The sequence below is a fragment of the Lathyrus oleraceus genome, chromosome 2 (assembly GCF_024323335.1).
Source record: "Lathyrus oleraceus cultivar Zhongwan6 chromosome 2, CAAS_Psat_ZW6_1.0, whole genome shotgun sequence".
Lineage (NCBI taxonomy): Eukaryota > Viridiplantae > Streptophyta > Magnoliopsida > Fabales > Fabaceae > Lathyrus > Lathyrus oleraceus.
This window is the reverse complement of record NC_066580.1, coordinates 3,139,555-3,283,733: the sequence shown is the minus strand read 5'-3', so window position 1 is coordinate 3,283,733 and position 144,179 is coordinate 3,139,555. Positions and strand designations below refer to the sequence as shown.

Genomic DNA, 144,179 nt, shown 5'->3' with positions numbered 1-144,179 from the left:
CCTAACAAAATATTTATAAGTGTGCAGGACTCTAATCAATCAGTCAGATAGATAATCATCAGATACAGAATCAAGCGCCAAGATACCACTCAGAAGATACGCAACCAGAAGCTCGGACTCTGATCAAACGCAAGCGCAAGCTAAACTAAAGAAGTCAGACACTCTGAAGTGAAATAATGACTCTAGAATCTGAAGACGTACGCTCTGACATAGTCAAAGTAAAAAGAAACTCTGATGACAGTCAGCAACAAGCATCCTCTAGAGTTGCAAATCAAGACTCTGACGTTAGGATCCTCTGATCCAGAAAGCTTAAACTTGAAGAAACTCGCTTATGGAAGGAAACTATTTTTAGAAGGATGTTATGACGCTCCAAATATTGCTTTGGAAAGAACACGGAGATTAATGACTTTAATCATCCTTCAATGCTCAAGATTCTGACATTAACATCACTCAACGGTCTGCTCACTACTCCTATATAAAGGACGGAATGCCACCCAAAGAAAGACCTGAAACACACGAGAATACAATACTTCCGCCATTCATTATTCTTTCTCACGAGCTGCTGCTCTAACGTGGGAATATTTCTTGCTCTTATCTTGTGTAATATCTGCTTATTGTTAGAAGCATTATTCATTAATGTAATCATACTATTGCTAAGATAATTCCTCAAGTGACTTGTGAAGTCTGAAAACTTGAGAGGGCTAAGGGATCATTATTCTCTTAGACGGTTGTTTGTGTAATCTTTCAAGATTAGTGGATTAAGTCCTTTTTGAAGGTGAAATCACCTTGCTCGGGTGGACTGGAGTAGCTTTGAATTTCAAGCGAACCAGTATAAAAATTTGTGTTGAATTCTTTTGTTTCTGCGTGTGTCTTATTTCAAAAAAGTTTTTATTCTTCTAAAACAATTCAAACCCCCCTTTCTTGTTTTTCTCTACCTTCAACTTTAATACTATAACGTACATGTTGACCTGTACCATCTATATCTCAATGAAGTTTAAAAAAGTCATCTATAGGTAAACCTATAGTCGTATGTGTCGACCTATAATGAGGATTTTTCACTTAAAACCAAGTTTTTCATGCTCAACACAATATTTTAATGCACAAATATCTTCCAAACCATTTCAAACAATGTTGACATGCTTCCTAATGCAAGAACGCTAAAATGCACAACTATACTCGGATGATACCGTCCAATGTACATAAATGTTATTTTCAAGTTTTAACATCATTCAAAATATATCTAAACAAAAGAATGCACTCGCATACTCCCCCTTTTTTATGATGGCAAAACTTGAGACGATTTGTTCTTGTTCATGAAAAGCTCCCCCTGAATGTGTGCATCATATACTTCTCCCCCTTTGAAAACATCAAAAAGAGACAAAGCATACTATTAGTAGTATCACATATTCAATATACAATACAATGGCAATTGCAAAGATAAGAAATATGCTCACATATATTCAACATATATGAAATCTCACAATATTAATAAAAAAACAAAGTTAAATAGTAACCACAATCATTTAACACAACAACCATATAACAAACATTGTCTAAACTTCAAACAGTTAAGTAGTAATTGTCAATACATAAACCAAAACTAAAACAAACCATAATCCAAAATGCAAATGCATATTGACTCCACAAATGATTTGAAAAAATGCATAGTGACACAAGAGACAAGAAAAAGAAACTAATACACTATCACAACACATCAGTCTAACACCACTTTATCTTCTCCCACGTCCTCTTGGCATACCCATATGCCATCCTTGTCCTTCATTGCGATACTGAGAATCCAAGAAATCACACATTTCACAATAGAACCTCTAATAATGCACAAAATCTTCTTCTTGGGATGAAATCAAATGATTGGTCCAGGCCAAAATATCAACATTATTAGCATTCATATCAGTCCGTAAGGACACCAAAGACTCAATCACATATTAAGAAAAATCCTTAAAGTTGGAATCTTAAGTAGACATGTGTTGTAGCATCAGACGGAACTGCTCCATTTGTGAAGCTTCAAAGGTTTCTCGCCATTTGCACCCCTAAATATATATCTTATCTTATCTCATATGAATGTCCTGGTGCATAGTCATAATAGAGGAAATATCAGCATAATTAGAACCAAAACATGCACCATGATCATCACCACGAGAAGCATCATGCATTACAACATCTCCTTTTGTAACATCATGATGGACCCGCATAGGTTGTTCATCATCCATGTGAGCTTCAACTGCGTCATCACCATGCTCAATAGGATCATCAAAATTGTACACCTTTCTGCCATGCTTACTTAAGTGTAGATAGTACACTCCACGATTTGCGTCCCAGAAATAGTTCATGTTAACTAGTGTACGGTGAGAAAATTCTTGAGAAGAACCAGAAGGTTTGTAGGTAAGATTTGGTAAGCCAATGTCAAAGTAGTTTAGAATCTCAACAATCATAGAGGTATAACATAAAGATGTGCCATTTTTGCATTTTTTGATAGAGAACATACGAGATACAAAGTAGTGAGGCCAATTAATTTTTACCTTGTGCAGCAAAATGTATACCAAATGAATCTCAGCATTGTCAATTCTCGAAGACCCGTCATTCTTTGGTCGCAAGATATGAGATACCACCCATAGCGTAATTGTTGGAAGCATCTTTAAATGACCAGTGATAATAGGATCATAACAGTCATCAGCATGAGGAGCTTTGAGTATTTCATTCACATGAACACTCCAATCAAAATTTACATGAGTGTAAAGATTAGTTACCAATGGATCAACCTCGTCATCCACATCAGCGTCATCCACAGTAATACCAAACAAGGTTTTCCATAAATCATTGGTAAATTGGTAAACTTTGTTACCTATAGAAAACTGAAGCAAGAACCTTGTTTTTCATGTTGTCCTGAGTAAAATACACGAATAAGATCCTCAATGTAATCCTGAGCAAGTTGTATGGAATAGTCAATTTGTTGAGGCTTAACAAGCTTAACAACATTAGGTATATCCAGGAAACCAACAGTAACTTGCTTCCACATAATTTGTTTCACTACAAGACGAGTTTAATTCTTTAACTCAAAATCCTTGGCATACTTCTCGGAAACCAAAGTAAATGGATTTTCAGCAGCAGTAGTAGAGGTAGTAGCCTTGATTTTACCCTTAGCACCACTTTTGGACTTAGACATCCTTGAAGCCATGGAAAATGTTAAAGAAAAAGTGTGCACACCAGGTGTTTGACGAAATGTTTGAATGAAAAATCGATGAGTATGAAATATTTTTGAATATCCACACACTCAACAATACACATAATCACGGAAGCACACAAGGATGAGAAGATAATCCAAAAACAAGTAAGAATTTGGAGCTTTTGTGACTTAGGGTGAAAAGAGGGTTTTTGAAAGAATAAGAGGGAAAAATAAGATGAATGGAAGATATTTGATGAAAATGTTAATAAAGATGAAATGGGTTAAGAGAGACAAACAAGATTTAATGAGATTAAATGACTTTATGGACATATATGAAACTAGGAAAGTTGAGAACTTGGATGCATGTATGAGAAATGAAAAGTGTTTGACCAAAGAGAAGATAATGAGTCGACCTCTGAAGTCATGTGCCGACCTATCAAGGTTATGTGTCGACACATACTGAAGCGATTAGAAAAAGAATTCAAAAATTCATTTTATAGGTCAACCTATCCACGTATGTGTCGACATATTTTGAAGCATTTTTTACAAATACAAAGCTTCAATTTATGTGTCGACCTATACGACCATGTGTAGACGCATTATGGATAAAACTTGACAAAAATCACAATTATGACTTATAAAAATATTTTTGATGACTCACATTGACTTATGCATGACTAATAAGTAATATACTTATGCATATACAATGATTTGATGGTTTGAAAGCAATTGACATGCAAACACAAAAAGAACAATACCTTTTTTGACACTTCTCGGATAGAAAACATTAGTAATAGTCAATGCACTTTTACCAATTTAAAAGGACACAAACCATTATGTCTTGAAATAGAGAAGTGTTACAAATATTATGTCTTGAGCTTCCACAAACGAGATCTCATACTCTCTTCATAGTGCCAAGACATTTATTTTGCAAGATCAACGACTAGTTATAGGTACCCAATATTCATTAGGTTCTTGATGATTAGTGAAACCTTGGTTGCATTTAGGTAACCATTGATGAGTGCCTTTGGGGACCAGGAGTCTCCTAAAGTTCCATTTTGCAATGGTATGACCCATCATGCAACAATAATGACAATAAAAATTGTGAGAAGATGCTCTTTTGCTAATTGATCGGTCACCATTTTCACTAAATTTTCGTTGCTTATCCGACAAGAAACCTTGCTCTCCAATTTTCATAACCCTTATCAAAGTGCAAAAATTCCCCTAAAAAAGAGATAAGAATGGATCAAACGCGTCAAAAAGATCCCAGAAAAATGGACCATCGCGCGCGTGATGACTTGCGTCGCACGTGCAGCTTTTATGGCCCTATCACGCGTGCGATGGTGTATGTGATTATTTCTGAAGTTGCGCTCTTTTTTGCTCCTTTTTCTTTCATGTTTTCACCAAGTCCACAAATCTTCACACTTAGCTATTTTTTCCTCATTCTTTGGTTTTTCTTCTTCATTTTGGCTCATCTTTTGCTTGTTTTGACTCGATTCTTCGAATAAATTCACACAATAAAGGACTATCATTAATCCATAACAAAAGCCCAAAGCATAACACATTAACAAACAAATCCAAGAACCAAAATAAAGAAGCTCAAAACACATGAATCCAGAAAACCTAACCTGATGTCCAAAAAACCCAAACTACACACGGACCAGATGACTGTCGCCACTGGCTTTTACGCCATCATCCTGCCATGTCGGTTCCACTACCACCCTCACTTGGCATATGTGTTAACTCCATCTCCAACCTCACTCTCTGCCTATACGCCAACTGTGCTGGCAACCTCACTAAGAAACACCATGTCAGCTATGCTGCCAGCCTCCCTCGCGACAATGCTATCTTTATCGCCTTTTGGGTTTCTGCAATTTCAAAATATGTTTTCTTTCTCTTCATCAAAAAGGTTTTAATACATATTTCAAAATTAAATTTTTGTAGACTTGTTTATTATATTTTTTTATTGACTTGCATTCTAAGTATTACTTTGATACTTTTACCCGTTTGGATTACTCGACACCAGGCATTCCTTTGTCTACAACTATTTTGAATATTTCAAGCCATGATTATATTTGAACTAATGAAAATAGTTTCTTATGTTTGTTAGAATCCGTACTTTATAGTTATTTCAAAATTTTCAAACTAAGTTATAACTGATATATGTGATGTTAAAGTTATCTTTGAAAAAGGTTTTGAAATTTAGTGTGTCACAATTTCTCTTTCAGAAGCTCTTAGACTCACATGTGGATCATAGTCATTAACCAACCAAACCAACTATGATTTCTACCATCATTCTAAGATCTAATTTCTTGTTTTTTGTTATTGGATGCTTCCATAATTTTTGTTCAACCACAATGTTCATTTTTTTAATGATTTTATTTCCTCTCATGATTCATTAATAAACACCAAAAGTACTGGATTTTTTAATAAAAAAATAAGAGAGTATTTGATTTTAAAAGTGATGATGGAGAACCTCATTTAGAGGTGTCATACCCCAAAATTTACCCTCATTTTTCCTACCTTTGTATTTGTTCCATTTGCATACATAGAATCATGTCATGCATCATCCTAACATTACCATGACCATTGTATTTGGTCATTGGTTCATAAGCATGACCACATTCTTTGGTTTGATCTTAACATTAGGTTTTTTTGACTTTGTTTTTTTTACTTTTCAACTAACCAAAGCATCATAAGAGATGGTATATGTTTGTTCCCTTGTTCACATAGGTGATCATGCCTCAATTAAAGAAAAAACAAAGGTAACTTTGGTCAAGAAAGATGCAAGTATTGGTTCATTGATTAAAGGGTGGTTCATGTGTTTATTTCCATGTCATATCACTCAATCTTCAATTCACCCTCAAGATCATTCAAGCATTAATCAACTTATCTTCAAAGGATGTTTAATCCATAATCATTTTGGCTTGGGATGTAAGAGAATATCAAGTTTTCACAAGTTGGCATAAGTTTGGTTGATCTAATTTGCAAGTGTGGCTCACTTTTGGCTCAAACCCCGGAAATTTCAATTTTCAACCAATTTACTAGCTTCTTTGAGCCAAATATTGCTATTTAGTTCCCCTATAACTTTTCTTCAATGCTTAAGCATCAATTCAACCCCTAGGGACCTAAATTTTTGAAGGGGCTAAGTTGCCAAAATGGGGCAAAACCTTGTCATGACCCCCACTTCCCAGCCATGTCATTTTCAACTTAAGCACCCTTTTAGTATCATTACTTTTGCATTTTGTCAAGTTTATAACAAAGTTAATTTGGCCCAAGTTTGGCTCAAAATGTAAGAGGAAATCAAAAGTTATGTTGTCATGAACTTGGGGCTTTAAGATGCTCAAAATATGCCAAGACTGCTTGACCAAATGGCTGACCTAGAAGGCATGTCACGATCTCATCTTTTAACACTTACAATTTTCACCTCATGCCTCCTTTTGAGTTGGTTATTTTTGCATTGAATTCATGGAGTTGAAGTGAACAAAAGGCACAAAGAAAATCACAAAAGGAATGAGTGGATTCCATTTGGCCTAGCTTCAAACATGGCATATTGAACTCTGTTTTTCACAATGCCCAAAATTTGCAATTACAAGTCATTTCTCATATTGAGACCACTTGCACATGTGTGACTTGTTTCTGATGCTAAAACGCGTGAAACCTAACAAAAACGGCCAGGTTCCATCATCAGTCCATTCATTTCATGCCTCACTTCACACAAGCACCATTTGCCAAATGTCAGCCCTAATTCATATGAATTCAGATCTGTTTGGCATGTGTGAGCTTCCCATTTCATTCTATAAATATAGGATCATTTTACCTTGATTTGTAAGCTTGGATATTCAGAAAAATCATGCCTCACTTAAACTCGATATCTCTCTAAAACCATATTGTGGTTTCTTAATTCAAGCTCTTTCAACCTCAAATCTTTACCCATAAAGCTTCCTCGGCATCCTCTGAAGCTAATTGCATCATCACTTTGCCCTGAAACCTCTTGCATTATGCTCCCTATTTTTGCCATTATTGACCTTCGAAGCTTCAACTGGAAAGGTAGTTACGAGTTAAGTCCTTGAGCAAACAGGTTACCACTCTCTTCACATTGTTCCACTGATCAAAATCCCTCTTCTACCATTAATTAATATTTTGTATTAGTCATTTAATTTTACTTTGAACACTTAGGGTTCCTCGTGTTCTTGAGCAAAATTCTCCCTGCTCAGAGCCAATCAATGACTCTGATGCAGGGAGGCATGAACGATGATGTGTTACGAAGGTAATTCCATGCTTGGGTGTTGCTAAAAATACGAGTTCATGATCTGCAGAAATTGAGCAAAGGTTGAAGATAAAGTCTGGTTCACGCGCCTTGGTGCCAAATGTTCGAATCCAGCCAATAAGATCCTTCCACGCGCCTTAGGTGTTGCTAATTTATTTTTTCTTTTCTTTTATTTATTCCTTTTATTTCTAAATTAATTTATCTATCCTTTTTAAATATTTTTTATCTCAATTTTTTACATAAGGTCTCTAAAATTATTTTGCATCACATACATTTTTTAAAAATCATTTTTGCATTTTTTGGTTATTTCTATTTCGTTTTTATTTTAATTTCCTTTTGCAATTTTTATTTTTTAAACATTTTTGCATCCAACTTTTGAGATCTATTCGTGTCTAATATTTCAGACTTTGTATAATTTTCTTGGCCATTTATCCATTGTTTTGATGATGGTTTGGAATTTTATCTTTAATTTCCCTTTTTAAATCATTTTAAGTCCTTTTTATTCTATTTTTTAATCCGGTTTTGTCATGCCTTTGACTTTCTTGAGCTTTTGACATTGTTGATCAATTCTTCTACATTTCAAGTCATCAATAGATGATCTCTTAGGTTGATTCAATCTTCTATAATTCAATATGTTGATAGATGATCGTTTGATCATATTTTTGACACTTTGAGTTAGTGATAGGTCATTCCTAAGTTATGCCATATGTTTGGGTCTCTTGACTTGCTTGATAGTGGATCCTAAATCAAACACTTGAGCTTGATTTAATTTTGCCTTGTGTCCTCTTCTTTTTTCTTTGAGTTTTGAACATTGTGCTTCATGCCTTAAGGGTTTGATTTTGTATCAATACTCTAACATGTTTTCCACATAGATTGCTTGCCTTATGATCACTAACTTGATACACCTAACCTCCTAACATTTACTTTATGCAATTTACTCTTGTGCCTTTAATTTATGCAATTTACTTTTATGTCTCATTATTCATCATCTCACTTTATACATTGTTTATCTTGTCTTGTTCATCTTATGCCTCTTATCTTGTGTTTGGTTTGCTTGACAATCTCAATGAATCAAAACATGATAAAGTGAATAGATTTAATCCTTAAGACATATGCTTGATTTGCTTGCCATTGAACTCATTGACCTCTTTATCACTTGTGCCTTGTTCACGTGTTGAATTTTTAAACTTGTCATTTTATTTATTGTTAATTGCCTTTGGTTATCACATTCATTTGTTTAGGTTATCACACATTAGCACACACATGACTTTCTCTTGGGCTACCTAATAATGAGACCTAGGTTTAGTATACTTTTTCACCCACATGGCTTTCTCTTGGGCTACCTAACAATGAGACCCTAGGTTAGTCTTAGTATGATCATGCATTATGTGGGTGCAAAAGACTAGCCTAGGGGTGAGAGGGAGCATTCCTATCCTCATTCTGAATATTTTGGGTACGGGACGAATGACCCAGTTAGTCAGAGTATTCACCTCTATTCATAGACTTTAGTGAAATTCAAGTCAATTCACTGCTAAGTCTGCATCTAGCCATGTGGATCCCCTTTCAATTTCCTCTTTGGTTTAAACATCATAATTTGGGTTACTCACATTCATGGTTAATACACCTTTTCCTTGGTTAATCACATTTTCTCAGTTAAAAGACCATTTGTTTTTGGGTTGACACCTTCATAGTTATACACCCCTTTATTGGTTTTGACATCATACCTTATTTTCACTTACCATGTTAGTCTCATTGCTTTAGTAAGATCCTTGTCATGTTAGTCTCATGCTTTAAAAAGTTCATGTTCTTTTGCCCCCCTACCATGTTAGTCTCATGCTTTGGTAAGATCCTTCTCATGTTAGTCTCATGCTTTGACAAGTTCATGTTATATTTTCCATTACCATGTTAGCCTCATGCTCTGGTAAGATCCTTGTCATGTTAGTCTCATGCTTTGACAAGTTCCTATTCTTTTTTCCTTTACAATGTTAGTCCCATGCTTTGGTAAGATCCTTGTCATGTTAGTCTCATACATTAACAAGTTCCTGTTCTTTTTTCCCTTATCATGTTAGTCCCATGCTTTGGTAAGATCTTTGTCATGTTAGTCTAATGCTTTGACAAGTTCCTATTTTTTTTCCTTACCATGTTAGTCTCATGTTTTGGTAAGATCCTTGTCATGTTAGTTTCATGCTTTGACAAGTTCCTGCTTTCTTTCCCTTGCCTTGTTATTCCAGTTACTTAGGCAACCCCTCCTTTCTTAGTTTAAACACCACATTTCCTTTTTTATTTGGTTTAAACACCACAATTTGGGTTGCCACCTTCATGGTTATACACCTCTTTTTCTTGGTTTTGACATCATTACCCTGCTTCTTCTTTTCCTTTGGTTTAAACACCACTTCAGTCAGTTTCTAGCCTTTTCCGGTTTTAACGCTACCTTCAATCTATATTTCTTTCAGTCTTAGTCCTCCAAACTACGGAGCTCTGACTTTCTTATTGCACTATAAGGATACGTAGGCACGAGGATGTGAATCTCTAGTGAGCATTTTTCTTTCTTTTCCCCCTTTTCTCTCTCCGGTTCCATGACCTACGAGGCTCTGACTTTCTCATTGCACTATGAGAATACGTAGGCATGAGAGCCCCAATCCTCCTCGAGTACTCTCTCTCTAGCCCATTTTCTGTTTTGCAGGTACATGAAATAGCTATACCTATCCAAGCAAGAACAATCAAAACAGTTCCCATGAATTACCATGGATGTTAGGGGTGCTAATGTCTTCCCCTTGCATAATCGACTTCCTTACCCGTTTCTATTTCCCCTTGGGTTCAAATCCACAGGGACTGCTTCTAACAAGACAAATTGTGTGCAATGTATAAAAACTAGTAAAGGGGGGGGGGGGGGGGGGGGCGAGTTTCAGTGCGAAAAGTAAATAAGAGATTAAACAGAATTATGAAAGTGGTCAGGTTGTATTTTAGAATCCCCTATTTCGCTATTGTTGATGCTTGATGCCTTGTATGAATGATCTTATCACTATAACCCAATGGCAAATTAACAAAACTGTTATAGTCGATCCCTCACCAAATAACTCACTAACCACTACTCAGAGTTTTCTACCCCTAGTCCACCATCGTAAGCATGGTTAGACAATGTACATGACGTTAATTCCATATGTCACTACTCGGAGTCTCCTATTCCTATTCGACCAGCATAAGTACAAAATTTCCCTAGGTCCAACACATAGGTTAATGGTCAGTATTTCATATGGGCCTAAAATCAATTTAAAAGAGTATATCACATAAAAAGAATTAAGAATAATAAGCAATTGGATGGCATTATAGATCAAAAGGTTCATAGAAAGTCAAATCAACATAGAATCCAACAATATTTGAATAGGTTCGTCATAACACAACCTAACATAGAGGAACTTAGCTACTCATAATTCAAATAACAATACCATAATTGATAGATGAAAATAACATATGAATTCCCTTGAAGTAATGGCCTTCAATGGCTTCAAATGCCCTAAAAATCACCATTGATGCTCTCAAAATTGTGTTTTGCTCTCCAATTTTCGTAACCCTTATCAAAGTGAAAAAAATCCCCTTAAAAAGAGATAAGAATGGATCAAACGCATTAGAAAAAGCCCAGAAAAATGGACCATCGCGCACGTGATGACTTGCGTCGCACGTGCATCTTTTATGGCCCTATCACACGTGCGATGGTGTATATGATTATTTCTGAAGTTGCACTCTTGTTTGCTCCTTTTTCACTCAAGTTTTCACCAACTCCACAAATATTCATACTTAGCTATTTTTTCCTCATTCTTTGGTCTTTCTTCTTCATTTTGGCTCATCTTTTGCTTGTTTTGACTCGATTCTTCGACTAAATTCACACAATAATGCACTATCACCAATCCATAACAAAATCCCAAAACATAACCCATTAATAAACAAATCCAAGAACCAAAATAAAGAAGCCCAAAACATACGAATCCAGAAAACCATACATGATGTTCAAAAAACCCAAACTACACACGGATCGGATGATTATCGCCACTGACTTTTGCGCCACTATCCTGCCATGTTGGTTCCACTGCCACCCTCACTTGGCATATGTGTTAGCTCCATCTCCAGCCTCACTCTCTGCCTATGCGCCAACTGCGCTGACAACCTCACCAAGAAACACCATGTCAGCTATATTGCCAGCCTCCCTCGCGACAATGTTATCTTTATCGCCTTTTTGGTTTCTGGAATTTCAAAATATGTTTTCTTTTTCTTCATCGAAAAGGTTTTAATACATATTCCAACATTAAATTTTTGTAGACTTGTATATTATATTGTTTTATTGACTTGCATTCTAAGTATTACTTTGATACTTTTACCTGTTTGGATTACCTGACACCAGACATTCCTTTGTCTACAACTATTTTGAATATTCCAAGCCATAATTATATTTGAACTAATGAAAATCGTTTCTTATGTTTTTTAGAATCCGTACTTTATAGTTATTTCAAAATTTTCAAACTAAGTTATAACTGATGTATGTGATGTTAAAGTTATCTTAGGTTTTGGAATTTAGTGTGTCACAATTTCTCTTTCAGAAGCTCTCAGACTCACATGTGGATCATAGTCATTAACCAACCAAACCAACTATGATTTTCTACTATCATTCTAAGATCTAATTTCTCGTTGTTTGTTATTGGATGCTTTCATAATTTTTGTTCAACCATAATGTTCATTTTTTTAATGATTTTATTTCCTCTCATGACTCATTAATAAACACCAAAAGTACTGGATTTTTTTGTAAAAAAATAAGAGAGTATTTGATTTTAAATGTGATGATGGAGAACCTCATTTAGAGGTGTCATACCCCAAAATTTACCCTCTTTTTCCCTACCTTTGTATTTGTTCCATTTGCATACATGGAATCATATCATGCATCATCGTAACATTACCATGACCATTGCATTTGGTCATTGGTTCACAAACATGACCATATTCTTTGGTTTGATCTTAACATTAGGTTTTATTCACTTTTTTTTTTACTTTTCAACTAACCAAAGCATCATAAGAGATGGTATTTGTTTGTTCCCTTGTTCACGTAGGTGATCATGCCTCAATTAAAGATAAAACAAAGGTCACTTTGGTCAAGAAAGATGCAAGTATTGGTTCATTGATTCAAGAGTGGTTCATGTGTTTATTTCCATGTCATATCACTCAATCTTCAAGTCATCCCCAAGATCATTCAAGCCTTAATCAACTTATCTTTAAAGGATATTTAATCCATAATCATTTTGGCTTGGGATGTAAGAGAATATCAAGTTTTCACAAGTTGGCATAAGTTTTCTTGACCTAATTTGCGAGTGTGGCTCACTTTTGGCTCAAACCCCGGAAATTCTTCAATTTTCAACCAATTGAGAAGCGTCTTTGAGCCCAATATTTCTATTGAGTTCCCCTACAAATTTTCTTCAATGCTCAAGCATCAATTCAACCCCTAGGGGCCTAAATTTTGGAAGGGGCTATGTTACCAAAATGGGCCAAAACCTTGTCATGACCTCCACTTGGCAGCCATGTCATTTTCAGCTTAAGTACCCTTTTGGTATCATTACTTTTGAATTTTTCAAGCTCATAACAAAGTTTAAAATGGCCCAAGTTTCTCTCAAAATGTATGTGGGAATCGAAAATTATATTGTCATGAAATTGAGGCCATAAGATGCTCATTATGTGCCAAGACTGCTTAACCAAATGGTTGACCTAGAAGGCATGTCACAATCTCATCTTTCAACACTTACAATTTTCACCTCATTCCCCCTTTTGAGTTGGTTATTTTTGCATTGAATTCATGGAGTTGAAGTGAACAAAAGGCACAAAGAAAATCACAAAAGGCATGAGTGGATTCCATTTGGCCTAGCTTCAAACATGGCATATTGAACTCTATTTTGCACATTGCCCAAAATTTGCAATTACAAGTCATTTCTCATATTGGGACCACTTGCACATGTGCAACTTTTTTCTTATGCTAAAACGCGTGAAACCCAACAAAAAACAACCAGGTTTCATCATCAGTCCATTCATTTCATGCCTCACTTCATACAAGCACCATTTGCCAAAAGTCAGCCATAATTCACATGAATTCAGATCTGTTTGGCATGTGTGAGCTTCCCATTTCGTTATATAAATAGAGGATCATTTTACCTTGATTTGTAAGCTTGGATATCCAGAAAAACCATGCCTCAATTGAACTCGATATCACTCTAAAACCAGATTGTGGTTTCTTAATTCAAGCTCTTTCAACCTTAAATCTTTGCCCATAAAGCTTCCTCGGCGTCCTCTGAAACTAATTGCATCATCACTCTGCCTTGAAACGTCTTGCATCGTACTCCCTATTTCTGTCATTATTGACCTTCGAAGCTTCAACTGGAAAGGTAGCTACGAGTTAAATCCTTGAGCAAACATGTTACCACTCTCTTCACATTGTTCCATTGGTCAGAAGCCCTCTTCTACCGTTAATTAATCTTTTGTATTAGTCATTTAATTTTACTTTGAACACTTAGGGTTCCTCGTGTTCTTAAGCAAAATTCTCTCTGCTCAGAGCCAAGCAATGACTATGATGCAGGGAGGCATGAAGGATGATGTGTTACGAAGTTAACTCCATGCTTGGGTGTTGCTAAAAATACGAGTTCATGATTTGTAGAAATTGAGCAAAGGTTGAAGATAAAGTATGGTTCACGCGCCTTGGTGCCAAATGTTTGAATCCAGCCAATAAGATCCTTTCACGTGCCTTGGGTGTTGCTAATTTATTTTTTCTTTTCTTTTCTATATTCCTTTTATTTCCAAATTAATTTTTCTATCCTTTTTAAACATTTTTTATCTCAATTTTTTACATAAGGTCTCTAAAATTATTTTGCATCACATACATTTTTTAAAAATTAATTTTGCATTTTTTGGTTATTTTTATTTCGTTTTTATTTTAATTTCCTTTTGTAATTTATTTTTTAATCATTTTTAAACATTTTTGCATCCAACTTTTGAGATATATTCATGTTTAATATTTCAGACTTTGTATAATTTTCTTGGCCATTTATCCATTGTTTTGATGAAGGTTTGGAATTTTATCTTTAATTTCCCATTTAAAATCATTTTAAGTCCTTTTTATTCTACTTTTTAATTCGATTTTGTCATGCCTTTGACTTTTCTTGAGATTTTGACATGGTTGATCAATGCTTCTACATTTCAAGTCATCAATAAATGGTCTCTTAGGTTGATTCAATCTTCTATAATTCAATATGTTGATAGATGATCGTTTGATCATATTTTTGACACTTTGAGTTAGTGATAGGTCATCCCTAATTTATGTCATAAGTTTGGGTCTCTTGACTTGCTTGATAGTGGATCCTAAATCAAACACTTGAGCTTGATTTAATTTTGCCTTGTGTCCTCTTCTTTTTTCTTTGAGTTTTTAACATTGTGTTTCATGCCTTGAGGGTTTGATTTTGTATCAATACTCTAACATGTTTTGCACATAGATTGCTTGTCTTATGATCACTAACTTGATACACCTAACCTCCTAACATTTACTTTATGCAATTTACTCTTGTGCCTTTAATTTATGCAATTTACTTTTATGTCTCATTATTCATCATCTCACTTTATACATTGTTTATCTTGTCTTGTTCATCTTATGCCTCTTATCTTGTGTTTGGTTTGCTTGACAATCTCAATGAATCAAAACATGATAAAGTGAATAGATTTAATCCTTAAGACCTATGCTTGATTTGCTTGCCAATGAACTCATTAACCTATTTATCGCTTGCGCCTTGTTCACGTGTTGGATTTTTGGACTTGTCATTTTATTTATTGTTAATTATCTCTGGTTATCACATTCATTTGTTTAGGTTATCACACATTATAACACACATGACTTTCTCTTGGGCTACCTAATAATGAAACCTAGGCTTAGTATACTTTTTCACCCACATGGCTTTCTCTTGGGCTACCTAACAATGAGGCCATAGGCTAGTCTTTGTATGATCATGCATTATGTGGGTGCAAAAGACTAGCCTAGGGGTGAGAGGGAGCATTCCTATCCTCATTCTAAATATTTTGGGTACGGGACGAATGACCCAATTAATTAGAGTATTCACCTCTATTCATAGACTTTAGTGAAATTCAAGTCAATTCACTATTAAGTCTGCATCTAGCCATGTGGATCCCCTTTCAATTTCCTCTTTGGTTTAAACATCATAATTTGGGTTACTCACATTCATGGTTAATACACCTTTTCCTTGGTTAATCACATTTTCTCAGTTAAAAGACCATTTGCTTTTGGGTTGACACCTTCATAGTTATACACCCCTTTATTGGTTTTGACACCATGCCTTATTTTCACTTACCAAGTTAGTCTCATTATTTTAGTAAGATCCTTGTCATGTTAGTTTCATGCTTTAAAAAGTTCATGTTCTTTCCCCCTACCATGTTAGTCCCATGCTTTGGTAAGATCCTTGCCATGTTAGTCTCATGCTTTGACAAGTTCATGTTCTTTTTTCCATTACCATGTTAGTCTCATGCTCTGGTAAGATCCTTGTCATGTTAGTCTCATGCTTTGACAAGTTCCTGTTCTTTTTTCCCTTACAATGTTGGTCCCATGCTTTGGTAAGATCCTTATCATGTTAGTCTCATACTTTGACAAGTTCTTGCTCTTTTTTCCCTTACCATGTTAGTCCTATGCTTTGGTAAGATCTTTGTCATGTTAGTCCCATGCTTTGACAAGTTCCTGTTTTTTTCCTTACCATGTTAATCTCGTGCTTTGGTAAGATCCTTGTCATGTTAGTTTCATGCTTTGACAAGTTCCCGATTTCTTTCCCTTGCCTTGTCAGTCCCAGTTGCTTAGGCAAACCCTCCTTTTTTAGTTTAAACACCACATTTCCTTTTCTATTTGGTTTAAACACCACAATTTGGGTTGACATCTTCATGGTTATACACCTCTTTTACTTGGTGTTGACACCATTACCCTACTTCTTCTTTTACTTTGGTTTAAACACCACTTCAGTCCATTTCTAGCCTTTTCCGGTTTTAACACCACCCCCAATCTATATTTCTTTCAGTCTTAATCCTTCGAACTATGGAGCTCTGACTTTCTTATTGCACTATAAGGATACGTAGCCGCAAGGATGTGAATCTTTGGCGAGCACTTTTCTTTCTTTTCCCCCTTTTCTCTCTCTGGTTCCATGACCTACGAGGATCTGACTTTCTCATTGAACTATGAGAATACGTAGGCATGAGGGCCCCAATCCTCCTCGAGTACTCTCTCTCTAGCCCATTTTCTGTTTTGCAGGTACATGAAATAGCAACACCCATCCAAGCAAGAACAATCAAAATAGTTCCTATGAAGTACCATGGATGTTAGGGGTGATAATGCCTTCCCCTTGCATAACTGACTTCCTTACCTGTTTCTTTTCTCCTTTGGGTTTTATCGATATTTTCCCTTCTCTCTTTTGAGATAAATAAAGTTTGGTGGCGACTCTGTTGTATATTCGACCGTGTGACGCGTTCGGGTATATTTCCAGATATCTTAGAGAGGTAGTGCTTCCTCCACACTATTTTCAAATTAATTTCTTTCCTAAAAATAAACAACAGAGTTATTTAAAAAACAATGTGGGAACATGTTGGAGTTAACATAGTTCAAGTTCGAGCGATGATTGTCCAAATACCACAATCTGTGAGTAACATAGATTCATAAAATGCAAGTTATTATGCCCATTTTCATCATTGGTTTCACCATCTTATGGGTTTGACAGTTAAGATAATAGTGATTTCAAAGAAAAAATATCTAAAATATTTTCATATATACTCAAACCCACACAAAAGAATCAAGCAGAGAAAAATATGACAAAAAATTGAGACCCGCTGACATATAACAACACACTATTCTGTTGTTTGTATCCGTTGTCTCTTAGATAAACACAATTGCCTTTCCTTGCAAGATATCTCTATGAATTGAGCCAACCTCCTCCGTTGATGCATATGTTGGTGACTTCACCCTCACTTGCCCTTTAACATTTTCATATCCAAACAACATTGATAGTTTAGATTTCTTTAAGGAGAGAGACATGAATATATTGGGGAATAGTGATTTTAATTAAAATTGTAATATATAAATAATAACAAATGAAAATATGATGCATCATAAAGATAGGAATGTATCTCGCATCATAGACCGTATGTATTGGATAGTCTGACTTATTCCTTTTTTCTAGTACACTCACATCATATAATAATAATAATATTTGAATAGAGTTATACTCATACCTACTACTATGATTGGGTTTGACCAGTAACGGGTTGATTTTATGAAACCAACTCAACTTGTTTGAACTGGTAGTTAATCGAGGAAAATTAATATGGTTATTTGCAAATCAGTTTTCGCCCACCCATTTTTTTGTTTTTTTGTTTTTTACTTTCTGTTTATGTGACTTCAGGTATTTGACCAACCCTAGGAACATGTATGTGAAAGGAATGAGGGAGACGATGGCAAAGAGATAAAAGTTACAAAGTGGTTTTGTTGGGAAAAGATGGATGTAAATAGTTTACTATTAGACATGATTAGATTATTTAATTCAATAGTAAAAAATGGTTGAGTATAATGCAAATTTTAAGTCAATTGTGCATGTTATCTCTTATAGGAAAACCTTGTTGGCCTCATTATTTATTACATGTTATTTCTTGGTAAGAAATAAATATCAATCATTTATTTCACTCAAAAAAATTTAATCCTTTTTATATTTGTGAACACTTTGGTACATCCTCGTTTGAGAATGAATTGGAACATTATGACATAACCCTTATGTGCCTATCATCTCCATTGAATATTATGACACATCTCTGCATTAAATCTTCTCCACCACTTCATCAATTATGCTTCCATAGAACAAATCAAAGAATATTTCACTTTATTGATGTTGTCTACCATCATCGACAACCACTTCATTCATCGCATAACCATCATAAAAACACAATAAAAGATATTTACTTATATCCCCCTCAATTACATCACCACCTACCTCCACCTCTACTATAATATAGAAAACCTTAATTAAGATAACCATATAGTCTCATTCATCATTTTGGATCATATATTATGTGCCCCCAACAAATTGAATCACCATAAAACACATATCAGAGAAGAGAGAAATAATATTTTAGGGGAGTGGGAGATCTAAGTTACTCAAAATCCAAGATGAAATCGAGCATTTGAGAGAGAGAGAAAGAGAGAGAGAGAGAGAGATTAAATAAATGAGATAGAGAGAGAGAAGGATCAATAATGGGAAAATAATCGGTACAATTGGAAAAATGAGGTGAGACTGCCACCTAAGCTGCAAGTTCTAAACAATTGTGGTGGTTAAGCTGTATTTTTGATAGAGTTCTAGGTCATGGTGTTCATAGTTTCTGGCCAGATCTTCATAATCTAATATAGTATCCAATGAAGATCGAGATAGATGAGAGGTGTGTCATAATATATTGGTACATTTTCAAACAATGATGTACCAAAAAAATATGAATTAATTTTATGTATACATTTAATCTAACAATGTGTTTCATATTATTTAATGAGTAAGCCTCAATAATTAGGATATTTCCAATATATTCCCCTAACATTAACACTAGGGTTACAAAGTTCTATTTATATGATGACAATATCTAACCTTCAATCATATATCTTAACATATGTCTAACTTATATCATTGACTAAAGTGACTCCTTAGTTGGAGGACCTTAATCAAAAGAGAATTAGGTTTATGCATAATAAATTACATATTTTATCAAAATTTCACACATCACATGATTACACTACATTGACATATTTCAGAAATCAATGACGCATAATCACATTTTACTTGAGATCCAACGATGTTCATACAATTCATATGAACATAGCATAACACAAGTATTCCATAACTCACGGATTTTTACAATCTAACCAAAGGAAACATATTATATCCTTTTAAAAGTAATACAACAACTCAGACTATAATTATCAGTTAATTGTTATATGGTATATGAAACTCAGATTTATAAATTTAACTATAAATCACCCAAAACCTTAATAATATTTTGAGTCATTCACTAAAATTTAAGTAACTGGAATCCCCAGACAAATATGAGAAATGAGAAATTATCATTTGTACTCTACAGACCACACCCATGGCTTGACCAAAATATATTATCTTTACCTTAGTTAAGTTGTAAAATCTCTTCATTAAAAGCTTACTTTCCCATTATGATCATTTTCTAAACTAAATTCCTAGTAACAAATAGTAGTAGCATATTAGACACAAAATATTAATAAGATTAACTCTAAGAATGGAAAGGAATAACCCTTATCTAAGGAATAGAATTTGATGAACATGACAATTTTTTGAAAATGTTTGATTTCTCGAGTAAATATTTTGTACAACAATGTTTGGAATTTTTAAGACACAATACATAATATTAAACACAATGGTGAACACGAATGATGAAACTTGATCTCAATAGGCAACTTTATACCAATAATTATCAAGAGTCAACTAAAGGATTTGATAAGATTCAAGGTGGAAAAGATGTTAGGAAGAAGGATAAGGTTTAGACATATTTTTGTGAAGAATAGAGTGTAGAAAAAAATGATGAAACTCTTAAATACCAGCTCAAAATTGTGTTTCTTCGCATATACAAAACCACTATTTTTGCATATGTGAAGGCAAAAAATGTAGCGTTCTCTTCAAACACTTTACTTACATGTGCAAGATAGAGGAATCCCATATACAAGATAAGAAAATATCAACAATTTCCTAGACTTCATTGCATGTGCGAAACATCTTTCTCACATGTGAAAAGTTACATATATTTTAAACAGTTCTACATTTTCTTTGATGTGCATGCGAGGTAGTATTCTCGTATACGTGAGGGACACAAAACACGTGTTTATATAAAATTATAACCTTTACAATGAATCCAAATTCCTCTACCATTAATTCTTAAGAACTATAATGTCTAAGGCAGTTTAATTCCCAACGTATAAGGTCATAACATGTATCACAACGTCTCAAATTGTTTAGATGAAAACTATGATATTTCATTATTTAGTACTATTGCTATAACATTAAAATTTAGGTAACTATCATGTGCGAGCATGCCCTTTAATGGAAATGGTAGCCACAAACATTTTCTCATATTCTGGTGTGCACCATCTTTTGAAGTATTTTTCTATGCAAAACAACCACTGATATGCATTTATTTCACGGTCAAATACGAGAATCACCATCTTTGAATTTGATTAAGAAGGTGTGAGATCAAAGATGAAAACACTAATGTAATGGATTCAATAATCTATTGCAGACAACTAAGCAACACATGATATAATATTTCATTTTCTATTAAATTGATTATTTCAAAGAATTCAAAAAAAGAAAATTCCATAAGAACAAGATATCATAGAAGAGAAATTGAAGGTTACAAAAAATGATAAAAGGAAATGAGAAAAATAATCATCAGAGAGAGGGAATCAAACTTTCAAAATATTCAATACCTTCTTTCTACGCCTTTATTTCCTCATGTATGCCTTCTTCGTTCTTTGATGTACACCTTTTTTCCAATCGTTTCCCATGCGTCTTCATTGCTAACATGATTTTCTCTGTTGGGATCATTACATGCTTATTTTATTTGGTGTTCATGTGTGAACAATCATACGATCATCATTAGGGTGTTAAGGATTGACTTTGATGTCTTCATTCATGAAGACATAATAGATGTTTATGTCTTGAACTAATATTATTGATTTTCTTGGTTAGTTTATTGAATTTTATTAAGCTACCATGAGATTATATAAATTTGTCATAATAACAATCATGTCATACTATTATTTATATCACTTTAAAATTATTATAGTTTTTGAAGATTATGAATTAAGGTGTTTTGTTTGAAACATTTTTTAAACTATCATACAATGTTTTAGTTTTATAAAGTTCATTATATAATTTTGGTTGCAATATGATGTTTTTTAATGCACAAGATTATACTTTAAAATAAATACTATCTATTTTCTATATTGTTTACTTAACAAATATTTTTGGAACTAAGAGCATCACATTGGAATTATTCCTCATGTAGTTAGTTGCATCTTATATGCGGGCCATCTTTTTAAGCATCTCATTCTTCTCTTAAACCCTTGCAATTTCTTTTAGCAAGAACACTCTCAATTTTAGCCATTTCGCTCAAGATTCATCCATTCTTAAAGTTAGTTGAAGAAGTCTTTTATCACCAAATTCATAGGATAATAAGATTCATGACATATAAACCAATTGCTTTACCAAGACCACAATTTATGTATAACCTTTGTTTTATATTCTTTAAGCAATTTTTTAAAATTTATTTATATCTAAAAATTCACATTAAATTCTCTAATTCCGTTATCCTAATAAATATAACAAAAATATAAAATGTTAGTGTTACTTAGATCGACACGTGTTACATTCAAATAAACATCTGAAATACCGATCCAACTCATTTTCTATATATAAATATATAATATAATAAAAACATTACTTTCTTAAAATAACAACTTTTTATTTATATAAAATATAAAATATAATATTAAATATTATACAAATGAATACATTGAACATAATATAGGAAAACTAATATTAAAAATAATTTGTGAAAAAATAAACAAAACATTTTCTCGTCTTAATAATATTTTTGATAAAAGAATAATACCAATTATTACACCATTTGTAAATATTTTTTCTTGTCTTAAAAATTAAATATTTTTTTCTTTCCAACTTTGTATTTTTCTACAACAAAATTTTAAGAAAAGAAAATCATATCATCTTCACTATAAAATCATTCACCTCTCCTAAAATCATTGTCTCTAGAAAAATTCTTGATCTACAATTTAGAATCCATGTTGCTCACTTGTAAATAAAATCTCTTCGCCCCACGGTGAGTGCCACTTGTTATGAAAAACTGTTAAAATAACTTAAAGCAATTAAGAAGAATAATTATACAAAGTTCAAACACACTAAGAAATTTGATGTGTGGGGACTAAGAACATTGACAACAAAAATAAACGGCCTTCAACAAAAATAACTCTCTAAGCAATAAGACAGAAACAACACAAGTCATAAGAAGATGAAAGACAATAGCTCAATGACTCAGTTACACAATTCGATCAAACAATTTACTATGGGAGAGAAAACAACTCTCTAGTTCACTATACTTCCAAAGTTTTTATAAGAGATTACAAATGAGTTATAAGAAAAAAGTCTTTAAAGTTCCCACAAACCAACCCCTATTTCTACTCAAGTTTTTCCAAATCTCTCAAACTCTCTATATATGAACCATACAAGTCCAAGGTATTTAGAAGTGTTTTCTAATCTCCTAAGATACTTCCAAAGGTTTTTAAATTCCAAACTTCAACTATAAAGTTTTGAAGACAAAAATGTAAGATATACATATTTATAACTGTTGAAATCCAACGAATCCATAACAAAAGCCTAAAACATAACCTATTAGCAAACAAATGCAATAACCAAAATGAAGAAGCCCAAAACACACGAACCAAGAAAACCATACATAATGTCCAAAAAAAATCGAATCGCACATGGATCGAATGACTATGGCCACTGGCATTGCCTCTAACATCCCGCCACACATGATCGACTACCAGAATCAATTGGTTGTCGCACTAGCTCAATCACCAGTGTCACTCCATGCCGCCATGCCAACTTTGATGTCAGCCTCACTAAACACCACCATGCCAGCTCCGCTGCCAACCTCACTTTGTGTCGCACTATCTATTATATTGTTTTATTGACTTGCATTCTAAGTATTACTTTGATATTTTTACTCATTTTAATTATGTGACACTAGATATTCCTTTATCTACACCTATTTTGAATATTTTAAACCATGATTATATTTGCACTCTTAAAAGTAATTTCACATGTTTGTTAGAATCCTTACTTTATAGTTATCTCAAAACTTTCAAACTAAGTTATAAGTTATGTATGTGATGCTAAAGTTATCTTTGAAAAAGGTTTTGGAATTTAGAGTGTCACAATTTATTTTTTAGAAGCTCTCACACCCACACGTGGATCATAACCAACCAAGCCAACTACGGTTTTCTACTATCATTCTCATATCTAATTTGTTGTTGTTTGTTATAGGTTTCTTTCATAATTTTTGTTCATCCATAATGTTCATTTCGTTAATTATTTTATTTCCTCTAATGACTCATTAAGGAACATGAAAAATATTGAATTTTTTTATTAAAACAAATTTAAGAGAGTATTTGATTGAAATATGATGACTGAGGACCTCCTTTAGAGGCAGTTCTTCCTCCACACTATTTTTAAATTAATTTTTTTCCTAATTTTTATAAAATAAATGATAGAGTTATTTAAAAGGATAAGGTTGGAGCATGTTGGAGTGGACATAGTTCAAGTTCGGGCAGTGACAACCCAAATACCATAATCCGTGAGTAACATAGCTTCATAAAATGCAACCCATTTGTGTCCATTTGCATCATCATTTTCATTAGCTCGTGGGTTTGACTATTAAGATAATAGTGGTTTCAAAGGAAAAAAGATCTAAAATATTTCCATTTATACTTCATACATACTCAATCCCACACAAAAGAATCAAGTGGAGAAAAGAAGGACAAACAATTGAGACCCACTAACATATAACAATACATTATTTTGTCGTTTGAATTCGTTTTCTCCTAGCCAAACACAATAGCCTTTCTTTGCAAGATATCTCTATGAATTGAGCCAACCCCTCCATTGATGCATATGTTGGTGACTTCACCCTCCCCTTCCGTTTAAGATTTTCAAATCAAAACAACATTAATAGTTTAGTTTTCTTTAAGGAGAGAGACATGCATATATTGGTGAATATTAATATATATATATATATATATATATATATATATATATATATATATATATATATAGAGAGAGAGAGAGAGAGAGAGAGAGAGAGAGATAGATATGCATGCAAACTTGATGCATCATAAATATAGACTTATATCCCGCATCATAGACCATATGTATTGAATAGTCAAATTTGTGCCTTTCTTCTAGTCCACTCATATCATAATATAATTATATTTAAATAGAGTTAATTTCATTCCTATTACTAAGATTGTGATTGGTGAGTGATGGGTTAATTTTATGAAACCAACCAACCTGTTTGAAACTTATTTAATTGGGTAAATTAATATAATTATTTAGAAAATACATTTTCACCCGCCTATTTTTTGTTTTTACTTTCTTTTTATGTGACTTCAGGTATTTGTCCAACCCTAGGAATGTGTAAGTGAAAGGAACATGGGAATGGGGGATACTACAAAGAGATAAAAGTTACAAAGTGGTTTTGTTGGGAAAAGATGGATGTAAATAGTTTATTGTTAGACATGATTAGACTGGTTAATTCAATAGTAAATAAGGGTCAGGTATACTACGAAATTTAAGTCATTTTTGCATGTTATCTCTTATAAGAAAGCCTTGTTGGCCTCATTATTTATTGCATGTTATTTGTTGGTACGAAATAAATATCAACCATTTATTTCACTAAAAAAATTCAATACTTTTCATATTTGTAACATTTTGGTACATCCTCGTTTGAGAATGTATTAGAACATTATGACGTAACCCTCACACGCGTATCATCTCCGGTGAATATTATGGAACATATCCATATTAAATATTCTCCACCTCTTCATATAATATGCTTCCACTAGATGAAACCAAGAAGATTTCATCTCATTATCGTTGTCAACCATCATGGATAACCACTTCATTCACCACATAGCCATCATAAAAACACAATACGAGATATATTCTTATAACCCCATCAATCTCCACCTCTACTATAATATAGTAAACCTTAATTAAGATAACCATATAGTTTCATTTATCATCTTAGATTATCCACTATCTGCCTCAAACAAAATGAATCACTATAAAACACATATCAGAGAAGGGAAAAATAATATTTTATGAAAGGGGATTGAGAGACCTAAGTTACTCAAAATAAAAATTAAATCGAGCATTGGTGAGAGAGAGTGATGATATTAAACAAGGAAGAGGGGGTACATATATATATATATATATATATATATATATATATATATATATATATATATATATATATATATATATATATATATATATATATATATATATATATATATATATATATATATATATATATATAGAGAGAGAGAGAGAGAGAGAGAGAGAGAACAATAATTGAAAAGTAATCTACAAAAACAGGAAAAATGAGGTGAGACTGTTATACAAGCTGCAAACCTAAACAACGGTGATTGTGAACCTGTCTATTTAATGGAGTTCCAGGTGATAGTGTTCATAGTTTATGGCTGGATCTTCATAGATGATGAATGATATTAGGTATAGATAATCTACCATAATACCCAACAAAGATCAAGGAAGATAAGAGTTATGTCATAATATTATGGTACATTCTCAAACGAGGATGCGTCGCTATGTGAAAAGTACAGAGTCGTCATCGATTTTTTATTTATTCCAAAGGAAAGGTAAAATATCGAGAAAATCCCAAAGAATGGTCATCGCAACCACGAACAGGTTCAGAAGTCAGTTATGCAAGGGGAATATATTAGCACCTCTCACATCCATCGTACTCAATGGGAACCATCTAAGATGTCTACGCTTGAATGAGTGTTGTTATCTTAATGCTTACTAGTTGAAGGTTTACAGAGTGGAGATGGATTTTTAATTAGTGTGCTCGCCAAGGATTTGGGTCCTTGTGCCTACGTATGTTCACTTGTTGAAGTGAGAAATCAGAGCCCCGTAGTTTGTGGGTACAAAATGTTTGTTTGTTTTGTTGATTTTATACCTTGAAAAAGGATTTTCGAACTAATGCCCTAGGGCTCAAACAAAAGGTTTGATGAGTCGATGATATTTTTAGATTTTTAAAAAAATGTTCTTGACTTCAGATTGCACTAAAGACTATATGTAAAGGTGAATACCTCGATCTACCAAGCCAAATGTTTTGTGTTCAAAATACTCAGAAGGAGTGTAGGAAAACTCCATTCTCATCCCTTCTTTACCACTTAAGGCTCACGGTATACAATCCTAATCGCATTTTATTATGTTTTTTGAGTTTGATTTGTGAAAATACCGTTTTACGTTGGATCAACGGTTTGTTTATTGAAATGGTGAACGATCCTATAGTCAAATGGTTAGCTAGCAAGCAATAACAAGACAAAGGAAAGTGAGTAAAAAGTACATCAAAGTGGGGAAAGGGATACATGGAAAATACAAGGGACTGGTGCAAGAAATAAAGGGTCTCGTTATAAGGTAGCCCAAGAGAAAGCCTTGTGTGTGCATTGTGTCCTAAGCTAAAAAGTACATAATGATATTACAAAACATGACTCCCTTTTTCTTTGAGGATGGTACCATGAGTGCTCTCTTGTAATAAAAGATTACAAAGCCCAATATGCTCCAAATTATGCTTAGGTCAACCAATTATCCAAGGTCTAATGCAAGGGTCTTAAAAGAGTCCTCTAAGTCTACATAGTCCATAGTCCATATCCATGCTTAGGTCTTAATGAAGATGAATCAAGTCTTTTTATGTCTTTTCCATTTTTATCGTGTTTTATTCATTTTATGTTGAATATCAAGATGAAGGTGAAGAATGGGAATGATGAATGAATAATATGATATAAAGCAAAGTAAATGACAAGAATTTAAATGTTAGAAGTTAGGTACGAAAAATGTAAAGGTTAGGAATTAGAATACGGAAATGTAAACGTTAGAAGTTAGATGTTAGATGTTAGAAATTAGGATTAATCAAAATCAAAGGAATATAAGAGAATTAAAATCAATATCAATCACTATTATTCTAATTATCAAATAAATAGAATTTAATCTAAAACAATATCTAAATGTATCAAAATAAATATCAAAGAATATTCAAAAATCAAATTCTAGAATTAAATCTAAAATTAATATTAACAATATCTAAAAGTATTCAAAACAATTCCAAAATTTAATCTAAAATTAATATTCAAAACAATATCTAAAATTAAATCTACAATATATTCTAATATTAATCTAAGTAGTATTCTAATAATATTCTAATATTAATATAATCCTAGAATTCAAAACAAAATTAACATTCAAATAGTATTCTAAAAATTCAAAATCAATTAATATTAATATTCTAAAATTAAACTAGATTAAACCTAATATTAATCTAAACTATGATCAATTAACAAATTGTAACAACAAAACAAGATAATGAATCAAAAAAGAAAACAGAATGAGCCTCAAATTGGAAGGGAGGGGTAAGCCCATTCGGAGGGGGGGTGTATCCGCTGGCTAAGGGAGTATGTTTAAGCCAAGAAAATGCTTGGGCCACGGGCCCAAGTCTCCAAACCCGGATCCCACCATGAATCAAAAACTCCACACGCTAAGGATTCTCCAAGAACATTCGCTCGAGTCTCAACATGGACTTCAACCATGGCCACGTACAACCAATCGACTGCGTAATCCACCATCGAACGAAAGGAATCAACACAATATCAGCTTAAACGCTTAAACTTATTGTCGGATCGAAATCAACACAGAGACGAAGTTCGTAGTCAAGACTCTCGCGCACGGAATAGAAATTGAGGAATGAAGAGCTTGCCTGATTTATTGAAAGCTCCAGGTGACGTATTCGATTCTTGCTCTTCCATTCTTTCTCACTTCTTCTATTTCTGTTCTTTTTTGTTTTCTATTTTCTCTCACTCTTCTGTTTAGATTCCGTTTCATTTTTCTGTGGATTCGTGTTGTTGTGTCGATTTGTGTATTCTGGATCGAAGTCAGGTTGGTTATGTGGAAGAGTGAGGGTTTTGTATGAGTTGAAGGTTGAGTAGGGATTCCAGGTTCAGAGAGGATTGAAGGTTGAGTGTGTTTGAAGTGTGGATTCCGCCTTTTTTTCTTCACTGCGTTTGGGACTTGTGTTATCGTTGCTGCGTTTTGCTTGCGTTCATGCCATTTTTTTGTTTTGGCGTTGTTTCCATCGTTTCTGTTGTGCAATACATTTGGAACCTTGTAATGTATTCCTCCCTTTTTTTTGTCTTATTTGATGTTGACTTGGATATTTGAATATGCTCATGGATATTGGAAATAGGGTTGTTTGGATATGATGGATAATTGGATATGAATTGGATAAATGGATATTTGCATTAAAAATATATATGGTTGTGGCTAGTTAGATTAATGGGCCTATGCTATTTTTATTTGGACTCAAGGGATTGTGATATTCATGCTAATTTTTAATATGAAAAAAAAATGGGCCAACTCTAATTACAACCATGTCCAATTTGGTGTGAAATGATTCTAAAAAATTAATTTGAATTTCTAAAATTAATTTTAACTATCAAAATTAATTTTAACTATCAAAATCAATTTGAATTATCAAAATCAATTTGAATCATCAAAATCAATTTTGAATTATCAAAATCAATTTAAATTATCAAAATCAATTTGAATCAATAATGAAATGATTATGGACAGTTATGCTAAATGAAATGATCAAGTATGGTTTCACATGAAAATTCAAATAAAATCAAATCCAAATTTGAACACACATCATGAACCAAACATCATGCAATAGATGATACAATGATGAATCTAGAAACAACATACAGTGGACCAATGAATCCAAATGATGACAAGACTTGTAATCTAAGTAAGCCAAATGACTTAGATTTAGAGAAAACTCCTCATGCTTATGAAACACGCCATGTCCTAATATAGATGTAACCAAATGTAATGCAATCCCTAGGGAGACTTATGAATGAAACAAATGATGAATGACCTTGAATGAACAACATGTATCACAATGAATGAAAAAGGACCATGGCCACATGAAATGAATGGAAGTATAAATATACTAATGAATTATGAAACATATAACCAAGAATCAAATGGCTGATTTTGAATGAACATGGATCCAAGAGTGAAATGAGGTATGAAACCCAATGAGCACCTGGTCAATAAGGTATGTACTAAACCTCAAAGATCAAGGCATGATCATGCTTGATCAAATGCCTCAAGATAAGTGATTTACCATACAAATTAAAGCGTCCACCAATGTTATAAACCAAGAGATTAAGGTTTGATTGCTTGATCCCCTCAAATTGCTGATGAACCCTAGTTTTCACTAGGTGTAAGCACAAAGCCATGAATTCAAGCCACCTGCCCTCTTGTGTTGAACCATGCTTATGCAGATGAAATGAATTCTTATGAGGATATGCAAATGATTAATTTTAGTGACCTAGATGATCATTGTGAAGGGTAGGGTGAATTTTGGGTATGACAGGATGTTCCACAAAACATGAACTAATTTTATGTATACATATAATTCATCAACATGTTCTGACAAGTGGTTTTCACATAATTTTTTTAGTTGTTTTACTTTGGCATTTTTATTTTATTTTGTCCAATTTACTTCTGTTTAACATGTTTTATACTTTGGTAGTGTGTTTTTGATGTTTTCATGCTTTAGTAAGTATCCCGGACGAAAAAGGAGCCAAAACGAGCAAAGTGCGGAAAAAGGCAAAAATGGAATTTCTCCCATACAAAAACCAGAGGCCTGCTACGGTCTCCCGTAGCAGCTACTACAGGCCATAGGAGGCATATGTGCCATCCATCTTTTCTTTCCTTTTTTGGTTCAAGTTATTGCTGTTTTGAGACTTTTACATCTCCTAATTTGAGAAATTTCCTACTGTAATGAGCATTGATCACATAGATTTAGTCCACTATTAGAATTTTCTATAAAACTCATAGTTTGTCTTTAGATTAGGCCAATTTTTATTTTCTCCTAGTTTTCACATATTTGTATTCTTTATGTACTAAATTCTCCATTGGAGCACTAGATCAAAGTTTATCCAATCATGTTTTTGATAACATTGAAACACATTATGTGTTTGGCTTAGATTGCACATGATTATTATAGTTTTATTGTTATTTTCTTGTGTTATGCTTATCTTTTGTCTTGTTTTTAGGTACATTGCCTAAATAAAGCCTTTCACGGAAAAAGGAAGCAAAAAGAGCAAGAATCAAAGATTTTCAGTAGAAAATACACATATGGCGTTCCACATGGCATTGGCCATGGGGGTAGCCATGATGTGTAAGCATTTACCCACGTTCCAACGATCACAAGACCATGTCTTCCACCCCTTGTACACATAGTGGACGCCATGCCTGGATGGCGGACACCATCTTCCTATTTCGCTCCCAATCAAGGACGGTTGTAGAAAGTGGCCATGACCAAAGATATTTCCTCCACACGAATTTTGAAGATGCTATATAACTTCCAAGGCATTGTTACACTATAAATAGAACTTAGATCTTTAGTTGTAGGCATTCAAGTCTAGTTGCAACATAGGCCATAGAATCACACTATTAAAATAATAATTCTTCACATCGAAGGATTATTGTACCATTGTTATAATCGGGTTTGGAGCACCATAGAGTAGAAGTTAATATTGTCGTCATTTTACTTTCAAGTCAGATTTATTTCAAGTTTGTATCAGATTCAAGTCTCCGATTTGGAGCAGGTTTTTAATACAATTCGCAATATTATTATTTATTTCTCGTTTCTCTTTTAAATTGTTTATTTCCTCGCACTACCTTTAATTTGTTTACTTCATTGCTCTGCTTTATCTTGTTTATTTTTCCTTACATGATTACTTGTCAGATTTATTTTATCATCGCAAAAGATTCGTTTTTAAACCATACTTTGAACGTATCATTCATGTTGTTCACTTTTAAAATCATTTGCACACTTAGCACTTTATTTCCCTAAATGACTTATTCCATGAATCAATTATATGCCATGTTGTTTAACGTAACCATGTCCAGCTAAATCCTTAGTGCTGGAATGTGAGGACTGTCATTTCGATGGTACTCCGTATGTTGTATATGTAGGAATACTTTAGGGGCTGTTTTGATTTTAATACAAGTTTTTTATGTTTAATTTGATCGGTTACTACGAAAGTAGATCCGTGATTAAGTTGGGTATGATCGAAAGTCGTCCGACATTTAAGATAAAACTTGGTTAGTTTTCAATAGATAAAAACAACGAAAGCGCTTTGTTAACTTAATTAGGATATTTTAATATTATTAGAAAGTGATTTTAAAAAACTATTTTCGGACGCATTTATTGGTTTAGGATTTGGTTGACCGAACATATGTCGGAAACCCTTTTATGTTAAAAGTGTCCAATCAAAAGTAATTTTCAACTGAGCCTTAGAGGTAATTATATAAAAAATGATTTTTTCACTTTAACGCAATACGCGGCCGGTGCAGTGTGAGAGGCTGGTATAAGTTAGGTTATGTTCGGTTCCGATTACGCTAACGTGACAGTTCCTTTTTAATTAACTCTTTTTCAAGGAATAAAATATTGTCCCATAAGTAATTCTATTTAGAAACAATAGGAGTACTGTTTGATCTATGTGAATTGCATTCCAGTATCATTTTCTTTGAATTTATCTTCACTATTTTTAATTCTTGTGCACTCTATACACCTGTTTGATTAGCCTTAGATAAACGTTGTAATGATAGAAATCGATAGATTAACATTGGTCTATATGGGATCGATAATATTTTATATTACTCTGACGTATTTCGTATACTTGCAGAAAGCATGCGTCAGTTTTCTTTATCATTTTAAATACAATTGATATTATATTTCAATTGTTTACTATGATTTCGATTATGAATATTGTTTTGACTGTGTTTCCCTCGCTATGAGTGAGTAGTCTATTAGGGACTAAGGGTCACGAGGCTTATCTCATGACTATTTGTATGATCCGTCACAAATCGATTACGAGAGTCTTTTATCCATATTTATTTTAATATTTGAGTCCATGCATTCCAACCCTTATACGAAAGTAAAGAGTTCCCAAGTACTGATCATAGTCTGAAAGGATATGTATTGGTACCATAACACATGTTTTTAAACAATCGAGTCCAATACAATGAAAGTGCTTAGATAAGAAATGAAAAATTATTGTTTGTCCTTTACACACCACACTCATGGCAAAATCTCTCAAATTTAAAGCTTGATTTTCCATTATGGTCATTTGCTAAACATTCAACTAAGTTCCTAGTAAAAAATAGTAGTAGTATATTAGACACACAATATTACTAAGATTAAATTCAAGGATAATAAGGAATAGCCTTTATCCAAGGATGAACAAGACAACTTCTTGAAAATGTTTGATTTCTTGAGTAAATATTTTGTATAACAATGTTTAGAATCTTTAAGAAATAAAACATAATATTAAACATAATGAAGAACATGATTTAAATAGAATCAACAAATTAAGAAAGATAATTCTTACTCAAAGGGTTGGCGATCATGAACTAGCGAACACCAATGATGAAACTTGATCTCAATAAGCAACTTTATACAATAATTATCAAAGATTCAACTAAATGATTTCAAAAGATTCAAGGTGGAAAAGATGTTAGGAAGAAAGATAAGGTTTAATTATTAAAAAAATTACGATGTCTTAAATACTAATTCAAAATGTGTTTCTTCACATATATGAAACGACTACCTTTACATATATGAAGGCCATAAATGTAACATTATCTTCACACACTTCACTTACATATGAAAGCTAGAGGCATCCATGCAAGATAAGAAAATATCAATAATTTCCTAGGTTGTGTTGCATGTGCAAAACAACTTGCTCGCATGTAAAAAGTCACATAGATTTTAAACAATTCCATATTTTTTTTGGATGCAATGTGAGGGAAATACAACATGTGTTATATCCAAAATTATAACCTCTACAACAAATTCAAAGGTCTCTAGCACTAATTATCAAGATCTACAAAGTCTAAGGTAATTTAATCCCCAACACACGAGGATGTAATATATATATATATATATATATATATATATATATATATATATATATATATATATATATATATATATATATATATATATATATATATATATATATATATATATATATATATATATATATATATATATATATATCACAGAGTCTCAAACTATTTAGATGAAAACTAGGGTATTACATTATTCATCACTATTGTTATAGCATTAAAAATTAGGTAACCATTGTGTGAGAGCATACCATCTAGGGGTGTACATGGGTTGGATTGGACCGAGTTTGACTAATCCCTTACTCAACCCGTTCAAACTTCAATGGGTTGGGTTCGTCGTCCAATCCGCAATTTCATTATCGAAACCGACTTGAATCAACCCATTCATTTATGGATTGGGTTAGATTGGATTCACGGGTTATGTTTCAAATAAAAATATATTTTTTTATGATTCTTTTTGTCGGTTTAAAAAAATGTAACACAACTTAATACAATCATACTCATTTATAACACTCAAATTCGATGAAATATATCATATAATATCTAATAAAGTTCATCAATACGACATTACAATTGATAATAGTATAAAATTCAATAAGACACGTTATTTCTATAAAATACATAAGTTGGAAATAATACAAAAGAAAATAAGAAACAACATTTAATCTTAGAATTACATAAACTTAGTATTATTGGTGGAGAATTAAAAAATTTAGAAAAATTATAGTTATTAGTGAGATATTAATTTTATATTTTTATTTTAAATAATAATAAAAATAATAAGAAATTACTAAAGTCATATTAATGGGTTGGGTCAACGGGTATGCGGATTGAAAAACTCAAAACCGATACCCGAACCAAAACTATACGAGTTATTATGGGTTGGATTGGATATACCCGTAAATAAATGAGTTCATATAATTTATGGTTTGGTTTGGTTTGGGTCAGTGGGTTCTTGAGTCGATCCACACTCATGAACACCTCTAATACCATCTAATGGCAATGACAACCATTACCATTTTCTAATCTTTTGGAGTGCACCATCCTTTGAAATACTTTTCTGTGTAAACACCCACAAATATGCATCTATTTCATGGTCAAACACGAGAATCATCATCTTTAAAATTGATTAATCAGGTGGAAGATCAAAGATGAAAACACCAGTGTAATGGATTCAATAATCTATTACAGACAACTAAGCAACACATAATATAATATTTAATTTCTCACTAAAAGTTGAATGTATAGACGAATTCTAAATAAGGAAATTCCATAAGAATAAAATAAAATAGAAGAGAAATTGAAGGGTACAAAAATGATAAAAGGAAATGAGAAGCATAACTATTAGAGACAGAGACATGGAATGAGACTTTTAATTACATATTTGATACCTTATTTCTATGTCTTTCTTTCCTTATGCATGTCCTCCTTCTTCACTTTTTCATGTACACCTTTCCTCCAATCGTTGCCCATGCTACATATAGTTATAACAACGTGTCCTTATTGTTGTGAAAACGATACTGGAATTACAAAGTATAATTGGTTTCTTGATCGGTAAGATCCACAAGGGTAGAAAATAAGAAAATAACAAGGACACGATGAAATTGGTTATAAACTGCAATTATTTACTTTCTCTTTGAAACAAGATTATAAGTGTTACAGAATAATAAATAACCTATCTCACACTAATTAGGATTTGCGTTATGAAATAATGAGATACTAGTATGCTATTTATAAGAAAACTAACATACTAAACTAATGAGCTTTTATATACATGTAAATTACACAAACTAATTTAGAGAACAAGCTAACTTAAACAATTGGGCATAACAAGCAGGCCCAATTCAACATGCTAACAATCCTAGCATACTTCGACTATAACATGTGAACAGACTTCGACAATATGATAAGGTCTTGTCGAATTTTCGAACCTAGAAGCTACCCTTCGACCATATTAGAGTTCGATCCAATATCTCATAAATTTCCACCTTGGAACAAACTCTATAACATCACGGGAACAAACTAGTTTTCTTCATGCAACTTTATCAACTGCATACAGTGGAAAATATGGAACTTGGTAATGTCTTGATGATCATATCAGTAGCATTGTAATATGTCGAAACCTTTAGCACTTGGACTTTTCCATGCTCGATTACCCCTCTGACGAAATGCAACCTCACATCGATGTGCTTGGTTTTCTCAAGATAGGCTGAATTTTTCGACAAGTGTATAACACTTTGACTATCACATTTAACAGTGATAACTCAACCTTGAAGTTTCAATTTCTTAGCAAAACCTTCAAGCCACAATGCTTTTTTCACAGATTCAGTGGGGGCAGTATATTCCACTTTAGTAGTTGATATGACAACAACTTTCTGAAGTGATGCTTTCCAACTAATTATTATGCCAAACATAGCGAACACATATCCAGAAATAGATTTTATGGAATCCATACAACCTGCATAATCAGAGTCCACATACCCTTCGATTTTTGCTTTATTATTTTCACCACATGTTCCACCATAAATTAGGATTCTGTTCAGATACCCATTTATGTACCTTAGAATACACTTGAATGCTTGTCAGTGAGCCTTTCCAGGATTCGCCATGTACCTGCTTACAAAAAGACTTACTGCATATGCTATGTCGGGTCTAGTACAAACCATAACATACATCAAAGAACCCACTATGTTAGCATATGGGATGCTACTCATATAATCTCTTTCGACCTCAGTACTAGGACACTTATCTGTACTCAACTTGAATTAAGGGTTTGTTGGAGTCATAACAGGCTTTGAATTCGACATACCAAACTTGTCTAGAATCTTTTGTAGGTATGTCTCTTAAGATAAGCATAATTTTGATTGCTTTCTTTCTCTTCGGATGTCAATCCCAATATTCCTGGATACTTCTCCCAGATCCTTCAAATCGAACTCCTTATTGAGCTCAACCTTCACCTTCATTACATCCTCGACATTGTTGCTTGCTATGATAATATCATCCACATAAAGCAACAAAATAACAAATGAACTTCCAGGTCGAAATCTGAAGTAAACACAGTGGTTGAACTGACTTCTAATGAAACCTATGTGTGCCATGAACTTGTCAAATCTCCTACTCCACTGTGGAGGATATTGTTTCAGTCCATATAAAGATCTATTCAGCTTGCAAACATAATTTTCCTTACCCTTTTCTGCATACCCTTCAGGTTGCCTCATCAGGATTGTTTCATCTAGATCTCCATGCAAGAAAGCAGTCTTCACATTCATTTGTTCCATTTCTAGGTCGAACTGTGCCACTGTGGCAAGTAACATTTGAATAGACATGTGCTTCATAGCATGAGAGAACACATCCTTGAAGTCGACGCCTTCTTTCTGAGTGAAACCCCTTGCGACCAATCTTGCCTTGTATCTCTTCAACGCTACTCATTTGATTCCTTCCTTAACTTTGAAAATTCACTTACAGTTGACTAACCTGGGTCCAGCAGGTTTCTTGATTAGTTCCCAAGTGTTGTTATCATGAAGAGACTTCATCTCATCATCCATGGCCTTCAGTCATTCAGTCTTATTTCGACTCCTCATAACTTCCTTATAGTCTATAGGTTCTTCATATAGAACCTCACTTGCAGAGATTAAGGCATAAGCTATGAGATCTACATACCTGAGTCTTTGAGGTGGATTGATGACTCTTTTTGGTTTATCTCTTGCCAATAGGTAGTCATTGACAGTTTCCTCATCTTCCTCAATATCTTTAGCATCTTGTGCTTCTTCTTCAACTTGATATGGGATATGTAATTCATCATTAACATGTTCAACCTCAACATGAATCTCTTCTTATTCCGTCTCTTCTTCAGATATTTGTGCCCTTCAACTAAAGTCATTAGTTTTCTTGAAAGCCATATCAACTTCATTGAAAACTACATCTTGACTGGTGATACACCTCTTTTGACCTAGCTCTAGGCACCATAGCCTATAAGCTTTGACTCCTCCAGGGTATTCCATGAACATGCATCTTAGAGCTCTGGGTTCGACTTTGTCCTGCCTAATGCGGGCATAGGCTATGCAACCAAATACTCCAAGTTTGTCGAGATCTTATGGATGTCCCGACCAAATTTCTTCAGGTATTTTCATATCTAACACAGTCGAAGGGCATCTGTTTATCAGATATGTTGTTGTCAAAACAACATCTGCCAAAAACACATTCTTTAACCCATCACTAGTCAACATGCATCTAACTCATTCTAAAATGGTTCGATTAAACCTTTCATCCAAACCATTTCGTTGGGGAGTACATGCAATAGTTTTGTGCCTTAAAATACCAAAGGCTTCATAAAAATTGTCAAACGCCTCATTGCAAAATACAAGGCCATTGTCGGTTCTCAACCTCTTGACCTTTCTGCTAGTTTGATTTTCGACCATAGTCTTCCAGCTTTTGAAGTTCTTAGAAGTTTCATCCTTAATCGTCTGGATGAATACCAAAAACTTTCTGGAATACTCATCAACTATGGATAGAAAATATCTTGCTCCTGAATATGATGGACACCGCAGGCCCCCAAAGATCAACATGGATGTAATCAAGGGATCCATGTGTTCTTTGTTTGCCTTTATTGAACTTCACTCTGCAAGATTTTCTAAGTACATAGGGTTCACAAAACTTCAGCTTTTCGACTTTGTCTCCACCAAGTAGATTTTGTTTCCCTAATTTGCCCAGACCCCTTTCACTGACATGGCCCAATCTCATGTGCTAAATTTTTGTCTTCGACAAAGGCTTCATGGATACAACATTTACAGAACCATTGACAACTTTAGCCTCAAGGGTATACAAGCCTTGTTTCTTCACGCCTCTTAAGACTTCCTTCGACCCCTTCATGACTTTTAGAATACTTTTCTCTCCTTAGAAAACATATCCTTTCTTGTAGAATTCACCAAGAGAAATCAAATTTCTCTTTAAATCAGGTACATACCTGAATTCAGTCAACAACCTTATTGAATCATCATGGAGCTTGAATCTTATAGATCCAACACATGTAATCTTACAAGCTTTATTGTTTCCAAGCAATACAAACCCACCATCTTGATCACATAGTTCCTTGAACAAGTCTTTTTTTGGAGTCATATTCCAAGTTCAACCTGAATCCATAATCCACTATTTACTTGAGTCGCCGCTTGAAACCACAAGAACATCAGATGAGTCAAAATCATCTTGAATAATGGTTATGTTGCCATTATCCTTACCTCCATGATCTTTCAGGCGTTGAGGACACACTTTTCTTGTATGGCCCTTTTTCTTACAGTGATAACATCGAATACCAGATGCATCACCACTATAAGACTTTTGCTGACTTTTACCCTTCTTTTTGTCGAACTTTCCATCTCTCTTTGTGAATTTCACCTTAACCGACAGACCTTCATCAGTCGAAGATGCCATGTGATCCTTTCGTTCATTCAAATCCTTAGAGTAAAAGTTTGATTGAACTTCTTCAAAGGTCATATACTATCTTCCATATAAGAGAATTTCTTTAAAGTGAGCATGTGTTCTGGGCAAAGCACACCACAATAACAACGCTTGATCTTTATCCTCGATTTTTACATCGATATTTTCAAGATCAGGAATCAACTTGTTGAACATATTCAACTGCTCAGCCAAAACTTTTTCTTCACTCATCTTGAATGAATAAAAAGTTTGCTTCAGGTAGAGGCGATCGACCAATGATTTGGTCATGTACAAACTTTTGAGTTTCTCCCAAAGAACCGACGTCGTCGTTTCCTTTTAAACTTGTTGAAGAACCTTATCACCAAGGCTCAATAAAATAGCGTCGTGGGATTTCTCTACCATAGTTATTTCTTTATCCTTTAACGCAACGTCCATGGTTTCGGCTCCCTTCAACGCTTCTAAACAACCATGTTGAACCAATAGGGATTTCATCTTCAAGCGCCACAAACCGAAATCATTCACTCCGATGAACTTTTCAATCTGATACTTTGTTGACGGAATCTTCTCCATGCTCACCACACCAATTTGTTGTGAAAATGATACCGAAATTACAAAGTATGATTGGTCTCTTGATTGGTAAGAAACCCACAAGGGTAGAAAAGAAGAAAATAATAAAGACACAATGAAATTGGTTATACACTATTATTATTTACTTTCTCTTTGAAACAAGATTACAAGTGTTACATAATAACAAATAATCTCTCTCACCCTAATTAGGATTTGCATTATGCAATGGTGAGAGATTAATATGTTTTTTTATAAGAAAACTAACATACTAAACTAATTGGCTTTTACACACAGACCCATTACACAAGCTAACTTATAGAATAAACTAACTTAAACAATTGAGCACAACAAACAAGCCCAATTCAACATGCTAACAATTCTAGCATACTTCGACTATAACATGTGAACAGACTTCGACGACATGCTAAGGTCTTGTCGAATTTTCGAACCAAGAAACTACCCTTCGACCATAATAAAGTTCGATTCAATGTCTCACACTTATTTTCTTACATAATTTTCTCTATTGAGATCATTACATGCTTCTTGTGTTTGGTATTCATGTACAAATGATTATCATTATAGTGTTAAGGATTCACTGGTCTCTTCATTCACGAGGACGGAATAGATGTTTATGTCTCGAACTAATGTTATTGATTTTCTTTGTTAGTTTGTTAAACTTTATTAAATTACCGTGAGATTATATAAATTTGGCATAGTAACAAACATGTCATATTATTATTTTCCATTTTAAAATTATTCTAGTTTTTGAAGATTATGAATCATGGTATTTTGTTGGAAACATTTTTGAATCTATCATACAATTTTTTTAGTTTTATAAAGTTTATTATAAATTTTGATTGCAACATGATGTTCTTTAATGCACAAGATTATCTTTAAAGAAATAATACTTTGTTTACTTAATAAATATTCTTGAAACTAAGAGCATCACATTGAAATTCTTTCTTATTTATGGACCATCTTTTCCAGCATCTCATTCCTCTCTTAAACCCTTACATTTTCTTTTAAGAAAAACACTATCTCATCAATTTTAGTCACTTCATTCAAGATTCATCGATTCTTAAAACTAGTTGAAGAAGTCTTTTATCACCAAATTCATAGGATAATAAAACCCATGACATATAAACAAGTTGCTTTCTCAATACCACAATTTATATATAACTTTTATTTTATATTCTTTAAACAAAACTTTTTTGAATTTCATTTATTTTTAATTATTCATATTTAAAAATTTCACATTAAATTTTCTAATTCCGTTATTCTAATAAATATAACGAAAATTTAAAACCTCAATTACTTAGATGAACACGAATTACATTCAAGTAAACATTCGAAAAATCAATCTAACTCATTTTCTATATATAAATAAACATATAAAATAACAAAATTTCATTTATATAAAATAAAATATAATAATATGCAAATAAATACATTGAACATAATGTAGGAAAACCAACATTAAAAAAAAAATACATGAGTTGCAAAGAAAATATTTTGTTGTCTTAAAATTATATATATTTTTGTTTCCAATTTTGTAAGAAAAGAAAATGATATGATGTTCACTATAAAATCATTCACCTCTCATCTCGCAGTTTCTTTCTCTCTCTCTTCCTATAAAACATTGGGATGAGTTTTCTCCTATCTCTCTCTTCTTCCTCTTAGTTTTGCTTTTTGTACATAACAACATTTATATTTTATTTTTCAATCCAATTTGATAACTGAATTTGCATTTTATTCATTATCTTAATTAACAATTGGAAAAAAGAAGAAGAAAAGGGTGGGGAGGCATACCCAGATAATGAACCTACCCTCTGTTCTTAATCTCATTGTGCCTCCCCTCAGATCTTAAGATTTTCTTATCTGGGTCGTCTTCAATCGGTGGGTTTCTTTCAAATCCAGATTCAAGTTTTGATCTTTCTTCAATTGCATATACCTTTGCTGGATCTATATTCTACTTTTTTTTTCAGGATTGTTTTTGTTCTTGCTTGGATTCATTGTTTGTTGTTTATCAAGGATCTGATTGTGCTTAATTGAATCCGACAATATCTATAATTGCATCAGTTTCTGAGTTTGTCATAATCAAAGGTATTCTATTGTGTTTAAACTGTTTGATGAATGATAATTCTACAAGTTTTTTATTTTTTGAAAGTTGATATTGGCTAGTGGTGTGCGTAAGGAATTTGATTGGATCGGATAGAACTTTGTTTTGTTTGTTGATGGTTTATAGGATTGATTTTTATTTCTTTGTAGTGATGCTTGCATTTGTGTTTTTTTAGCTTGTTGGGATGATTGAAGTGTTTCGTTTGCTTTGTGTGTAGATAAAATGCAATCAGATAGTGGCAAGTTATTTATCGGTGGAATATCATGGGACACCAACGAAGAGCGACTCAGGGAGTATTTTAGTACTTATGGGGAGGTTAAGGAAGCCGTGATCATGAAGGATCGGACAACTGGTAGAGCACGTGGATTTGGTTTTGTTGTTTTCATTGATCCGGCTGTTGCAGAGATTGTTATCCAGGAGAAGCACAACATCGACGGAAGGATGGTAATTTCCTGGCATGTCCACTCTTTTAAGTCTATGGATCACATTTGGCATGGTATTTATGTTATCCTTTTGAATTATTTGACATTAGAATTAGAATTGTTACTTCCCATATAGCTGTTTATGATATTGGATTTGAACTTGGGTTCTCCCGAACGATTTGTCTTTAACGGTATTGGTATCGGCACCTTTTGATACTGTTTTGTCGCAGAGGATCCTTTTTTAAAACCTTGTTTATGATACTGAATTGAATTGTTCCAGCTAGGATTTGAACTTGGGTTCTTCGAGCGATTCGTGTTTAACAGAAACTCATTAACCACTTGGGCCCAATCATAAAGCTGTTTATGATTTTGAGTTGTACTTTGATTTGGCCGATTTGTTTTTGTGTATGATTTTATTAGCTACATTTAAAATTGACCAAAGGGAGTAATTTTTTCCCATATACGTTGTTCTCTAATGTTATCTCCTTTTGTGGCAGCCGTTTTTGCGGTAACGGTCCGTTTTTTAAAACCTTGTTTATGATACTGAATTGAATTATTCCAGCTAGGATTCGAACTCGGGTTCTGCCGAACGATTCGTCTTTAGAAGAAACTCATTAACCACTTAGGCTGAATCATATAGTTTGTTTACGATATTGAATTGTACTTTGATTTGGCCGATTTGTTTTTGTTTTATGATTTTATTAGCTACATATTAAGATGGACCAAGAGAAATTAATTTTTTCCCATATACTTTATTCTCTAATGTTATCTCTCCTTTAATTTTTCATTATTATTTTCTCTTCTACGCATCCGATGTGAATGTTTGTATTTCTTTATTCTTTTTTTCCCATTGTGATTAATAGTCGATACTCTTGCATCTTTGGCTAGGTTGAGGCGAAGAAAGCTGTTCCTAGAGATGATCAAAACGTATTGAGTAGAACCAGTGGCAGCATCCATGGTTCTCCCGGTCAAGGTCGCACGAGAAAGATATTTGTTGGAGGTTTAGCTTCTACAGTGACAGAGAGTGATTTCAAGAAATACTTTGATCAGTTTGGGACTATAACAGATGTTGTAGTAATGTACGATCACAACACTCAGAGGCCAAGAGGATTTGGATTTATCACGTATGATTCCGAAGAAGCTGTTGACCAGGTCTTACTTAAGACGTTTCATGAATTGAACGGTAAAATGGTTGAGGTCAAGCGAGCAGTTCCTAAGGAGTTATCGCCAGGACCTACCCGCTCACCTCTCGGTGGATACAACTATGGTCTGAGTAGGGTTAATAGTTTCTTGAATGGCTTCAATCAGGGGTATAGTCCGAGTGCTGTCGGAGGCTATGGACTCCAGATGGATGGTAGGTTCAGTCCGGTTGCTAGTGCTAGAAATGCATTTGCACCATTTGGATCTGGTTATGGAATGGGTATGAATTTCGAGCCGGGTTTGAGTCCTGGATTTAGAGGAAATGCAAATTTCAATGGCAATCTTAGCTATGGACGGGGCTTGAATCCGTACTTTATCGGCAGCTCCAATAGGTTTGGCAATCCTGTTGGATATGAAAGTGGTAACGGAGGAAACAATTCTTTCTTCAGTTCTGTTACTCGAAATTTGTGGGGGAATGGGAGCCTTAACTATGGGACAAATTCTGCGAATTCCAATGCATACATTGGATCGGGAAGTGGAAATGTTGGAGGAAATGCATTTGGCAATACTGGAGTCAACTGGAGTTCTTCGCCGATTTCTGGACACGGGGGAGGGAACAATGTGTCACCGGGTAGTGGCAACCTCGGATACGGAGGTGGCAACAACGGTTACGGATTGGGGACTGAAGGATATGGAAGAAGCAGCGGTTCCTCTCTTGCACCAACATCTTCATACTCTACATCAAATGGTGGTGGTGGTGTTGATGGTTCTTTCGGTGATTTTTACAGCAATAGTTCGGTCTATGGGGACTCCACTTGGCGATCTGCAAATTCTGAACGAGATGGATCTGGTCCCTTCGGTTACGGACTCGGTGGTGCAGCTTCAGATGTTTCTGTCAAGACTTCTCCTGGTTATGTTGGTGGTTATACTGTTAATAAAAGGCAGCCAAATAGGGGTAAGAATGACATTTATTACTCATACTTATCTCATCTTCTCAGTCAATCAGTATAACTATTACTACAAACCTAAAAAAGCTCGAGAAAACGTATAATTGTTACAATTTTGTTTGGATCTTTTTTGCAATAAAATATCAGACTCATTTAGTTTTGGTTGTTTTTTCTCTTTGATATTTTGTCTCGATAAGAGAACAACATCGATTAGTTATATCTTAGTTCTTTATACTTCCAAAATTGAAAGATAACTTCAAACAATTAAACACAACCTTCATAGAAAACGATGAAAGGGTCTATAATGTGATACATCAATCACAAATTTTCTTAACTTATCAAGTCTTGAACCGATTTTTCTTGATGCATCATGACTCTACTCCTGTGTATTTTATGTTGAATGTCATTGTTACACAACTTTTTCTTTACCAAGCTAGAGTATTGCTTCTTCAATCAATCATCAAAAGTTGTACCTAAATAATAAGTATAACTCAAAGTTTGCATATTTATGGTTTTATACTGTCAACGCTGATAAACGTTTGTCTTTGTTTCAGGAATTACTACATAGGATGACACGAACATGTAGGCGAAGATAATCCAGTGAAGCAGGTGAATTGTGATTTTCTCACACCACTGTTGTTACTATATTTCGGTTTTTAAGACATAAGATGTTTGGTTTATCTAGAGCTAACTGAAGTGCCTGTTTTGAGGATTCAGATATAGAGATAGAGGTTACAAGGGAATGTTACGGCTTGAGTTTTTTGAGTTATTATTATTATTTAGGTTTCGGGTTTTTGGGATTTGAGTGAGATGTAAAATCTTATTGCGGGATGATATAGGGAAAGTGTATCATGCATGAGGAAGCAATATAAAAAACATGAAAAACTTTTCTTTTCTTTTCGGGTAGCTTTTTGCATGTAATGTCCTGCAAAGTTGTTCGTTCTACTCAGAAGTTGTTTGTTCCTTCAACCGTTTTGGTTTGAATTTAGCATATTGTATCCCAGGATTTTGTTGATTTACTAGTGTGATACATTGACGGGATACCCTTATCGGCCCCGTGAATAAGTTACCAATACATTTTGATCCATTTTTTTAATGCGAATATTTTAGGTTACTTGTTCAAACTTAACTGTTTATGATGATTTGCACTATGCACAATGTTTTCAAAGTCATAGGTGAAATCTAGAACTAAGTTCATTCTTATTCTCAACTAAATTGTTTACATAGATTAGAAATCACTTGTTCTTAGAACTCTGAAAAAAAGATAAAACAATTTGCGGTAAGAAACTACTGAAATGAAGGAAATGGAGAATAAAACCTCTACCTCTTTTCATTGTTTGCCTCTGCTCTTTTTTGAAAACCCTTCAACATAAGGAATAACACAAGATAAGAAGTATCACTTGGTAATAAAGGAAGAAGTAAAATCTTATAGAAAAATGCCTAATGATAGTAAATAAGTACTAAAAGTTTTATGATTAAAAGCAAGATGCTACTGATGCCTATATATGTCCAGGGTTAATATCAATGAGGATGATGTTGTGAATGAATACCTTTATAATTCGATTTAGATGAGAACTCATTTGTGTATCATTTTGTTTTAGTTTTAACAGTAGTGGTCATCCCACTATCTGATGCTGCTATAGCATTTTAGGAGTTTGTGCCTAGTGCTCCTATTTGAGATTAACAATCTAGTTGGAGTATATTGTTGAAAAAAATTACAAGTGTGAGTAGTGTGGGCAAGTTTCACATAGGTTAAGAATGTGTAGATTTGATCATTTATAAGTGGAAGAATCATACACCTATCATTTTAAGGTTTTGGATAAGTATGTGAGGTGTCTCTCACAAATGTGTGTTGTTCTTAAAAAGAAAAAGTCCCAAAGTAAAAATGTTCCCTCGTATTGACCTCCTCCCCCTTCCGAATTGTATCCCCAATAGTGGTATCATGAGCTTTTGATTCGAGCGAGGGGACCGGTTTACTTGTATCAAAATTCTATTGGACAAGAGGTGGTCAGTTTAAAAGTGTCAATGGGGTACAAGTGTACGTGGATAAAAGAGTTTTCACTTGAGGGGGAGTATTGTGGATAGATTCACACTTGAGGAAGTGTGTTGAAAAAGAATTACAAGTATGAGTAGTGTGGGAAAGTCCCACATTGATTAGGAATGTGGACATGTGGGAGAACCCTTACACCTATCACCTTAAAATTTTGGATGAGTATGTGGTGTGTCTTTCACAAAGTTGTGTTGGTTTTAATCACTCTCTACCTTTCTCCATCTTCTGTCACAAAGCACAAAAACTTGTCGATTATCAATATTACGAGTAACACGTTCTCGGTGCTTTCATCATTTTTTGAGTTTTAGAAAAGTTTTAAAAAATAAACTTAATTATATTAAAATATATGTTTTTTTAGCTCAAGAGAAATGATTTGATTCTAATCAATATAATAGATGTGAAATAAGTGTAACATAGTTCTATTTTTAGTGATACAATGTACTCTATTTTTAGTGATTCAATGAACCCTTATTATTTTCATGGGAAATAACATAAGTGGTTTCTCTTTTCATCCTCGGTGGTGAATAGCTATCTTATAAAAATTCAAAATTATTTTTCAAAATTCTAGAAGAATACTCTTTTACACATGTCACATATACCACATTTCTTCGTAAGTGAATGACACACTTATTTTGTCATAATTTAGTCTGGAGAGGCATCTCTGTAATAAATTACAGAAGTATACTTTCGTAATCATCCTTTGGGCAATAAAATTTGACATTTTTTAAAGAAATACACTAATGTAATAGGCTATTTTAATAAGTATACTATCAAAATAAATTTGTTATCAATTAAATCATGCACTGATGTAATAAAATTAAAATGTCATATATTAGAATCAATCCATAATCCATACTACTATCAAAGTGATAAATTATAAATCATAATAATATCCATAATCCCTAATACAAATACTATCCTATTGGGTATATCTGACTGCTTGTTCCTTCTCTGTCTTATATACTGTAATGTCGCTCGTGTCTTAGATGAAACGCCATGATCTACCCTAGTTTGTTCCTCCTTTAATATCTTTTGATGAGATGACGCAGGTGGGTATCTGTGAGCACCTGGTGTCATGTAAATATGTGACACTATGAAATACCACTAGATGTAGCCAAATATACTACTACATTGGTGATGAGTTGTCACACTTCATGTTTCATATGATACCAGATGATTATAGAAATCATCATACAACGCATCTACATCTCTGCGGATCATAGTGGATAGAGCTGACATATAAGGATCTCTTAGAACAAATTGTATATACCCAAACTGACGCATAACTCGTTCAGGCAGATGTGGATACATCAGGTGTGACCCATAAGTCAACCATTCAATGTAGAAGGCTTTGTCATCCTAGGGCCGCATCTGACAATGATCGTGGTACAATATATAGCGTATATCATCTACTACAGTAGGTCAAGAAACACTCTGAAGGGCTCAGTCGTCTGATTCCCTTTGTGCAGGATAAATGCGCAAGCGCGTGACTGATCCTTAGAGTAGTCATCAACATATGACCAGCCAGAGATGTGTGAAAAGTAACGGAGGATCTAGACCTAAAAATGATACAAATGAAACATTAGTAATGGCGTAACACAAGTCTTATGAAAATGGAAGAGTAACCGTAAAGGTACACATTTATTACCATAAACAACATGCAACTTGTTGTCATTTGTCTGATTTTCTAAAGACAAGTTGCAGCTAACTTCGAGTACAAGTAAACCAAATAAGCGGCCCCCAGTTGTACTCTTGAATCCGGTCGAAGTCAATGAAATATTTACGGTAAATCACATCGATATGATAAGCACTTTTGTCCACGAATATGGATGTGTCAATCAGATACATGAGGTATAACCTCAATCAACATGCTCTATGATGCATAACCGGTGCATCATCACCATCGAACTCCACTTCTGCAGCCAGGTAGTATATATACATGTTCTCCAAAAATGAAAATCTAGCATGACATCCTCCGGTGTCTTCCAACTCCTATAGGGCACCCTTCGGGTCAACTTCCAAATATGTCACCATCATCTCCGATGCTTCAGGTTTGGTCAATTTGTATGGGTATAATAATCTTCCCATAATCGAAAGATGTAGCAATTATGACATATCATCCAGCGTGATGGAGATCTCACCATAAGGAAGATGAAAATATGACGTCTCTGAGTGTCTTCTCTCAACGAAAGTTGACATAATATCATGGTTAATAACAATACAATTGGTCATGCATAAATTTCGCAGCTCAGATAACTGCATGAAATCATGAACCCGTTGCTCCTTAGGTTGCTGTAGCCTCTTAGTATTCTTACCATGGTTGTGGCATTTTAAAGCATCACGATCAGGGGCGATCCTGACTTTTTAAAGGCCCGAGACAAATAATGAAATGAACTCCTAATAAACAACTGAGAAACTAACCTTGAATTTTGACTTTCCTTTCTTTGGATCATGTTTTTACATTAAAGGTTAATGATTAATAAATGACTATTTATAAATATAAAAGCGTATATGGGTAAAGAATTTGATTAGCTTGGTTGGTCATGGTAGAAATTGCAATTTCCAATTGCATGGATTCAATTCTATTTGATATTATTTATAAAATCCTCCATAATTTCTTCTTTTAGAAATTCTACTAATTGGAGCTTCTTCATCATCATCATTGTATTAAAAGATAAAAAAAATATTAAAAAAAATATTAAAAAATAAAAATAAAGTACACTTTATTTATTATAGGATCACAAACTATTAAAACATAATTTTAAATAATTTATAAAAAACCCAAATATCTATGTAGGTTAATTTGTGATTGTAAAATGAGATCAAGCTTGAACCAGGGTAACTTTGTTGTTGAATTAAAACAAATGAATTGGTAAAAACACTAATGTTGGATAAATCTAAATTGCTAAGTAGGATAATTTGTGATTGTAAAATGAGATCAAGCTTGAATCCAGAGCCAACTTTGTTGTTGAATTAAAATAATTGAATTTTCGAAAAAAACTAATGTTGGATAAACCTAAATCGCTATGTAGGTTAATTTGTGTGGAAAATAAGATCAAGTTTGAAACTAGAGCCAACTTTGTTGTTGAATTAAAACTATTGAATTGCCAAAAAAAACCAACGTTGGATAAACCTAAATTACTATGTAGGTTAATTTGTGATTGTAAAATGAGATCAAGTTTGAAACAAAATCCATCTTTTTTGTTGAATGAAAACAATTGAATTTCCAAAAAAAAACTAATGTTGTATAAATCTAAATTGCTATGCGGGTTAATTTGTGATTGTAAAATGAGATCAAACTTGAAACCAATCACAGTAACTAAGACATTTGTCCACATTGAAATAAATATGTACCATTTTTTTTAGGTTCCGGGTCTGCTTGCCCTGCCATAAGGCAAATCCTGATCACGACATTGCAAAAAAAATACATCATCATCAGTAAATTCAAATATTATAAAATATGTGTTTCAAAAAATAAATACATATAAATTTAGGTCTCCATTCCACTTGTGTCTAAGAGTATGATTTGCATATAGAGATAGTAGTGAAGTGTCATACTCCTTCAAACTCCTCATGAACAACATCATGAACGACGATATTGATAACATGTGCATACTAGACTGGTGGGGCTTGTGTGGCAACAATAGGTGACACTTGGCTTCGGCAAGACGAAGCCGAAGAGACCAGAACCCTAAAAGTGGACACTTTTGCATCAAATGAATTGACACCAATTAGTGATCGCGAGGGTCGAGCTCTCTTCCAGCGAACATATGCATGCCGAGACACTCTATTGTGCCTCAATCTTTCTTGATTGTCAGCCATGTTAACTATAATTAAACCAGACAAATTAGAAAAAATCAAACAATGCGGACATGATATCAATGGGGTGTTCATTTGTTCGAGCAAATCCGAACTATACCAGAATCAAACCAAACAATGGTGTTTCGGTTTGACAATTTATTAATTCGGGAAAAAAGGAATCAAACTAATGAAATATGATGTTAATTGGTTCGGACAACGGATTTCCAAAATTCTACCTGCGAGTCCGTCTATCCGAACCAACCATAATTAATTCATATATTTTACATTATCATTATCATTGGAAACTAGTATAAGGTATTCAACTACCGTATTTAAATTTAATTCTAAAAAAAATTGTTCTAAATAACTTTTGGACAAAGTCTATCTATATTTAAGTTATTTTTAAAATTATCAAAACTACGTCGTTTTAGTGAGTAAAAAAACAAACATTTAATTCGTCGATTTTCCAAAATCGTTAATTCATCAATTTTTATCATTTTTTATTTGTTCAATAGCTTATCCGATCCATCAATTAGCAATTAGACCAGATCGATGACCTCTCCGATTCTCAGTTCAATCGGTCAGTTTGGTCTAATTTTTAAAACACTGCAATGTCGCTCAATAAAGAATATATATCTTATCAAATCACATTTTTAATATTAAAATATTTATATAATATAACAAATATATATATATATATATATATATATATATATATATATATATATATATATATATATATATATATATATATATATATATATATATATATATATATATATATATATATATATATATATATATATATATATATATATATATATATATATATCATGTGAAAAATAAAAATAAAAAAATTGAATATGCATCTCCAACCGGACAGACTTTAAATTATGAAGATGCATCTTCAACCGGACAGAATTTAAATTATGAAGATGCATCTTCAACCGGAGTATCTTCTCCATACACACAACTCATTGATTTTTGCACCACACCCTAATTTTTTTACTTAAATTATTCCAGTCAATTTCTAACTATCATATGGTGCTTTGGAGACATCTCAACATGTGGTGTTCTCCCCTCAATAGATTCAGATTTAACACGAATGAAAGTGACGTCTGATACAAATAATACTGACTCCATGAACTGACCAAACATGCCAAAGGCAAAAGAGCCAGGAAGCTCCCCAATAAGCAGAGCTGCGGTAGGTTATATATTAACTGATTAAATTTTCAGAATTACAATTTGTAGCGCTGGCTTTTGTTGTTGAATGTTGCTATGAAACTGATGATGTAAATTATTCTCGAATTATTACAGCCAGTTGCTTCAAGAGAGAGTTTTGTGCACAGAAAAGAGGTCAGCGCAGCAAATGGAATTGAGTTATGGAGATATATTTCTGAATTTATTTTAAAAAATGTGTTTCACTTAGTGTCTAAATAATATATGTGGTAATGTCTTTACGCCGTCCGTGCATATCTTAACACCGCCTTCTGTGCATATCTTAAACTCAATGGAGCTCCACACCGCCGTCAATGCATATCTTAAAACTCCATGGAGCTCCAGTAGATGCTAAATATGTTAATACAAAGCCTATTCTTACATGAATAGTACCTAAATGCAAATCATTAGCAGCAGCTTAGAGCATTCGGTGGACTGTGCTGCATTCTAAATTTCTATTTTTTCCCAAGTCCATAGATACAAAAGCCATGCTTGTAAAAAGTGATGATGAGGACTATTTTTCAAGTTCCTATTTAAATAAAATTTACTTCTTATAGAATGTTACTGTGTTATATATAGAGATTTAAAAAAAAAATCCAAAATAACCAATATTTAAAAAAAAAAATCTAAAATAATCATCTTTCAAAACAGATGCGTTAAATGAACTGACGCATCCATTTTGTATTAGGAGGAGACGCCAACATCACTGATGCATGCTTTGGAAGTATTTAATGATGGCGCCAAGTGGGTTGGCGCATGCATGTAGTCCATTAGATGGTGTCAATGCTTCTGGCGCCTACCTGTCTTGACATGTGTGACGCCTAACCCTTTGGCGCATGCATTTTCTTATTCCTTTTATAAATACCTCGTCTTGCATGTAATATTTTTCACACAACTTTTACCCTACAACCACATTTTCTTTCATTCAACTCCATTCACCTTCAAGTTTTTGAGTTTTAATCATGTCTGAATATATTCACAAGTGAAATGTCAATTTAATCTTTTCTGTTGTTGCGTCTCCGATAAAGATTCGACTTTGGAATATAGATTCGTTTGAACGTCTTAATCGGACGTTGAACAGTTGGTTAAATAGAGAAATTGGAGATGGTGAAAGGATTAGAAGAATCCAATGGCTTATGTCCACGTTCAACCAAAATGGAGAAGTGCGTGAATGGGTGGATATTAAGACTAACAGAGACGTTCATAGGATGATGCAGTATATGTTCAAAATTGTTTTGATGGTTGTAATCGCTTAGTTATTGTATATTAATTGTTTTAGTTGTTTGCGTTGTTGTTTATGTAATGGTATTTCCTCACAAACTTATAATATGAAATAAATTTAGTTTTTCATATATTGCAACAGAGGTACATGTGAATTTATCTGGTTGTGTTCGTTCCAACACTAGGACAGTTAGTACGATTGTGACCTGGCTGACGGCATGAACTACATAATCTAACCATTTTGTTCGTCATACCATTACGGTTCGAATACGAGTGTTGTTGGGGCGACCCTTTTTCTTCCTTCGCATAACTTCGTTGTGTCAGACGATGTCCCCTTGATATTCTGGCCAGTAATCCTCTTTTGCCACTATGGAAAAACTAATTTTGTAAACATTAGATAGGCTGGTGACTTTGTAAACGTCAGATAATAAGTAGGATGGATCCCTTCGAACCTTTGAACATGCAGCAATGACATGGGAGCAGAGCGTACGAAAGGCTTGAAATTTCCGCAGTCGCACCAACCTTTATCTAGTTCCACTCTGTATTGTCTCATCGGCATGTCCTCATTGTGATCCATGGACTCAGCAACATTATACCAACCTTTAGTACGGTCAAACACCGTGACCACATGTGTGTTTTCTTTGATAGCTTCATGTCTAATGAATTTTATTGAAGCATCACTGAATAACTGCCCAGATTGCAACATTGAACTCCATTTGGAACGTCTGGTCTCAAACAGCGCCCCTAGCCTGAAATTTGTTGTCTGCACCAAAGCGGTTATAGGTAGGTTACGGATGTCTTTGTGAACAGAGTTCATTGATTCCACAAGATTTTTTGTCATGTGGCCCCAACATTGACTGTTGTCGTATGCCCTAGTCCACTTCTCAAATGGAATATTGTCGATCAACCGTACTGCATCAGCGTTTAACAATCTTATTTCTTCGCGGTAGTGTTTGAAAAAAGGTTCTGATAATGCGTAACCTGCATTGACAACCTTCTTCCGCAATGTTTTGTCTTTGATCTCCCGCATAAAATTCTGAATAATATGTCTAATACAGAAGACATGCGTCGAAGGAGGATCTTTCCAGTCATTATCAATGTTATTATATGCACTGATGATTGAAGGGTGTATGTCGGAGATCAAACATAAATTAGGTTGAGGTGCAACGTGCAATCGGAGATTTCTTAGGAAAAAACTTCATCCCTCAGCAATCTCCTCTTCAACAAGGGCAAAGGCGATTGGAAAAATGTTGTTGTTGTCATCTTGTGTCACTGCCATCAGTAACATTCCTTTGTATTTCCCGTACAACCATGTACCATCAATTTGTATAATAGGTTTACAGAAAGAAAAACCTATGATGCATGGTTGATACGCCCAGAAGGGACAGTGGAATATTTCATTTCCAATATCACATGTCTCGTCTGGTGTATACGCAGACAACGTTTCCAACTTGATAATAGTCCTTGGAGCATACTCTTTTAGAGCCAACAGGTATTTTAGAAGTTGTTTGTAAGACTCCTCCCAATTACCATACACTTTTTCAACAGTCTTTGTCCTAACTATCCATGTCTTCCTATATGATAGAATGTAGTGGTATTGTACTACAACATGCGAGATTATTGTACTCACTTTTAAATAAGGATTATCGCCAATGACAGATAATATTTCATCGCATATTAGCTGAGAGCTTAGTTTCCGATGGTCTTGCATTGGGTTTGTAAGCATGCATGTGTGAACTGGACCCATGGATCCAATCTCCCAAGAATCGCTCCTCTTCCGGTACGAAGCTGACAACCTGAAAAGGCAGTGCTCATTCGGACAATAAATTTAATACCTCAATGCATTACTTCTATCAACTCTGAAATCAGCTGATAGTTCCATTTGAAACTCTTTAATGGCTTTTACACAATCTTCTTCTGTGCAAAATGTGTCTCCTTGTTTCAAAGATCCTTGCATTTGCACATAAGGATTGTACCATATATCTGATGAAGGTTCATCAGAACCCAAATTCAACCTTGTCATGTGTTGAGGTGGACAGTATACATGACTAGCTGGTAATGGCTCCTCTTCTTCATCAGCGTTCACCATTGAATCGACCAAAATCTCGGCTTCTTCTTCTTTGTCATCTACAACAATCACCTCAGCTTGTTCGTCGTCATCAGTTTCACAAAACACTTGTGACTGATCAATGAACTAAGACATTTGTTGTTGTTATGGCAATATATACAACTCTATATCATTGTACCCAGATTGTTCGTGACTGACAAACATATGTTGAACATCGTTATCATCTCGAATGTTCTTCTGATAAAACTTCACCTGATTTTCTCCAAACCAAACCGGAATTTTATAGATGATTTGGCCCACAGGACTGCACTGCAATTTCTTTTCTATTCTTTGTTTCAGATGTGAAAAATTTGATCGTCGATTTATTGTAAACCGAGTTACCTATGTGTTGCGAAAACAAAAACTGAATAATTGATGCTCAAATATTTCACCTTCGACATGGGCACTGATCATGTAATGTTGTGAGAAAGACATTTTTTAAAATCCAACTTTAGTATTTCTTTTAATATGTATGGGTACTGAAGGTGAATGCATTTATATGTTATTCACATGCATTTAAATAGGGTAAATGTTGAATGCATTGATCATGCAATTCATCTTCACAGACAAGATAATGCAATGAAAAGAATCCATGCAGAGACAAGATAATACAATGCATGCGCCTGATAGAATCTCTGCACACACAAAGCATGCGTCTGCACACAAGGAATCTCACAAGAATCTCTGTCCTAATAGTTTGAAACAGGTGTCCATTCCCTAGGCGCATAAAGCAACCTAGGCGCCATTAGCATGGGCGCCTCTTCATTGCATGGCAATATTCACATGAATGCGCCACTAGCCTTGACGCATGTGATCTAGCATGTGAATATTGCATGCATGCGCCTAAGGCTATGATGCCTCCTACACTTTGTCATGCATGCATCCAATCACATGTTGTGTAGGTTGCAAACCTAGTAAAGACTTCCTCATCTATAAATAGGCATCAATTCACAACATCTAATCATCTGCAACACTAACATTCAATCTCTGCAACACTCTTTCTTTACCATACTCAAGTTGTGCAACACTCAACATCTGCAACATTATGTCTCTGTTGACTATGGCTGATGAACATAGAGGAGCACTCGAGAAAATCTCAACATTTGTATGTTATTACTCTCTTTTTACTTATTTTATATTTATTATGTATATCTTTCTTATCTATGTTTTTATTATATATTAGTTCTTCTTATTATATTTCTTACTTATGTTTTATTAGGACCCAAAGCGATTTCGATGTCGTGTACATAAATATGTACCCCACGATCCTTTGATAGAACCATATATTAGAGGATGTGGATTTGAGAATCTCCTCAACATGGTCTCGTACTCGGTGGACTACAACTCTATCTGCAGTGAATTATTGGGTGCCCATTTGTGTGACGACTAAACTGAGGGAGAGTCATTCGGTCAAGCTAGGGGGCAAGGTATAAATTTAAAATATCTTATACAATATTATGCGAGTATAATATTGTCCGAAGAATCAACCGAATAAGAAAAAATAATTAAAGCTCGGTGTTATATTATGATTTTATTTGATAATTTTTTATGTCCAGAAAGTACTGGTAATACAGTAAATATTATGTATCTACCGTTGTTACGCAACATTAATAAGGTAAGCACATATAGTTGGGGTTCAGCTGTGTTGGTCCATCTATATAGTGCAATGTGTAAAAATGCCAAAAAAAATACTTGTACTTTTTATTCATATGCGTATTTGCTACAAGCATGAGGTTGGTCAAGAATGTCGTCACTCGCCCCGATAAACGAGAAGTCATTCATATTCCCGTTTGCAACAAGATAAGTTTAAAACTTTACCATATAATTAATTAGACTTTATATTACTATTAACTGTACATAATATTTATCAATTGTTTATGATCTAGGTGGTCAGTTAGAGAGATGAACTACAATAGATGTCTAAAACACGCTATGGTATTCTATCGTAATCTATTGGATCACATTGGACCAGACGATGTAATACTCCTACACAACTCTTTTTTAATTTAAACATACTTATCAAATTATTTATCATCTAATTGTGTCGTATTGTTGTACAGTTTATCTGGAGCCATATATGAGTCTTGATCATCAGATTAACCATGATGATGTTGCAGTTTGGACAACAAAGACACTAACTATTATGTTCACTACTGTGGAGATGCACCAGAGTGACCAGGTAAAACTGCAGTTCGGCATGCAGCAACAGATTCCAGAACCTCCGACGTGTTTGGGAGATTGACATCAAAAAAGAGTCGATGTCCAATGGGATTATTCCGACTAGAGAGACTTCGCAAAAGAGATGTGTCGTCATTGGAAGAATCGACGACAACACATCTTAAATGAACCAATCATACATGGTGCAAGACCAACTCAACAATATATGGCATGGTTTATGTCAGTAACAACGCATCAATTTGTGCATGAGCCACGGTATTTGATTGATCCATGCCAACTAGCTTCGTCGTCATACGCCCAATAACAAGTCTTCGTCCAACACCAATGCCAAACAACCCAAACCCAACAATCAACCTCACACCATCAACCTACCACATACACCCAATAACCAAGCATCCAACTACGTAACTCATTCATGCCACTCACCCAACAACTAAATATCCAACGTCGCAATCCATTCATGTCACCCACCCAACCACAAAATCAAGAATCAAACCCTACCCACCGACAACCATACGCATCAACCACAACTGTCTATAGCCCAGATGATTCATATGAGTCACTTCATTGTAGCCCCTAACCAATGATCACTCAAACATCCTATCATCAAAACACTCAACCATTGTTTAACTATAGTACACCCCAGGAACCATTGATTCGTTTCCAAAACGATTTAATGTCTCAATTCGGGCAACTATACCGTCCACAACTCACCCAACCACATCGAGCCAACTACGACAACGGGCGCCGAACTACATTACGGAAGCGCCGTTGACCAGAGCCCCCGACTATTGGGAACAAATAATAACACATCTACCAAATACCGCTGGAACTTCCGTCGAACCATCACACCAGTCATTATTGGATCAGGTCAGCACGCAAAGACCCCAAACACCTCAGAAAAATCGTGGAAGACCTCAAAGACAAACTAACGCACCTGGATGTAGAACTGGGGGACATTTCGATCGGATCGATCATTAAATTTTTGTCAATCTCATGTAACTTTTATTGTATCATAAATAAAAATTTTAACATTATATTTCATTATTTATTAAAAAAAAAAATAATAATAATAATACAAAGGTGTATGCACCAGATGAATTGACACATACACCAAAGGTCAGGCAGAGGCGCCAACTCACTTGACGCCAGCATTAAATGCTTCCAAAGCATGCGTCCATGATGTCGGCGTCTCCTCCTAATACAAAATGGATGCGCCAATTCATCTGGTGTCCGTTGTTATCTGTTTTAAAATGGGGTTATTTTAAAATAAAATAAAATATCGATTATTTTGAAAAAAAAATTGAAAATAGTAGTTATTTTAAAATTAAAAAAATCCTCTTTATCTAATTGCTCTTAAAATATTGGAATGTTAAAATCGAATGAAAATCTTCATCTTAATTGCAACTGTCACACAGCTTTCAAAACCTGTTATAAATATAATGAAGTACAGAACACCACTGCCAAACTGTATAACAATCCATCCTTAAAAATACAACCTTACCAAATTTAAATACTCCTAAACTACAAAAAGCATTGAAGATAAACTGTATATCAATCCATCCTTGATAATACAACCTTCCAAAATTTAAATACTCCTAAACTACAAAAAGCATTGAAGCTCATTAACAAAATATCCATCTTAAGGGTACGTGTCGATTCTATTATATCAGGCCCCGGATTGAGGTTGGTTCCTACTGTACTTCTCGTATCTTCGAGAGACGCCTTCATTAGCTAAGGTGTCCCATAACTGCAAAATTTAGTTATTAGTATCAATTTCAAAGAGGGAACTATTTAGAATACCCAAGTTAAAGGTCATCTTCTTTTTCACTTACTTCTAATTTTCCCTTTGAGCCTCCTATTGCCAACAAGAATGGGTTGTCATCTGCGAAAGAGATACAAAAGACAGACCCCTAACAAACACCATAAAAACGAGAGCGAAAAAATCATCAGTGCCAATTCAACAAAAGACTTCATGATTCATAAAATATTTTACAGGCTTACAGCTTTTGGTTCTTTGGTTGCAACACAAGATGGTTGGTTGTTAGACAAATCCCATAGTTTTACCTGTGACAAACAATGGAAGTAAAATTAGATGAATACAAATCTGCGGCGTATGGTATGCAGGAAAACAACAAATTTGACATCACTATTACCGTTTTATCCATGGATCCAGTAGCAAGAAGCTGCATGAGGTCATGTCAACAGGGAAGGGTCAAACTAAAGTAAATAATAAGATGGTAATATCACCAAAGTTTTGAAGATACATACATTAGGTGCTGACATATTATAGGCTACGGAGGTAACACATTTGTCGTGTGCATGAAGTGTAAAAGTCGCACTATGCTCAGATGTGGCATTGGACATGGCATTCCGGACATCAAAACACTTGACGGTACCATCTTCAAGACTCACCTAGCAGGACAATTAAATCATGATTAGTGAACTAGCACCTATGCATCCAAGAAATCAAAATAGAACATTCATCTAACAGAAAAAGAATCAGTTAATAAATAAATAAAAATAGTATAAGGGGAAGTTAGTATATCTTTATCAGAAAAGAAAAAAGATGCTAGTTTGTATAGTTTATCAGAATTATAAAGTAAAATAAAGTAAATTAGTTCACAGGGGACAGAAATAACCATAACGCACCGTAAAAAGGTGCTCAGCATGTGGATCCCACGCCAAGCTCTCTACATCAGCACTAACTGACCACATACAGCCTGAATGCGACGGATTCCTTACATCCTTCTGCGAGTTTAATATAACTAAAACCATTAAATAGCTGAAATTTTAAATAAAAACTAACACTTCTGAAGTTTCAACGTATACAGTTGAAAACAGAAATGTATCTTTTAGCATACGAATATGCAAACAAAGAGTAAGGTATAATAGGTAATCAGTACAAAATATAAAGCCAAGTAACAAGGAAACATTGGATCATTACCAAGGCAACCGTTTGATCAAACGAGCCACTAAGAAGGACATGTTGTCTATGATGATTCCAAGCAACTGCTTGAACCTGTGAGGATAGTTGAAAGACATCAGGAAAAACATTGACTCAAACAAGTTAAATTACTCGATGACGGGAATTTATAGAATATTGCATTTTACAATTTAGCTAAAATATATGTCCCATCTTTTTCCTTATCAACGATATGCATTGTAAATTGACTCTTACCTTGTCAGTGTGATGCTCCATTGTAAGAGTACACTTTCCAGCGACGACGTCCCAAATTTTTACTCTCTTGTCAGCACTAGCACTTGCAAGTAGATTACTGTAATTTTTAAGAATATTTGTCAAACTCGAGGTGTCAAGGAAGAGAGATAAAAAAATTGGAAATAAAACCATTATGTTCCCAAAAAGCAGAGAGCAGAGAAAATAAAGCAGAATCCAAATCTAACAAACCTGAACTCCTTGTTCCAAGCAAGACCAAGTACTGAGTCAGTGTGACTGTCCTCTCTGTATTTTATTGATTTCTTTTCCGAAACAAATTGCAGAATCAGTTCAAGAGATTCATATGATAGCTTGAAATCAAATTTTAATAAAAAGAAGTGGCTAATATATTCATTTTAAATCTAAAAAGATTAAATACAATAATAATGAGAGGAGGTTTCCATTAGTTGTTCGTTAGTAAATCTAGCTTAGAAGGCTTCTGTTGGCACATGCATGGTATAAGAAACTATAATCAAACTACATTCGAAAATGAGGGAAGTTCGCAATAGAAGCTTTGATCCTCATATGCATATGACATCTCTATCTTAAGTTTCATCTAATGCTATTCACAATCTAAAAGTTGTTATAAAATCCATAAATCACCAAAATATATATAGATAGACGGCCAACAGAATTTAGTTTTCACACAGCACAGACCATACAAACAGAACAGCACATGTGACTTTATAATTTTGTCACAATTTAGTAACCAGAAAATCCAAATCGAAAGAGGTAACCAAATAATTCTATGCTGATTGATTAACAAGAATGTATAACAAACCTTTTTCCCATTTTTCCCCTTTTTGCTTTCCTCTTTGCCACCCAACACCACACATGGTTCTACCTCATCAATCTGAGAACAAAAGAAAATTACAACATATTCTGCACCCAAAAAGAAAGACTCCATTTAAGCTTAGGAGGTTTCGGATAGTGCAGCAACATTTATACACTTACAACATCAAGATCCCAAATTTCTATGGATGGTCCCATTGAACCAACAGCCAAGAAGTTTCCTGTTATCATAACATAACAATTTTAAGATAGTAAGATGATGCAAAGGTTGAATCTTAAACATAAAACATCAACTATTAATCTCCTTATTTTCTAACTAATCGTAATTCATAAGTTAAGCTTGCTAAAGCTTTGGTCATACTAAAATGAAGGTAAAAAAACTACCAGAGCATATAATTATGACTGTTTAAAGTTTGTCTTTTGCTATTCATATTTCCATTAACCCATACATTTACTAGCAAAGAAACAGAAGATGGGAAGACTGAATAGCAAAAAAACATTACAAACCATCCATCTACATATATGAAGCAAAAAAAACTCATAGGGTTTGAACCTTTTTCTCCTCCTTTAAGGGGACAATCCAGCCAAGCTGTGCAGAGTGGAAAATCCGGAATAATGATATCATGGTGAATATACAAGTTCATATCGCGTGTATTGGCATCCTCAAGTATCCAAACCTGCCAGAGCCAACAAGTGTGATAAATCTAAAAAGTGATAGTAAAAATAAGACAAAAAAATGCTCATTATTTACACTACGTTATGGAAATTAAGTGCTTTGTTCATCTTAATGTAAAAACAAAATGTCTGAGTAAGTCCTGTGACCGGTCTACATGATCTAAAACTACGTTTAAAATCATCAATACACTTGAAACCTTTGAAATTTAGGTAACAAATGAAGGCATCAACGCATATTATTCCTCATGTAGACCGATGGTAGGAGTGGATGATGTACATGTAGGATGGGCTAAACATATTGCTCAATTCACATAATGTATATAACATAAAACTAACATACTTCAAGGAAATTCACATCGTCTTCAGTACGCGCGCAAACAACAACAGAATCAGTTGGATTAATAATCATGTCTTCAAGATCTTCAGAATCATACTCTTCCTAAATAACATATAAATGATATAAAATCAGTAAACAGATCAAATTAGCCACACACACAAAATATATATATATATATATATTCAAGTATTTGAATTTATCTCACATTCTTATCTTTAATATATGGATCCAATTCATTACTCTGATAAAAAAGATCACCCGTCCCTGAACTGAACAACTCAAAACCTAACATCAAAAGAAAAATCAAGCATAAATAATTAGGTATGTGAATTATTTGAAAACATAGATAGATAAAAAGACACCTTTATCATCTTCTTCATCATAGGTTTCCATGTTGAGGTCTTGCAAGGCAAGGGTAATATCTTCATTAATTTCCTTTGATGGTTTGCCAATTGCATCAGCGACGGTTAAAGCGTGTGCGACTTCATCGTTGTGTTTGTTAGTGTCTTCTTCCATATCATTCTCTCCATCCACACTGCAATAATTTTATACACGAGAATGTTAATGTTAGTTTAAGTGTTGAGAGTGGGTGTAAATTATTGATAGTGAATGAAGAGGACCGAACACACACGCACCTTGTGACATTGTTGGATATGATTTCTTCAATTTCCTCTTTGGAAGGAGGTTCCGCGAAAACAGGTTCTGCTTTGAAGACTCCTTTGGGAATCCATGAAATTGCAGCAATCATGGCTCTGATTCTACGGCCAAAACAAAACAATTGAGTAAAAGCTAGTGGTGGCTTTCGATCTTTTTAACAATTACCACGTGATTGGACACTGGAAGCCTATAGAATCTTACAATGAACCATCAACACCTAATAATTTGTACATTTATTCATCATCAGCCATCACCTTGTACATATTCATCTCAATTTAAAAAATTATATTAAATTAAATTCACAAAAACATCATTCATACTTCATTCAACAATTAAATCCAGAAAATTGTAAGATACAAATCAAGTTAAACTCAGCTAAAATCACATATGGAGGTGCACACATATATAGCTAAATTTTCTATAAAACAGTTAAATACTATCAATCTATTTCTAATGTAAAATCACAAAATCAAAGTGCAACAAAGAGACAAATCAAATGTAGTAAGAAAAAACGATTAAAATTAGGGTTTGAAAAGTCGAAATCTGAGTGAAAATAATGAGTAAGGTACGTTTGGCGGAGACGGTGGGCGGCGGCGGTGAACGGCGGCAAAACAGAAGTTAGAGGAGACGCATACGAAGCTAATAATCGAGGTGAATTGTGGAGAAAACACAAGTAAGAGGAAGAGTTAGATTGAGTGAGAGGAAGAGTTAGAAATCTCAAACTGAAATATTAGGGTTCCATTTTACAATAACGCATTGATATTAAATATAAAAATCTTATATTTTATATTATTAATAAGAAATTAATTGAAATGACTTGATAGTGTTTAATTAAATCATTCATAGTTTAGAGAAGTTTGATTTTTATTATAATTACATAAAAAATAACACAAACCGATGATTTGATTTTTATTATAATTACATGTAAAATAACACAAGCGGATGATTATGAAGTATTTACGATGTAAATATTTTTACATTGACGGATAGTACATAGTAATTAATCTCTATTAATAAAGTTATCATTATTAATCTTACTTTAAAATTTTGACATGTGTGGCGTTTGTAAAAAAAATTTAATAAGATTATAATAAAAAATATCATATCACAATAATAGAATAAGACTATACCAATACTCTATTAAGGTTAAGCAATTTTAAAAAAAGACAAATTTAGCATGTTCTTTATAAAATCAGTCATAATACTCAAAAGAGTATGGAAGAAAAGATATAAGTACCAGTCAGAGTAAGAGCTAAACTAAGAAGAGCATTTGCACAACTATTATTTTCTTTAAAAATGTGTGAAACAACAAAATTCCAATTTGAAACAAGATTTATACAATTAAGTTATTTATTCCTAGTCATCCAGGGCACACAAAAAGAAGGACTGAAAGCTCTAATCACTGTTGTCGAGTCCGATTCCAACCACACATTATGCCAATTCTTCTCATGAGCGAACTTTATTGCTAGCATAGCACCCGAGAGTTCGGCAATGATCATATAGGGTTAAATCCTACAGGAGGCTCTACCAAGGTCCAAACTTGGTTTGTGTACATGGAATCCATTTCAGATTTCATGGCTTCTAGCCACTTCTTAGACTCAGGACCAGTTATGGCCTCTTGGTAGGTCACAAACTCATCTTTATCCATGAGTAATACATCACCTTGATCAGTTATGAGATATTCATATCTCTCAGGTAGGTGACATATACTGTTTGGCCTACACTGGTCTTGTTCTACTTGAGCAGGTTGCTCTTCCACAACTACTTGTGTTTCCTACTCTAATTTCTCCATGGGTGTATCAATGCTTTGTGATTCTTGAATTTCTTCAAACTCTACTTTCCTCCCACTGATTCCTTTGGAAATAAAATCATTTTCTAGGAAAATTCCAGTTCGAGCGACAAACACTTTGCCCTCCGAAGGATTGTAGAAGTAATACCCTCTTGTTTCTTTAGGATACCCCACAAATAAACATTTGTCAGATTTAGGCTCAAGCTTAGTTGAAATTTGCCGTTTCACATAAGCTTCGCAACCCCAAATCTTCATGTAAGACATATGTGGTTTCTTACCACTCCATATCTCATATGGTGTCTTCTCAACCTTTTTGGATGGAACACGGTTAAGTGTGTAAGCTGCTGTCAATAGTGCATGTCCCCAAAAGAAGTTTGGAAGATCGGCGTAACTCATCATAGATCGGACCATGTCTAATAAGGTTCGATTTCTTCTCTCAGATAAACCGTTCCATTGGGGTGTTCTATAAGGAGTAAGTTGGGATAGGATCCCACATTATTTCAGATGGTCATCAAACTATAGGCTTAAATACTCACCAGCTTGATCTGATCGAAGAGTTTTAATATTCTTACCTAGTTGGTTTTGTACTTCATTCTTGAACTCTTTGAACTTTTCAAAGGACTCTGATTTGTGTTTCATTAAATACACATAATCATTCTACTGAAATCATCAGTAAATGTGATGAAGTACTGAAAACCTCCTATGGCTGGTATGTTCAGTGGTCAACATACATCAGGATGAAGTATAAAAGGATTTGTCATATCACATGACATTTTCGTGTCTTGGGTTGCAGTGATGTGTTGCTAGATACCGTTCACTGTTTATTATGTTAAATACATGATTTAATATAATTGTCAATGTCGCGAAAACCTACAGGGTCACACACAAAAGGACGGATTGATGAGAGATAGAGTAAATAAGAAACACCATAAGGTACGATTCACTTAAGTGAATTGTAGGACATTGTAAGGTACGATACACTTAAGTAGAATACGAAATATGGTAAGGTACCACACGCTTAAGTGATTTTGGTATATCATAAGATATGGGCCACATACACTTAAGTGAACTTTTTAGTTTACAACCCACACAAGTGGTTCTATAAATAGAACCCTTGTGCATAAACATTTGTGCAGTTGAAATTTCATTTCTCTCTCTTTTTCTCACGCAAAACCTTCATTCGTAGCAGCTAGCACTGAGATTGAAGGAATCTGTTTGTGTGGATTGAGTAGAGGCATTGTCATCATTTAACGTTCATGATCACTCCTTAGATTTGCATCAAAGGATTCAGTCGCCACAAGAGGTAACGATTCTATTAGTGATCATGCATACTCGTAAGGATCACTAAAGGAGAATTTTTTTAATTTCCGGTGCGTTTTGGATCGCTATTCTCCTTCATAAGAGTCCCAAAGTAGTGGCATAGATAATTAATATTATATACATAACCTAACCCTGCTTATGCTAGCGGACTAGGGATAGAAAGCTCTGAGTAGTGGTTAGTGAGTTTTTTCGTGAGGGATCGACTATAACAGTTTTTTTAATTCAGCGAGGGGTTATAGTCATTAGATCAGTAATACATGGCATCAAACGTCAACAATAGAGGAATATGAGATTCTACAACATGATTTAACCGCTTTCATGACATTGTTTACTCGTTTATTTACTTTTAGCACTGAAACTTGAAAACCCCCATTTTTACTAGTTTTTATACATTGCACGTATTTTATCTTGCTTTGAGACAACCCCTGTGGATTCAATATTATTTTTACTTCAACGTTATTGGTAAAATTTCCGAGAAGTCATCCAGTTTTTGGCACCGTTGTCGGGGATTGTTGATATTTCAACAAGGCAACGTTTGTGCAACATTTAATCTCGTTTTGGAAATATTTTTTGTAATTAGTTATTTTTGTTTCTTCTTAAATTTTCTTTCTTATGCTTTCTCTTTTTAGTTTTATTTTGTTTAATTTTTTTTATCTAGTGCAGTGCTACTAAGGTTTTTTTTTTGTTTTGTATGTGAGGTCAAGATAGTCATGCAAGATGACATATATGCTACATTTTCAAAATTTGAAGCTTTTACAAAGGAACTTGCAGCAAAATCTATCATTTTGAAAAATGCTAGAAATTACTCAGAATCAGAACCTTACATCAACATTGATCATTCATGGGAAGAGGATTCATCATCTCAACTTGAAGAAACCTTGACTCAGTTTATAAAGATGACCAAATTCAGTTTCGAGAAAATTAATAGGCATCAAGAAATTATGTTAAGTGACATGGAAACATCCTTCGAGAAGTTAGAGATGCAACTTGGTCAAATATCCAGTCAATTAGCATTAAAACTGAGATTTAGTGAGGATTTCTATGAAAATATGTTAGATAGTCCTAGAGATGTAAAAATTGAAAGAAAAGTCAAACAAGAATGTGATGTGGTCGATGAAGGAGGAATTGACAAAGAAAAAGAAGAAGAAAAGTGCACAACATCAGATAAAGAAATAGAAACAAAAATAGAAGAAGCGGATGTGAAAATTATATATGTGAAAAGAACAAGAATGTAATATGAAGATTATATGGTTTTGGATAAAGCTCCAATCTCAACAAGTCGTTTAGACGTGAATGTCAAACTACAAGATCTTCAACAAAAGAATAGTCCTACACCTAACAACAAGGCTGATAAAAAAAGAGAAATAAATGAAGTATTGAATGAGATTTATGTCTTGCTCAATACTATAAAGCTGGAGAGAATATGGAAGAAAACATTCAATTCCTGAAAGTGATAGAATTCCTACCCAAAAAAAGGGAGAAGAAGGATGATATATTTTTCGTGTCATATATGTCGCTCTAACACAAAAATCGAAGGTAAAGCTTAGGACCTTAAAGAAACGCTTAATGGGAGGCAACCCATCAAATAAGTTTTTATTTCATTTGAAAATTTAAATTTCAGTTTATTTCAATTAATTGTTTTTGTTTTGTAGCATGTCACATTTCAGAGCAATAGGACAAAGACTTAAGAAATGGATTGAAAGAAGAAAGAGACACTAAAAACTCTATCTAATCCTCTTTTTTTTTTTCTATTTTATTTGCAATTTCTAGTGTTGTTGTTGTTGTTTTAGGGAATGAGTCCAAAGCAAATTCGTTCCTCTCAAGCATCATCATCAATCAAACGATGGCAGAGTGGACCAAATAGAACCAAGACTTCAACAACACCATGCAAGACATACAAGACTTTTACCGCTCTAATGACATGTTAAATTTGAGTTTTTTGAATTTGTATTAATTTATGTAATTACCTTTTAAGTACAACGAGTCTATATCTCAAGTCAATCTAGAGTATTAACTATAATACTTGGTTCCCTTTTGTACCAATAAATACATGTTTGTATTTAATAAACAAGTTCGTTGTTAATGTTTCTTTTAGATTTACTAAATTGCAAGTTTAGCAGTGAGCATATGAACCATAAGCATCATAAAAAACAAAGGTGATCATCGGGAAAGTTCCTTGCGGATTGAGAGTTGAGGAATAAAGGAACAACTAACTATCTTGTACTCGATCTCCAGATACATTAACTAGTAAAGTTCGAGCCAAATATTACATTGTTTGCGTTTCCTTCTTATGAGAGTATTCGTACAATTGGTACTTTCTATAATATGCATTATTTGTGATTTAATTTATTGGTTTGATAAATACATACCGAGGTACTTGTTTGTGGTAAACTCTGAGCCTTTTCAAACTAACTTGTATATCATGTTTATATCTTTTACTAACCACTTTGAGCCTAAGCAATTTCTTTCAGTGACATAGCCATAATAATTAGCCAATTGACTTGAAAGATTAAATATTTTCATCCTCTATTTGAAGTTAAGTAAAAAATTTAGTTCCTTGGTCATATGCAAAAGAATAAGTTTGGGGTTGCTCTTGGAAGTGAGCAAAGTTTAAGTTTGGGGTTGGTGTACTAGAGATTTTGGTTAAAAATTCAAAAATAAAAATGAGAAAAATCAAGAAGTCAAAGTAACTTGTTAAAAAAATGACAAAAACAACGTTTAGGATCATAAAATGTTAATCTCTAGTATCAAAGTAATTAAGTAAGAGTTGATATGAAATGAATATGATAAAATAAGGAAAACTAGGTACCTAACTCAAAAGGTTTAAGCCTAATATCCCAAATTATCCTACCCTGACATAAGCCCCATTACAACCTTGAAAGACCTATAAAAGTGCGTGTTTATATGACTTTGATTGATTTTATTATAAATTTTACAAACTTATGGTAAAATACTCTGTACATTGATTGTGTGATTACCTTGTCAATTCGAGTGAAAAATTTAGTGAGCTGAGAGATAGGTTGAGTACTTGTTGTGTTGGAAGAAATTTTCCAAATTTGCTTGATTGAAGTCGGGAACTGGAATGATGATCAGGTAACATAGTTGGTGATGTTCATTCGTTATTATTTCAATTTGTTTTTCTGTTTGAAATGTGCAGTTGCAAATGAGTTACTCGAGGACAAGCAACAATTCAAGTTTGGGGTTGTGATTACAGTTTGTTATTACATGATTTTTATGAGTATTTGCAATCAATTTGATGAAATCTCAAGTTAAAGATGACCTAAATATGAAGAAAAATGAAGAATTCAAAGAAACAGAGCGAAACCAAGAAATCAGGAAGAAATTGTGAAGAAATGAGCAATTTTCAGCATAATTTACATCTTGACGTCTGTCCAATAAATTGATCACATATGGAATTCCATGACTCGTTTTGATGTGGGTTTTTTTTATAAATAAAGTTGAGAGAAATATCTTCATTATAGAATAATAATGCTTGCAATGGAAAGTATCGCGCGCGTCATGCAACATGTTCAAAATCGTGTGTGTTATGGAATAGTGACACACACGATGGTACCTGTTTGGGCCTTTTTCTGACTCATTTTTGATCCATTCTGACTGCTTTAAAGGGGATTTTCTGCACTTTTTCAAGGGAATATCAAGGGTTACAAAAATTGGAGATTTATGCACGAATTAGAGAGCACAGGGGGTGATTTTTTTGAGCATTTGAAGTCATTGGAGGCCATATCTTCAATGAACTTCTTATGTTATCTTTGTCTATCAATTGTGGTATTTTTAATTGCATTATGAGTAGATAAATTCTTATAGGTTAGGTTGTGTTAGGATGAACCTATTTTTATATTGTTGGATTCTATGTTGATTTGACCATTGTATAAACCTATTGATCTATAATCTTATTCAATTGCTTCTTGTTCGTAATGCTTTTTATATGAGATACTCTTTTAATCTGATTTTGGACACATAAGGAATACTGACCATTAGTCTATGTGTTGGATCTATGGCAATTGTTGTACTTACACTGGTTGAATAAGGATAAGAGACTCCGAGTAGTGGCATAGAGAATTAACGTTATATATATTGCTTAACCCTACTTACACTGATTGACTAGGGATACATAGCTCTGAGTAATGGTTAGTGAGTTATTTCGTGAGGGATAAATTATAACAGTTTTGTTAATTAGCCGAGGGGTTATAGTGATTAGGTCATTCATGCAGGGCATCCAAATTCAACAATAGAGGAATAATGGATTCTACAACACAACCTAACTGCTTTCGTGACATTGTTTGCTCGTTTATTTACTTTTTGCACTAAAACTTGAAAACCCCAATTTTAGTAGTTTTTATACATTGCACATATTTTGTCTTACTTGGAGGCAGTCCTTGTGAATTCAATATTTTTATTTACTTTTAGATTATTTGTACACTTGCCGAAAAGTCATTAATTACTAGACAACCACATGTACCAGGTGTCGATATAAACACCTGACTTGTCCATAAATAGAGTTAATGTTACTAGATGTAACATGTACACCCTAGCGGCAGTCTCATACATTTGTGCCACAAGAAACTCATCGTACCTATCCCAAAGCCAAGATATACGAAGGTGAGCGCCCATGTTAAAGTCAAACTCCTCCAACATGGTCTCCTCAGAAACTCCTAAATCTAGTACATTAGTCAAACATGCAAGCAGAATGCTAATAACTGGAGTTGTGAAGAATTTGTCGATGATTGAGAGATGGAACAATGAAGGGACATCAACCAAAGTGATAGTCATCTCCCAAAATGGCAGATAAAAGAAAAATTTCTTCTTGTGTCATCGCTCAACAAAAAGGAGTAAGAAAGTGAAGCGTCGAACATAGTAAGTAATCAGTAGGAAAATGTGAGAAGATCAGAATCATGTGCAATTCGCCTGACCTGCTCACACATTAGAGTCTTCAGGAAGTTCTTTAGTTTCGACCCGTGGGAGGTCACCTTCAGCGTGAGACGGTCCTGTGACAAACAATTTTTTTAAAAATTAGCAGTTAGCTTTCATGAAATAATATTAAATAAATTAAAGTTAAACATAAAATATATATACCTCTCAGTGCCATAGCCGATATGCCACATGGTCAACATACTCTATAAGCACCGATCGGTCAATGGGTCTTCATGGGAACACTCTATCAGTATGCATAAACAACTCCATTGACAGAGTCGTAACCTTTATGTCAATAATATCATATCTGATCAAATATGTGACAGCCACCTCATCAGCAACAACGACCTCTGGTTGGGCCATGTCATCTGGAACATGGACATCTGGCTAGACCACCTCATATGCCACCTCATCAATAACCTCATCAGAAACATGTAACGCATTTGTCTCGACCCTTGGGTCATGAACATGTTGAACATGTACATTATGAGCATGAACAACCTCATCATCATCTATGGGCTGCTTGACTAATCTTACCGCTCGACGTCAGATGCTATAGGGTGCGCGGAACTGTCCTTGCTTAGCTAATCGTTTCCGGTATGAATCAGTTGGAACCACTCGTCCAACTCGTATCTCATAAGGCTCAGCCTCAACAACCCTAGTTTGGTCTACCACTCTATCTATCACTCTGCATGCAATACTATTGTTCACGCCCTTGCATTTCACTGCAAAAACCGGAAAAAAGATAAATTCCGAAGATTTTAAAATTTACCTAATTTTATTGGAAATTATGAAATATTTGGAATTTTTTTAACTACCAGAAATTCTAAAATTTTCAGAAAAATGCATATCAATTGTATCTTAAATTGTGAAATTTCTGAGAAAAATTGTTTTCAAAAATACCAATTTTTTAAAAATTCACGGTACAAAATCACACAAATTTTGCAATTTCCAATTTAAAACATACTGATTTTGAAATTTCTGGGAGTAAAAACAAATTTTTTTGGTATCGCCCAGACAATTTGAAATTCGCACGTGTGTTTGATAAATTTTAAAAAAATTGAAAAACATTTCAAAGTTAATATCGTCTATTGATGAGGATTAGGGGGGTGTCAGGTGGGTGGAAATTTAAAACCTCATAAAATTGTGCCTCTAAGCAGCCACATTTCCCCAATCTAATCCAAACCTCCTAAAACCTCTTCTTCGTCCCACACAATGTCTTTCCTCACCAGTCCCCACTCCATCCTCGTCAACCTCTCAGTCACCGTGAGTCCTCCTTCTCTCTCACACTCTTCTCGTTCTTTCTTTCACTCAACTTTTCTCCCCTTCATTTTCTTCTCTCATTACCTTTATCTATTCATGCATGCAACAATTTCACTGCACAAGTTCATTAGGTTAGTTAGTTAAAATTCGATTTAAATCATTGTTCAATCAATTTGTTCATATTCTTAACTAAATAATTAGTAATAATGGTTCAATTAATTCTTGCAAGTATCTGTAGTTAATTTATTTTTCTTACTTGTTCTGTTTTAGGGATTTCTGGTAATATAGTTGAAATTTCAATGTTCAATACGCAGTGTGCTATTGTTGTAGCTTTGAACTGTTTGTGTGATGGAATGTGGTGTAGGAGGTATCTTTGATTCTCGCTTTGTGCATAGTTACAAGAAAAGAAGAGTTCCCAAGTGGGATGATGCGAGGGTGTAATACAATGAGGCACCACTCCAAGTAACCATCCTCACACTATGAGGCGTGCTGGACCATAACTACGCGATCTCTAATGGCACAACTAGAGTCAACGATGTTACTCTCAAATCACCTGTCAATGCATGCAGATGGAATATACCGAACTGATTGTGGGATGCTCTAAATATCACCATATTGCCGCAGACACCTCTCAGGCAAGTATATAGCGACTAAGGGCTCTCACCACATGTAACATGGGTATAAAGAAGAGTCATCAAACTCTCTATGTACTTTGTGATCAATCTATGGTGTCCATATAACATCATATATAGTCGACACATCAAGCCTCATCATGTACTATACAACACCACCAGGATGTGTCTGCCTGACCTTTCATCTCCTCGTTGTGGGGGCCCTATAGGGGAATGTTGCACCCTCATATCATAGATGGTGGATAAATGCTCGTATATCCATCACTGATATCACAACACAAACACACCAAATAGTAATTAAGAAATGTTATGCGTAACAATTAAATAAGAACTAAACAACAAATAATAGTTTCAAATATACTTGTAATAGACTTAAATAAATAGTAAGTTGTCTGGTCTCAAAGGTTGTCACAACTTCTAGTGTTGAATATAGGATGGTCAACGCAACACACCTCGAAGTCCAACTAGTATTATCAAGGCTACTAGACAACCACGTGTACCAGGTGTCGGTACAAACACCTAACTTGTCAGTAAATAAAGTACATGTTACTAGATGTTACATGTAAACCCTAACGAGAGTCTCATACACCTGTTCCGCAACAAGCTCCTTGTACATATTCCGAAGCCATGACATACGAAGGTGAACACCCATGTTAAAGTCAAACTCATCAAACACGACCTCCTTGGAAACTCCCAAATCTCGTACATCAGTCAAACACACAAGGGACATGCTAATAATAGGGGTTGTGAAGAATTTATCGGTGATTGAGAGATGGAATAATGAAGAGACATCATCCAGAGTGATAGTCATCTCCCTAAATGACAGATGAAGGGAAAATGTCTCCTTGTGCCATTGCTCAACAAAAGCAGTAAGAAAGTAAAGCGTCGAGCATGATAAGTAAGCAGTCGGCAAATGCGAGGAGATCAAAGTCATGTACAATTCACCTAACCTGCTCATGCATTAGAGTCTTTAGAAAGTTCTTCATCTTCGACCCGTGGGAGGTCACCTTCAGTGTGAGAGTTATGTGACAAACAATTTAAAAAAATTAGCAGTTAGCTTTCATGGAACAATATTAAATAAGTTAAAGTTAAACATAAAATATATATACCTCTCCCTGCCATTGTCGGTATGCCACATGGTCAACATACTCTGTAAGCACCAAGCGGTCAGTGGATCCCCACAGGAACACTCTATTAGTATGCATAAACGACTCTGTCGGCGGGAGACGTAACCTCCATGTCAATAGTATCAAATCTGACCGGATCTGTGGCAACCACCTCATCAGCAACAATGACATTTGGCTGGACCACCTCATCTGCAACAGGGACATCTGGCTGGACCACCTCATCTGCCACCTCATCAACAACCTCAGCAGAAACATGTGACACATCTGTCTCGATCGATGGGTCATGAACATCCTGAACCTGCACATCATGAGCATGAACAATCTCATTATCATCTATGGGCTACTCGATTGATCTCACCGCTCGATGTCGGATGCTACAGGGTGCGTAGAACTGACCCTACTCAGCTAATCGTTTCCGGTGTGAACCAGTTGGAACCACTCGTCCAACTCGTATTTGAGATGACTCAGCCCTAGACATGGCAACGGGGCGGGACGGGGACGGTTTTTACCTCCCCCAAACCCAAACCCGAATCCCCAAATAGTCCCCGTTCCCCGCCCCAAACCCAAACGGGGATGGAGAATCAAAACCCAAATCCGTCCCAAACGGGTTCGGGGATCCCCGCCCCGCCACCATTCATTTAGTGAAATCGATTCTTTTAATAAAAATATTTACTTTTTCCAAAATAAAATTACATTACAAATAATAATATAAAACAATCTAAAAAAATCCCATACATATATTTTAAATAATACATTCAAATTAAAATATCAAAACATTAACCACATATTTAATATTCTAAATCATCAAAAATAAATAGTAATGTACATAATAAAACAAACGGGGCGGGTTCGGGGTGGGTACTAGTGTCCCCATTACCCGACCCATCCCCATATTTTATAATCGGGAAAAACCCAAACCCGAACCCAAACCCAGTCAAAGCGGGTTTTCCCCGTTAACTTCGGGGCGGGTTCGGGTGGGTACCCGCAGGTATGGGTTATGTTGTCATGCCTACTCAGCCTTAGTAGCCATAGTATGGTCTACCACTCTATCAGTCACTCTGCATGCAATACTGTTGTCTCTGCCCCTGCATTTCACTGCAAAAATCGGGAAAAAGATAAATTCCGAAGATTTTAAAATTTCCCTAATTTCATTGAAAATTCTAAAATTTTCGGAAAAAAACATTTTTTTAAGTACCGGAAATTCTAAAATTTCCAGAAAAATGCATATCAATTGTATCTCAAATTGTGAAATTTCTAGAAAAAATTGTTTTAAAAAATATCGGAAATTTTGAAATTCACGCTATAAAATCACGCAAATTTTGCAATTTCCAATTAAAAATATACTGATTTTGAAATTTTTGGAAGTAAGAACAAATTTTTCGATATCTCCCGAACAATTTGAAATTCGCATGCGTGTTTGATAAATTAAAAAAAAAAGAAATTTTTTTCAAAGTTAATATTGTCTATCGATGGGGATGGGGTTGTCAAGTGGGTGGAAAGTTAAAACCTCCTAAAATTGGGCCTCTAAGCAGCCCAATTTCCCAATCCACTCCAAACCTCCCAAAACCTCTTCTTCGTCCCGCGCAGTGTCTTTCCTCACCAGTCCCCACTCCGTCCCCGTCAACCTCTCCGTCACCGTGAGTCCTCCTTCTCTCTCACACTCTTCTCGTTCTTTCTTTCACTCAACTTTTCTCTCCTTCATTTTCTTCTCTCATTGCCTTTATCTATTCATGTATGCAACAATTTCACTGCACAAGTTCATTAGGTTAGTTAGTTAAAATTCGATTTAGATCATTGTTCAATCAATTTGTTCATATTTTTCATATTCTCAGCTAAATAATTAGTAATAATGGTTCAATTAATTCTTACAGGTATCTGTAGTTAATTTATTTTTCTTACTTGTTCTGTTTTAGGGATTTCTGGAAATACAGTTGAAATTTCAATGTTCAATACGCAGTGTGCTGTCGTCGTCGCTTTGAACTGTATGTGTGATGGAATGTGGTGTGGGAGGTATCTTTGATTCTCGCGTTGTGCATAGTTACAAGAAAAGAAGGGTTTCCGCGTTCTGCATTACTCCGTCGAACAAGATCATGACGGGAAGTGAGGCTTTATTGCCAATTCTGAACTCTGTTGGTTACTACACTGAACCGTCTTTGAAGGAATTAGCAAAACAGGAAGTTCGTTACCCTGGTTATTGCAGCGGTGTTCCTGGTTTCACTGTTGGGAGATTTGGTTATGGATATGTTAGGTATCTTAATGAAACGGATGTAAGAGGATTATGTTTAGATGATATTGTAAAGTTTTATAGGCATGAAGTTGTAGTTTATGAGGATGAAAATGATAAGCCTGCGGTTGGTATCGGTCTTAACAAAGCAGCTGAAGTTGTTTTGATACTAGATAGTGGAAAGTTGAAGTCAAAAGAGTGTTGGAACGATGCTTTAGTGAAAAAATTAAAACAAATTACAGAGAGACAAGGTGCAAAGTTTATTTCCTTTGATCCAGTGACTTGTGAGTGGAAATTTATAGTTGAACATTTCAGTAGATTTGGGTTTGATGAAGATGATGAAGAGGATGCTGTTATGGATGATGCTGAGACACGTGATGTTGAGAAAGAATCGCCGGTAAATGTCGATGAGATTGAGCTTTCTCATTCACTTCCTTCCCATCTTAGACTTGACCCTGATAAAATGAGAGAGATGAGATTATTGATGTTTCCCGACGAAGAAGAGATGGAGGACGTGAGTCGGAAGTTATCTTTTGGTAAGGAGCATGTGAGGCCTTTAAAAAGTTCTGCTCAGGCAGTGGCCAATAGATCTACTCCACAAGCTGTTAGAAATACTCCATTTCCATTACTTGAGTATAATAAGCAAGGGAATCTTGATTCAAATTCTCCTGGATCCATTTTGATGGTTCAGCAACATAAGGGCATGCCTCTGAGGACAGTAAAAACACAGGGGTTCAAGCTGGACCTTAAGCATGAAACTCCGGTATCTGGAAACTATGCTCACAATATAGTTGATGCTGGTCTGTTTATGGGTAAATCATTTCGAGTTGGGTGGGGACCAAATGGCATTCTGTTACACTCTGGTGCACCTGTAGGTAGTGGTGGTAATCAAAAGCTATTGTCATCTGTTGTCACTTTGGAGAAAGTTGCTTTTGACAATTTGGTCAGGGATGAAAATAAGAAAGTGAGTGAAGAACTTGTTGAGCATGCCTTGGTTTCTCCGCTAAATTTTCACAAAGGAATAAACCATGTGGCGAAAGAGGTTGACTTTGGTCCCTACAAGTTAACACTTCAAAAACTCGAAGCTGATCGTACGGATCTGTCAGAGATTTCTCATCAATACTGTGATATTATTGAGAGGCAATTGAGTGTGCCTGGCTTACCTTCCTTGAATCGATTATGTTTGACACACCAAGTAATGACATGGGAGTTAATGCGAGTTCTTTTTTCTGAGAGAGAACAGAAGGGTCGAGTAGAATCTTTAGGCGCCGACAATGAGGAAGATATGATGCAGGATATAAAGGAAGTTGATAAAGATGTTGACCAAGAAGCACTCCCTCTTATGAGAAGAGCAGAGTTCAGTTATTGGTTGCGAGAGAGTGTCTCCTATCATGTCCAAAACCAAATAAGTTCTCTTGATGACTCTAACTATTTGCAACATATTTTTACACTTCTGACTGGGCGGCAATTGGATGAAGCAGTGCGGTTGGCTGTCTCCAAAGGAGATGTGAGGTTGGCTTGTTTGTTAAGTCAGGCTGGTGGTTCTACTCTGAATCGCTCTGACGTTGCAAAGCAACTTGATATCTGGAGGAATAAAGGGCTTGATTTTAATTTCATTGAAAAAGACAGATTGAGACTTTACGAATTACTCGCGGGAAATATTCATGATGCATTGTACGATGTCCAAATTGACTGGAGGAGGTTCTTAGGATTATTAATGTGGTACCAATTATCTCCCGACACTTCATTACCAGCTGCTTTTGAGACTTATAAACAATTTCTTGACGGGGGAGCGGCTCCATATCCTGTTCCACTTTTTATTGATGAAGGAACGTCAGAGGAGGTTGTCAGTTGGAAATCAGATAAACACTTTGACATTTCATTTTATCTCATGCTTCTTCATGCTAATGAAGAGACAGAATTCAGCTTTCTGAGGGCCATGTTCAGTGCCTTCTCGTCAACCCCTGATCCGCTTGACTATCATATGATCTGGCACCAACGTGAAGTTTTGGAAGCAGTGGGTGTCATCAATTCTAATGATCTTCATATTCTAGACATGGGATTTGTGTCTCAGCTGTTGTGCTTAAGGAAATGCCACTGGGCAATATATGTGGCCCTTCACCTGCCCCACCGGGAAGATTATCCATATCTTCATGTAAATCTCATTCGGGAAATATTGTTCCAATACTGTGAAACTTGGAGTTCAGATGAATCTCAGTACCGTTTCATTGAGGATTTGGGCATTCCCAAAGAATGGATGCACGAGGCTTTGGTATGCGTCCTATTTATTTATCCCTTCATATTTTTACAATTATAAAAAAATTATGATGACTCACATGATTTTGTTGCTTTACCCTTTTAACTGCCTGTTTGGATAGCTGATAATCAGTGGAAGGGTAGTAATTAAGCCTTGTTTAGGACTTTAGATAGGAGGGTAATAGAAAACAAGGAAATCATTTCACCTCAAATACACAATTGTCTGCCCAAAATTAGCATAGAATAGAAGTAAACTCAAAAAGCAACTGAGTTCTGTTCCAAAGATGGGGAATGGTTGCGTTGCTCCATTCGTTCCCTTTCCTTTCGAGTGCATTCCCCTGTGTTCCACTCATTATATTACACGGTGTTGGGTTTAAATGAGGGGAGGGGAGGGATTATAATGGAGGAGATAATTCTTTGTTGATTTGGTTCACAAGGGAAGGCGAGAGATTTTAATGAAGAGGAATACTGATTTACTTTTTATACTTCATAACTTCTTATTTTACATTTTATGCAAAAGTATTTTAGTCAATGCATTTAAAATTTTATGAACTCATCTTTGTTCACCTAACAAAATCCTCCAATATAAAGTGTGGAGTGATTTCACTCCACTCCTCTCCCTTCCGCTCTAAATAGTTGAACCAAACAAAGAAGATTTAAAATAAATGATGTTTGTTACCTTGCTTGAGTGGATTTTTAGAACCAATGAAATTTATATTTATTCATGGAAAATAAAAAGATTATAATTCATATGGGTACTGAATGATCAATTTCTGACTAAAACTGCATTAATTTGTTGTCCTCCTGGTGTTCTTCATTGATTAATGGGGTGTGCAAATGCTTGCAGCTTCTGGATGTTCCCGATTTCTTTCATAGAGAAACTTTTAATTATTTGAATGATTTTCTTGTTGTGGTGCAGGCAATATATTATAATTATTATGGAGATCTCACAAGAGCCCTTGAGGAATTTCTTCAGTGTGCTAATTGGCAGAAAGCTCATACCATTTTTATGACTTCAGTTGCTCATAAGTTATTCTTGCAAGGTAATACTTCTTTTGAATGTATATTGCTTGGTAAAAGAAGCACCTAATGTTTGTCGGTTTTATTACGATACACTTTGGTAATTTTAAGGTGCTATGGTTGAGTCTTTAAACCAATACTTTTCACAATTTGTGTGAATCATAATTGAGATACATCTGCCTAAGAGTATTTGAACTTCTTTAACAAACATGGATTAGATGGTTGATGCGCTGATGGTTCTTTATTATTTACTCTGTCCGTTCCTTTTTAAGTGTCACTTTCTTGAAAAAATTTTGTTCCTTTTTAATTTGTCACTTGCAATGTATGCTTTTCCGTACTAAGTAATCAACTAAATGCTTCATCGTAAAGGATCTTTAGCAGCTAAGCTTAGGCTGTAAAAGCACAAGTATTTAAAATCAATTAAGTAACACCAGTGGATGTCTCCTTCTTTTCTAAATATTCAAGCAGAAACATGGTTCTACCTGAAGATATACAATTTCTTTAACTATAGAGAGGAAGTCAATTCCAATATTCTATTTTTTTCATGCCTTATACTTTAGAATATAGAATTCTCTCTGAAATACCTAAAAGATCACACATTGTCCCTCGTTATTTTCCAGCACACTCCAAATAGATGCTCTGACTTTGAATTATGTAATTAATGCACAAGTTTTAAAGCATGAACCACATGATAGGATTTAGTAAATTCTGAGGCATCTTGCTCTGCTATTCGTTGCAAGTTAATACGTTATAGGATTTGGTCTAGGTTCTGGCACCAATCAATTGATTCTGGACCATCAAAAAAAGAGTATGAGGGGGCTTGGGTATCCTACTACCTAACTCAAACATTACAAGGTCGAAGCTTTGGAAAAAACAAAAGTTAAGGACAATCCTTGGAATGTTGCATAATATTCATAATTGAATTTGAAAGTTTGTTGTTGGATATTGTTTTGTACATAGTTGGCCCTTCAATGGACAAAACAAACAATTTTTTAGATATTTCACCATCCAGATATCCTTACTGGGCTTTATTTTTCTGGAAATTGCCATGAAACAAAATCATCTTATGCACAACAGAAAATTGCCAAAAGAATTTTACATATTTTTGTCCTGCATCGCAGAATTTTACATATTTTTACTTGATCTTTCTTTTCAATGGCTGGAAAATAATTGCTAGAGTTTTTCTTAATTCCAGATAAGTGCGCAATAGTGCATCATAATTATAACTTCTTTAATATACTGTGCAGCTAAACACACTGAGATATGGAGGATAGCAACTTCCATGGAGGACTATAAATCTGAAATTGAAAACTGGGAGTTGGGAGCTGGAATTTATATTTCATTTTATCTATTGAGAAACTCACTTCAGGGAGATACAAATGCCATGACTGAATTGGTATGGACAATGCTTGCTTCTGTCTTTTATAGTTTCATTGGTTTGTAGTTGATTGTGAAGTGTAACTAAAACGGGAACAAGTTTGAACCTGAAACTGACATGAAAGTACAACCCTCTGAATTTATCATTCCATATATGAGGATATTTAACGGAACAACTGTACTAGTATTGGTGCAGAAGGCACTAATGCTTATATGACAGTCATTTTTTCTTTCTTTCTAATTTTGGCAAACTCTACATGTGATAATAATTAATAGGCTTAAGTTAAGATATGATTTATGAAGCTAGGTTACAGTTGTGAATTTTTTTTGGAACAAGTTACAGTTGTGATTTATTACTGTGTTATGGTTTACTATTGACAACACAAAATTTTGTTATGAAAAAGTTTGACAACTATGACATATTTTGTAGTCATAATTTTGTTCATCAAGACATTTTTTATTTTTCTGTTTAATTGATTGAAGTCACAATTTCTTGTTTCAGGATTCTCTTCCAAGTAAAAATGATGCGTGTCAGGGATTTGTCAGTCAGTTAAATGAATCTTTGGCTGTTTGGGGTAACAGATTACCTGCTGATTCAAGGTATATATATACACGTCCTTTGCCGTGAAAACAGTTTTTCATAATTGCTAATACTTGGCGTATGTTTGGTTCTGCTGTGAAAAAAATTGATTTTGAATGAATTGATTTTCGTTGAAAGTGCATTGAGTGTAAAGTGATTTATGTTTGGATAACTTTATGCAAAATCGAGTTGAACAATAAATTTTAATGTTTTAATGTAAAAATCACGATTAAATTCAAGTCACAAATTCTAGTTTAAAGTAAATCAATTCTAGAGGCAAAACAATTCTACTTTAAAGAACTAAACACCTCAAAATCATTCCAAAATCAATTATGCACTTCTAGAATTGCTTTTTCCTCTTCCAAGCATACACTTATGGTTGACCTTTTTAAGAAAAAAAATTGTACAGCTCTTATTCTGATTTTGTAGGCTGGCTGAGCTACTTGTCTAAAACGACTTTTTTTATCGCACATTAAAGTAAGGAAAACCAAATGTGATAATCATTAAGATAAGGAAACCAAACAACTTCAAAATCACATATCGTTTAGTCTAACACGATCAACACTTGTATGTTTTGACATGTAGTTATTCCACCGTGATAGTATTTTAATTGCTATATTCACATTTACTACTTATTTTGCAGAGTGGCGTATTCAAAAATGGCTAGCGAAATATGTGATTTGCTGTTATCTGCTGTTGGTGAGGGTGCCACATGTGATGAGCAGTTTAGTTGCTTTGACACTGCTTTCAGCGCTCCCATTCCTGAAGACCTACGCTCCGGTCACTTGCAGGATGCAGTGTATCTGTTTACCCGCTTTTTGTCTGAGATTGCAACTTAATTCTACAATCGACCATTTACTGTTCGATTCATAAGTAAGATCAGAATAGAAGTTTAATGTGGGTTTGCAAGGCAGGATCCCGGCTGCATATGATCAATGAAATTTCCGTTTTTTATAGTGGTCTTGCATGTTATGTATGCTATGCCACTAAATGTAATTGTAGCAAACATGTTCATTAATTTTGCATGTGTACCAACTAAATTAAAAACACGATTTGTCGAGGAACATTTTGCCAGTGCCGGTGGCATTGGCGTTTCATTACTTATATTGCAAATACCAAAGTTGGATTGATAATTTGATATCTAATAGGTGAAATTCCTGCGTTGTTATAAGTCCATATCTTGTTCTAGACAAATTTGAAATCATATTTAATCTTTTACATAAGAAATTAGATACGAGGAGTGTTAGGACAGCACATTTTAAGGTTCTCTTGTTAAGATGAAACTCATAAGCTCCACTATTTTAAAATGGATTCAACATAAAATTAGTGTTTCTAGCACTGCTCATTTGTATATGCATTCACACTATCGTGAACATAAATTTCTTAAATGTAATGCAAACTACCATTTTGCTTGTTGGGCTATAATATGGTGATTATGCATTCTTAAGTTTTGATTTTAGTTGTATACCACTCCTTCAACTTCTTAGTATAATTTTGCTTGTTGGGCTACTTGTTTCTTAGTATAAAAATTACAATTTTCAAGACAGTAAAATAAAACACTATTATAAAATATAAAATTGATTATTTAAACCCAATACAAAAACATTGGTAATTCAAAGCTCAAAAGAAACAAGTAGTATAAAATACTTAAATACAAAAGATAGACGCCAAAGCAAATTTGAATAACTTTAGCAACTTTTCTTTTATATTTCATCATCCCAAAGATCATTGAGACTCGGCTTGGTTGGTCCAGGGATCAAACGGTTCTGCTTAATTTGATCAATTTTCTCATGATCCTCCTTTGTCAGTGTCCAATCAAAGATACTCAAATTTTGACTCATTCTCTCCTTATCATAGCTCTTTGGAACAAAAGTGATTCCTTGTTCATATAACCATCTCAGAGAAATTTGTGCAACGGACTTTCCATGAGCATCTGCAATCTGTTTAAGCATATCATTCTCCATAACCTCATTGGCTCCTCTACTTGCACCTTTCCTCAACGGTGAATATGCAGTTAACACTATTCCATTTTCATTGCAAAACTCTCTCAGCTTCTTTTGTTGCCATGCAAGGTTCATCTCCACCTATACATACATACACAAGTACATTATATAAATACATATTGATAATCAATCAAAGTTTTAATCTAAATTCATGATTGGTTAATGACTTACTTGATTAACAGCAGGAAGAACAGTGGCAACAGATAGTAGCTTTTGAAGTTTCTTGACAGAGAAGTTACTGACACCAATAGCTTTCGTGAGTCCAAGTCTCAAAGCTTCTTCCATGGATTCCCACACACCTTTTACATCAAATGGTAGTAGATCAGCCACATCAATTGGAAATGAAAACTTTCCGGGCTGAGAACTAAGTGGCCAATGAATCAAATACAAATCCAAGTAATCCAACTGAAGAGTCCTGCACAAAATAATCAACAAATCCAATAAGTCTCTTTCGCGATAGAGATAACAAAAGTGACTAATTCTAGTTTACTTACTTGAGAGATTTTTGTAGAGCAGGAAGAACAAGGTGAGGATGATTTTCAGTAACCCAGAGTTTAGAAGTAACAAAAAGCTGTTCTCTAGTGACAAGACCAAGTTGAATAGCCTCATTCAAAGCTTCACCAAGAGCTTGTTCGGAGCCATAAGCAGCAGCAGTATCAAAGTGTCTGTAACCTTGTTTGATGGCTTCGATGATTGCTTCTTTAGTGTCTTTCTTGCATGTGAAGTCAGGTGCTGATCCCATTCCAACCACAGGCATCTTAATTTGAGCAGATGTGTTGGTAAGAACCTTTGTTGGAATTTCAACACTGCCCATGTTGTTGTTTTTGTTGTTGTTGTTGGGTTGAGAAGGTTTAAGGTAAGGTTGTTTCAATTTGAGGTATTATGTTTGATGCTAGAAACTATTATATATAGCTAAAAAATGGTGAGTAGCATTATTCTATTCTATTTGTTGTTTAGAGGGTAGGTGGATTATGATAATTTCTACCACTTGATTTGATTTAATTGAATAATATTGTAATGAGTAAAGTTTGTGGTGGCATGTATATAATTAATACATTACATGTTTGACTCCTTTTTTGTTTGTTTCATTTTGTATAGAAATTTGCATGTTGCATCGCTATCTTATTGACTATTGGTAGCCATCTAGATTTTATAATAATAATAAAAGTTTATTTATTTATAAAATTCTTTCTAAGAGTGACTTGTAGGGTGGCAAGTTAATGGCACGAACTTAGGTTTTTACGTAATTCTTCCATAAATAAATTTGAGAGTTTCTTAATACTAAAAAGAAAGTAAGAATTTGAGAAATTATGTTACGACCTTTCTACAGAGCAAGGGGCTGCTATTGTGTTTTTTTTTGGGTGACAGGGAATTAAAGTTTGTCACCAAAATCCAAATTGGAACAAGTTGAGCAATGAGCATACGCAAACCCGGATCGAACAAATTCTTGTCAAACCGGTGGTACTACCAACAAAAACAATTGGATATTTTTCTTTTTACTTCTTTAGCTTTCATGCTAAAAAAATAAAAATAATATGATATTCACACAAAAAAAATTATCAATTCATGAACAATTTAAATATTCTGAAATATATTAAAGTGTATGTAAAGTATTAATAAATATCGTATTATCATTATAACATCAATTTAAAAATGAATCATTTTCTTATCTTGATGATTCGTTTAATCTTATAAATAATTTAATTGGAATGAGAAATTCAAGAATAAGGCTTAAGATATTGGAGTTCAAAATCAAAGATTAAATTAAGGTTTGAGGATTTCCCTCACTTTAATTCTTAATTAATAAACGGTCATATTTAATTTCTTAAAAATTATTATGTTAATTAAATAAGTTATTTTTTTTTAAATTTTGAAAAAAAGTCAGAAGTTGTGCATGATAATCTAATTTGTATTATTAATTTGAGGTGATTTTTTTATATTTAAATAATCTATTTTTTCAATTAAAATTTTTAAATAACCATTTTTTAAAGTATTTAACGAAATAATCATCTTTCAAAAAAATATCTAACCTAGGCGCCAGTTGCATTGGTGCATCCAATGAAAATATTAGTCATTGGCGCCACATGCATTGACACATCCGTGACCTAGGCGCTAGTAGGATTGCATGTGTAGACGCCACATGCAATGGCACATGCATAGTCCACTCTATGTGTGCGCCAATGCATGTGGCTACTGCTCCACCACTGCATCTATAAATACACAACATCACACTCCCATAATTTTTCACACAACTTCTTATTCTCTCATTCCATTTTTCTTCAATCTCCTTCGATATTCTTTAAAATGTCTTCATATTCATACCTGTGTCCTTATATTCACAAGGGAAATGTCGATTTAATCTTTTCAGCAGTGCAGCCTCCGATCAAGATCCGACTTTGGAATGTAGATAAGTTCGAACATCTTAACAGGACCTTGAACCGTTGGTTAGATGAAGACATTACAGATGGTGAAAGGATTAGAAGAATTCAATGACTTGATACGACGTTCAACCAAACTAGAGAAGTTCGTTTCTGGGTCAATATTAAAACTAACAGAGACGTTCACATGATCATGTATATTTCTCACAAAATTGTTTTGATGGTTGTAACCGCCTAGTTATATTGTTTATGTGTTGTATTTATTTGTGACGTTATTTTATTTGTTGTAGTTTCTTGTGTTTTTGTTTAATTATTATATTTGTTCTATTTGTCATATGAAATGAATGTTGTTTTTAATATAAAGTAAAAAAGCTACAATTAAAATTATCTTGTTGTGCTTATTCCAACACTGAGACATTTAGTACGATTATGACCGGGCTGACGACATGAATTACACAATCTAACCATTTTGTTTGTCGTATCCATTTCGGTTCGAATATGGGTGCTGTTTGGGCGACCCTTTTTCTTTCTTCGTATTATTTCTTTGTGCTAGAGAGTGTCCCTTTGATCTGCAGACCAGTAATCCTCATTTGCTACCACCTAAAAGCTAACTTTGTAAACATTACAAATGATTATGACTTTGTAAACGTCAGATAATAAGTTAGAAGGATCCCGTCGAACCTTTGAACATGCCGCTATGAGATGGGAGCAAGGCATACGAAATGCTTGAAACTTTCCGTAGTCGCACCACCTTTTATCTAGTTCCACTCGATGGTGTTCCCTCGACATGCCTTCATTGTGATCCATTGACCCAGTAACACTGTATCAACCTTTAGTACAGTCAAACACCATGACCACATGTGTGTTAGCTTTGACAACTTCCTCTTTAATGAATTTCATTGAAGCATCACTGAACAACTGCTCAGATTGTAACACTAAACTTCATTTGGAACGTCTGATCTAAAATAGCGCCCCTAGCCTAAAATAGGTTGCTTACACTAGAGCGGTTATAGGTAGGTTTCAGATGCCTTTGAAGACAAAGTTCATTGATTCTACAAGATTTGTTGTCATGTGGCCCCATCGTTGACCGTTGTCGCATGCCCTAGTCCACTTCTCCAATGGAATATTATCGATCAACCTTACTGCATATGCGTTTGACAATGTGATGTCTTCGTGGTAGTGTTTAAAAGAAGGTTCTGTTAATGCATACCTTGCGTTGACAACCTTCTTACTACACGTCACACACAATTTAGAGCCACACATGTTTTCAAGTTTATGTTTAATTTTATTTATTTATTAAAATAAGTTATTTTGATAATAAATAAATAATTTTGTTAAATTTGTTTTTATTATCATTATTAATATATAATATATTATTTGTTATTGTTTTGTTGTGCTTTGCATAACAAAGAGGACACTGATTGGAACACAGGCATGTCATTTTTGTTTGCATGATCGTTCCCCTTAGTTATTTCATCCATTAATTTTTGTATAATTTTGTTCAAGTTTTGGCTATGGTTTGTAAATTTATACAAAGTTTAATCTTTTAAGTGAGTTGTTGAAATGAAAAATCGCCAAAGTGACCTCTTTTGTGCAATTGCTTATGAAAAATGTTAAATATTTTTCTGGTTGTGTGTATGCTTGTCCATGCGAGTATCAATTTACCCAAAGGACAGTTGGTGGTTGGCCGATTTTCATACGCGCATGTGATGGTAAACATGTTATAATTATAAGGTTTCACATGTGAATAATAAATCAATCCAAAGAGGGGTTTATTATCTGACATTTTTTTTATTATCAATGTTTAATCGTTACAACAAGAGGACCACTAACAATTAATATTAATATCCAAAGACTCAATATTGATGTTGCACTAGGTATCTTAAGATGCGCTATGTCTTTATTTGAACAAATTGAAAATTCATTTTTTTTGTATAAGTATATTATAGTATTTATTATGTTCTATTTTTCAACTACAATTGCTTTAATATGTGCTAATATGAATAAAGTTCCAGTCCTTAATGGGATAAATTTTAAGGATTGACATAAAAACATGAAAATTGTTCCTGGCTACATGGATCTTGACCGTGCATTAAGGATGAAGAAACCATCTTCTCCTACGGAATCTAGTACCTCTAAACAGAGGAAAAATTATGAGAAGTGAGATCGCTCCAATCACATGAGTCATGGTTTGGTTTGTTCTGAGGTCAATTTATCTTCAGTACCTGGAAACACTTGGTGGTTAGACTCTGGAGCAACTACTATTATCAATGTTTCAATGAAGGGTTACCTGAACTACCGGAAGCCAAATGATGTTGAAAGATAAATCTATGTGGGAGATGGCAATTCGATAGAGGTGGAAGCTGTAAGGAATTTTATTTTATTGATGTGTACCAGATTTTATTTGGATTTGAAAGACACTTTTGTGGTTCCGTCATTCAGACGAAACTTAATTTCAGTTTCTTATTTGAAAAAATCAAATTACTTTTTTTCATTTGGAAGCAATATGTTCAAGTTGTATTTCACTTCAGATATTGTTGGAACTGATCACTTACGGGTCATGATAATCTATATTTGCTTGCCATAATAGCTACCTATGACAAATACTTAATTGTGGAATCACGTGGTAGTAAGCGTAAAATTGATGATAACAATTCAGGAGCACTATGACACAAGTGCATAGATTCACATCTCTTAAAATAGAGTTGAGCGACTAGTGTCTGATGGAATTTTGGATTCCATTGGCTTCACAAACTTTGATGTTTGTGTTGAGTGCGTTAAAGGTAAACAAACAAAAGCAAAGAAATATGTTGCATATAGAGCTATAGATGTCTTAAAATTAATACATACAGACATTTGTGGATCATTTCCCACATCTTCTTGGAATGTGCAACAATATTTTATATCATTCATAGACGACTATTCTAGATACGCGTACATATTTATTATACATGAAAAGTCACAATCATTGGATGTGTTCAAATCGTTTAAGGTTGAAGTTGAGAATCAACTCAACAAAAGACTTAAGAAAATCAAGTCTGAGCGTGACGGTGAATATTACGACATATATGACGGTTCAGGTGAACAACGTCTAGAGTCTTTTGCCAAATATCTGGAGGAATGTGGAATCGTCCCACAATACATCATACCATGATCGCATAGTATGAACGGTGTTGCTGAAAAACGAAATCGAACTCTTAAGAATATGGTAAGGAGTGTGATTTGTCATTCTACCTTGCCGGAGTCACTATGGGGAGAAAGACTGCAACTTACATCCTAAATAGAGTACCAATAAAGGCAACTGCCATAACACCTTACGAGCTTTAGACTGGGAGAAAGCCTAGTCTAAATTTTTTTCATGTGTGGGGATGTCTAGTTGAGTTAAGACCTTACATGCCAAATGAAAATAAATTGGACTCCCGAACAATAAGCAATTACTTTATTGGCTATTATGAAAGATCTAGGGGGTACAAATTTTACGATCCCAAATTCAATTCAATTTTTGAGGATATTGAGTTTGGGGGGAATAATAAGGTTAAAGACTTTGTCTTATAGGAAGAATCTATAACAATTCCAGAACCAATTCAAATAGTTGCTTTTGATTAAGTAAGAACGACACCTCAACAAGAAATTGTTGAAATTCCTCAAACTCAAGATGATTTAGTAATTCATGAAGAACAAACTCAAGATCCTCAAGAACAAGTGTTACAAGAACCAGTACCTTTGCGGAGATCCACTAGAGAAAGGAGAAATGCTATTCCGGATGATTACATATTCTTTCTCCAAGAACATGAGGAAAATAATGGTATGATGGAAGATGATCCAATCAACTTTCTTCAATCCATGCAAGATTACAACTTGGAAAAGTGAATTGAAGCAATGAAGGAGGGGTATAAGTCCATGCAAGACAATAAAGTTTGGAAACTTGTCCTGTTACCATAAGATGTGGAACCCACCGGTTGCAAATGAATTTTTAAGATCAAACAAGATTTTAACGGTAATGTGGAAAGGTATAAAACCCATCTTGTTGTTAAGGATTATACTCTAAAGAAAGAGATTGACTTTAAAGATACTTTCTCGTCGGTTTCATCGAAAGATTATTTTAGGACAATCATGACTCTTGTTTCCCATTATGATTTGGATTCAACATTTTAAAAATGGATTCAACATAAAATTAGTGTTTATAGCACTGCTCATTTCTATATGGGACAATTTCATTGATTTCTCATTCACACTATCATGAACATAAAATTTCTTAAATATAATGCAAACTACCATTCTGCTTGTTGGGTTATAATGTGGTGATTATGCATTCTTAAGTTTTGATATTAGTTGTATACCACTCTTTCAACTTCTTAGTATAATATTATTACTTGTTGGACACACATCCTATAATTGAATTGTATAATCAAGTCAATACAATTTTTTTGATAAAAAAAATTACAATTTTCATCACAGTAAAGTAAAACACTATTATAAAATATATTGGAGAAAATTATTAAATTAAAAATTGATCATTTAAACCCAATACAAAAACATTGGTAATTCAAAGCTCAAAAGAAACAAGTAGTATAAAATAAACACAAAAGATAGATGCCAAAGCAAAGTTGAATAACTTTAGCAACTTTTCTTTTATATTTCATCATCCCAAAGATCATTGAGACTTGGCTTGGTTGGTCCAGGGATCAAACGATTCTGCTTAATTTGATCAATTTTCTCATGATCCTCCTTTGTCAGTGTCCAATCAAAGATTCTCAAATTCTGGCTCATTCTCTCCTTATCATAGCTCTTTGGAACAAAAGTGATTCCTTGTTCATATAACCATCTCAGAGAAATTTGTGCAATAGACTTTCCATGAGCATCTGCAATCTGTTTAAGCATATCATTCTCCATAACCTCATTGGCTCCTCTACTTGCACCTTTCCTCAACGGTGAAAATGCAGTTAACACTATTCCATTTTCATTGCAAAATTCTCTCAGCTTCTTTTGTTGCCATGCAAGGTTCATCTCCACCTATACATACATACACAAGTACATTCTATAAATACATATTGATAATCAGTCAAAGTTTTAATCTAAATTGATGTTTGGTTAATGACTTACTTGATTAACAGCAGGAAGAACAGTGGCAACAGATAGTAGCTTTTGAAGTTTCTTGACAGAGAAGTTACTGACACCAATAGCTTTCGTGAGTCCAAGTCTCAAAGCTTCTTCCATGGATTCCCACACACCTTTTACATCAAATGGCAATAGATCAGCCACATCAATTGGAAATGAAAACTTTCCGGGCTGAGAACTAAGTGGCCAATGAATCAAATACAAATCCAAGTAATCCAACTGAAGAGTCCTGCAAAAATGAATCAACAAATCCAATAAGTCTCTTTCGCGATAGAGATGATAAAAGTGATTAATTCTAGTTTACTTACTTGAGAGATTTTTGTAGAGCAGGAAGAACAAGGTGAGGATGATTTTCAGTAACCCAAAGTTTGGAAGTAACAAAAAGCTGTTCTCTAGTGACAAGACCAAGTTGAATAGCCTCATTCAAAGCTTCACCAAGAGCTTGTTCAGAGCCATAAGCAGCAGCAGTATCAAAGTGTCTGTAACCTTGTTTGATGGCTTCAATGATTGCTTCTTTGGTGTCTTTCTTGCATGTGAAGTCAGGTGCTGATCCCATTCCAACCACAGGCATCTTAATTTGAGCAGATGTGTTGGTAAGAACCTTTGTCGGAATTTCAACACTGCCCATGTTGTTGTTGTTGTTGTTGGGTTGAGAAGGTTTAAGGTAAGGTTGTTAGAATTTGAGGTATTATGTTTGATGATGGATTAAGCGTTGCTAGAAACTATTATATATAGCTAAAAAATGGTGAGTAGCATTATTGTATTGTATTTGTTGTTTAGAGGGTAGGTGGATTATGATAATTTCTACCACTTCATTTAATTTTAAAGTTTGTGGTGGCATGTATATATTAATACATTACATCTTTGACTCCTTTTTTGTATAGAAATTTGCATGTTGCGTCGCTATTGGTAGCCATCTCGATTTTATAATAATATTTATAAAATTCTTTCTAAGAGTGACTTGTAGGGTGGCAAGTTAATGGCACGCCGCACGAACTTACGTTTTTACGTAATTCTTCCATAAATAAATTAGAGACTTTCGTAATACTAAAAAGAAAGTTAAGAATTTTGTTGACCATAAATAAATCAGCGTAATGAGTTTCAAACAGAAGTGGTCCACGTCGCCCCAATTTTCACTCCTTAAATCACCTTCCCATGAATCTCTCCCTCAACTAAGTCCTCCTTATTTTTCTCAAGCACGAAGACCAAGGGGTACTATAAAAGAATGGAAGTTGGAAACTTCCGCTCTCTCTCTCTCTCTCATCCTATCTCTCTATCTTTTTTCGCTCCTGCAATTTTGTTTTCACGTATTTTTCTTCAGCAAACATTACTTTCTTTGACGACAATTTGTTTACTTTTCCGTTCAAAACTTTGATTTTTTTCCCTTTTTCCTTTCCGTTTTTCACTTAGCCAAAAGTAGTAGTTTCCTACATTGGGGAACTACTACAACTTAGTTAGTTTAGTTTAAGCATTTATTTCGAAAAAGCAGAATCCTACCGACCTTTGGAGGATTGCTCAAGTACTTCAAGGTTCAACCTATTCAATTAATCAAAGTTCCAGGTTTTTATTCAATTATTATTATTGCTTTATTATTAAATAGTCATGTTTGCTTTATTGTTAAATTGTTTTTGTTTGTCTGTATTTGCATTATTTAACATGTCCGACTAAACTACCGGTATCAGTATGTAAATAATTTAATTAGATGAGATTTAATAATAATCGGTGTAAACTTCTTTTCTCAAATAATCTTTATGGTTGTGGTTTTTAATTTGAATTTAATTAACTTTGTCACGAGAGTGAGAAACTATTTAATACGGTTTTGCCACGAGAGTGGGAAATTAACTAAGGTTAGAACCGACAATCGCGAGAGCGTGAGGGTCGAACTGGATAGTAAAAACTAGGCATTGATTTTAAAAACAGCGAGAACACTTTAAAAGCAATTAGAACTTATTTATTTTCAAAAAGTATTTTTAACTTCAAATGGGACAGCGAGAGCACACATTCTGACTTAAAAGTATAGTTCGAGTCAACAATCACGAGAGTGTGAGATAAAGCCTTTTAAATGAGTATTTCCTACTGAAAGGTATTTGGTAATTAAAGTATACACCGGTGACTTATCGAATCCCTGACAATTAACGCGTTGCATACTGATATCTCTTCATTAATATTTTCTTAAAAACTTAATTTTCTTTAAATTTAATTTTTGTTGAACCGAACCTCTAAAAATCATCGCCTTAGCTAAACATAGTAACATCGATAACATTAGTTTGACCATCGGTCCCTGTGGGTTCAATATCTTTTAAAACTAAACGACTAGACTGTGCACTTGCAGTCAAGTATCCGATAAACTATATTTTATATACAATCACGACTCGTATCAAGTTTTTGACGCCGTTGCTGGGGACTGATTTAGTCAAATAGTGCAATTCTTTCGTTGTGTAGTATAGACTAAGGTAAAAACTAATTTCCTTTCCCTTATTTCTCGGTTGCATGCCAAGTACTCACTCACAAGGCGAAAACTTAGTACCACCAATCGCAGAATTAGAGCGTTTCTTATATTTAAGACGCCGAATACTAGAGTACCAACGAAGGTACAATATTCCTGATATCTTCTTTCCTACTACTGAACCAGTTGAAAAACCAACCATGGCTACAGTAGGACCACACAATCGTCCTCTTAAGTTCTACGCTACCCCGTCCCAACGAGAACCTCACAACAACATTGCTGCCCCTGCTATCGATCGAAACGATTTCGAGTTGAAACCCTCATTGTTATCAGCTGTCCAACAACATCAATTTGCTGGAAATCCTACGGACGACCCTAATGAATATTTGACCAAGTTTGTGCAATACGCAGACACTGTGAAGACGAATGGTATATCTCAAGATGCGATAAGACTACGTCTTTTTCCTTTCTCTCTAAGAGACAGAGCTTGGGCTTAGTTGTGATCCTTGCCATCCAACTCAGTCACTACATGGGAAGAACTGAAGAACGTTTTCTTAGCCCGATATTTATGCTGAGCAAAACTGCTATGCTGAGAGCTCAAATCAACGAATTTCGACAAAAAGATGCAGAATCTCTCTACGACGCATGGGAGAGATACAAAGACATGATGAGGATGTGTCCACATCACAGTTTCGAAGACTGGGTGATCATTCACACATTTTACAATGGACTTCTGTATAACACAAGACTGACAGTAGACACTGCCGTGGGCGGTGAACTTATGGACAAGCCATACAACGAAGCATATCAACTCAATGAAACATGGCCCAAAACCATTGCCAATGGGGAGGTGAAAGAACTCAAGTAGAAAAGTCCCAAACAAAAGGTGAAATGTACGAAATCAGTAGCCTTGACCATGTCCATGCAAAGGTAGATGCCCTTGTTCAAAAGTTAGATAACTTGACCATACCACCCGTAGCCACCGTGGCTGTCATAACTCCAAACTGCGAGTTATATGGAATTCCTGGACACACTGCACCAGAATGTCAGATATTAGCAGGAGTCGCCACTGATCAAGTAAATTATGCACAAGGAAACCCTTATTCAAATACCTATAACCCAGGTTGGAAAAACCATCCTAACTTTTCGTACAAGAACAACAACGCCTTGTATGCACCTGACAAAGCACCTGCTGTTCCACCTGGGTATCAAAAGCCAGCTACTAATGCTCCTAACATTCCTAGGAAGTCCAACCTTGAACTAATGATGGAAAATTTCATAGCTACCCAAGCTCAAACAAACAAAGACTTCTTGAACCAAAACATACACACTAGTGAGCAACTTAAACAATAAACAAGCAAAGTAGATGCTTTAGCCACCCACAACAAAATGCTTGAAATACAGATTTCACAAGTGGCTCAACAACAAGCATCTACAGCTGTTCCTACTGGCACATTTCCTGGACAACCACAATCTAATCCAAAAGGACATGCAAATGCCGTTATATTGAGAAGTGGAAAAGAACTAGACGGACCCGTATATCCAAGACTTCAAAATCCTGCCATGTACCCAAAACCTGACAAAACAACAACTGAGAAGGTAAGTGAACCGAAGGAGAAGGAAGATAATACCCAAGAGGCCGAAGAGAAAGAAAAACCTTATGTGCCTCCACCACCTTATAAACCACCCATTCTGTATCCTCAAAGATTCACAAATTCTAAAACTGCAGGGCAATTTAAGAAATTTGTTGAACTTCTGAAGCAACTGAACATCACAATACCCTTTACAGAAGCTATCATGCAAATGCCCTCATATGCCAAGTTTCTTAAAGAGATCCTATCTAATAAGAAAAAGATCGAGGATAACGAAACAGTTACACTTACTGCTGAGTGTAGCACAATAATCCAAAACAACATGCCTCCCAAACTGAAAGACCCAGATAGTTTCTCCATACCCTGTGTCATTGGAAAGTTCGTCATAGACAAAGCTCTATTCTACTTAGGATCCATCATTAGTGTAATGCCCCTATCCATCTGTAAAAGGCACAACATGGGAGAACTAAGACCAACCAAGATGTCTGTTCAACTAGCTGACCGCTCAATCAAATATCCTGTGGGTATACTAGAGAATGTTCTAGTACGTGTAGGACAATTCTACATTCCTACCGACTTCATAATCATGGAAATCAAAGAAGATGCCACTACACCTATTATATTAGGAAGGCCATTCTTAGCTACCGCCGGAGCCATAATAGACGTGAAAAGAGGTAAGCTAACATTCGAAGTTGGAGAAGAAAAAGTTGAATTCATCTTGACACAATTCTTACAAGCGCCAGCTATAGACGATACTTGTTATCTACTTGATGTCATAGAAGAGTGCGTAAGAGAGATGGAGATGCAAGAAACCACATATTCTGATATAATGAAAATCTAAATCCCTCCAATCTTTGAAGATGATAATTGGCGTGAACCATACCAAAATGACAGTCTAAGCGAATGCTTAGCACTTACACCTAATCACATGCCATGCCCAAAGAAACCAGACTTAGAATTAAAAACACTACCCAATAACCTACGATAGGAATTCCTAGACACTGAACTCAAAAGACCAGTAATAGTCAACGCAGACTTAGGACAGATTGAAACTGAAAAGTTACTAGATGTCTTAAGAAAATATCCAAGGACGTTAGGCTACAACATCATTGATCTAAAAGGAATAAGTCCTTCTATCTGTATGCATCATATTATGCTAGAGGAAGATTGTAAAACCTCTAGAGAACACCAGAGAAGGATCAACCCGATCTTAAGTATTGTAGTCAAGGATGAAGTAAAGAAGTTATTAGATGCAGGAATCATATATCCGATCTCCGATAGTCAATGGGTTATCCCCGTTCATGTAGTACCCAAGAAAAGGGGTGTTACAGTTGTTAAGAACGAGAAGGGCGAATCTATAGCACAAAGAGTTGTGACCGGAAGTAGAATGTGCATCGACTATAGGAAACTGAATAAAGCCACTTGAAAGGATCATTTTCCCCTGCCTTTCATTGATCTAATGCTTGAACGATTGGCTAAGCATTCCCACTTCTGCTATCTAGACGGTTATTTAGGATTCTTTCAAATTCCTATCCATCCTGATGACCAAGAGAAAATAACATGCCCTTATGGTACATTTTCTTATCGACGAATGCCATTTGGACTATGCAACGCTCCCGCAACATTCCAAAGATGCATGATGTCAATCTTCACTAACTTTATAGACAAAATTATGGAAGTCTTTATGGACGATTTTTCTGTTTGTGGGCAGAGCTTTGAAGGATGTCTATCAAACCTTGAAATGGTACTTGAAAGATGCGTAAAGGTGAATCTCGTATTGAATTGGGAGAAATGCCATTTCATGGTCCAACAAGGAATCGTGCTAGGACACGTAGTATATGATAAAGGAATTGAAGTAGACAAATCTAAGATTGAAATTATAGAAAATCTTCAACCTCCGAAAACCGTACGAGAAATACGAAGCTTCTTAGGACACACCGATTTCTACCGACGCTTTATCAAAGGTTTCTTGAAAATTACCAAACCACTGACTGGTTTATTAATGAAAGACGCTGACTTCATCTTTGATGAGAAATTTTTAACAACGTTTGAACAATTAAAAACATCTTTAATCACCGCACCAATCATGCAACCACCTGACTGGAGATTACCATTCGAAATCATGTGTGATGCGAGTGACTATGCCGTAGGCGCAGTGCTAGGACAAAGGAAGGATACAAAACTTCATGCGATCTACAACGCAAGTAGAACCTTAGATCCTTCCCAAATGAACTACGCCACCACTGAAAAGGAACTTCTAGCTGTTGTGTTCGCTTTAGACAAATTCCGTTCTTACTTAATAGAAGCGAAAATCATCATCTATACTGATCACACTGCTATTAGATACTTGCGAAGTAAGAAGGATGAAAAACCAAGACTCTTAAGATGGATCCTACTCTTACAAGAATTTGACTTAGAAATAAAAGATAAGAAAGGTACTGAGAACGTAGTAGCAAACCACTTATCACGAATCGAAGGGAACAAGCCTGAACAAGTTCCAATCAATGATGATTTCCCTTACGAACGACTTATAGCCCAAATGGAAAGCGACATGTCTGAGCTAACCTTAAATGATACCAAAATAGAAGAATCCATGGAAGAAATTCATACGAATATAACTCTACCATGGTATGCTGACTTTGTCAACTACCTAGCTACTGGAGCACTTCCACCGTACCTATCATACCAACAAAAGAAGAAATTCTTTCATGATCTAAAACAATACTACTGGGATGAACCTCTGCTTTTCAAGAGAGATGCCGACGGTATTTTCCGTTGATGTGTTCCTGAGGATGAAATAGACGATATAATCTCTCATTACCATTCCTCTCCCTATGCTGGGCACACAAGCACTTCAAAAACTTGTGCTAAGATCTTACAATCTGGCCTCTTTTGGCCTACTCTATGGAAAGATGTCCATAAGGCGGTTATAAATTGCGACCGGTGCCAACACACTGGTAACGATTCAAGACGCGACGAAATGCCACAAACAGGCATCTTAGAAGTGGAAGTATTTGATGTATGGGGGATTGACTTCATGGGACCATTCCCGTCTTCTTTTGGTAATAAGTACATACTCGTAGCTGTCGATTACGTTTCAAAATGGATCGAGGGTGTAGCTTCTCCGACAAATGACACACGAGTAGTGATTAAGCTGTTCAAGAACGTAATTTTTCCTAGATTCGGTGTGCCAAAACTAGTAGTTAGTGACGGTGGCTTCCATTTCATATCAATTATCTTTGGAAAACTTCTTCTGAAGTATGGAGTCCGACACCTTGTAGCAACACCTTATCACCCACAAACCATGGGCAAGTCGAAGTTTCGAATAGAGAGATCAAACAAATTCTAGAAAAGACTGTCGGAATATCTAGAAAAGATTGGTCATCTAAACTAAATGAAGCTCTATGGGCATATAGGACAACTGTTGAAAAGTATATTTTTGGCAAATATTTTAATATCGTATCCACAGAGATTGGTTGTTATTACCGCCGTTCTATAATCCAAGTTGTTATAAGTTTAAAATGTAACCAAGTTGTTTTGTTTGAATAAGTATCTTTTGAGTAAAATGACACTAAGACAATAAAATAGTTTTAATCAAATGTAAAAGGTTTGGCAAGATTGGAGTTCACTATCCTATTTTCTTATGTTTCCTTAATGACAACTATATGGACTTAAGATTATTGATGATGTTCAAGTATCCTCTCAATATCATTTATTTCTAAATGATATTGTGATAATCACTATATTAATCTTTAGAAGATTTCTCCACCTAAATATCAATATAGCAATCTTTAATGTTTGATACAAAAGAAGAGTAGTGAATAAATATATTTCTACAACTCATTCACTACTTGAAAGTATATTTTAAGTCAAGAATTGGACAATCTTTCTCAACAACTACTCAAATTTAAATATTCAAAATAGGACAAAAATATCATTCAATACATCAATAACCTTTTGTCATATACAAGAGTCAAATGGAATACATAAACAAATAGGAATAGCTACTACCTCCAATCTTGACAAAATGGGGTTTAGCTACTCATCATCATTTTGGACAGCAAAATGCAATAGCAAACTAAACTCTGTTTTTCTTCTACAATGAATGAAAATTTTCTATTTTTTCCATTCTGTTTTTTAAAGAGTTCAACCTTTCTTAAAATGTTCATTTTCATCTAAAACTGAAAAGCACTCTAAAAATGATACAAAAGTGTCACACTAAAGTTGGGTTAAAACAGAACACTTGGTCCAAACAACATGCTTGCTGGTTTCGCAAGGTTCGCGGCGCCATCCCTGGTCGCGACACGAACTGAAGCAATTTCAGCTTCCTTGCCTTGCAAGCTTCATTTAACAATTCTCCCAAGTGTTATTCTTCCAAATTATGCTTCCAAATTGCCATTGAAACTTCTTCCAAATTATGATTATGCACTCCAATGCTCTTTTGTCCAAAAACTCTACAAAACTAACAAATACGTGAAATATCTACTTAAAACATAATCACTTAAACTTTATTGCATTTATACAAAATTGTGAGGATAAAAGTGTGTAATTCAATAAGAAAATGGTAAAAGGGACCAATAAAAATATATGAAAAGTAGTACTAATTGGTCCCTAACAACAACCTACAAGACCCCAATAGGTACCACACCCTTTAAATTAGTCTATGGTAAATCATGTCATATCCCTGTAGAGTTAAAACACAAAGCTTATTGGGCAATTAAGACCCTAAATCTAAATTATACTTCCGCAGGCGAGAAGTGAATTTTAGACATTCACGAATTAGAAGAATTTAGACTAGACGCCTATGAGAATGCCAAGATATACAAAGAACGAACTAAAAAATGGCACGATAAATGTATATCTAGGAAAGAGTTTAATGTAGGCGACATAGTGTTACTATTTAATTCAAGACTTAAACTTTTTCTGGGAAAACTTAAATCTAGGTGGTCAGGTCCTTTCGAAATGACTAAAGTTTTAAAAGCGGTGCGATAGAAATCAAGGGTAGAAATAGTGAACCGTTCATTGTAAACGGGCAGCGATTAAAGGATTGTCATAATATTGACAATAGAAACTATTCAAATAGTCTAAGACTTATAGAGCTACCCGCTCAACCCTAAAACTGATATATCGCGACGTTACCATCCAACTTACGACATTAAACAAAGTGCTCGGTGGGAGACAACCCGCATCTTTTTAATTTGTTATTGATTTTGTTATTTTTATGTTTTTCATTTTAAGTGTTTTCCTTCTTTGATTATTACTTTTATGTTGCTCCCTTTCCTTGATTCTATGCAGTAACGTACTTGTTGTTTTTCGTTACTAACTTAGTAATATTGGCTACTGATTAACAGGCAAACTTAAAACTAGTTAGTAACTAATTTTTATCATGCAACAAGTAGATACAGTTTTCAGAGACAGAGTTCAGAGAAGGCGTTATGATTATTTAGCTCAGAAGGATATGGCTTTATCCATATATTATGATGGACATACCATGGATAGGCTAGGTATCCATGATAGTATCTTGTTTATGTTTAACCATCTAGGTTGGGAGAATGCTTCTATTAAGAGAAGGTTTGTCACATACCGTGAGCTTACCCTAGAATTCCTTAGCTCCCTAGTTTACATACCCGAGCATGGTTATAGGCTCAATAAAGGGTTGATTTCCTTTAGGCTGTTTGGTATTGATTTCACTTATAACCGTAGAGACCTTGCTGACCTTCTAGGATTTCCTAGTGGCCCATTTGTATTCACTACCCTCCAGGAGGAATTAATCAATGACGTTGACTTGGATTACTTTTGGGGTAGTTTAACTGGAGATCACCACCCTGACCCACACCACATGCACTCTCAAGTGATACACAACCCTGCTATCCGCTACTTCCACAAAATACTAGCCCACACCCTATTTGGAAAAGAAGAGAACAACACCTTAATGTCAAGGGATGAACTTTTCATCTTACTCTGTATCGACCAAGGTCAACATGTCAATGCTGTAACATTCATGATGGAAAAATTTGTTAACCTTGCACAGAACAATCGTGCCCCAATCCTAAAAGGCGGCCTAATGACCATGATAGCTGATGCTATTGGACTTAGACACCCACTTAACAAGCGTACACCTTTTGGACCCATCCGACCCATGGATATTGACTTTTGTTTCGACCGAAGAATTTTAGGAAACATTGGATCAGACACTTTTGACTACCTAATTAACAATGAAGTTGTCCAGCTATTTACCTTACCAAACCATGAGAGAACGAGTGTTTATAATTGTAATAACTCGCTATATGATTTAGATGAACATCACATTGCTCCACCATCACCTCCTGAGACACCACCTATTTATGAGTATTTTGCTGACCCTATATCTGTTGATGAATTTGACCCTGATACCCCTCCAAACTACTATAATTTGAATGAACCAGAAATTCCATCTTATGCCGAAAATATGACCATAATTCTTACCCGTTTCGATGGTTTCCGTACTGAAATTACTAATGTGAAAGATGAACTAAAAAGCATGCGCCTTGATATCTTAGGCTTAATGGAAGTCACCGTCGAACAGTTTAATCATTTGAACCAGGCTGTAGCTTCTTTGAGACAGCACCGTGGCTAATTACATTTATCGCTGAATTTTCCTACTCACATTAAAGCAATGAGGACACTGCTATGTTTTAGTGTAGGGAGGGAGCACTTTACTGCTATTATTCTTTTAATGCTCACTGTTAGTTTTGACTTTAGTCTTTACATTTAATCTAAATAACAATTGTTATTTCTTGCTTCTGTGATCAATTTAATTTACCTCTGTCAGTTCAATTTTGTTACTTTTACTGCTGTTACTGTCTTGTTATTTTGTTTCCATACTGCTGCTATTTTATTTATATTGCTGCTATTGTTTTATTACTCTGTTTCTATACTGTTACTGTCTTTACTTTCTTCTAATTATTATAATGTCTATTTTTGCTATGGTACTGACAATATGATTTACTCATAACATGCAAACAGTTAGAAATTAATCATAAAGCATGCAGTCAATTTTTCCATTTTCCCTAGGCAAAAATATGACCATTGCATGTGACGCTCGTCACATGAACGTCACGATCGATACGCGTCTTACGACCGTAACAGGTATGTGACGCTCGTCACGCCTCTAGAATGCACGTTCTATTTTAATTAAAATAGAGGCGCACTATCCTCTTCTTCTTCCTCATCTACTCGTTTCTGTTACCATAACCATCCCACTCACACCCATTTATTTCTCCATTAACCCCCAATTATTCACTCCACTACCCCTTTCATCACTTCCTATTTAAACAGAAACAAGTGAGTTTCCTATAGCTTATGAAACCGACTTCTTCTACGCCAAACCTCAATTTGCATACTCCATGGCCCGTCAAGAGAGACCTGCTCCCGATCTTTCAACTATCATATTCAGAGAGGGAGAGACCGGTGAACGGAAAAGAGACAACTACCTCGGGTTCTATCAACGCTCAGTTCAACCTACAAGGTATGTTGATAATGATTATTTGAAGGAGTTAGGGCTTTTAGATGGCGTGGGATGGATGCTGAACACCTCTAGTTTAACGCATCTCTACACCAACCCATAACCAACATATGAAGCTCTGACCCTGGAATTCTTGAGTTCATTCTCCTACATAACACCTCCCGGTGCAACTCAGTTTCTTACCGTACTCGCCACATTCAGAATGTTCGGCACTGAGTATTCTTTGAACCAAACACAAATAGCCCAAATACTTGGTTTCCGACATGGAGATGGAGTTCACTGTGGTATCCCTGACGGATGGTCTGAAATAGCGTTTGGAGTATGGCACAGTCTTACCAATGTTAACGTCACAAGCTGGGATGCACTCAACGCAATATACATTCACAACCCGAATATCAGATATTTCCACCGAGTCTTAGGACACACGGTCTTCAGAAGAGTCAACAACCATAAAGTAAACTCTAAGGAGCTTTTCTTCCTTCACTGTGTATTCACTCCAGTGGCGTTCAATGTTACCCCGTTCTTATTGGCCAACATCCAAGCTAACTGCATGAGAGGCAACACAACATTCTGTTTTGGAGGAATCATTACTTCCATAGCAATGAGCCTGAATCTAGGAGATAGGCTTGCTAACTTACCTTCCTTGCTGGCCGAGTTCCTTAATATCGCTTATTGCCGCTCCTCACACCTTATCAAAATTAGAGACGACGAGAGATACCACCATGTGGTTCGGAACAAGATAATACGATGCGTCATTATGCCTAACAGGAATTGTATAGATCCGCATAACATGGCAAATTGGATTTTTGATCTGCATGCTCCTGAGGCCATTGAAGAAGATCTTAATAATAATAGAGCTGATGAAATTGAAGAAGAGTTGGACCGACAGGTGTCACAACCACCTCCGAAGCATGCTGCAGAGACATCTTCTCGAAACTAACGAAGAAATAAGTGCCGACCCACCATCATGGAAGACATCTATGCTGAGATGTTGCGACATAACCAAAGGATGGAAGAGCGCCAAACCGAAATGATGCAAGCGATCCAGCAAATACAAAGAGACCAACATGATTATGCAAACTGACATGACCAAGGGATGGCAGAACTATCCGAAGACATGCGTGCCTTGACACATCGTGTTAATGCCATCCAGGAATACACTCAGCATGTGGGTTTGGATCCTAACCAGCGTGGTAGAAGTGAACGTGCACGAGCAAGAGTTAGAGCACGTAGAGCCCAACGTCATGGTGAAGAGTAGTGATCCCCTTGTTTCTCCCTTTTTCTCACTTTATTTTATAGCATTGAGGACAATGCTTTGTTTAAGTGTGGGAGGGAATCCTTACCGTTTCGTTTATTTGTTTCTATCTAATTAGCCATAATATTTTTTTTTGTTTTTATGCATACCCTACGAGTATATAGGTTGTCTTACATAGGTTCTGTTAGGAAGCTGAGAAAAATCTAACAAGATTGATACCGTCCTGACACCTTAGATCTCTCACTTTTGCGAGATCAGTTTGAATACCCATTATACCGATACCTTAAGTTTCCATTCTAGATTAACCCCTAGTAGTTTATACTAGCAGTCAACACCGTCTTAAACACAAACCATGTGAAGAGTCGATGAATATAAGTGATTGATACCTACGAATTGAGAAGATCCTTCATACTTTTGCTATTGAGAAATTGAAAATGCACCATACAAATAGTTGCAAGATATACAAAAGGAAAGAAAAACCCGTTGCCGGTTGGTTCAGAGGTACCTGGTACTGGACTCGGCAGGGCGAACTACGATTCGATCCCCCACAACCTTTAATTGGGATATATAAAGGGTTACCACACTCGTGTACCAGACCCCGTGCTAAAAAAAGGATGAAAGCCACTAACCAGCTACTTCACTAAGTGCGTGTAAAGGCAAAGGGCTTAATGTGATTGCGCTAGAATGAAACCGGGTGAAATAGAAACAAGAAGCATTAGGTTGAGCTATAATAGCATGATTTGAACTGGTTTGTATAGAGGAGATATTTATGTTAATGCTTGTTGCTTGTGTCGTTACTGTATCTTTAGTGTTTTATTTGAGTATCTGTCATTCTAACGAAATACCTAACAACCATGTACGAATTGGAATTGTGTCATGTATTCGCGTTTAACTAGTGTTTCGAATTTTATACTGATTATTTGCTTGAGGACAAGCAAAGATTCAAGTATATGGGAGTTTGATAACACGAAACTGTATCGTACATTTGCCTTGATTTGCATTCGAAAATCTTACCATTTTCATTTATATTCCGATTATTCCGCAAGTGTTTGAGTTATTTTTGCAGGTATTTTAATTCCCATGCTTAAATGAGCAAAGTATAGAAAAGGAAGGAAAAGAAGAAGAAACAGAAGAGAAACAACAGAAAATCAGAAAATATGGATTTTGTGGAGATGAAGACCATCACACACCCCGTCACGATCGTCACGCTCTCCTTGATTGTGACTAACGCCACAAGTCCATCACGACCGTCACGTATGCAAAATCAGCGTAATGAGTTTCAAACAGAAGTGGTCCACATCGCCCCAATTTTCGCTCCTTAAACCACCTTCCCGTGAATCCCTCCCTCAACTAAATCCTCCTTATTTTTCTCAAGCACGAAGACCAAGGGGTACTATAAAAGAATGGAAGTTGGAAATTTACGCTCTCTCCCTCTCCCTCTCTCTGATCCTATCTCTCTGCCTTTTTTCGCTCCTGCAATTTTGTTTTCATGTATTTTTCTTCAGCAAGCATTACTTTCTTTGACGGCAATTTGTTTACTTTTCCGTTCAGAGCTTTGATTTTTCCCCTTTTTCCTTTCCGTTTTTCACTTAGCCAAAAGTAGTAGTTTCCTACATTGGGGAACTACTGCAACTTAGTTAGTTTAGTTTAAGCATTTGTTTCAAAGAAGCAGAATCCTACCGACCTGTGAAGGACTGCTCAAGTACTTCAAGATTCAGCCTATTCAATTAATCAAAGTTCCAGGTTTTTATTCAATTATTATTGCTTTATTATTAAATAATCATGTTTGCTTTATTGTTAAATTGTTTCTGTTCGTCTGTATTTGCATTATTTAACATGTCCGACTAAACTACCGATATCGGTATGTAAATAATTTAATTAGACGAGATTTAATAATAATCGGTGTAAACTTCTTTTCTCAAATAATCTTTATGGCTGTGGTTTTTAATTTGAATTTAATTAACTTTGTCACGAGAGTGAGAAGCTATTTAATACGGTTTTGCCACGAGAGTGGGAAATTAACTAAGGTTAGAACAAACAATCGCGAGAGCGTGAGGGTCAAACTGGATAGTAAAAACTAGGCATTGATTTTAAAAATAGCGAGAACACTTTAAAAGCAATTAGAACTTATTTATTTTCAAAAAGTATTTTTAACTTCAAATGGGACAACGAGAGCGTACATTCTGACTTAAAAGTATAGTCTGAGTCAACAATCACGAAAATATGAGATAAAGCCTTTTAATTGAGTATTTCCTGCTGAAAGGTAATTGGTATTAAAATATATACCGGTGACTTATCGAATCCCTGACAATTAATGCGTTGCATACTGATATCCCTTAATTATTTATTTCTTAAAAACTTATTTTTCTTTAGATTTAATTTTTGTTGAACCGAACCTCTAAAAATCATCGCCTTAGCTAAACATAGTAACATCGATAGCATTAGTTTGACCATCGGTCCCTGTGGGTTCGATATCTTTTAAAACTAAACGACTAGACTGTGCACTTGCAGTCAAGTATCAGATAGACTATATTTTGTATACAGTCACGACTCATATCACTAACCTAGGCGCCAGTTGCATTGATGCATCCAATGAAAATATTAGTCATTAGCGCTACATGCATTGACACATCTGTGGCCTAGGCGCCAATAGGATTGGCGCATGCATGTGTAGGCGCCACATGCAATGACGCATGCATAATCCACTCTACGTGTGCACCAATGCATGTGGCTACTGCTCCACCACTGCATCTATAAATACACAACATCACACTCCCATGATTTTTCACACAACTTCTTATTCTCTCAATCCATTTTCCTTCAATCTCCTTCGATATTCTTTAAAATGTCTTCATATTCATACTTGTGTCCTTATATTCATAAGAGAAGTGCCGATTTAATCTTTTCATTAGTGCAGCCTCCGATCAAGATCCGACTTTGGAATGTAGATAAGTTCGAACATCTTAACAGGACCTTGAACCGTTGGTTAGATGAAGACATTGCAGATGGTGAAAGGATTAGAAGAATTCAATGACTTGATACGACATTCAACCAAACTGGAGAAGTTCGTTTCTGGGTCAATATTAAAACTGACCGAGACGTTCACATGATGATGTATACTTCTCACAAAATTGTTTTGATGGTTGTAACCGCCTAGTTATATTGTTTATGTGTTGTATTTATTTGTGACGTTATTTTATTTGTTGTAGTTTTTTGTGCTGTTGTTTAATTATTATATTTGTTCTACTTATCATATGAAATGAATGTTGTTTTTAATATAAAGTAAAAGAGTTACAATTAAAATTATCTTGTTGTGTTTATTCCAACACTGAGACATTTAGTACGATTATGACCGGGCTGACGATATGAACTACACAATCTAACCATTTTGTTTGTCTTATCCATTTCGGTTCGAATACAGGTGCTGTTTGGGCGACCCTTTCTTTTTCTTCGCATTATTTCTTTGTGCTAGAGAGTGTCCCCTTGATATGCAGACCAATAATCCTCCTTTTTTACCACCTAAAAGCTAATTTTGTAAACATTACAAATGATCATGACTTTGTAAATGTCAGATAATAAGTTAGAAGGATCCCGTCGAACATTTGAACATGCCGCTATGAGATGGGAGTAGGGCATACGAAATGCTTGAAACTTTCCGCAGTCGCACCACCTTTTATCTAGTTCCACTCGATAGTGTTCCCTCGACATGCCTTCATTGTGATCCATTAACCCAGTAACATTGTATCAACCTTTAGTACGGTCAAACACCATGGCCACATGTGTGTTAGCTTTGACAACTTCCTCTTTAGTATATTTCATTGAAGCATCACTGAACAACTGCCCAAATTGTAACACTAAACTTCATTTGGAGCGTCTGATCTAAAACAATGCCCCTAGCCTAAAATAGGTTGCTTACACTAGAGCAGTTATAGGTAGGTTTCAGATGCCTTTGAAGACAAAGATCATTGATTCCACAAGATTTGTTGTCATGTGACCCCATCGTTGACCGTTGCCGCATGCCCTAGTCCACTTCTCCAATGAAATATTATCGATCCACCTTACTGCATATGCGTTTGACCAATGTGATGTCTTCACGATAGTGTTTAAAAGAAGGTTCTGTTAATGCATACCTTGCATTGACAACCTTCTTAATACACGTCACACACAATTTAGAGCCACACATGTTTTAAAGTTTATGTTTAATTTTATTTATTTATTAAAACAAGTTATTTTAATAATAAATAAATAATTTTGTTAAATTTGTTTTTATTATCATTATTAATATATAATATATTACTTGTTATTATTTTGTTGTGCTTCACATAACAAAGAGAGCACTGATTGGAACACGGGCATATCGTTTTTGTTTGCATGATCGTGCCCCTTAGTTATTTCATCCATTAATTTTTGTATAATTTTGTTCAAGTTTTGGCTATGGTTTGTAAATTTATACAAAGTTTAATCTTTTAAGTGAGTTGTTGAAATGAAAAATCGCCAAAGTGATCTCTTTTGTGGAAATTACTTATGAAAAATGTTAAATATTTTTCTGGCTGTGTGTATGCTTGTCCATGCGAGTATCAATTGACCCAAAGGACAGTTGGTGGTTGGCCGGTTTTCATACGCGTCTGTGATGGTAAACATGTTATAATTATAAGGTTTCACATGTGAATAATAAATCAATCCAATTAGGGGTTTATTATCTGACATTTTTTTATTATCAATGTTTAATCGTTACAACAAAAGTACCACTATCAGTTAATATTAGTGTCCAAAGACTCAATATTGATGTTGCACTAGGTATCTTAAGATGGGTTATGTCTTTATTTGAACAAATTGATAATTCGGTTTTTTTGTATAACTATATTATAGTATTTATTATGTTCTATTTTTCAACTACAATTGCTTTAATATATGCTAATATGAATAAGGTTCTGGTCCTTAATGGGATAGATTTTAAGGATTGGCATGAAAACATAAAAATTGTTCTTGGCTACATGGATCTTGACCTTGCATTAAGGACGAAGAAACCATCTTCTCCTACGGAATCTAGTACCTTTAAACAGAGCAAAATTATGAGAAGCGAGATCGCTCCAATCGCATGAGTCATGGTTTGGTCTGTTCTGAGGTCAATTTAGCTTCAGGAACCTGAAAACACTTGGTGGTTAGACTCTGGAGCAACTACTAACATCAATGTTTCAATGAAGGGTTACCTGAACTACCGGAATCCAAATGATGTTGAAAGATAAATCTATGTGGGAGATGGCAATTCGGTAGAGGTGGAAGTTGTAAGGAATTTTATTTTATTGATGTGTACCAGATTTTATTTGGATTTGAAAAACACTTTTGTGGTTCCGTCATTCAGACGAAACTTAATTTCAGTTTCTTATTTGGAAAAATCAAGTTACTTTTGTTCATTTGGAAACAATATGTTCAAGTTGTATTTCACTTCAGATATTGTTGAAACTGATCTCTTATGGGTCATGATAATCTATATTTGCTTGACATAATAGCTACATATGGCAAATCCTTAATTGTGGAATCACGTGGTACTAAGCGTAAAATTGATGATAATAATTCAGGAGCACTATGACACAAGTGCATAGGTTCACATCTCTTAAAATAGAGTTGAACGACCAGTGTCCGATGGAATTTTGGATTCTATTGAATTCACAAACTTTGATGTTTGTGTTGAGTGCGTTAAAGGTAAACAAACCAAAACAAAGACATATGTTGCATATAGAGCTATAGATGTCTTAAAATTAATACATACAGACATTTGTGGATCATTTCTCACACCTTCTTGGAATGGGCAACAATATTTTATATCATTCATAGACGACTATTCTAGATATGCGTACATATTTATTATACATGAAAAGTCACAATCATTGGATGTGTTCAAATCGTTTAAGGTTGAAGTTGAGAATCAACTCAACAAAAGACTTAAGAAAATCAAGTATGACAGTGACGGTGAATATTACGACATATGTGACGGTTCACGTGAACAACGTCCAGAGTCTTTTGCCAAATATCTGGAGGAATGTGGAATCGTCCTACAATACACCATGCCATGATCTCATAATATGAATGGTGTTGCTGAAAAACAAAATCGGACTCTTAAGAATATGGTAAGGAGTGTGATTTGTCATTCTACCTTACCGGAGTCACTCTGGGGAGAAAGACTGCAACTTACATCCTAAATAAAGTACCAATAAGGGCAGCTGCCATAACACCTTACGAGCTTTAGACTGGGAGAAAGCCTAGTCTAAATTTTTTTCATGTGTGGGGATGTCTAGTTGAGTTAAGATCTTACATGCCAAATGAAAATAAATTGGAGTTCCGAACAATAAGCAACTACTTTATTGGCTATTCTGAAAGATCTAGGGGCTACACATTTGACGATCCCAAATTAAATTCAATTTTTGAGACAGGAACAACCATATTTTTTGAGGATATTGAGTTTGGGGGAAAGAATAAGGTTAGAGACTTTGTCTTAGAGGAAGAATTTGTAACAATTCTAGAACCAATTCATATAGTTGCTTTTGATCAAGTAAGAACGGAAACTCCACAAGAAATTGTTGAAATTCCTCAAACTCAAGATGATTTAGTATTTCATGAAGAACAAACTCAAGAGCCTCAAGAACAAGTGTTACAAGAACCAATACCTTTGCAGAGATCCACTAGAGAAAGGAGAAATGATATTCCGGATGATTACATAGTCTTTCTCCAAGAGCATGAGGAAAATAATGGTATGATGGAAGACGATCCAATCAACTTTCGTCAATCCATGCAAGATTACAACTTGGAAAAGTGGATTGAAGCAATGAAGGAGGGGTATAAGTCCATCCAAGACAATAAAGTTTGGGAACTTGTCCTGTTACCATAAGGTGTGAAACCCATTGGTTGCAAATGAATTTTTAAGACCAAGCAGGATTTTAACGGTAATGTGGAAAGGTATAAAATCCATCATGTTGTTAAGGATTATACTCAAAAGGAAGAGATTGGCTTTAAAGATACTTTCTCGCCGGTTTCATCGAAAGATTATTTTAGGACAATCACTACTCTTGTTGCCCATTATGATTTGGATTCAACATTTTAAAAATGGATTCAACATAAAATTAGTGTTTATAGCACTGCTCATTTCTACATGGGACAATTTCATTGATTTCTCATTCAGAGTATCATGAACATAAATTTCTTAAATATAATGCAAACTACCATTCTGCTTGTTGGGTTATAATGTGGTGATTATGCATTCTTAAGTTTTGATATTAGTTGTATACCACTCTTTCAACTTCTTAGTATAATATTATTACTTGTTGGACACACATCCTATAATTGAATTGTATAATCAAGTCAATACAATTTTTTTTGATAAAAAAAATTACAATTTTCATGACAGTAAAGTAAAACACTATTATAAGATATGTTGGAGAAAATTATTAAATTTAAAATTGATCATTTAAACCCAATACAAAAACATTGGTAATTCAAAGCTCAAAAGAAACAACTAGTATAAAATAAACACAAAAGATAGATGCCAAAGCAAAGTTGAATAACTTTAGCAACTTTTCTTTTATATTTCATCATCCCAAAGATCATTGAGACTTGGCTTGGTTGGTCCAGGGATCAAACGATTCTGCTTAATTTGATCAATTTTCTCATGATCCTCCTTTGTCAGTGTCCAATCAAAGATTCTCAAATTTTGACTCATTCTCTCCTTATCATAGCTCTTTGGAACAAAAGTGATTCCTTGTTCATATAACCATCTCAGAGAAATTTGTGCAATAGACTTTCCATGAGCATCTGCAATCTGTTTAAGCATATCATTCTCCATAACCTCATTTGCTCCTCGGCTTGCACCTTTCCTCAACGGTGAAAATGCAGTTAACACTATTCCATTTTCATTGCAAAATTCTCTTAGCTTCTTTTGTTGCCATGCAAGGTTCATCTCTACCTATACATACATACACAAGTACATTATATAAATAATATTGATAATCAATCAAAGTTTTAATCTAAATTGATGTTTGGTTAATGACTTACTTGATTAACAGCAGGAAGAACAGTGGCAACAGATAGTAGCTTTTGAAGTTTCTTGACAGAGAAGTTACTGACACCAATAGCTTTCGTGAGTCCAAGTCTCAAAGCTTCTTCCATGGATTCCCACACACCTTTTACATCAAATGGCAATAGATCAGCCACATCAATTGGAAATGAAAACTTTCCGGGCTGAGAACTAAGTGGCCAATGAATCAAATACAAATCCAAGTAATCCAACTGAAGAGTCCTGCACAAAATAATCAACAAATCCAATAAGTCTCTTTCACGATAGAGATAACAAAAGTGACTAATTCTAGTTTACTTACTTGAGAGATTTTTGTAGAGCAGGAAGAACAAGGTGAGGATGATTTTCAGTAACCCAAAGTTTAGAAGTAACAAAAAGCTGTTCTCTAGTGACAAGACCAAGTTGAATAGCCTCATTCAAAGCTTCACCAAGAGCTTGTTCGGAGCCATAAGCAGCAGCAGTATCAAAGTGTCTGTAACCTTGTTTGATGGCTTCGATGATTGCTTCTTTAGTGTCTTTCTTGCATGTGAAGTCAGGTGCTGATCCCATTCCAACAACAGGCATCTTAATTTGAGCAGATGTGTTGGTAAGAACCTTTGTTGGAATTTCAACACTGCCCATGTTGTTGTTTTTGTTGGGTTGAGAAGGTTTAAGGTAAGGTTGTTACAATTTGAGGTATTATGTTTGATGAGGACTGAACCTTGGTTGCAACCTTTATATATAGCTAAAAAATGTTACATTCTTTATGATAAAAAAATGGCCACTAGCATTAATATTCTATTTGTTGTTTAGAGGGTAGGTGGATTATGATCATGTCTACCACCATTTCGTTTTATTTGATTGAATAATATTCTTATCACTAAAGTTTGTGGCGGCATACATAGTCCAACTATGCATGTATATGTTATATATAGTAACTTTGACTGTTTTTTGTTTTGTTTAGAAATATGCTGGCGATCTTTTGTCTATTAATTTGTGGACATATACTATATATTCTTAATTGATAATAACGTGGTATTAAGTCTCTATATTTCCATCAGTTAGAATCATTTTTCTTTCTCTGACTTAGGAAGAATACATTTTTTTATTTAATTCTATTTTACCTTATTCAAATAGTGGAACTGATTTTTTACTAGGATTAATATAAATATTGTTGAGAAATTCAATGCTAAGAATAAAGTAATACTACCGAAAAGAAATCGTTTAATTCCCGAAGAGACATAAGAGATTTTTTGGTGTCCATACAATCCTACATAGTTAGAGTGCATAAATCCTTCGATTTTCCTTTGGTCAACCCGACCTCTGATTCCACCATTAATCAGGACCCTACTCAGGGATCCTTTTATGTATCTTAGAATTCATTTCAAAGCTTGCCAATGAGCTTTTCCAGGGTTAGACATGTATCTACTTACAAGACTTACTGCATAAGCTATGTATGACATGGTACATACCACATCATACATCAAAGAATCCACTATACTAGCATATGAAATCCTATTCATATAAGCACTTTTGGCTCTAGTACTAGGAATTTGAGTTATACTCAGCTTGAATTGCTAAGTTGTTGGCGTTATAACAAGTTTTGAGTTTGACATACCAAACCCGTCGAAAATTTTCCTTAGATATGACTCTTGAGATAAACATAATTTTGCCAGTTTTTTTATCTCTCTTGATGTGGATACCTAGAATCCTGGTTGCAACTCCAATGTCCTTCATTTTAAATTCCTAATTAAGTTCAGACTTCATCCTCATTACTTCTTCGACGGGGTTGCTTGCTATAAGGAAGTCATTCACATAGAGCAATAAGATGACAAATGAATTTTCTGGCAAGAACATAAAATAGACACAATGATCGAAGTTGCTCCTTGTGAAGCCAATGTGTGTCATAAACTTGCCGAATCTCCTGTTCCATTGCCTAGGAGATTGCTTCAGGCCATATAGTGACCTGTCTAGCTTGCACACATCCTTACTTTTTTCTTCATACCCTTCAGTTTGCTTCATCAAGATCGTTTCATCGAGATCAACATATAAGAAGGAAGTCTTCATACTCATCTGCTTCAATTCTATGTCAAACCTAAACACCATGACAAAAAGCATTCCAGTGAATCTATGCTTCACAACAGAAGATAGTACTTCATTGAAGTCCACTCCTTCCTTTTGAGTGAAGCCCCTTGCAACCCGTATTGCCTTGAACCTTTTCAACATAACTCATTCAATTCCTTCCTTTACTTCGAAAATCCATGTACAGCTGACTAACCTAGCCCCTGCAGGTTTTTTGACCAGCTTCCAGGTGTGGTTATCATGAAGAGATTTTATCTCATCATCCATGACTTTCAACCATTTCTTCTTAATTCAACTCCTCATAGTTTCTTTGTAATCTCCAGGGTTTTCATCGAAAACCTCACTTGCTGAAATTAAGGCAAAGACTATGAGGTATGCATAACCAAACCCTTGAGGTGGCTTAATGTGTCTTCTTGACCAGTCTCTTGCCAGCAGGTAGTCATCAGCAGTTTCCTCATTTTCTTCAGTATCATGTGCTTCTTCAACAACTTCATCTGGATTTCCCCCATGATTGTGCACTTCATTTCCTAAGTGATCTACCTCAACAAGAACTTCTTCCTTCTTTTCTTCTTATTCAGAGATCTTTCAACTAGCCACACCATAATCAATTTTCTTAAAGTCCATCTCAGATTCATTGAAAACTATATCATGACTAATGATGCACCTCTTCTGACCAGGTTCTAGGAACCATAACTTATAAGCTTTGACTCCCTCAGGATACCCAAGTAACATGCATCTCACAACTCTAGGTTTGACTTTGTCTTGTCAAATGTGAGCATATGATACATAACCAAATGCTGTAAGCCTGTCGAGATTTTGTGGATGACCTGACCTGACTTTCTCAGATGTCTTCATCCCCAAGGCAGTTGAGGGACACCTATTTATCAGGTGGGCTGCAGTCACAACAACCTAAGCCTAAAACACCTTATTCAACGTAACACTAACCAACATGCACCTCACCCGTTCAAAGATAGTTCGACTAAAACTTTTAGCCAAACCATTTTTCCGGGGTGTACTTGCAACAGTTTTGTGCCTTGCAATCCTAGACATAACACACTAACTTTTAAATGAATCATTTCAAAACTCAATGCCATAATTTGTCCTTAACCTCTTGACCTTCCTTCCATTATAAATTTCCACCAAAGTTTTCCAACTTTTGAAGTTCTCAAAAGTCTCATCCTTAGTTTTCTGAATGAATATTCATAACTTTCTAGAGTAATCATCAACTATGGATAGAAAATAACTTGCACCCGAGTGTGATGGATTTCTTGTAAGTCCCCAAAGATCAGCATGGATGTATCAAGAGATTAATTTGTTCTTTTTTGGCCTTTGTTGAACTTCACTCCACAAGCTTTGCCAAATACACATGGTTCATAAATCTTCAGCCTTTTGACCTTGTCACTACCTAATAGATTTTACTTTTCTAATTCAACCAGACCTTTTTCATTGACATGGCCAAATCTCATGTTCCATAACTCAGTCTTTGTCAAGTGCTTTGATGATGCGATATCAACTGAGCTACTTATGACCTCAACTTCAAGGGAATACAAGTCATTCTTCCTTCGGCCCCTTCATGATTCTCAAGATACCATGATCTCCTTTGAAAATATATCATTTCTTGTCGAATTCACCCAGAGAAATAAAATTTCTCTTCAGATCAGGTACATACCTGACATATGTCAACAACCTTATGGTTTCATCATGGAGCTTGAATCTCACATATCTAATCCTTGCAGTCTTGCAGGCTTTATTATTTTTTAGCAGCACTGATCCACCTTCTTGATCACATAATTCTTCAAACACATCTTTGTTTGGATTAATGTAAGTACAATCTAAATCTATAATCCACTCATTGTTATGAAAGAGAGATGTTACTAGTTTTTTTCATAAAAATATTGGTATATGGCCTTACAATTGACTAATTCAAAAGAACCAATCCCATCGTCCATTAGCGGAGACCTGTTTAAAGTTTAAACAAAATTCTATATGGATTGATCTAACATAAGAATGATTAACATCTAGCAAGATTCAAATCTAAAATTTTAAGAGAAACACAACCAACCCTTAGGGGTTTGTTACTTAACATTATTGTTTTTTTTCTCAAATAATTAAAAAGATAGAAATACAACTTACAAATTCATGAAAAAAACAAAAAAAAAGTCAAAGATGTATGTATTATTACTTACTAACTAACTAGTATATATTATATCCCATGCATCGTTGTACTACATCGTCACCAACTTTAATGATACAAATTGTTCAATAAAATAAGAATGGTGGTAGAAATAGAAATGAGCCTAACCCACCTACCCTAAAAAAGTAAACAAGTTTTAAAATTGGACTGCAAACCAAATACAAACACCATTACTTTAGTGCAAGTGTCAATATTTTTATTATAAAGAGTGTGACAATTGTACGTCTTTTCAATGATTCTTCTATTATAGCTAAATAGGATGGCACGATTACCTTTCACCTAAACTTTCCTTGACATATTTTCTTTGAATTTCATGTGAGTTTCTAAACTATGTTATTCTCTCAATTTTGTTTATCCCCTTTTAATAACAAATGTCTCTTGTAGGATTTGAAATCACAAAAGAAGATTTGTTTGACTAGTCAAATTGAAGGATTATACAGACTTATGATTAATGGTGGTACTCAAATCGATGATTCACCAAATTGTAAGTCTAGTTCCAATAATTTTTCTGTTAAATAACCCTATAAAATGTTCAATGATTCTCTACCTAATATGAGTCAAATAAAAGATTTTAGTTCCCCTTGTTATACTTGTACTTCACAAAACCACATGACTAAACTTGTTTGAAAAGCAAATTAATCATTATTTTTAGGATATGTTGTTGGTTTCAAAGGTTTAATCTTATTAAACCTTCATTCACAAGAAATTTTTATATCTAAGAATGTTATCTTTCATCAACATATATTTCCATATCAAATTCAAAATCCACCTAGCTCACATGATTTGGAATTTGGAATATTGCAGTGACTTGCATAACAAGTCCCACATGAGTTCATCCATTTGTTCCATAATTGATTCATCAATTATTTCACCATATAGCTCAATTCGAGAGTGAATTTTTATTTGTGAGGTAGTTTGATTCGGTGTCAGACATTGTTATAATATTTTTCTTGTAAGAAAGTTATTTTGATTATCAGCTAAATATATTAAAAATCTCTTCTTTGATTGTTGAGGTGAACTTGGTAAAATCTATGTTTGGTTTTCGAGATCAACCTCGTAAAATCTTGCGTTTAGTTCGTGATCTTAGCTTGGAGTTAAAATCTCTCGTTTGGTTCTTGAGATTAGACTTGTATCAAAATCTCTCGTTTGATTCAAGATAGTATTGATGTTAAAATATCGGGTTTGGTTGGGAGTCTCCATAGTTAAAACTTCTGATTGCTTTGGAGGATAGCCAGTGTAAAACTCCAATCTATTTTAAGGAGGTCTGTGGAGAGAGGAGTACATCAAATGGTTAGGCCCGAACCTCTATAAATCTATAATGCATTTTTATCTTACCTTATCTCTTTAAATTTTAGTCACTTATTTACTTCTGATGTATTTATTTCTTTCCATTCTGATTTTTTTATTCTGTTGGTTATTTCTTGTTTGTTTTACAAACTTATTTTAAACTCTAATTTTATCAAAGATATTTTATTTGAACACTGTATTTCAAACAAACACAATCCACCATCTTTTTTGTGTTTGAAGTCACTTGTCCAATAATACCATCATTTAGAATATCCATTGGCATACTTATGTACCTTAACACTACTATACCATATATCAAATTCATCACTCAACAACTAAACTAATTTTTTCCAATCGTTCCATTGTTCATTACAATGTTGCTTATAGAGTTTTAAGGTACTTTAAGCATTGTCGTGGTTGAGTGTTAATATTCCATAGAAGTTCAATTATACATTTACAAGCTTTTTCAATGCTGGTTGGACAAAGTGTATTGATACCAGAAGATCTATGTCAGGCCATTGCTTCTTCATTGGTTCTTCTCTCATTTTACGGAAATTAAAAAGGAAAGTATTGTGTCAAGACCGTCATATGAAGTTGAATATACAACTTTGTCTGCTTTAGCATGTGAGCCTTAGTAGATCTTATATTTGTTGCTTAATTTACAATTCGACTCCTCTAAGCCACTCATTTTATATTGTGAGCCAAAGTGCATTTCATATAGCTACAAATACAGTCTTTCATTAAAGGAATAAGCATCATGAGATATATTGCCATATTGTTAGGGAGAAATTCCAAGCAAGAGTTATAAAGGTCATTCTTATTTCTTCTCATAATCATATAACCCACATTTTCACCATGTCATTTTCAATTTTCTTATGCCCAAGTTGAATGTGGCCAATATTTATCAAAGTTTAACTTGCGGGAGGCTATTTCAAAAGGAAGAAGAATTTAGTCATAAAATTAGTTTTCTGTTTAGTTTGTTAAATAATTAATTGCTTATTAAATAAGTAACTAGTGTATGTTAGCTCTTGAGGCACTTTTAGTGAGAAGAGAAAGAGAGAATAAGGAAATAAAGACTGTATTATTGAATTGAAGGAATAATAAAACTGAATCACAAAGTATCTATTTATATACACCTAAGTGACTTGACTACTAAGTAAAATAACAAACTAAGTAACAAACCCTAAAACCTAATTAGCTCTGGGCTTGTGCCACATAACTCAACTTGGATTATATCTAATATCTCAACATACCGCCATATAATCCAAGTTGTCGAAACACACTAATCATTGACGATTTGAACTATTCTTAATTTCTTTCTCAATGTTAGGAACTTGTCGATCTTCAATCTTTTGATGAAAATGTCGGTCAATTGTGCTTCACTTGAGCAATGCCTTACTTCAAGTTCACATCGATTCACCTTCTCCCTTAAGATGTAAAATTTAGCTTCTATGTGCTTACTTCTTCCATGAAAAATTGGATTCTTTACAAGATTTATGGATGACTTGTGGTCGATCTGCAGTACTAGAGGTTTTTTCACTTCGACCTCGATCTCTTCCAGCATAGATCTGATCCAAATTACTTGACATGCAACATAAAATTCTGCTTCATATTCAGCCTCACACGATGATAATGCTAATACAAGTTGCTTTCTCGAGCACCATGAGATTGGGGCATCAAATACTTGAAAGAAATACCCGGTAGTGCTTCTTAGATCTTCCTTATCTCCACACCAATCAACATATGAATAACAAGTAACCATAACTTCTTTTCTTTCAGAGTTTCATCGAAATAAAATTCCATAGTTTGTCGATCCTTTTAAGTATCTCAGGATTATTCTTGAAGCCTTCATGTGTGACACCATTGACTCACTCATATATCTGCTCACTAATCTGACTGAGATACATATATCAGGTGAACTGTTGCACACATATCTCAGAGATCCGACAATTTGTTTGAACAAAGTTGTGTTAACTTTTTCTTCCTCTCCATACTTCTCCAACTTCAAATTTGGTTCGATAGGCGAAGATGTAAGAGTCGAATCATCCATCTTGAATCTCTTGAGTATCTCCTTGACATACTTTCTTTGACGTAGCACCATACCTTTCTTCGACATTTGAAACTCCATGCCTAGGCAATATGATAACTTTCCAAGATCCGACATTTCAAATTCCTTCTTCACCGGCTCTTTGAACTTTGACAAGTTCTTCAAGCTATTTCCAGTTATTAGCAAGTCATCAACATATAAGCAGATAATTGTTATATCTTGTGCCACTGCCTGAACATAGACACCATACTCATATTTTCATATGACGAATCTCAATTCGACCAAGTATGAGTCAATATTCTTGTTCCATGCCCTAGGTGCCTGCTTGAGACCATAGAGCGCTTTGTGCAACTTGTATACTTTCCTTGCTTCCTCCTGAATCACAAACCCAAGAGGTTATGTGACATATACCTCTTCATCTAAAGGTCCATTCAAAAATTCCAATTTCACATCTAAGTGAAATATTGACCGACCATGCTCACATGCCAAGACTACCATTAGTCGAATAGTTTCCAATCTTGCGACAGGTGCAAAGACTTTAGAGTAGTCGAGTCCTGCTCGTTGAAGAAATCCTTGAGCTACCAGTCTTGCCTTATGTCTTGCTATTGACCCATCAATATTGTGCTTCAACTTGAACACCCACCTCACTTTGATAACTTTTGTATATGCTGAAAATTCGACCAAATCCCATGTGTTATTTCTTTCGATTGCTTGTAACTCTTCGATCATATCAGAGTTCCACTTCATATTCTTTAAAGCCTCAATATAGTTGATTGGTTTAACACTTGCAAGTAAAGCAAAATGAACTAGTTCTACATCTGTTGTGACTTCATCATTACCAACCACTTCATAGTCTTGAAGTCTTGTTGGACGAGCTCTAGTTCTTTGAGGTCTCTGATTTGTGCTAGCCATAACCTCTATGACCTTGGATGTTTCAGATATGTAAGCAACAACTTCAACTGGAGTATTAACAATATCTTCGACTTCGACATCATTACTTGCTTCGTCGAAATCATAGCTCATCAATGGCTTGTCAATTGCATTACTAGAATTCCAATCCCAAGAAGAATTTTCATCAATCACAATATCACGACTAATTGTAATCTTTTGATTAATTGGATTAAATAACCTGTATGCTATAGTAATATGGTATCCTACCAGAATCATAGGTTCACTATTTTCATCAAGCTTCCTTCTTCTTGCATCAAGAACATGCTTGTAACACATAGAGCCAAACACCTTCAGATGACTCACTGATGGTCTTTTCCACTTCACGCTTCTTTAGGAACCTTGTTCTTCAGGTTCTTGGTAGGGCACCTATTAAGTATATAACCAACAGTCAAAATAACTTCACCCTATAAAGATTTTGGCAAATTCTTCTACTTCAACATGCATCTCGCCATGTCCAATATGGTCATGTTTCTTCTTTATTCTATACCATTATGTTGAGAAGTATAAGGAGCAGTTACCTCATTATCAACACCATGTTCTGAACATAATGCTTCAGATCTATTGGATGTGTATTCGCCACCTCCATCTGTTTGCAACACCTTGATCTTCTTTTCACTCTGGTTTTTGATAAGCATTTTGAATCGCTTAAAGATTTCAAATACTTTATCCTTTCTCTTGATCACATAGATCCATAAATTTCGAATAAACTCATCGACAAATGAAAAAAAAACCTGTTTCCACCAATGGTATGCTTCTCAAAAGGACCACATACATCTGAATGTACAACTTCGAGTATGCATTATGATCTTATTGGTATAGTCGAAACGAAAGACTTCTTGGACTACTTTCCGACTTGACAACCTCAACAGAGTTTGTTCGGCATCTCAAGACTTGGTATACCAGTTACCATATCTTGAGTGATCAGTTGATTGGGCGACCTAAAATTCAGATGACCAAACCACAAATGCAACAACCAAATATTTTTATGGTCGACAACTGTTTTTAGAGATTGTACCTCAATCGAACTGATCATGGTCTTAAATGTTCTATTCTTCGATAAAGGATATTTCAAGACCAAGTTATTATGGATGTCGAAAAGTTCTAAGGCTCCATCTTTCATAACCACTAAGGAACCTTTTTCGACCAGTTATCCAACACTTAGCAGATTGCACTTTATTCCAGGGACATAAAGTACATCTTTGATAAAGAATTTCGCTTCATTACTCCTTTGAATAACTATGTTGCCAATACTTTAGCTTGCAACGAGCTATTATCAGCAAGTTTGACTTTGCTCTTCTTCGACTCGTCAAAATCTACTAACCATACTTTTCGACCAGTCGTGTGATTCGAGCAGCCTGAGTCGAGGAACCAAATCTTGGATTCGACATGGTCATCTGCAACTACAACCATATCCTCCAGATCATCAGAATCATCTAAATCTTGACGTGCAAGGTTCGCTCCTTCGTCCTTGACTTTTGTCGATCCTTTGTCTTTCCTGTGCCAAAAATGCTTGGCCAAGTGACCCAACTTTTCACAATTAAAGCACTACACACCTTATTTCTCTTTTTTATCTTTCTGATAGGAATTTTCTTCTCCTCTTTTCGAGGATTCAGAAGCTCTATCATCGACCTTATTCTTGTGAGGATTCGACCTAGACTTTTTGCCTCGAGTCTTATCGATTTTTCCTTTAAACTTGTTTGAACCACCATTCTTCTTCAATGACTGGGCCTGTAGTGCTTGTATCAAGTCTTAAACTCCTTTCCTTTCGACAATCCTAATCTCACACGCCTCCAACGGACCAACCAAATCTTCCAGTTTTAGGGTTTCAAGATTGTTAGATTCTTGAATAGTTATGATAACATGATCAAAGTGAGAGGTCAACATACGCATTACCTTCTTAACTATCATATTATCAGTTATGGTTTCACCACAACCCTTCATGAGATAGATTAGTTTCTGCACCTTCAAAACATAACATGCAATCTTTTCGTCTTCTCTCATCGACAACAATTCATATTGTCATCGCAAAGTTTGCAACTTGACAATCTTGTCTTTCTCGCCTCCTTCATAGTACTAGACAAGAATATCTCACGCCTCCTTCGCCGATTTAGCATGAGCGATTATGTCGAAGTTTTCCGCGTCAACTGCAATTGGATGTAAAACGGCGCCTTGCAATCCTTTTTCTTGGCATCCTTGTGAGCGTTTCTCTGTGCGTCAGTTGAATCTTCACCAACCGCAGGAACACCATTAGTAACCACTTTTAGGGTTTCATGAAAGCCAAATAATGATTGCATTTGTTTTTTCCATCGAAGCTAATTCTTGTCGTCAAGAGTTGGAAGGGAGTTTGATAAATTTCCGTTACGATTCATCTTTGCAGTGATTGATCAACAACAACCCACAATCCCGAAAACACGATCTCTAACGTGTTATTCTTGAAAATACGATCAAGAATCTAACTGGAATTCTAGATACCAATTTGTTAGTGCTTGAGGCACTTTTAGTGAGAAGAGAAAGAGAGAATAAAAAAATAAGGATTGTATTGAATTGAATGAATAATAAAACTGAAATACAAAGTGTCTATTTATATACACCTAAGTGACTTGACTACTAAGTAAAATAACAAACTAAATAATAAATTCTAAACTCTAATTAAATTTCTTCATCCAGTTATGAGCTTCTTAAGTTTGTTGTCGCACCGATTTTTTTTTTTTAGAAATCAATTGTCCATTCTCTAGCACTTTAGTTGAATTCAATTTATTATCAAGGGTGATAATTTTTTAAATTATTAGTAAAAACTTAAATGAACATAGCATGGTCAATAATTTTATTTGAGATTAATTGATAAACACTGACAGTGTACATATTTTTTACACTGTCAGTCAATCACAATCACTCATTTATTTGAAAGGTTTGACTTTTATTTTAAACATTTAAAAAGTAATACAAACGGATGATTGTGATGCATTGAGAGTGTAAATTTTTTTACACTGATAGTGCATACCAATTAATCTCATTTTGTTTTTTATTATTACTACCCATTTTTTAATATTAAAATAATTCTAAGACGGATTCAATAATGACACGTACCAAAAAACATTAAAATTAAAAATTAACAATAAAAATATAAAATATCAATTGTTTAATTATTAGGATAGTTCAATAATAATATCTTTTATCAAAAAAAGTTGCTATCTAAAATTGGAAAAGTAGATGTTGTTGTGTAAAAGACAAGCATATTTTTCACTTTCACCCACACAGCATCCCCTTGTAGAAAATCAAACAGCAGCCTCTTGTTGAGTAGAAAAATCAGAATTCCTTAAACTATTGAAAGGGTTGTTAATTAAGTCAAACTACATACTATTAATTATTGACTTTTTCTATTGTATCATATATTCAAATGGATTAAATTTATGGAAAAATGAAAAACGTAAGTTCGTGCAGCGTGCACATGAACATTCCACCCAACAAGTTTGACTGTTAGAATAAAAATTCCACCCAACAAGCTTGACTGTTAGAATAAAAGAAAACTAAAAATATTATTATAAAATAGTGATGTTACCAATTAAGGATATATGGTATTGTATTAAGAAGACAGTGATGTAAATTTCTAAACAAAACAAAAAAATAGTCATGCCTTTGTTGAATGCCACCACCAACTTTGGTGATGAGAATTATGTATTAAAATAAAATGTTTGGTAGAAATGATCATAACTCACCTACCCTCTAAAAAATAAACTAGTTTCAAAGTTAGATGTTGCAAACAAAATACAATAGAATTAAATTTATCTAAATGAATCATAGACCTGTTTATTGTTAATTAGCTCATTTGGGTGAATTTATTAATTAGTACACTTGTTTTTCAATTATTCATGAGTTTAATAATGAAAGTCATACAGACACATTCAATAAAAATATATTATTTTACTATATCATATAAATATTTTAAAATTTTCAATCTTATTTAGCGGGATACATCATTCATTTTCTCTATTCTTATTATGCTAGTCTTCTTCTTCTACCTAAAAGATGTATGTCTTTTGGTTCACTGACCACACTTTATTTTGATAAAAAAAATAAAAGAAGGACATACTCCATTATGGCATTGTCGCAGGTAGGGGTGTGCATGGATCATAAACCAAACCAAATTGAATCATATATATGGTTCGGTTTGGATTTTAAAACTATTTTCATAAAATCAATTTATTTTTTTAAAATCGATTTATAAGTGGATCGGTTCGGTTTTAAACCGTTTTTTTTAAAAAAAAAACAGTTAAAAGAAAAATAGTTTTAAATCAATTTCTTTAAAACCAATTTTTTATTTTCTTAAAAAAATCGATTTCAAAACCAATTTTATAAAAAAAAAATTTTTTTAAAATTATATTTTTAAAAAATCAATTTTATATCAAAATTTTTTTTTTCTTTTAACTAACTTTTTTATTTTCACTACTTATAAAAACTATTTTATGTAAAAAAGTATTTATTTTAAAAAATTACTTTAAATTTGACTTTTATAATCCCCACAAATAATATCTTGATTAAAAACAATCCCAAAGTATGATGTGTTACATAAAAACGGTCATAAAATAAAATAATTACGAATCATATCTCTATAAATCATAATTGTTCATAAAATAAATAATTCATCAGAAAAATTGTTCAAGCTTCTAAAATCTCTCATAATTGTTCATAAAATAAATAATTTGTCAAAAAAATTGTTCAAGTTTCAAAAATCTCTGATGTAAATGGAAATGTTAAAACCGTATTCTCGGATGTTGCATACGTTGACACCTTTAAGAAATTCTATAAAAAGTAAAAACTAAATGAACTTATATAAAACTTTAATTTCTTCACTTTGAAAAACATTAATTTTTCCATGGAACTTAAATGTTAAAAATATAATTTGAAAACCACCATTCACAACTGATATTAATACATTTAACTTGTAGACTAACAACATACAACAGTTAGAAACAAATTTCAAAGTCCAGAATGAAGCTTTATATTATAAAATCTATGAATTATATTGAAGATAATAAGCTCCGAGAAACTCCTATAGCTTATCGGCTGCAATATTTTTAGATCTTATACTGAACAATATTGTGGTGGTATGTATTTGGAATATAATTGTTTTCAAAATATAATATTTTTTTCGTAAATAGAAAAAAAAACTATTTTTTTTATTCTAATTTTTTTTTCTGATTTTTCTTTTATGAAATTTAAAAGAATTAATAAAATATAAATAGTTTATAATGTATATATGTCTATATGATAAAAAATGAAAAGAAGCAAACCTATCAGTTTGACACATAATAAAATTTGGGTACCCCAATAACTAAATTACATTATTATTATGATTACCGATTTATATTAGGATAACAAAATGGATATCCATATTTATATTTTAGCATTTCGATTGAATTTTTAAAAATGGAACAATTTAGATACAAATTTGGTTATGAATAATCGGTTTTTTTTGCACACCCCTAATCGCATGGTTTTGAATTACATTAATAATCAATTAAAATATATTATATATAAAATTTAGATTGAAATAGCGCATGACTTATGAGTGTAAAAGAGTTTATGAAAAAAAATGGAATTACGATTGATAAGTTAGGAAAATTTCTAATTTATATATTTTTTAAGGACAAATAAATATAACAATAAAGGTTATAAAGAGTCAAAATATAAAGGAACATGACGACACAAAGAAGTGCCCAAGAGCCTCGCTAAAACAAAACAAGAAAAAAAAACAAGAAAACCAAATAAAGAGGATAGAAAACACAAAAGCAAGCACCACTAAAACGACCAAACTAGATCTCATGAACAAGAATCTTCAGCAACACAACCTCATGTTTTTGTTAGTGTTTGAGACACTTTTAATGATGAGAAAAAAAGAGAATAAAAAATTAAGAATTATATTATTGAATTAAATGTTAATTATGAATTACAAAGGGTCAATTTATATACATCTAAATGACTTGAATACTAAGTAAAATAACAAATTATAAATCCTAATTAACTTCAGACTTGGGCCACATAACTCAACTTGAATTATATCTAATATCCCAACATACTCCACTATAATCCCAGTTGTTGAAACACACTAATCATTGTCGATTTAAACTATTCCTAAATTTCTTTTTAAGCGTTAGGAACCTGTCGATCTTCAATTCTTTGGTGAAAATGTCGGTCAATTGTGCTTCACTTGAGCAATGTCTTACTTCAAGTTCACCTCGATTTACCTTCTCCCTTAAGAAGTGAAATCTAGCTTTTATGCGCTTACTTCTTCCATGCAAAACTGAATTCTTTGCAAGATTTATGACTGACTTGTTATCGATCTGCAGTACTAGAGAATTCTTCACTTCGACCTCGATCTCTTCCAACATAGATCTGATCCAAATTGCTTGACATGCAATATATGATCCTGCTATATATCCAGCCTCACGCGATGATAATGCCACCACAAGTTGCTTTCTCGAGCACCATGAGATTGAGGCACCAAATACTTAAAAGAAATATCTAGTAGTGCTTCTTCGATCTTTCTTATCTCCACACCAATCAACATCTGAATAACAAGTAACCATAACTTCTTTGCTTTCAGAGTCTCGTCGAAATAAAATTCCATAGTTTATCGATCCTTTTAAGTATCTCAGGATTCTTCTTGCAACCTTCATGCGTGACACCCTTGGTTCACTCATATATCTGCTCACTAATCCGACTGAAAAACATATATCAGGTCGACTCTTGCACACATATCCCAAAGATCCGAAATTTGTTTGAACAAAGTTGCATCGACTTTGTCTTCCTCTCCATGCTTTTCCAACTTCAAATTTAGTTCGATAGACAAAGATACAGGAGTCGAATCATCCATCCTGAATCTCTTGAGTATCTCCTTGACATGCTTTCTTTGATGTAGCATCATACCTTGCTTCGACATTTGAAATTCCATGCCTAGGAAGTATGACAACTTTCCCAGATCCGACATTTCAAATTCCTTCTTCATCAGCTTTTTGAACTTTGACAAGTTCTTCAAGCTATTTTCAGTTATTAGAAAGTCATCAACATATAAGCAGATGCTTGTTATATCTTGTTCAATAACCTGAACATATACACCATACTCACATTTTCATATGACGAATCTCAATTCGACCAAGTATGAGTCAATCTTCTTGTTCCATGCCCTAGGTGCATGCTTGAGACCATAGAGCGCTTTGTGAAACTTGTATACTTTCCTTGCTTCCTCCTGAATCACAAACCCAGGAGGTTATGTGACATACACCCCTTCATCTAAAGGTCCATGCAAAAATTCCGATTTCATATCTAAGTGAAATGTCGACCAGCCTTGCTCACATGCCAAGGCTACCACTAGTAGAATAGTTTCCAATCTTGCGACATGTGCAAAGACTTCAGAGTAGTCGATTCCTGCTCGTAGAAGAAATCCTCGAGCTACCAGTCTCGCCTTATGTCTTGCTATTGACCCATCAACATTGTGCTTCAACTTTGATAAATTTTATATATGTTGGCAATTCGACCGATTCCCATGTGTTGTTTCTCTCGATTGCTTGTAAATTTTCGCCCATATCAAACTTCCACTTCATATTCTTTAAAGCCCCACTATAGTTGATTGATTTAACACCTGTAAGTAAAGCAAAATGAACTAGTTCTCCATCTGTTATGACTTTATCATCACCAACCACTTCATAGTCTTGAAATCTTGTTGGGCGAGCTCTAGTTCTTTAAGGTCTATGACTTGTGCTAGCCATAATGTCTCTGACTTTGACTGTGTCGAGAATGTTAGCAAAAACTTAGATTCAACTGGAATATCAACAATATCTTCGACTTCGACATCATTACTTGGTTCATCGAAATCATAGTTCATCAATCGCTTGTCAATTGCATTACTAAAATTCCAATCCCAAGAAGAATTTTCATCAATCATAATATCTTGACTAATCATAATCTTCTAATTAATTGGACTCAACAACCTGTATGCTCTAGTCTTATGATATCCTACCAGAATCATAGGTTCACTCTTGTCATCAAGCTTCCTTCTTCTTGCATCAGGGACATGCTTGTAACACATAAAGCAAAACACCTTCAGATGAATCACTGATGGTCGTTTGCCACTCCACGCTTCTTCAGGAACCTTGTTCTATAGCTTCTTGGTAGGACACTTGTTCAGTATATAAACAACAGTCGAAACAGCTTCACCCCATAAATATTTTGGAAAATTCTTTTACTTCAATATGCATCTTGCCATGTCCAATATGGTCTTATTTCTTCTTTTTGCTATTCCGTTATGTTGAGGAGTACAAGGCGTAGTTACCTTATTATTAACACCATGTTATTTAGAGAATGCTTCAAATATCTTGGATGTGTATTCGCCACCTCCATCTGTTCGCAGAACCTTGATCTTCTTTTCACTCTGGTTTTTGACAAGCATCTTGAATCTTTTAAAGATTTCAAATACTTCGTCCTTTATCTTGATCACATAGATCCACTTCTAATAAACTCATCTAAAAACAAAACAAAATACTTGTTTGCACCAATGATATGCTCCTCAAAAGGACCACATACGTCTGAATGTACAACTTCGAGTATGCAGGAGGATCTCATTGGCATAGTCAAAACGAAAGACTTCCTGGATTTCTTTCCAACTAGACAATCTTCATAGAGTTTGTTGTGAATCTCAAGACTTGGTATACCAATTACCATATCTTGAGTGATCAGTTGATTGAGTGGCCTAAAATTCAGACGGCCAAACCTCAGATGCCACAACCAACTATTTTTGTGATCGACAACTGTTTTCAGACATTGTACCTCAGTCGAACTGATCATGGTCGTAAATGTTATATTCTTCGGCCGAGGAGATTTAAAGACCAAGTTATTCTCGATGTCGAAAAGTTATAAGGCTCCATCTTTCATAACCACTGAGAACCCCTTTTCAACCTGTTGCCCAACACTTACAAGATTGCACTTCATTCCAGGGACATAAAGTACATTTTTGATTAAGGTTTTCACTCAATTACTCCTTTGAATAACTATGTTACCAGTACCTTCGGCGTGCAATGAGCTATTATCAATAAGTTTAACCTTGCTCTTCTTCGACTCTTCGAAATCTATAACCATACTTTTGGACCAGTCATATGATTCGAGCAGCCTGAGTCAAGGAACTAGATCTTGGATTCGACATGGTCATCTGCAACTGTAGGCATAACCACCATATCATCAGAATCATCTGAATCTTGACGTGCAAGGTTCACTCTTTCTTCCTTGCCTTTTGTCGATCCCTTGTCTTTTCTGGACCAATAATGCTTGGCCAAGTGACCTCACTTTTAACAGTTATAATAATGCACACCTTTTTTTCTTTTTCTTCTTTGTCTTTCTGACAAGAATTTCCTTCTTCTCTTTTCGAGGATTCATAAGATCTATCACCGACCTTATTCTTGTGAGTATTTAACCAAGATTTCTTGCCCCGAGTCTTGTCAATTTTGCCTTTGAACTGGTTGAAACCACCATTCTTCTTCCATGACCGAGCCTATAGTGCTTGTATCGAGTCTTGAACTCCATTTCGTTCGACAATCCTAATCTCACGCGCCTCCAACGAACCAACCAAACCTTCCAGTTTTAGGGTTTCAACATTTTTTGATTCTTGAATAACTACGATAATGTAATCAAAGTGAGAGGTCAACATACATATTACCTTACCAACTATCATCCTATCAGTTAGGGTTACGCCACAACCCTTCATGAGATGGACGAGTTTCTGCACCTTCGACACATAGCCTACAATCTTTTCGTCTTCTCCCATCGAAAATAATTCATATTGTCGTCGCAAAGTTTGCAACTTGACAACCTTGACTTTATCGCCTCCTTCATAGTACTTGACAATAATATCTCATGCCTCATTCGCCGATTCAGCATGATCGATTCAGTCAAAATTATCTGCATCAACCGCCGATTGGATGTAAAACGTCGCCATGCAGTCATTCTTCTTGGCATCCTTGTGAGTAGTTCTCTGTGCGTCAGTTGCATATTCACTAACCTCATGAACAACATTAGTAACCACTTCTAAGGTTTCATGAAAGCCAAATAGAGATTGCATTTCTTTTCCCTATCGAAGCAAATTCTTGCCGTCAAGAGTTGGAAGGGAGTTTGGTAAATTTCCGTTACTATTCATCTTTGCAGCGATTGATCAACGACAATCCACGATCCCTGAAACACGATCTCTGACGTGTGATTCTCGAAAACACGACCAAGAATCTAACCAGGGCTCTAGGTACCAATTTGTTAGTGCTCGAGGCACTTTTAGTGAGGAGAGAAAGAGGGAATAAGGAAATAAAGATTATATTATTGAATTGAATGATAATTCTGAATTACAAAGTGTCTATTTATATACACCTAATCCCAAGGAAATAAAGTGTTAACTTGGATTATATTTAATATCTTCAACAGTTCCAAGCGCAACTTAGGACCATAATCCCAAGAAAACTAGGTGACAAAGTCGAAACACTATTGGCTCAAATAGAGAATAGGGTTCATAAGCCATTTAGAAGAAGAACATGAATAAGCTGATGACTTACCAATATAATGACATACCATAAATTTTCCCCCTCCAAATATTTTCACTTGTGTTGATTCATTTGCATTGATTCATCTGCATATTACTCATGTGCGTCTCATTTGCATCATTTTCTTATGACCATTAGTCATAAGGTTCCATTAGCTTGCATAAGTCAATAACAAAGAAAAGTCAACAACTTGACTTTTCACATGATCACTAGCATAGTAATATCATGCATCCAATATCTAAATATGGCTGGTCTCATTTGTTCTTTTGCATCCCATTATATGATCCATAATTACATGCCTTCTAAATTAAGTCCATTTAGGGTTTTAGTTTCAAGACATTAGCGACATCCATTACTTCATACATTTATCCATTAGTATTTCTTCATGGTATACATACATTTGGGGTGTGAGAGGGTGTGTTAAGAGTCTCACATCAGATAATATATGATATGAACATGTGCTTATAAGTGGGGGAAATCCTCATCCTACAAGTCATTTTTGTAGGATTGAGTTAGGCCTAACCATATTTCTTAAGGATATCAAATAAATCAAGCATTCAATATATTTATTTTTTCATGGTATCAGTATTAGCTTTAGCCTAATAGCATCTATCAATCCCAAATTCCTTTACCTTGGTATCCACCAAAAACCCATAAAAACAACTCTTGTTAGTTATGCTTCTATCACTCTTAAGCTCTTTTGAGCCTGTTATCGTGTTTGGAAATTTCAAGCTACCCTTTTTTTCTCCGGCATCCAAGTTATTAGCCATATAGATGGAACCACACCCTCTCAAATTTCCATCATTATTACTATTGGTGTCCCAAACCCAAATCCTCAATATATAAATTGGTTCATGATTGACTAATTCATCATCAATTTTCTTCTCTCCTTCATGACAAAATCTGATAGTATATCCTTTGCCTCTTATGACACTGCTAGAACCTTATGGATTTTCATTGAATCCCAATATGCAAACACCTCTCGATCTCATGTCATGTCCATCAAAAATCAAATTTAGCATTGTACCAAAGGCAAAAAATCCATCACTAACTATCTATTTTTTTTCAAATTCCTCGTCGATGAACTAAGTGTCATTAATAAAAAAATTTAAGATGATGATCTCACCCTCTATGTTCTCAATGTCTTTGGGTCTGAATATCGTGATGTTGTTGCATTCATTCGTACTCATGAAAAACCCTTCACTTTGAATAACTTCATAGCCACTTGCTTGCTCATGATGAATATATTCGTCGGGAATCCCAAGTTGAAATTCACGTTTCAACTGCAAACATAGCCCACAAAAATTTCAAACATGTTGGTCTCTTACCTACACAATCATCTGGTCGTGGCTATTCACCCTCTAATTCACATGAGTCATATACTGGTCGAGGAAAATCTAAATGCTTCAATTATTGTAGCAATAATCCTTATCCACGTTTCTAATTTTTCTCAACAATTGGACATATTTCTCGCTACTTTCCACACATTCCCAAACCAAACAACCCACCAATGGCTCACTATGCTTCTAGAAACTCCACCAACTCTAATCGGATCGTTGATAGTGGGGTCAATCACTATGTTGCAAATAATCTCAACAATATGCATATCCACTATGAGTATGATGGTACAAGTTTAAAAATATTTCATATTGGATTAACCACCCTCCCAATACCAAATACAATTTTTCATCTAAAATATATTATTTGTGTTCCAAATGCAAAACATAATCTTATCATTGTTTCTAAAATTTGTAAGTCTAAAAATGCTTATGTTGAATTTCATTCCTCTTTTTTCTGTGTGAAAGATCAAGTTATGGGGGTGCTTTTGATGCACAATCCAAGTAATGGTAATCTTTGTACCTATAGCCCAACTCCCTCTTCTTCCACGACACTATCTACAACCACATTCAACTTTGATCTTTGGCATGCAATATTTGAACACGTATCTACCTATAGGATGCAAGTGGGTCTTCAAAAAGAAGACTGACATGGATGGTAAGGTACATACCTATAAGGCAAGACTGGTTGCAAAAGGATATAAACAAATTCATGGTGTTGACTATGATGAAACCTTTTCACCAGTTGCAATGCTTAAATCTGTTCGGATTTTACTTGCTGTCGCTGCATATCATGATTATGAAATATGGCAGATGGATGTCAAAACTGCTTTCCTTAATGAGAATCTTCTTGAGGATGTGTACATGACACAGCCTGAAGGATTTGACATACCAGAAGAAGCCCATAAGATATGTAAGCTACAAAGATCAATCTATGCATTGAAGCAAGCTTCCAGAAGCTGGAATCTTCGTTTTGATGAAACGGTAAAACAATATGGATTCATCAAGAACGAAGATGAGCCTTGTGTCTACAAGAAGGTTAGTGGGAGCATGATCGTGTTCCTGGTGTTATATGTAGATGACATATTACTCATTGGAAACGATGTCCCTACCCTGCAACAAGTAAATACTTGGTTGGGGAAATGCTTTTCTATGAAGGACCTAGGTGAAGCAACCTATATATTAGGAATCAGAATCTATAGAGATAGATCACAAAAACTGCTTGGCCTAAGTCAGAGTACATACATAGACAAAGTGCTGAGACGCTTTAATATGAATGATTCCAATCTGGTTATGTGTTTTGCTTAAATGGTGGCACTGTGAGCTTGAAAAGTTCAACGCAAGATGCAGTTGCTGATTCTACAACTGAGGCCGAGTATATTGCTGCCTTAAGTGCAACAAAGGAAGCTGTTTGGATCAATAAACTTGGCATAGTCCCTAGCATTGTGGATCCCATTGGTCTCTATTATGATAACAATGGTGTTATCGCACAAGCTTAGGAGCCTAGATCTCACCAACGATCCAAACACATATTTAGGCGTTGTGCGAAAATATGTATAGTACCTACACTTGACAATATAGTTGACCCATTGACAAAGCCTCTTGCGCAGCAGAAGCATGATGGCCATACTGGATCAATGGGCATACGGGGTATGCCTGATTGGCTCTAGTGCTAGTGGGAGATTGTTGGTGTAAGCCCTAGAGGCCAATACTTTTGGTACTTGTATCGAATTATTTATTAATAATAAAAGGCATTTTCTTTATTATGATTGATTAATAAAGTCCCTAGAATAGATAGTCCGTTTAATGTATTAAGTGTGACTTAATCATGAGAACACATTAAACATAAGGGCACTGTTCTTAAAGTATCCGTAGTCGAGCTTTAATGTGAAGTGGGATAACATTAAAGCATTAAGACTATTATGTTTGTAGACTGATGATCACATCTCATGGATCATGGATAAAGAGTTATCAAGTCTTAAACATAGGTATGAATATTAGGAGTAATATTTGTACCGGATTGACCCGCTATGAGAATACTATATAGAAAGTTATGCAAAGTGTCATAAGTTATTCTCATGGTGATAATAGTGTATACCACTCTTCGACCTGAAACCACTATGGATCCTAGATGTAGAGTCGAGTGCTTTATTGCTGATCCAACGTTGTCCGTAACTGGATAACCATAAAAACAGTTGATGGGTACTCCACGAAGCATGCTGAGGGACATGAGTGTCCTAGATGGAATTTGCCAATCCCGCGTAACAGAATAAATGTCTATGGGCCCAATATTGAACTGGACAAGGGTGACACGGTCTATACCTTGTGTTCAATATAGACATAAGGGCAAAGGGGTAATTATACACATAATTATTATCACAGGAGGTTTTGTCAGATCACATGACATTTTCGTGACTTGGGTAGCAGTGATGTGTTGCTAGATACCGCTCACTGTTTATTATGTTAAATGCGTGATTTAATATAATTGCCAAAGCCGCGAAAACCTATAGGGTCACACACAAAGGACGGATTGATGAGAGATAGAATAATTAAGGAACATCGTAAGGTACGGTGTACTTAACTAGAATATGAAATATGGTAAGGTACCAAATACTTAAGTGATTTTGGCATTTTATGAGATATGGGCCAAAATGCACTTAAGTGGGCTTTTTGGCTTGAAGCCCACACAAGTGGTTCTATAAATAGAACCCCTTGGGTAGAAGCATTGTCACTCCACAGTAACTCACTGAGACAGACAACACAACTGAAGAGTTGGAATTTCGTATCTCTCTCTCACTCAAAGCCTTCATTCATAACAGCTAGCATTGCGATTGAAGGAATCCGTTCGTGTGGACTGAGTAGAGACGTTGTCATCGTTCAACGTTCGTGATCGCCCCGTGGATCTGTATCAAAGGTTTTGATCATTATCAGAGATCTGCACCAAAGGTTTGAATTGCCACAAGAGGTAACGATTCTATCACTGATCATGCCCATTCGTAAGGATCATTAAATGGAGAAATTTTTAAATTCCGCTGCGCCTTAGATGGCAATTCTCCTTCAGTATCTCCAAAAACTCTTACACAAATGTTATGTGCTTGTGGTCTATCTAGGGATTTTAATAAAAATCTCCATTGTAATTTCTACTCTATTGATAAAAGTCACAAAATTCCTTTTTCTTTATTCTCTATTCAATAATTCTCCTCTTATTTTTTTTAATGTTTGGGGACCATCTCCTATATTGTCCATAAATGGTTACAAATATTATTTTATATTTGTGGATCATTTCACACGCTACACATGGATTTATCCATTAAAAAGTAAAACATATGTAGCTATCATATTTCATCAATATCTTTAAAATTGAAAACTTTTTCACCCGCAAAGTCAAGTCCATATATAATGATGGGGGCACTAAATATTTCAAACTAAAATATTAACTTAATCATCATGGAGTTTTCCATTTTTTATCGACCTTATACCCCTGAACATATTGGCATTGCAAAACTCATGCATCACTATATTGTAGAGACTGCTCTTACTCTCTTTTCTCACTCTTTTGTTCCAAATTTTTTTGGGTGTTATGCTTTTCAAATGGAAGTGTATCTCATAAATCACATGCGCACTCCTCAATGTAATAATAAATGTCCTTATGAACATCTCTTTGGATCCAAACCCAACTATCACAACCTTCGTGTCTGTGGGACTCTATGTTACCCTAGGTTACGTCCTTACTCTCAAAACAAAGTCTAAAATTGAAGCTCGTCGTGTGTTTTTAAATCTTGATATCCGTCCACTAGTGGGGCCGCGTTTAAATCTAGAGCAAAACTTTGTATAGACTGGCCTAACACAATGATTGATTACACCTAGCAGGATTCAAATTTAAGACTTTTAGATAAGCACACTCTCAACATCCAAACCTCCACCACTAGGCCCAACACAAGAATTGTCATGCTCTATTTAATTTTAAATTATCTCATATCCAACAATCAAGATATCTCTCCGTTTATATGTGCGCCAATAATCTGGCCACCCATCATTAATATATGTGACAAAAATCAATAGTGCTAGGGGTAATATGATGTATTAAAAAAACCAAATCCACATAAGGATATTTCATGACACCTACCATTTATATTCATGCACCAAGCTCAAAAGAGATGGGTGCGAGGGGATGTATTGGAAAAATCAAGTTCCACGTTGGTTAAAGATAAAACCTAAAAGAGTTTATATTGAGTGAAACCACTCATCTTAAAAAATCTATTTTGTAGAGGTGCGTAAGGGACAAAGACCATGTATTGTGTAGATTGACAAAAAAGAGAGAGACTATATTTAAAAGTAGGAAAGCAGATATGCATGCCCTCCTATCCTTTTTTTTATCGCGTTAATGTTTAAGAATATAAACAATACTTTTTATAAATTGTAAGGGAAAGAAGAAATTCTTGAATTTTTGATGGAATCGTATCTCCGATTAACTTTTCTTATGTAAATTTAATTACTTTTCTATTTTTATTAGACTTGATTTCAAATATAAATATTATTTTCCTTATAATGATCGGAATGTTTATCCAACTATATAAAATACAGTTAATTTTCCAACATCGTTGGGGTGGTGGCGCAGTTGGCTAGCGCGTAGGTCTCATAGCCAAGAGTTATCCTGAGGTCGAGAGTTCGAGCCTCTCTCACCCCAACAGTCTTTTTTTCATTTTCACTTGCTATAATTTATTCATTAATGGAATCTTTGATTAAGGGCATACCACTACAATAATTTAAGGATCATATAGGCAAAATTAATCTTGGTTTCTCTTTTATATTGTGATGATTTCTTATATTCTTGTACACTCTTATTTTAAGAAAATATATTCATTTGAAATAAGAAAATATATATGTTTAGTTCATTAAATCTGTGCTACAACATTTAATATATACTTGAGAAACTAAATATTTTCAGTATTTAGCTTGTTGATGTTAATTATTAAGTTGTTATAGAACACAAAATCAATAAAACTATTCTAACAATAAAGAAAACATAACATTGATATTGTGTTATTATGTCATGTTTTCTATTTTTAAATCTTAGATATTTGTTCATTAGAGGGACGCCGTTTAAAGGCAAGGCAAATCTCTATATGGATTGATCCAACATAAAGATTGATTGCATCTATCTAGCAGGATTCAAGATTTTGAAAGGATCCAAACCTCCACCACTAGGCCCAACACAATATTATACATACTTATGTTGTGTATCTAGATGATACATTTTTTTTACAAGAAATTGTAATGAAAAGGTTAATGAATGCATCAACAAGCTTTCCAACACATTTTCCGTCAAAGATATGGGCAAACTACAAAGAGAGAACACATTTTCCGTCAAAGATATGGGCAAACTACAAAGAGAGAACAAAGTATATTGTAGATCTTCATGAGAGAATAAAGATATGGGCATACTAGTCATCACTTCTTCCATAATCCCGGATAATTCTAATCAAAAGGAGAAAGTGGTGTGATTGAGATTCAATTGTAAATATTATTCTATAATGTGTAATTGAATTAAGAATTTTCTTGTTAATTAAAAAACCAATCATACTCTGTAAGAAAGTGATGTTACCACCATATTTGACAAGAATAAAATTGTCATTACGGAGACTAACCTATGCAAGTTTAATTTTGTAGTAGGAACTAAATAAAAACAAAAATGAACACAGATATGATCCTTGGTTTCAGAGTCCGAGATCCAATAATTATTTTGTCTAGCAGGTTTACTAAGACACCCAAACCAATTTAAGACTTTGAGAGAAGCACACTCTTAACACGCAAACCTCCACCATTAGGCCCAACACAAGGATTGTCATGCTCTATTTAATTTTAAATTATCTCATATCTAACAATCAAGACATCTATTCGTTTATATGTGCGCCAATAATCTGACCACCCATCATTAATGTACGCGACAAAGATCAATAGTATTGATTGGCGTAATGAGGTGTATTAAAAAAACCAAGTCCACTTAAGGATATTTCATGACACCTACCATTTATGTTCACACACTGAGGGCTGTATTGAAAAAAACAAAGTTCCACCTTGATTAAAGATAAAGTCTAAAAGAGCCTAAAAGAGTTTATATTGAGCGAAACCACTCATCTTAAAAAACCCGATTTTGTAGGGACGTCTTAAGAGACAAAGACAATACAGTGTGTAGATCGGCAAAAAAGAGAAAGACTATATTTAAAAATCGGTATGCAGATGTGCATGGCTATCCGTTTTTTATCGTGTTAATGTTTAAAAATATAAACAATAGTTACTTTTTATTAATTGTAAGGAAAATTTATTCTTTCCCTTACAAATACAAGAAAGTTAGTCTCAAATTTAACATGATGCGGTCTATGGTGTATAGATACAGTATGATTGGGTTGTTTCTTACATCTTGCTAAAGGTTTCATTGACTACATTTTCAAAAGCATTCTACAAACGAAAACTCCATCCTAAAAAACAGTAACTGATAGCATGAGTATCAACTGGCTTACACAGAAGCTCATCATAAACATGATACAATTTCTTTTCTGTGAGATGTAAAAACTAATAGTTTATTTCATCAAGACATTTGGAATTCATAACAAAGTGTAATTTAATGATAAAAGTAACATTAAAATCTCAGTCATGATCAGACATCATAGTAATACATAAGCTGCCACTTTAATCTTGTAATCTCTTTCAAGGATGCTGTCATCGTCCGGGTCAGGTTCCACACGACCAAATATGTTTCTTCCGAAAATTTCTGCACTCATAATGGAAGCTATAATCAGAATGGACAAAGAGAATTCTCTTGTTTGCAAATGCTATTTCATGACAAGAATGAAATCCATATATATATATATATATATATATATATATATATATATATATATATATATATATATATATATATATATATATATATATAATAGGGGTTAGGGTTTAGGTTCCATCAACATAGCATCTGTTAATTCTTTAGTCAAAATCTCTTAGATCTAGGTTGGTTCTACTGTTGAACCGTTCAAACTTGAATATTCTTTGGTTGCAACTTATAAGTGATATTTTAATTAAACATTTTTATTTTATTTTAAAAATTCAATAAAAATAGAATATTCTTTCATTGTTATCAATTCTCTCAATGATGAATATATATTTCCTTTAACCTTGAATTGTATTTAGTGTTTTATTTTTAATGATGATTATTTAATTGTGAATTTTTATGTGGATTTTTTGGTAGTGAATATATATGTTTTTAATGGTCGCAGTAATTGTTAGGGCAATGCTAACTTGTGTCCAAGGGCACAAGTTAAGAGATAAATAAAGTAAATTTTTTTTGGAATTTGCACGGTGAATTTAATAAAAATTCATAATTAATAATTCTATTGTTCTTTTCAATAAAAAAAATTCTATTTGTGAATTTTTTAACTTGTGTCCCAAGGGATGTTATGTTATATTTGTGATTAATAGAAATAAATAGGTTTAAGTGCAAATCTGTGACATTAATAAATAAATGATAGTAATGCTAGATGAGTGTTATTTTTAAAAAGAAAACTTTATCAAAATTTTCAATTTACTTAGGGTAAAGGTTTTAAGTTTTTTAATTGGCTATATTTTAATGGATTGTAGTTTGTATATAAAATAAATACTTATACTCTCAAAATAAATATTTTATACACTATATGAAATTAAGCAAAATATCATCTATAATGTTCATAAAATGTGACATGTAAATAGAAGATTAGTAAAAAAGTATGTTAGATCAAATATTAAAAAAAAACTGAACGTCCTAAAAATAATAATCAAATATAACTACTATTAAGTTGCTATATTAAATATATATCATATTTGATCTTATATAGGGTCCGCTTGTTTTGTTTTGTTTTTTAAAATGAATTTTATAGTATTATATATTTTAGTGTAAAAAAAATTTATAAAGAATTTTTTTATAAAAGCTTCAAATGAAAATTTGGTTTGAACAGTTATTTTTAAAGTGTTATTTTAAGTATTTCATTATTTTATCGAAACTCTTTTTGAATATCAAAATTTCAAAAAATCACTTAATATTAAAGCTATTTTAAATAGTTTTTCATAAAAATCATTTTTGAGATACAACTTTTTGAAAAAAATTATGATTTTGACTATGTTTTGATCTTCAATAATGTATATAGAATGAACAATTCAATCTTTTAATTTATAAAAAAAAAATTTAAAAAAATTTATAATATTTTAAAAAACATTTTTGTAGAATCCATTTTCAAAAATACAAAGAAAATTCAAAGACTTGATTATGCATATCTCATAGCTTATGCCTTAATCTCTACAAGCAAGGTTCTGGATGAAGAACCAAAATACTACAAGGAAGCTATGAGGATTCAAAATATGACTGGATGACTGAAAGTCATGGATGATGAGATGAAATCTCTTCATGACAATAACACTTAGGAGCAGATCGAGAAACCTGCATGGACCATGTTAGTCAGTTGTAAGTCGATTTTTAAGGTTAAAGAAGGGATCAAGTGAGTGATTTTGAAGCGATTTAAGAAAATGTTGGTTGCTAGTGGGTTCACACAGAAATAAGGAGTCGACTTTAATGATGAGTTCTCACCTATTGTAAAGCATAGTTCCATTAGAATGTTGTTAGCCATGGTGACAAAGTTCAACCTAGAACTAGAACGGATGGATGTGAAGACTCTTTTCCTGTATGGTGATCTAGATGAAACAATTATGATGAGGAAACTTGAAGGTTATGCAGAAAAAGGAAAGGAAGATTATGTGTGCAAAATGAATATGTCGTTATATGGCCTGAAACAATCTTCTCGATAATGGAATAGGAGATTCGACAGATTCATGGCACTACGCCAAAAACTGGAATAGACAGCGCACCTTAGAGGGCGCTTTATTACAAAAGCGCACTCTAAAGTGAAGCGAAAAAATAAGGAGCGAACAACTGGAATAGACAGCGCACTTTAGAGGGTGCTTTTGTAATAAAGTGCCCTCTAAGGTGAAGCGAAAAAATAAGGAGGAGATAGAGGGACAACAATACAGGACGCTTTTTAGAAAGCGCCCTCTAAGGTTACCCTTAGAGGGAGCTTTTAAAAAAGCGCTCTATAAGTCCATGTGCATTTCCAGTTTATAAAGCGCTTTTGGAAAGCCTTAGAGAGCGCTTTCATAAGCGCCCTCTTAGGCCCCCTTTAGAGGGCGCTTTTTTTCCACAAGCGCCCTCTAAGGTCCCCTTTAGTAAACATTAAAATTATAACATACTGCGCGTTTTGTTATTTCACTCTCTGTTATTTTCGTTCTTTTTCATGTTAGGGTTCTCACTGCTACGATTTTCGCTACTTCTAAGGCGTTCTCCTTCCACCTCTGTTAGATCTACGACGTTTCCTCCTTCTATTAATTCGTTGTTAGCTGTTCGATTTTGACACCATAGGTATTTTTCTAATCTTCATATTACTTGGTTTCTCTTCTGACGTTCACTATTGTTCATTTTTGGTTTCATTTTTCTTGGTTCATACATTTATTGAGTATTCTCAACAATAATTATTGTGTTGCAATGCTAGCAATGGAGACTAGGCATTATGGGTTAAATTTCACCAACTGTTCCATTTATTTCTCGATGTAGAAAAAGGAGGCAGCAATATCTAAAACACCTTCTACCAATCAAAGGTACACTATGCAGCTTATGAGTGTATTTATTCTAGCATACATAGCGTAGCTAGTAACTTAAGAAGTTTAGGTATGGATGTTATTTGATAGAGTAAATTAGAGTCGACTATTCTTCTGTTAGCTTTCAGTTAGACCATTATACAATTCTACATATATATTTTCTAGTCAATGTTTATCTTTTGTAAAAACTATATGATGATATATAACTATGCTACAAATTAGTGCATACCACTAATGCTTAATGCATGGTTCATACATTCTCATGCTATTGAAGTCAGAGATATCTGAAAATGTTGAGAAACTAACTCAATAAACCAAAATTGTTTTGGTTTTGGGTTGTTGTTGGAGACATGAATGCCCTGCACAGAGACTAACTCAATAAAGCGAAATTGTTTTGTCTCATCCCATTTTCGGTTTCTCTTCTGAAATTGTTTTTTGTTTATTCTAATTAGTAATGGATAATACATGGATGTCTTCCAATCGATTGTCGAGAGAGTACGAGAATGGGGTATCAGAATTCGTTAAGTTTGCCGTTGCGCACGCCGAAGACCCCAGTAGAATGATATGTCCTTGCTTGGGTTGTTGTTATGGGAAACGGATTGACGCAGTTCAGTTGACATCGCATCTAATGAGGCATGGAATTGATCGAAGTTATACATGTTGGAATTTGCATGGTGAGAAAAGTAACGAGAATGTTGAACCGGGGGATAGTACGACCTATGCCTCAAACTATAGTGGCGCAGATACATACGATTGTGATCGAGTTGAAGAGATTGCAGAAGCACTTGAAGGAGATCTTAAGGATTGTCCCGAAATGTTTGAGAGGTTGGTAAGTGATGCAGAGAAACCTTTGTATGATGGTTGCACTAAATTCACAAGATTGTCTGCGGTATTAAAGTTATACAACTTAAAGGCGGGCAATGGATGGTCGGATAAAAGTTTCACAGAGTTATTAGCCCTTTTGAAAGATATGCTTCCTGAGGATAATGTTCTTCCCAATCGAACATATGAGACCAAAAAGATGTTGTGCTCTATTGGCATGAGCTATGATAAGATACATGCATGTCCAAACGATTGCGTTTTGTTTCGAAATGAGTATGCATCGTTAAATGAGTGTCCTAAATGCGGTGTCTCGCGATATAAGAACAAGTTGTCTCCAGCAAAAGTCTTGTGGTATTTTCCTGTTATTCCGAGATTTAGACGCATGTTTCGTAGTGAAACCGATTCAAGACACTTGACCTGGCATGCAGATGAAAGAATTATAGATGGAAAGTATCGACATCCGGCAGATTCACCACAGTGGTTGAAAATTGATAATGATTATCCTGAATTTGGAGAAGAATCAAGAAACCTTCGCTTGGCATTATCTACTGATGGAATGAACCCACACGGTATCCAGAGTATCTCACACAGTACATGGCCTGTGATTATTATGATTTATAACCTACCTCCATGGCTATGTATGAAGCGTAAGTACATGATGTTGTCTATGTTGATTTCTGGACCTAAACAACCAGGGAATGACATAGACGTGTACTTGAATGATTTTAAAGGTACAGGTCAAATGATTTTAATTGTTTTCTTTATTATAGGTAAAATGGCTTTTATTACAGCAAATCGAGTCAGTTGCATCAAAAAAAAGGTATAAACACAATTATATGATATTTATGCATAAAAAATGTTAATTCTTGATCTTATACTTCACCTAACTAATTTTATGATATTTTAGGTTCATGCTATTGATATTGAACAAAAAGAGGTTGTTGCTAAGAAGACTGCGGCTAGCAAAAAATCATACATCTCAGAGATGCTTTTGCTACTTAGTTTTATTTCTTTTTAAGTTATGAATTGGTTGTATATTTAGAATCTTTAGAAGTTAAACGATTATATATCAGTGGATTGTTGTATATGTATGGATTGTTGTATATAAGGCTTCTTGAATGCAATGTGTGAAAAAGGGCTTCAAATTATACAGTTTTAGGTGTACTGCTTCAATATACAGGTTGTCTAAAATAAATAAAAAAATATAGCGCTTTTTTAAAAAAAAATTAAATAACCACCCACTTTAGAGGGCGCTTTCCAAAATAAGCGCCCTCTAAACCCTTTAAATTTCCACTTTAGAGGGCGCTTTCCAGTAAAAGCGCCCTCTAAACCCTTAAAAGTTTCCACTTTAGAGGGCGCTTTCTAGTAAAAGCGCCCTCTAAACCCTTAAAAGTTTCCACTTTAGAGGGCGCTTTCTTTAAAAAGCGCCCTCTAAAGTGGCCCTTAAAGGGCTTAAAGAGCCACTTTAGAGAGCGCTTTCACCAGGAAAAAAAGCGCTGTCTTTACCTATGCCAGCGCCAGATTAGAGGGCGCTTTAAAGCGTTGTTATAGGCCAAAAAAAGCGCCCTCTTTTCCCTTATTTGGCGTAGTGTGGCACACATAAGTTTCATTAGGAGTCAATTCGACCACTGTGTTTACTTAACATTGCGTTGCTTTATGTGGATGACATCCTCATAACAAGCAACAATGTTGAGATTGTGGTAAAGGTGAAGGCATGACTCAATAAGGAGTTCGACATGAAGGATCTGGGAGCCGCCTCCAGGATTCTTGGGATTGACATCTAGAGAGATAGAAAGCAGTCGAGATTATGATTATCTCAAGAGACATACCTGAAGAAGATTCTCGACAAGTTTGATATGTCGAATTCAAAGTCTGTTGTAACACCGACTAATCATAAGTTCAATTTAAGTACGACTCAAAGTCCTAGTACTGGAATCGAAAGAGCCTGTATGAATAACATTTCATATGCTAGTATAATAGGTTCTTTGGTGTATGTTATGGTTTGTACAAGGCCATACATAACGTACAAAGCGAGTCTTATAAGTAGGTATATGACCAATCCCGAGAAGGCGCACTAGAAA

At 34.5% G+C, this 144,179-nt stretch overlaps 6 protein-coding genes and 2 non-coding genes across 18 annotated transcripts; 3 read left to right on the top strand and 5 right to left on the bottom strand.

Moving 5' to 3' along the window:
* Positions 1–40,989: 40,989 nt before the first annotated feature.
* LOC127117500 (heterogeneous nuclear ribonucleoprotein 1) lies at positions 40,990–45,088 on the top strand. 2 transcript variants are annotated; one of them, XM_051047539.1, is made up of 5 exons: positions 40,993–41,281; positions 41,371–41,488; positions 41,722–41,948; positions 42,815–44,021; positions 44,568–45,088. In XM_051047539.1, exons 3-5 carry the CDS (start codon positions 41,727–41,729, stop codon positions 44,579–44,581), a joined length of 1,443 nt encoding a protein of 480 aa, XP_050903496.1. In that variant the 5' UTR covers positions 40,993–41,281; positions 41,371–41,488; positions 41,722–41,726; the 3' UTR covers positions 44,582–45,088. The 2 variants fall into 2 exon arrangements, with proteins under 2 accessions (XP_050903497.1, XP_050903496.1); XM_051047540.1 differs by lacking the exon at positions 41,371–41,488 and having other exon boundaries at positions 40,990–41,281.
* Positions 45,089–57,985: 12,897 nt separating this feature from the next.
* Positions 57,986–63,025, bottom strand: LOC127117499 (uncharacterized WD repeat-containing protein C17D11.16). Of its 3 annotated transcripts, none has more exons than XM_051047536.1 (17): positions 62,836–63,025; positions 62,245–62,367; positions 61,972–62,144; positions 61,815–61,894; positions 61,613–61,711; positions 61,151–61,274; positions 60,760–60,818; positions 60,587–60,658; positions 59,998–60,068; positions 59,770–59,866; positions 59,536–59,610; positions 59,241–59,339; positions 58,860–59,003; positions 58,745–58,774; positions 58,593–58,655; positions 58,424–58,501; positions 57,986–58,338 (listed from the first exon to the last, which is right to left on the bottom strand). In XM_051047536.1, exons 2-17 carry the CDS (start codon positions 62,355–62,357, stop codon positions 58,258–58,260), a joined length of 1,458 nt encoding a protein of 485 aa, XP_050903493.1. In that variant the 5' UTR covers positions 62,358–62,367; positions 62,836–63,025; the 3' UTR covers positions 57,986–58,257. The 3 variants fall into 3 exon arrangements, with proteins under 3 accessions (XP_050903493.1, XP_050903494.1, XP_050903495.1); XM_051047537.1 differs by having other exon boundaries at positions 62,245–62,361; positions 62,836–63,019; XM_051047538.1 differs by having other exon boundaries at positions 62,245–62,483; positions 62,836–63,017.
* Positions 63,026–71,644: 8,619 nt separating this feature from the next.
* Positions 71,645–81,919, top strand: LOC127117496 (nuclear pore complex protein NUP96). Of its 4 annotated transcripts, none has more exons than XM_051047527.1 (6): positions 71,645–71,701; positions 75,243–77,825; positions 78,729–78,852; positions 80,077–80,225; positions 80,709–80,806; positions 81,430–81,919. In XM_051047527.1, the coding sequence occupies exons 2-6, from the start codon at positions 75,321–75,323 to the stop codon at positions 81,623–81,625; spliced, it is 3,072 nt and encodes a 1,023-aa protein (XP_050903484.1). In that variant the 5' UTR covers positions 71,645–71,701; positions 75,243–75,320; the 3' UTR covers positions 81,626–81,919. The 4 variants fall into 4 exon arrangements, with proteins under 4 accessions (XP_050903484.1, XP_050903482.1, XP_050903485.1 ...); XM_051047525.1 differs by lacking the exon at positions 71,645–71,701 and adding an exon at positions 74,803–74,966; XM_051047528.1 differs by lacking the exon at positions 71,645–71,701 and adding an exon at positions 74,809–74,966 and having other exon boundaries at positions 75,287–77,825.
* A 419-nt stretch (positions 81,920–82,338) lies between these two features.
* LOC127117497 (NAD(P)H-dependent 6'-deoxychalcone synthase) lies at positions 82,339–111,786 on the bottom strand. Of its 5 annotated transcripts, none has more exons than XM_051047532.1 (4): positions 111,745–111,786; positions 83,284–83,576; positions 82,961–83,204; positions 82,339–82,870 (listed from the first exon to the last, which is right to left on the bottom strand). In XM_051047532.1, the coding sequence occupies exons 1-4, from the start codon at positions 111,769–111,771 to the stop codon at positions 82,490–82,492; spliced, it is 945 nt and encodes a 314-aa protein (XP_050903489.1). In that variant the 5' UTR covers positions 111,772–111,786; the 3' UTR covers positions 82,339–82,489. The 5 variants fall into 5 exon arrangements, with proteins under 5 accessions (XP_050903489.1, XP_050903490.1, XP_050903487.1 ...); XM_051047533.1 differs by lacking the exons at positions 82,961–83,204; positions 83,284–83,576; positions 111,745–111,786 and adding exons at positions 90,087–90,180; positions 90,271–90,514; positions 90,594–91,103 and having other exon boundaries at positions 82,339–82,776; XM_051047530.1 differs by lacking the exon at positions 111,745–111,786 and adding an exon at positions 90,772–91,103 and having other exon boundaries at positions 83,284–83,461.
* LOC127124092 (small nucleolar RNA R71) lies at positions 93,318–93,424 on the bottom strand. Its single transcript, XR_007803730.1, has one exon. It is a non-coding gene; the product is annotated as a small nucleolar RNA R71 (small nucleolar RNA).
* Positions 110,510–111,771, bottom strand: LOC127117498 (NAD(P)H-dependent 6'-deoxychalcone synthase). Its single transcript, XM_051047535.1, has 3 exons — positions 111,452–111,771; positions 111,129–111,372; positions 110,510–111,039 (listed from the first exon to the last, which is right to left on the bottom strand). The coding sequence occupies exons 1-3, from the start codon at positions 111,769–111,771 to the stop codon at positions 110,659–110,661; spliced, it is 945 nt and encodes a 314-aa protein (XP_050903492.1). The 3' UTR covers positions 110,510–110,658.
* Positions 111,787–120,020: 8,234 nt separating the features above from the next.
* On the bottom strand, positions 120,021–121,984 carry LOC127120995 (uncharacterized). Its single transcript, XM_051051615.1, has 4 exons — positions 121,836–121,984; positions 120,942–121,185; positions 120,209–120,307; positions 120,021–120,056 (listed from the first exon to the last, which is right to left on the bottom strand). Exons 1-4 carry the CDS (start codon positions 121,982–121,984, stop codon positions 120,021–120,023), a joined length of 528 nt encoding a protein of 175 aa, XP_050907572.1.
* A 14,220-nt stretch (positions 121,985–136,204) lies between these two features.
* TRNAM-CAU (transfer RNA methionine (anticodon CAU)) lies at positions 136,205–136,288 on the top strand. The gene is given in 2 exon segments: positions 136,205–136,242; positions 136,253–136,288. It is a non-coding gene; the product is annotated as a tRNA-Met (tRNA).
* The last annotated feature ends 7,891 nt before the right edge of the window (positions 136,289–144,179 follow it).

Bases quoted from the DNA above. Each gene is read 5' to 3' on its own strand.
- LOC127117500 (XM_051047540.1), top strand. From the start codon at position 41,727: ATGCAATCAGATAGTGGCAAGTTATTTATCGGTGGAATATCATGGGAC. The intron at 41,949-42,814 runs GTAATTTCCTGG...ATCTTTGGCTAG, and splicing joins ACAACATCGACGGAAGGATG to GTTGAGGCGAAGAAAGCTGT.
- LOC127117499 (XM_051047536.1), bottom strand. From the start codon at position 62,357: ATGATTGCTGCAATTTCATGGATTCCCAAAGGAGTCTTCAAAGCAGAA. The intron at 60,069-60,586 runs GTTTGTTATACA...GTTTCGGAAAAG, and splicing joins AGGGGAAAAATGGGAAAAAG to AAATCAATAAAATACAGAGA. The intron at 58,339-58,423 runs GTAAGTGAAAAA...TAAATTTTGCAG, and splicing joins GCTCAAAGGGAAAATTAGAA to TTATGGGACACCTTAGCTAA.
- LOC127117496 (XM_051047527.1), top strand. From the start codon at position 75,321: ATGGAATGTGGTGTGGGAGGTATCTTTGATTCTCGCGTTGTGCATAGT. The intron at 77,826-78,728 runs GTATGCGTCCTA...GTTGTGGTGCAG, and splicing joins AATGGATGCACGAGGCTTTG to GCAATATATTATAATTATTA. The intron at 80,807-81,429 runs GTATATATATAC...CTTATTTTGCAG, and splicing joins AGATTACCTGCTGATTCAAG to AGTGGCGTATTCAAAAATGG.
- LOC127117497 (XM_051047532.1), bottom strand. From the start codon at position 111,771: ATGGGCAGTGTTGAAATTCCAACAAAG. The intron at 83,577-111,744 runs GTTCTTACCAAC...ATTCCAACAAAG, and splicing joins GTGTTGAAATTCCAACAAAG to GTTCTTACCAACACATCTGC. The intron at 83,205-83,283 runs GTAAGTAAACTA...TATTTTGTGCAG, and splicing joins GCTCTACAAAAATCTCTCAA to GACTCTTCAGTTGGATTACT.
- LOC127117498 (XM_051047535.1), bottom strand. From the start codon at position 111,771: ATGGGCAGTGTTGAAATTCCAACAAAGGTTCTTACCAACACATCTGCT. The intron at 111,373-111,451 runs GTAAGTAAACTA...TATTTTGTGCAG, and splicing joins GCTCTACAAAAATCTCTCAA to GACTCTTCAGTTGGATTACT. The intron at 111,040-111,128 runs GTAAGTCATTAA...ATGTATGTATAG, and splicing joins TTCTTCCTGCTGTTAATCAA to GTAGAGATGAACCTTGCATG.
- LOC127120995 (XM_051051615.1), bottom strand. From the start codon at position 121,984: ATGCAATCATTATTTGGCTTTCATGAAACCCTAAAAGTGGTTACTAAT. The intron at 121,186-121,835 runs GTTGACGCGGAA...TTTTTGGCACAG, and splicing joins CCGTTTTACATCCAATTGCA to GAAAGACAAAGGATCGACAA. The intron at 120,308-120,941 runs GTATTGGCAACA...ATCAAAAACCAG, and splicing joins ATAGCTCGTTGCAAGCTAAA to AGTGAAAAGAAGATCAAGGT.